The sequence below is a fragment of the Adiantum capillus-veneris genome, chromosome 2 (assembly GCF_014529385.1).
Source record: "Adiantum capillus-veneris isolate H3 chromosome 2, ASM1452938v2, whole genome shotgun sequence".
Lineage (NCBI taxonomy): Eukaryota > Viridiplantae > Streptophyta > Polypodiopsida > Polypodiales > Pteridaceae > Adiantum > Adiantum capillus-veneris.
In genome coordinates, this window is record NC_140932.1 from 51,650,859 (window position 1) to 51,795,037 (window position 144,179).

The 144,179-nt window shown below is 44.4% G+C and overlaps 3 protein-coding genes across 4 annotated transcripts; all 3 read left to right on the forward strand.

The window, feature by feature from the left end:
- The first annotated feature begins 35,123 nt into the window (after positions 1–35,123).
- On the forward strand, positions 35,124–117,969 carry LOC147462775 (putative envelope ADP,ATP carrier protein, chloroplastic). Of its 2 annotated transcripts, XM_086485484.1 has the most exons (16): positions 65,678–65,773; positions 65,934–65,996; positions 66,072–66,128; positions 66,219–66,302; positions 67,719–67,787; positions 67,886–67,998; positions 96,553–96,722; positions 96,814–96,892; positions 102,407–102,464; positions 102,559–102,582; positions 102,724–103,166; positions 103,268–103,432; positions 103,508–103,634; positions 103,801–103,819; positions 104,116–104,255; positions 104,358–104,625. In XM_086485484.1, exons 1-16 carry the CDS (start codon positions 65,678–65,680, stop codon positions 104,601–104,603), a joined length of 1,953 nt encoding a protein of 650 aa, XP_086341610.1. In that variant the 3' UTR covers positions 104,604–104,625. The 2 variants fall into 2 exon arrangements, with proteins under 2 accessions (XP_086341600.1, XP_086341610.1); XM_086485474.1 differs by lacking the exons at positions 102,407–102,464; positions 102,559–102,582; positions 102,724–103,166; ... (3 more) ...; positions 104,116–104,255; positions 104,358–104,625 and adding exons at positions 35,124–35,784; positions 117,563–117,969 and having other exon boundaries at positions 65,717–65,773.
- On the forward strand, positions 49,611–51,782 carry LOC147462776 (uncharacterized). The gene is made up of 2 exons (XM_086482933.1): positions 49,611–51,121; positions 51,227–51,782. The coding sequence occupies exons 1-2, from the start codon at positions 49,611–49,613 to the stop codon at positions 51,624–51,626; spliced, it is 1,911 nt and encodes a 636-aa protein (XP_086339059.1). The 3' UTR covers positions 51,627–51,782.
- Positions 51,926–52,856, forward strand: LOC147462777 (uncharacterized). The gene has a single exon (XM_086527311.1). It carries the CDS (start codon positions 51,931–51,933, stop codon positions 52,336–52,338), a length of 408 nt encoding a protein of 135 aa, XP_086383437.1. The 5' UTR covers positions 51,926–51,930; the 3' UTR covers positions 52,339–52,856.
- Positions 117,970–144,179: the final 26,210 nt, after the last annotated feature.

The window sequence follows — 144,179 nt, forward strand, 5'->3', positions numbered from 1 at the left end:
ATTGCCACTTGGTTGCACTCACATGTAGTTGGTAAGGTAAAGATGGATAATTCTAAGCCTTTAGAAGAGGTGAAAAGAAGCATAGCTTATGTTTCCCCATTGGATGACTTATACATCAGATTTGACATTCTCAAGTCCATGGGACTCGCCCCTAACTTGATGTAGGAAGAGATGAAGAATGGATAATTCCAAGCCTTTAGAAGAGGTGAAAAGAAGCATAGCTCATGTTTCCCCGTTGGATGACTTATACATCAGACTTGACATTCTCAAGTCCATGGGACTGGCCCCTAACTTGATGTAGGAAGACATGAAGAATGGTTTACAGACATTGAAGCATTTTGTTGGGCTGCTATCCTTCAAAGGATTACCTCCGTACCCATCCCCCACATTCATGCAAACCAATAGTCCAAGAAACCATTAATATGTTAGACATCATGCAAGGTCTAGATGAGGAGAATCTCGCTCTTCACCATCATCATTAGATGTTGGATCAATGACACCTTCAACAAATAATGCATATGGCATTGCAGCACCTTCCTCTCCCTACTAAAAGTATCAAATCTTTCATCTCTTGTAACATTGATATTGTGTATCCTAGTGCTAGAAAAAGGGCTTGGTTTAGTGCAATCCCACCTAGAAATGTATTTGAGTGTACGCTTACTCTAATCACATGTAGGTTTTTCAAGTTTTTGGAAAACAATATTGTGAATTTGAGTGCTAAAAAAAACCGAGGTCTAGTGTGATCCCACCTGCAAATAGCACCTTCAAATATAGTAAATTCATAGATTTTTCAAGTTTTGGGAGAAAGTACTATGTATCTGAATGCTAAAAAAAAAACTATGTTTACTGTAATCTAACCTACAAATTTTGAGATTTACCTCTAAATTCTAGTTTTGAAGGTAACAACTCCTACAAAATTTAGACAATTTTAGTCTAAAAACCATCAAATACAATAAATTTTCCTCTAACATTTCTCATAGGTAGGTTTTCCAAAATTTTGAAACTAGAATTGTTTACCTGAGTGCTCAAAGGAAATTTAATTTTAATGTAGATATAGTAAATCTGGCTCCTTGGAAAGTGACCCCAAAGAGTAAGAAACCCTAAGAATGGGGGTGCCCAGGGCCACAAAAGTGCATTCCAAGAGGCTACATTTAAATATAATGTACATGCTTTTTTTATAGCAAAACTCATAGAAGTGAGTGAGATAATATTAACAAAACCAAAAAGAATTACATGATCAACCTTCCTCAAATATGAGCCAGGGCATCCAACGCTATATAGTTAGACAAAAACAAAAGTTAGCCAAGGAGCCTCAACCTGAAACATAACAGGAGATCAAGCATCCATCTCAACAATAGAATGCCAAAACAACCTCTATGACAACTCGTATGTTGATCAAAACATTTTGAAACGGGAAGATTTTTTTAAAGAGCCCCTCAATAGCCATTTTAATTTGCTCTGTCAAATACTTGCATGATGCCACATGCCTTTGAGATATAAGGATACACAATTTTATCCAGATACGAGCCTCACCTTGCCTCATGTGAAAACTACTCAGAGCTTCCTTATCCTCACCCTTCTCCTTCCAGACATATGCAGCATCCTAAACTACAAACATTAATACCATCGAGATTTTGTTATGCGTTTTTTAATAAATGATCACTCTTAGTGTACATGTTGAGCAAAGCATTTTCAACCATAATCTATTTTCTGAGCTTCTCCAAGAGCCATTAATAGGAACCTCATCATGAATTCTTTCATTCATTTCAACTTCTTAAATGTTGGCATTGGATAATGCTACATACCTTCAAGCTACAAGCCAATGTTGACATCATTTAAGGAGAGGCATACAATCATCATCATTCATGCAAACTGAGAAATTCAAATATTAAAACCTTCAAATATAGTAATTTGTCTGTAAAATTTATCATATGTAAGTTTTTTAAATTTCAATTTTTTGTGGGATTCTCCAAGAGCCCTTGATGGCAACCTCCAAATTTCATAAAACCCTTCAAATTTCAAAGGCAAATCTCCAAATTTTATAGGCAAAATTTAAGAAAATCATGTAAAGACCTTCAAATATACTTTTCTCTTATGTATGTTTTCCAAGTTTTTGAAAAAGAGCACTATGTATCCAAGTGCTCAAAAAAAGGTTAGGTTTAGTGTAATCCAACCTACAAATTTTAAATTCTAGAGTTGAAGGTGAGAAAACCTATGAAGTATATAGAAACTTAGTGTAAAAACACTTTAAAGTTCCCAATCTAGGTTAAAGTTCTCATATGTAGGTTTTATAAGTTTTTGGGAAAAAGCACTATGTATCGTGCTCAAAAAAAACTTAGGTTTGGTGTAATCCACCTACAAATTTTGAGATTTACCTCTAGATTCTAATTTGAAGGTGAGAATGCAACAAAGTTCATAGGGAAAAACCTAGGTGTAGTGTAATCCCACCCACATATTTTGAGATTTACTTTTAAAGTCTAATTTGAAGTTGAGAACACCTACAAAGTTCAGAGAAATTTAGCACAAAAACCTTGAAACATAGTGAATAGTTTACTCCACATTCCATCATTAACAACTTGCAATTGCTAGTCACCCGTCCTAGATTTTCTTCCTGTCATTGATTCATCGGTTTGGGCTTACTCGCCTTTGTGCTTCATTGGCTATGGGACCAGCTGCTCTCTCTCTCTCTCTCTCTCTCTCTCTCTCTCTCTCTCTCTCTCACACACACACACACACACACACACACACACACATACACACACACACACACGTGCATAGGCAATGGGCATCTATTATCTCATGTTCTCTCTCTCTCTCACGCACACATAGAGCCAACATTGTAGCTAGTTGCTCTCTCTCTCTCTCTCTCTCTCTCTCTCTCTCTCTCTCTCTCTCTCACACACACACACACACACACACAGCTTTGTGTGCACTCATGCACTTGCTCAGCTAGATTGGACTCTCTCTCACACACACCACCAATGCCCAATCGCACTATAGATTCGAGTCTCATTCACACGCATAGCCAACGGCCAATCGTGTTTCTTCTTCTTCTTCTTCTTCTTCTTCTTCTTCTTCTTCTCTCTCTCTCTCTCTCTCTCTCTCTCTCTCTCACACACACACACACACACACACACACACACTAACACATGAACACGCCACATACACACAGCATGGACGTGAACGAACAGACAAGTAGTTGTCGCAAGTCAAGATTGAACTTAGACCTTTAAGTCTCAAGATCGTCGAGCTGTAGTTATTTCATGGAGTTCCAAATGTGGACGTGTATGCAAGCTGCAATGGATGACACGTGGAGGGCCTCTCCTTGCTTGGAAATTTTAAGCTTCATTATATATGTATAGATTCACTTTAAAATTATTTCAATCAAGATTTTTTTTTTGGCACTCTCTTTGAGACCTCTCTCTCTCTCTCTCTCTCTCTCTCTCTCTCTCTCTCTCACACACACACACACACACACACACACACACATACACACACTAACACATGAACACGCCACATACACACAGCATGGACGTGAACGAACAGACAAGTAGTTGTCGCAAGACAAGATTGAACTTAGACCTTTAAGTCTCAAGATCGTCGAGCTGTAGTTATTTCATGGAGTTCCAAATGTGGACGTGTATGCAAGCTGCAATGGATGACACGTGGAGGGCCTCTCCTTGCTTGGAAATTTTAAGCTTCATTATATATGTATAGATCCACTTTAAAATTATTTCAATCCAAAAAAAAAAATGGCACTCTCTTTGAGACCTCTCTCTCTCTCTCTCTCTCTCTCTCTCTCTCACACACACACACACACACACACACACATACACACACTAACACATGAACACGCCACATACACACAGCATGGACGTGAACGAACAGACAAGTAGTTGTCGCAAGTCAAGATTGAACTTAGACCTTTAAGTCTCAAGATCATCGAGCTGTAGTTATTTCATGGAGTTCCAAATGTAAACGTGTATGCAAGCTACAATGGATGACATGTGGAGGGTCTCTCCTTGCTTGGAAATTTTAAGCTTCATTATATATGTATAGATTCACTTTAAAATTATTTCAATCCAGAATTTTTTTTGGCACTCTCTTTGAGACCTCTCTCTCTCTCCATCTCTCTCTCTTTGACACACACATACACGTCCTTTCATTTTGGATCATTCGAACTTAGTGTTTGAATAAAATTGGGATTTAGTGTATTGATTGAAAATTTTTAAATAGATTCCAAGTTCACCTTTAGGTAAATCCACAAAGTTTTGCTAGTATACATACAAACGATTTCTTAATTTTTCAAATTTTATGGCCATTGGCTTTCCAAAACCAAAGTTGAGCCATCCTTCAATTGACTTTCACAAGGAAGAGTAAAGTCTTGAAAAACTAAAGTCTAACTTTTTTATTTATTTTAAAAGATTATAAATTGTTGGTTGAAAAAGTTCACGGATTCCAAGATTTCAAACTTTTAAAAAATGAAACATTTTGTAAGGTTTCCTGTGAAGCTAAAAAGTGAGTGAGAAGTGGAGGATCTCTGCTTCCTTGAAAATTATTGCTTTTCTTTCAATTCATATCTTAATGTTGCAAGCACGTCAATTATGTCCACTTTAGTATTCTTTATACTTTGAGACTCACTTCGCTTTCTTTTCTTTTCAAATGAGTAACCATAAAGTATTATTTTGAAATGAGCTCTCTCGTTTCTTGAACTCCTTCTAGCATTTTCTCTCTCTCTCTCTCTCTCTCTCTCTCTCTCTCTCTCACTCACACTCTACGTCACACACTCCTTAAATAGATACATATCTAATATAGCTCTCACATTTCTTCAACTCCTTGTAGCGCACTCTCTCTCTCTCTCTCTCTCTCTCTCTCTCTCTCTCGATCAACTTAAATGATTTAACATTTCTTATTTAGACCCCTATAAGAAATGATTTTGGACCTTCGATTCAAGCGCAATCAACTTGCAATCATGATGATAGTTTGAAGGAGATGGCCATAGAGGAGACTCCAGAAGTTGCAAAGTCCTAGATTGTCACCATCATTGATACAAGAAGCCTCTAGCACAATTCGTGTCTAGATGAGTCAAAAGATACCCAAGGGTATAGACTAAAGCCATTACATAGCCAATAGACAATTTCACAATTACGGTTTGAGGTGCGATTCAAATCGAAGCTAGAAGCCCCTATTTAGTACTTGTTCAAAGTCTAATGTTGAGTAATGCTTGCTTCCAAAGTTCCACTCGTTGGAGTCCTTGCCACTTGGTTTTTCCAATAGAAAGAATCCATTCTTTGCTTTCTTGTATGATATCTTTGAACTTAGCCATCCCCATTAGGAAATAGGATGTAGCTAAGTAGATGAATGATTAGTTTACTTAATGGAGAGATATAATTTTCATACACGAAAGATTATAGAGTAGAAAGTAAGAGAGAGAGCACACACGATATACATGGTTCACCCAATGTAAGCTACGTCCACGAGAAAGCATCCACTCAATGGCTTTAGTACTTCAAAACAAGAAGTAGATTACAAAGGGATTATACCTTTTTAGAGCTCTCGCCTTGCTTCACTCTCACCACCTCACATCAACTTCACAATACACCACAATGCTTCACAATCCATTTTTGTGTGTACAAAAGGCCTCCTTTTATAGGCCAAAAGGGTTGCCCTCTCTCATGAGAGGCAACCGTGTATAGCTGCCCTTGTGTTGACAAGTTTAAATTGGACCCTCCAATCCGCCCATGTGTGGCCGTCCTTGAGAAGATAAGTCTACCTTTGAAATCGGCCACAGGCCATTGAATTCGGCCACCGGCCATTGACTTCCAACCACCGGCCACCGACCATTGACTACCGGCCAACCGGCCAAATAACCGACCGTTTTCCGACCAATTTTCAACCGTCGTCTAGCCATAATATTTCGACAAAAGGAATATTTCGACGAAACCAATCTGAGCTTTGCTCGAGACTGACCATTGAAATTTTGGTTTTCGACGAGTGATTTTTCTTCACGCACGATGGCTTCTCCTCATAAGAGCGGCCTTACAAATGTGCGTTTTTAGTATAAAAAATTATAAGGTAAATCAAGCTCCATACTTAACAATCACAAGATTTCTTTCAAAAGCTTGTTTTTTGTTAAGTTTTCCTCCTAGAATTGATTCGTTCTTGAAAAAGTAGACCCTTCAAGTCTTCTCCATCCATTTGCATACTTTACTCACAATGTTGGGGTATAGGCGTCTGTGCCTTGCCCGACCGCCCAGAGTCTGGACGCCCACTGACTTGTATACCTTATACATAGCATAAGTGTATAGGGGGCTGCTCACTCTTTGGAGTCTCCCCACCCACATCGTGTGTGTGTCTCCTTCTCTCTCTCTCACTCTCCGTCTGTGGTGCTCCCCGATCCCCTTCAATTGGTATCAGAGCTATGGTGACCGCGGAGAGCACGACGGCTTTGAGAGCTTCGAGGCGATAGCTCGCTCTCTCTCGACGGTAAAGAGATTAAGAAAGCAAAAGACTTGCTGTGAGAATGCAATGGGAGCTTGTGAGCTCAGTTGAGAGTGATGTATGCTCTTGTGGAAGCTCAGAAAGGAGTGTGGAAGATTGTGTGTAAGTGAAGGTGTTGCCCTAAAACTGTGTGCGCAGCAGCACAGTTTTCAGATTCGTTTTTCTCCTTGTAGAATGCAGATCTAAGAATTCTTTTCTTTCGGCCCATCCGTTTCGACGTGGTCTACAACTTTGCAGAAGAAACTTTTTGCAAATTCCTCACCGTTTTGCTGATATTCAGCTCAGACTGACTGTATACAGAAATTCCAGATTTTCTGTTGTCGCATTGTGTGCGAGTTTGATGCACTTTTGGAAGCCAGGGACATGCTTGAAATTGAGTGCATAAATTCTGAGCTGAAGATGTAATTGCAGCTTGTGTTAAGCTTGTGGTTTGAGGGTTTTTGGTAGACTTGGGCAACGAAGTACGGAGGCGTTTACACACCACCGAAGCGGTCTCTTGAGAGACGCAGGTTTTTGGAGCACACAGGTGGAGCTTCTTTCACTGGTTTTCACAAAATACTTTGGCAGTGATTTTGTGCTTGGATTCATGGTCTTTGCGGATGGTTTGCATATGGTTATGGCACATGGTTGATGCCCATTATATATGCATTTTGGCGAGCATTTTCAAGTGCCGGTAAGCTCTCTTGAGAGCATTGTTTTCGCATTGATCAAGTTTCCGGATTGCAAATCTTTTGGCGCTTGCTTATGCGCGGTCACTCCGTTGATGTACGTTGAGTGCGGATTGCCATTGTATGTGAAAATGTGGAGCCATTTTGGCATTCTTACTCATTGGCATTGAGTAGTGTTATGGTTTATGGTAGAGATTGTACTTGAGTTTTTTGCTCAGTTTTGAGGGGAAATTCTGTTGGATTTTTCCCAGATTCTCGCCATAGTTTGTGATCGAGTGTTTACTCTCACTTTGACAGGTTTTGTCAGTTTGTACACAGTTTTGTGTTTTTTGTATCCACTCTCGCAAGAGTGAGGAGTTGTGTATCTTTCTTTGCTTGAGACAGTGGTTTGCTCTCAGGTGGGAGAGTCTTGTGATCTCGAGCATTGTTTGCCATAGTTTTGCAGAGCTTATGCATGTATATTGAGTGTAGTTTGATGCGCATTGATTGCTCATTGTATTGAGCTTGCAGGACAATGGTTATTTTGTGTTGATAGCCATTGTACGTCGAAACTCTGGCGAAATTTTCCCAGGAGTTTTATGCGTATCATTTATGCGATCTAGGTAGAGATTGCTGGTTGCACTCAGCATTTGCGTGCGGTGTTCTCTGCAGGTGGGATTTCTTGTGCGTGTGTATGCATCGATACCGCACAGTGTGGGCTTGGTGATTAGCTCACAGATTGCAATGTGATACTAGAGCAGGCAAGGCTTGTATTGACATTGCGGGAGCTCTATTTTGGAGTGTGTCTCACAGGTTTTACATTGTGTTTCTGGCCATATTGGTAGACAGTTTCCAGGTGTTGTTGGTGAGGTGGTTTTGCTTTCTAGTTTGCTACATTGTGCTCATGGCAGAGACAGGTGATCGATCAGATTGTGACCTCTCACAGATGCGCGTGTTTGATGGGTCAGACTTTGCGGCATGGAGAGAGTGTATGCTTGATGCATTGACACAGCGAGGGTTGCATTGACCATTGAGTGGTGGTGCAGGTAGACCTTCAAACATGTCTGACGATCAGTGGCAGGAGCTAGGGGAGATGGCACTATCTATGCTCTCTTTGCACCTTGCGGAATCTGTATATGCTCTTGTTATGTATGAGACTACTTCGAGAGCACTTTGGCGCAGATTACATGATATGTATGATAGATCTGAGTCATCACGGACTCGTGTGAGACATGTACATTCACGAGCATGCCGATAGGTGACATGTTGGTATTGTGGTCATTCTGGACACGTTAGACGGCGCTGTTTTCGTCGTATGCGACATTGTAGGAGACATGGCAGTCTCAGAGATGTATGTAGTGATGCCATGGACTCAGTTGCTTTGACAGTTGAGGCACATGTAGTGTCGGAGTATGCTAGTGACGGGGATGTCACTTTTACCTCGAGCTATGCACGAGATGCTATACATGTGGATAGTGCACTCCCTTCGCAGTGGTTGCTAGACGCAGATGCTATGTTTCATGTCACGTCGCATCGTGCATGGTTTTGTAGCTATTCTAGCGGGATGCTTGGTAGTGTACGTTTGACCGATGGATCGGTGCATGCGATAGCAGGTGCAGGAGATGTGAGACTGTCATTACCGAGTGGTGCATCTTACTTGTTACGACATGTGCACTATGTACCAGATTTGACAGTGAGTTTGATCTCGATTGGTCAGCTTAGAGATTGTGGATGTCAGATTTCGCTACGAGAGCGAGATTTTGTGATGCATTTGGGTTCGCTAGTGATTGCGAGAGGTGCCAGGAGTGGTACAGGTTACCCATTGCATGTGGATCACGCGAGAGACGGTGTTGTCTCTGTGATCACGCAGCCAGGTAGAGAGCGAGAGAGCAGGCGAGTCTCTTTTGCTCATGGGTTGCAAGGTACTTTGCATGGAGTGTAGAGTAGTGAGCTCGTTGTGCACACAGTTGGGGCACGACTTGAGCAGTCACACAGAGAGGTGACAGAGTCAGACATGCATGCTTTGCTAGTGACTGAGCAAAGCAGAGAGTCAGTTGTGCGAGATACTTCTATGCAGGATAGACAGGTAGAGCGGTCTTGCTCTAGTGAGTCACGACAAGAGGACGTTGTGCAAGAGTCTATGCATACGGAGTTAGAGCATGAGAGCTCTAGTGAGTCACAGCAGATTGAGTGGTCATGTTTGCAGTGGATGATTGTAGAGGAGACTGAGATGTCAACGATTATGCAGTCATTCCTTTCTATGCTCGACAGTGAGCATGGGGATATAGTTGTGCAGGATATGTCTTCCAGCAGACACCTAGAGCAGCTGGTTTGCTCTGAGGTTGCACGACAGGTTGATGCGTCTTTTGTGGACAGTCAGGAGATGCATGTGGCTGACACGCCTTGTCAGTCAGAGATGCCTATTGCCAGGGATATATATGTTGATGCATGCTCCGTAGAGCTAGCAGGGCCCGCTAGCATTGCATCGGCATTCGGTGGTCTCATGTATGAGATGCTGATCTTGAGACCAGATATCGTAGCTGCAGTGGGAGCATTTGCAGTTGGGGTTGTCAGTCGTCTGTTGACTGATGATGGCATAGTGCACGAGGGAGATATGCAGGTATTGCGTACATACTTGCAGTACGTGTGCAGTACGTCTCGTGGTGTATGGACTTACACGGGAGCAGGACAGCCGGATGCACACGATCACAGCCAGCCAGTGGGCATTGGTTGAGAGCGATTTTCTCTCACCTTTTGTAGTCTTTTGACTAGGTTCCCTTGCTTAAAGGCACATTCGCCTTTAAGTGGGAGGTTGTTGGGGTATAGGCGTCTGTGCCTTGCCCGACCGTCCAGAGTCTGGGCGCCCACTGACTTGTATACCTTATACATAGCATAAGTGTATAGGGGGTTGCTCACTCTTTGGAGTCTCCCCACCCACATCGTGTGTGTGTGTCTCCTTCTCTCTCTCTCACTCTCCGTCTGTGGTGCTCCCCGATCCCCTTCACACAAGACCTTTCAAAGCCTACCTGCAATCTTTGAAAAGATGAAGAGGGCCTTCACTAATTGCTTTTTGGAACTTGAGTAAAGGTTTGTGCCTATCCCTCTGGTTTTATCTTGATCCTGGTTGGTATTGCCTCCCAAAGAACCTTCCAAAGGAAGAACTTGATTACGCTATGCCAAGGTGGATCCCATATGTTGCCAACTCACTACCCATTTCAACTCTGGCCAATATAGTCTCCATTGTGCGTTCAGTAAGGAGAACCAATCTGCTTTGTAGATAAGTTTGTTGACTATCTATCTTCTAATACATAAAGCCTAAATGCTATATAATTTTTTGTGGAAAACCAAGTGGGTGAAAAACAATGTGTCAATGTTTATTTCTCGTCTCATGTTCTAAATGTTAATGTAAGTTTAACCAAATTACACATGTGTGTGTGTGCGCACGCTCGCGTGTTTTTTAACATAGTAAGGAAAATTCCCAACAGACCTCATACATCTATCCAACTTGAACTTAAGACCTATTACTCTACACACACACACACACACACACATTCTTTTATAGATGAGCCTCTAAATAGAGTACATATTTTGAGTTCACTACAATTGTGGGAGTGGAGTAGTAGATATTTTGGCAAGAAAATCTATTACTCATTGCTATTTTATTGTACCTTGATTGTCAAAGCTTAAGTTTGCGCACTTTTAGTTCTAAATGACAATTGAATTTTGTAAATCTACCCTTCATATTAAGATTAGTGCTTGTGGTTTATCAAGGGGAGTTGGCCTAGTGGTTAAGGTACGGGGCTCTAAGCGTGCCCACTATGGTTCAACCCACGGGACACACAAGTGTGGGTGTGTGGGCACAATTCCGTAAAAGCAGTTGATGCGAAGCATCAGAGTGCTTTTAAAAACAAGTGAAAGAATCACGGTGGCTTTCTAAAATAATTAGAACATGATAAAATCATCAGGTTGAGTTTAAGTAGAATCAGTGTTCAAGAAAGGATTGCCTCAGCTTAGCCTTGAGCCGTTTGAAAATGGAAACTACCTCACAACCATGATAAAGGGAGAAAAAATTGGTGATATATGTGAGAAAATAGTTCAAAAATCTTGCAAATTTTAAATTTATGCAAGTATTTCTGGTTCGCTTCTCTATGGGAAGGAAACTCAATCGACGGTCGCTTAATAAAAGAGACTTTCTTGAATACTAATTAGAATTAAGTTATAGAATGTAAGAAAAGTAAATCCATGTGAGGCTGTGAAATTAAAAAAAATCATTAATATGTGTGTGTGTGTGTGTGTGTGTGTGTATCCATCTGGAAGCCAAGGTGGCCTCAATGTGGGAATATGTGTGTGTGTGTGTGTGTGTGTGTGTGTGTGTGTGTGTGTGTGTGTGTGTGTGTATCCATCTGGAAGCCAAGGTGGCCTCAATGTGGGGTACGCTACCGAGACGGGCGTAAAGATACAAGAAAGAGGAATCAAGTCCGATCGTTGCTTGGGGTGCAGAATAGCTTGTGAAGACCTTGCACACCTCTTCATGCGATGCCAGGCAATCAGTGGCATGGCTGGGAAATTATGCAAGTGGATTCAAAGGACATGGAAAATTAAGTTTTTCAAGACTGATATGTTCTTTGGTAGTAACAGGTTGGGAAGTCCTGCTCTTCTTGTCTGCACTCAAATAATCAGGTACTACTTCTTTCACCAGATTTGGCAAGCAAGGAATCGCTGCGTGTTTGAGGGGGGATCTGGTTGTGGCAAGCTTTTGTGAAATCATACAAGAGAGCAGAGTGACAATCCACATAATCGAAGGGAAACAAGCCTCAGAGGACTGGTCTAGAACAATACATGTCATGATGACATCTTGTAATAAGTAAAGCCTAGGATTAGTTGTAGTTTCTCTGTCAAGCAGAAAATTTGTAATCCTTTGACTCTCAAGGCTCGGTCTGAGCTCGAGGTTGGTGTATATTTTTGTTGGTCTTAATACTATCCACTCACAATTGTGAGTTTTGTAAAAAAGAAAAAGGAATTTACTAGAATTATGCAAGTGAAGTTTCACTTTAACATTCTAAAACAATAAAATGCAAGAAAAGTCCAAACATGTCAGGATATGAAATGAAAGTGAAATAAACATTTAAGGTAAGTCTTCATCATGGCACTGAAAACAATGAAAGTCTCCCTAACCCAACACAACACTAAGGTTTCTTTTAGAAAGCAAAACAAAAAAAGATAGGTGCTTGTGGTTTAGATTTGGCTAAGTAAAAAGTTTCTTTTCTAGCATCCCCTCCCCCCTCCCCTCTCTCTCTCTCTCTCTCTCTCTCTCTCTCTCTCTCTCACATACACACACATGTTGTTGGAGGTCATCGTGAGCTTTCATAGATCTTTAACTCTCGTGCTCACCTTATTGTCTACCGAAGACCAACGTGAAGACTGTACTTTGTTTCAATATTCTTTTCCAAGGAAAAACATATTTTCCTCTCAACACTTTTAACATTTTCCAAACTCTATTACAATTTAACTGGTTGACATTTGCACCCTTTAAGCTCTACATTGTAAAACTATCAAGCCATTTATGGAACTAGTACGGCCGGCCGCCTTTGGCGGCCTCTCTCTCTCCCCCTCTCTCCCTCTTTATCACGTGCAAAGGAGCTTGTTTTTGTTTTGGACTTTAGCCTTCAGATCGCAGATTGTGACATGTGTAAATAGCTCCTCCTTCCGCGATATTATGTTAGTAGATGAAATCCACCTAACCTTGAGATTATTAAAGTTCCTTTTGAAAAAGGAAAGGTTTCTAGAGAGTTATACTCTATGAAGGCTCTTCATTATTCTTACTTGCATTTAACTTCCTTCTCAAGCAAGTGCATGAAAGTAATGCATGATTTTTACTTTCTATACTAGTGTGTTTTTGCATGAGATGAGTAGGTAAAGAGCTATAGGTGGGTATTTTACTTGCAAGTGTGTAAAATACAACTGTTTATCACTCTCAAGCAAGTGCATGAAAGTAATGCATGATTTTTGTCTTTGATAGGATAGTCAAAAGCGAGCTCATTTTTCCACCTAATCATAAAGGGCATGAACGTGCTAGTAGGTGCTATGATCTTTTTGGCTTTTTAAAAGAAGCCTTAGTGTTGAGTAGAGTTAGGTATCCTTCCAATGTTTTCAATGCCAACGATGGAGACTCATCTTAAATGTTGATGGAGTTTGTCAAATGGTCCCTTTCATTTCATAGCTTTACAGGGCTTTTTAGACTTTGCCTTGTTTTTTTTTTTTTGTCCTTGCTCATCTTATATGATTTTCAACATGAACACACAATTTATACTTCTTCTTTTTTCTTAGGATGGGACTACATTGCTTTTATTTTATGTACCTTTTTATTTTTAAATCTTTTAAAGAGTAAAGAGCTCTTTTTATTTTTAAAGTTTTTAAAGAGTAAAGAGCTTTTTTCACAAGAACAAGTGATTGTGGCTCTCTCTCTCTCTCTCTCTCTCTCTCTCTCTCTATTATATATATATATAGTATTTTTATTTCCCTCATATCTTGATTTCTTTTTTGGAAAGCCATCGTGAAATCTCACCTTGTTTATTGTGTTATTAGTGTGAATCAACAAAGATCTGCTCTGAAGGGTTGCAAAGCAGAAGGGTGCCGCAGCACTTTGTTCGATCGTAGGCAAGTGGCGACATGCAACGGGGGAGGCAATGCAAGGTGGCCAGGTGAAGACCATGAGAGCAAAGGGGCGGCATCGGTTGACCAACACCAACGAGGCACGAACATGACGATTTGGTTTTTTAATCAAATAAAGTGAACCAACGATAGCAGCATTGTGTGCCTACACGATTGGTTACGAGGTTGTGCACGGAGCTTTGAAGTGGAGGATTTGAGTTCGATACTTTTCTTACTTTTGAAAGGTAGGAGATGACGAGTGGAAGGAATCTTGGAAAGTAATGGAATAAAATAAAAGTAGAGCGAGTAGAGCGAATCTCAATCATAAATTGCATGAACGTGCTATTTGTGGTCTTGAAGCAATAAAATGTTGCATTTGAAAACATGTGCTAAGTTGCTAGGGGTTCCCCCCAACTATCAAAGGCCTCGTAGGGAAGATATGCAAGTGGGTCCAAAGAACATGGAAAATTGGGTTTTACAAGAGTGATCTTTTCCTTGGAGGGAAGAATTCAAGTGGTCCTGCCATCCTCATCAGCACTCAAATCGTCAGGTACTTCTTCCTACATAATGTATGGCAAACAAGGAACCTGTGTGTGTTTGAAGGAGGTCTTGAGGTGGCAAGCTTCGCAGAAATTATACAAGAGAGCAAAGTGCTAATATGGACGCTCGGACGCAAGCAACAATCGGAGGATTGGCCTAGGACTACTTGTGCCTTGCTATTAAGAGAGGGCATGCCTAGGACGGGGGGAAATCTTGGCTATTAAAAGCTCTCAAAAGAACATGATAGTTCTCAGAAGAACATGATAATGAACCTTATGTATCATGGATAAGTTGGTTGGGATGGCTGTCCTGTTAGCCGATGTAACTTGGGGCCCTGGATGATGTCATGGCTCAACACGAGCATGATAAGACCTTGTGACTATTTGGGTTGATTAATATAATTCACTCACAATTGTGAGTTTTGCTAAACAAAAAAAAAGTTGCTAGGGGTTCCCTGACATGACACGCATGCGGGTAATTGTTATATGTTACCCCCCCCTAAAAACAACACTCTCACAAGGAAAAATGAAAATGACCACTCCCTCTGTGATTCTTTGCAATCACACATCAAAAGGGCGCCTTGCAGTTTTGTGAATCCTCCAATTTTTGATTCATTTAGAAAGTTTGGATTTGACCTTAGCCTTTTCCCAAGGATGAGAGAGAAAGTAGTGAGACTAGAGAGATAAATAGAAAGTGAGTCTTTTGAGGTAAAATTGCAATCACTTAAGCTTTGAAAAAGGTGTGAGGGTCAAGGATATGGGAAGATCTCAAAGTGCAAATCTAATTTTGGTGCCTCAACTGCACCTCCTTAACGTGCAGTTAGCCTACCCTCGAGATTAAGTGGCATGGGCATGGGAGGGTGGGATCAACGGTCGGGGGATTGTGAGCCGTAGATCTGAAATGTGGGTACCGTAGATCACTTTTGTAAAAAGTAATTTAGGGTACTCGTGTTTTGAAAGTAATTTAGGGTACCCCCTTTTGCAAGCATGGGTTTTGAACCCGTGATCTCACCCATGAGAGGCGTATACCCTAACCACTACGTCATGCTCGCGTTATGAAACGTGAGAACCATAATTTACTTAAAACATGTATGCAAAAGGACGACAATCGAAAGTAATCTAGGATAGAGCCAAAAGTAATCTAAGGTACCCTAGATTACAATCGAAAGTATGCTAGATTACTTTCGGTGCCCCACCCAAATCTAGGGCTCACAATTCCCCGACTCAAGATCCCACCCTTCCCATGCCCGTGCCAGTTAGTCCCGAGGTTAGCCTACCCCTCCCCTTTCAAATTACAATAACAAACATTTTACATGTGTGCATGAAGTGATGGAGGTAACTCTAACCAAATACTAGATCCTAGAGAAATACCTCTCATCCCTACATACATTTTATTAATGTGAATCTTTTGAGATGCTCTCATTGCTCCTTCCCACGTTTTCTCTTGTATAGTGTTCCCACACGCTCCTTGCGTCAGAAGGTTTCTCTCCCTTTCATTGCTCCTTCCCACGTTTTCTCTTGTATAGTGTTCCCACACGCTCCTTGCGTCAGAAGGTTTCTCTCCCTTCCTTTGCCTTCGTCAAAACTCCGTAGCCCAGACCTTGTGCAAGGTGTTTCCTTCTCGAGGCTTGCAACATCAACCAAGGGTGATTGAACACACACTCCATGTGATTGCAATGATCTATTGTCCACAGGCCCACCTGGGTTGTCTTGCAGCACACCCAACTCCTCGATGCTTTGAACACACGCACACACACGTGATGCCCATCTCGCATCCTAGCTTACTTGCGGGTTAGTTTGCAAACATGCTCGCTAGATGCTGCTCGCAGAGCCGTCCCCACTCCATCTGCACAACTTGTTCCTTCCCTAACGATCTTTCCCATCCTCCTATGTCAATCCTCCCCTAGTGCTGCAAAACAGAGAGAGAGAGAGAGAGAGAGAGTTTTTAGGACAATCTTCTACCCCTCGTCCTGCCGCATCTCGACCAGCTTGTCGTCGCTCTCCCGATGCCTACACACCTCCTGCATGAGGCTGCCTCTGACTCTCTTTGCCACACGCCAGTGCAAAAAGGATCGCAAAAATATCTTCCTCTCTCTCTCTCTCTCTCTCTCTCTCTCTCTCTCTCCGTCCTCCATGTTCCCACCCCCCTTTTGGTGAGTGTATATTATACGAGATGCTCTAGGCTTCTACCAAGAAGAGAGTTTTAACGTCGCACGAAACTATCCCAAGAGTGCTTAATAAACATGTGGATGCACCATACGTGGAAATCAAGAAGTTCGTTTTTTTTCCCCTTGCCTTTTCCTCGAGAGCCCCAAGCCAAGGGATCTTTGTTGATTCTCTTTAATGAGACACTTTGGCAAACCTATTTGGCATTGAATTTTAGGTCACACCTATACTTCTTTATGGGATTGAAGGATGGGGTGATAGAATTATTCTCGTTGTTAAAAAAAAGTTTGAAAATATTCAAAAGCATTCTCGTACCATTTTTTTCCAAGGGAGGATACAAACACCTTAGATGCTTATTCTCGTTGAGTCATCATGAGCGACCCCTTCTGGAGTTCATGCACTAGTTGGGTTAGTTGCGTCCTTTGGGTTAACTTATGCCTTAGGTTTGCGCTATTATTGAAGTACTAACATAGGGGTAGTTAACAAACCCCTTAACATATGGCATTGTCGTAGGGGACACAAGGCAACCTAAACTAGAGAAGCCACATATTCAAGTTCATTATCCAAAGCTTCCTCTAGGCCACTCTAGAGTAGTCAAATTTCTCTTTATTTTAGCACACAGCATGTGATGGGGTCCTTTGCGGGTAATGTTATACTTGCCATAAACCTCTTTAGAGTGCTTACGTATGGGTAAATCTTGGAGATCTTTGCTTACTCGAGGATAAATTTGTGTTGTCTTCGCTATTTTCAGATCTTGTACAATTTTTAGCTTTCCTAGGAAGTAGGGTAACTAATTCTGACAGTTAGAGGTGTGAACCATCTCTAAATTTATTTTAATCCATCTAGAGATTGCATCAGTGCATTTCAAGGTCTTATTTCTACTTGTAGCTTTAAAGGAAAAATAGAACACCTTCTAGGGTTTTTATGCTTCAGATAGGTATTGAACCACTGTTTGGATACTCTACCATAATATAAAGTAGGGTTTGACATTACAAGTTGGCTGTATATATTATCTACATTGTGTGTATAAAATTTGAGTGCATTTGGACCACAAATCTAAGCACAAGCAAATACCTAGTCACGAAAAATGCACTATGGCCTAAATACTTGAAAAATGACCAAAATAAAACTAGAGTGACAAATATGGTGACCACTGGGATATAAAGGCAGTGGGCAACAAGTGACATAAGTCACGAAAAATGCACTACGGCCTAGAATACTTGAAAAATGACCAAAATAAAACCAGAGTGACAATCTGGTGACCACTGGGATATAAAGGCAGTGGGCAACAAGTGACATAAGTCTCGGCCGAATATAAGAAAAAAGTTAAGAATCGTGCTTCTTAGCATTAGGTTAAAACTTGGCAATTTCCAAGAAACTTGAACATCTTGTGTTTATACATGCTAATTAGAGTGTTTATACATGCTAATTAGAGTGTTCATACATGCTAATGTTACCATACACATGTGGTAGTGATGTGTGTGAACACACTAGGACCGCCCATCACTCTAGGGCTATCAATCTTTCCATTGCATACTAAGAAACACACTCTCTATTGTGTGCCTTGAGCTTCCTTCGTCTGCTCCAAGCTGTGTGCGTTTCTCTACAACCCTAATTCCAACAATTGGTATCAGAGCAGGTTGCGTCCTCCCGGGCTTAGTCGCCAGCTGCTCCAGCACACGCCTGCTCACTTTCTCCGATTACAGTGAGGTTTGGCGAGCGTTCGCACATCGACAAATATTTTGGGTGAGCTCGAAGAGCACAATCTGCTCAGATTTCTGATTCGGGCTCATTTTGGCCTCCGTTTCCACTACAGGCAGTACTGCACATGCTATTTCTTCATTTTGTGTAGAATTTCTGTCATTGCTGTTTTTTGCATAACAGGTGCCTCATAGTCTTCTACTGTTTGTGCTATATAGCACGTGTTGTTCCCGCTCCGTTTCTCCTATTTTCGGGCAGCTTTCACATCAAGTGCAGCATTTACCATGGCTGACAGCAACAACAAAAATGTGTTCAAGATGTTTGTTGTTGAGGACAGGTTGGATGGGGACAATTACCCTATGTGGGCTTATATGATGCAACACGTTCTTGTGTCAAAGGGCGTCTGGAATATTGTGCAGGGCATTGATGTACGTCCTTGTTCTGAGGATGTAGGAGATGTTGAGGATGTTGCAGGTCTTGCTGCAAGGATTGCTGCTATTAGAGTTGTTTTGCCCACGGCAAAACAAGCTCGTTGGGATGTAAAGGATGCGCAAGCTCATGCATTGATTGCGTTGTCTGTGAAGCGCACCATTGTTCCTCACATTCGTTCAGCAAAATCTGCAAAACAGGCTTGGGATATTTTAGCAGGTCTTAATGCAAGCCAATATGAGGCTAAAATTGATTTGCTACGTAAAGAGCCGGAGTCGAAGATTATGCATGAGGAAGATGATATGGACACTTTTCTTGCTAGTGTCAAGGATATCAATGAGCAACTTATTTCTGCAGGTGAAGTCATTTCAAACAGTTCCCTTGTGCAGACTGTTCTTGATGCCTTACCAGATTCTTACCAGACTTTTGATAGTACTTGGAGACTTATGACCCAAGGAAATCCAGAAGTTGTCAAGTTTGATGCATTATGCACATTGTTGTTGCAAGAGTCACTTTCCAGAAAAAACAGGACTAGGCAGTGTGCAGTTGAACAGGATTTTATTGCTTCTCAAAGAAAGGGTGGTAACAGTAATGCATCCACTTCTTATGGTTCTGCTGCGAGTGGCAAAAATTATGTTCCTAATGCTTCTGCTGGCAGCAATTCATCTGGAAATTTTGGTGATAAGTGCAAAAAGAAGATGCATTGCCATTATTGTAAAGCTAATGATCACTTGATCAAGTCGTGTCCTAAGTTGAAGGCCAAAGAGGCTAAGAAGAAAGAGGGTGGTTCCACTACAAATGCTGGATCCACTACAAATGCAGCCATTGTTGAGTCTTCTGTGAAAGGAGACTGTGTTGCTGATGTTGATGCAGAATGGGCTTTTAGCGTAGAGTGTACTTACAATCCTGCTGTCCATGATGCATGCTTATCAATTGCTGCAGATTCACATGTGTGGTATCTCGACAGTGGTGCTACAAAGCACATTACCTCACATCATGAATTGTTTACCTCTCTCGAGTCTGTCCCTCATGGGAATTCAGTCACTTGTGCCAACAATGCCTCTTATCCGGTTCAAGGAATTGGAAAGATTGTGCTTACTGCTGCAAATGGCAGTTCCTTCACACTTGTTGATGCACTTTATGTACCTGGGATCAAGAAGAATCTCTTGTCTGTATCCGCACTTGCTAGACTTGGACTTGTAGTCAAAATTTGTGGATGACAGATGTACAGTTCATGATCTGAGTTTTGGTGATGAAATTGTTGCATCTGGCCTTTTGTGTCGTGGGCTGTATAAGCTCACTTTGTATGACAAGTGTGGAAAAAAATTTGCAAATGCTGTTGCAGATTCAAGGGCTATTTCAGATGCAAAACTTTGGCATGCACGTTTTGGTCATCTGAATTTTGCCAGTTTGCTGCGTTTGCAGAAATCTGATATGGTTGCTTCTTTGCTGCCTCTTGAAGCACCTGTCAAACATGTTTGTGAAGGCTGTATTCTGGGTAAAATGCAGCGTTCTAAGTTTCCAAACGATGGTTCAGTTAGGGCCACATGCAGGTTGCAGCTTGTGCATAGTGATGTTTGTGGGCCCATGCAAACTCCTTCCTTGGGCAATTACATGTACTTCGTGACTTTCATTGATGATTACTCCAGGCATGCATGGGTATTTCCGCTTAAAGGAAGTTCGAAGTTTTTATGTGCTTCAAACTATGGCTGAAAATGTCTCGAAATGTACTGTGGGCACCCTCCGCTCCAATCGAGGGGGGGAGTATATGTCTCATGAATTTAATGCATTTCTGGCTAGTCGTGGTATAAAACACCATATAGTGCCTTATACACCTCAACCAAATGGTGTTGCTGAGAGGAAAAACAGGTCACTTACAAAAATGGCACGATGTATGGTTAAAATTCAAGCTTTGCCGCATGGCTTGAGGCCATCATGTGTGCCACTTATGTACTTAACAGGTGTCCTACGAAAGCTTTGCAGTCTATTACTCCATATGAAGCATGGCATGATAGAAAGCCTTCTATTGAGCAAATGCGTGTTTTTGGTTGTTTGGCATATGCTTTGCTGCCACAAACACAGCGTAGGAAATAGGATGATAAGGCTGTCAAATGTATTTTTGTTGGTTATAGTGCTGAAAGCAAAGGTTACAGGTTATATCATCCGCAAACAAAGCGTATTCTGGTTTCACGGGATGTAGTGTTTGTGGAAGATTCTGTTCAGCCCTTGTTGTCATGTACTAGAGACATTAATGTAAGCTCATAGGACATTTATGACACTTTGTTGCCTCTTTTCAGTGGTGGAAATACGAATGTAAGTTCCAATGAGGCAAATGTACAGCCTATGGGGGTTTCTGAAAATGTTATAGATCAGCCTTACTGATGCAGATGTACATGATGTACTTGATGAGGAAAGGGGAAAATGAGCAGGCTAGAGGTATGCCAAAATGGCTAGTGCACACTTTGCGTGATAGTAAATAAGATGCACCTTTGTCTAGTCGTACTCGTTCAGGATCTTGCCATGCATCTTATGCATCAGATTGTTATGCTTTGGCTGTGTCTAGCTTCCATGATGTTGAGGAGCCTCTGTCTTTTGATGAAGCACAAAATTCAAAAAATTGATGGCTGCCATGCAATCAGAATATGATGCACTTCTAGAAAATGACACATGGACTTTATGTGATTTGGCTCCTAGCAAAAAGGCCATTGGTATGAAGTGGGTTTACAAGCTGAAACGCAAGCCGGATGGTGAGATCAATCGCCATAAGGCTCAACTTGTTGCAAAGGGTTATGCACAGCAAAAAGCCAAAGAATATGAAGAGACTTTTGCTCCCACTTGTCGTATGACTACTGTGCCTTTTCTATGTGCATTGGCAGCTCATTTTGGTTGGGATGTACATCAATCAGACATTGTTATTGCTTTCTTGAATGGTGACATATTTGAGGAAGTTTATGTAACCCAGCCTCGCGGTTTTGTCATAATAGGACAAGAGGTCAAAGTGTGCAGATGTAAGAAGGCTTTGTATGGGTTGAAGCATTCTCCTCGTGCTTGGTATGAGAAAGCTGACACTCATTTGGTTAAATGAGGCTTTCGTAACAGTCCAACAGAAAGCACATTGTATGTAAAGCGTGAGGGTGATGTACTTCTCATTGTGGTTCTTTATGTCGATGATTTGCTGATCATTGGACCAAATGAGAGACATATTGCTGAATTTAAGGCTGATTTGAATGCTACTTTCAACATGAAATATTTGGGACTGTTGCATCATTACTTGGGTATACAGTTTAAGCACTGTGATGGTGGTATTGCCTTGTGTCAGAAAAGTTACATAGAGACATTTCTATGTAAGTTTGGACTTGAGGATTGCAAACCTATTGCCACTCCCATGGAAACAGGTTTGAAGTTGAGTCTACATGATGCTGGCGATCCTGTTGATGTCACTCTTTACCAAACTGCCATTGGCTGCCTCATTTATGTATGCAGCACGAGGCCCGATATTCAGTTTGCAGTCTCACACGTCAACATATTTATGCATAGCCCCTGCAGGGTCTAAGCATTGGCAGGCTGTCAAGAGGATTTTCTACTACCTTAGTGGCACTTTACATCTTGGCTTGTTTTATCCGAAGGGGGGATCATTGTCGCCAGACTTACGTGATTTTTTGGACTCAGATTAGGCTGGTTGTTTTGACACGCGAGTGTCCACAAGTGGTTTTTGTTTCATGCTTGGCAGTTGATGTATATCATGGCTGAGCAAGATGCAACCTACTGTGGCCACTTTGAGTTGTGAGGCTGAGTATATGGCAGTCTTCACAGCTACGGATGAGTGTGTATGGCTCAGATGCCTTATGGCTGATTTGGGTGTTAGACAGGACACTGCCAACACTATCTACACTGACAGATAGAGCGCATTGGCAGTTGCGAGGAACCCAGTTTTTCATGCTCGCACAAAGCACATTGAGGTGCATTACCACTATGTCAGGGAGAGGCTCTCAGCAGGAGAGATCAAATTCGCTTATGTGCCAACAAAGGACAACCTTGCAGATCTTTTCACAAAGGCATTGTCTCTTGAGAAGCTTGAAGCTTTCTGCAAAGCTTTTTGGGCTTACTCCCCTTTGTGGACTGATCATGTCCTCAGGGTATGGCACTTCCCTTTACTCATGTGCCAGCTCTCGTTCACCGCATCACTCCAGGGGGGATTTGTTACCATATACATGTGGTAGTGATGTGTGTGAACACACTAGGACCGCCGGGGCATTTTTTCCCTCTTTAGGAGGTTTTTTCCCCCGAGCATTGTATATACGCCCATCACTCTAGGGCTATCTATCTTTCCATTGCACACTAAGTAACACACTCTCTATTGTGTGCCTTGAGCTTCCTTTGTCTTCTCCAAGCTGTGTGTGTTTCTCTGCAACCCTAATTCCAACACAAGGATATCAATGAGCAACTTGTTTCTGCAAGCAAAGTCATTTTTGACAGTTCCCTGGTGCAGAGATTGTTTTGCCATATTCTTACCAAACTTTTGCTAGTACTTGGAGACTTATGACCCAAGGAGATTCAAAAGTTGTCAAGTTTGATGCATTATGCAATTGTTGTTGCAAGAGTCACTTTCCAGAAAAAAAACAGGGCTAAAAAGCGTGCAATGGAACACGCTTTTATTGTTGCTCAAAGAAAAGGTGGGGACAACAATGTAACCACTTCTCATGATTCTTCTGCAAGTGGAAAATCTTATGTTCCTAATGCTTCTGTTGGGGTATAAAGCCCAATGTGGTCGCCCAGGTAAGTGGGCGGGCCGCCAGGTATGTACACATATTCTTTTGTAAAAACCTAATAAGAACTCACTATGCTCTACACATTACAGTAGAGTGAGTTCACCATATCGTCATGCTCTTCTTCTCGCACTCTCTCTCGCGTCGCACTTCCGCTCGTACTCCTTCAACTGGTATCAGAGCTCAGATCGAGGCTCGGGGCAGCACTGCAGGAGGCTAGAGTCACCAGCTCAGATTGGAGTGAAATTCGATAAGCAAAGACACAGCCCCAAATCTCATGGGCAGCCCAAAGGGCTTGGTGTTGTCAGAAATTCATTCTGAGGTCATCTCGGCCACCGTTCGGCTTCGACAAAGGTCTGCGCAGGCCATTTTCGACTACGTGGTCTCAGCGGGTGCAGATCCGACTCTGCAAATTTGGGGTTTTCGGCCTACGGCTGCAGGTGCTGAGGATATCGACACTCCTAGAGTGTTGATTTGTGGCTGTCTACACATCGAAGGACGGCTCACAGTTCTTGGAGGCGTGTCACATACGACACGGGTGCATCTACACACAGACTGTAGGCGACATCCACTAGTTCATCAGGTAGCTTGTGTTTGCTGCTTGATATTCCAGATTTCATCCTGACATTGCAGGTACTTCCACATGGGATGTATTGTCAGAGATGATGTATGTCTGTTGAGGGTTTGCTAGCTGTGAGTCACGCAGCAAACAACCGCCGCAGCGGTTACAACATACAGTGGGAAATTTGTGGATGTATGACTTTGTGGGAAGTCTATGTACTGTCAGATTTACTGCAACCTTTGTTGAGGGTCGAGTGAGGTTTTATTGAGCTGGGGGATTCTCGAATGTTGAGATCCTTTCGGTGATACAGGTCTTGGAGCGATCCCTCGAGCACCCTTAGATAGGCAACTAGGATGTATTGACTGTGAGTTAGACATTTGGGATTGCATCTTTGCTTTACTGCCGTTGAGGCATTGTCGCAGTCTATGCTTACAGGACAGTGACAGGACAGTGAGAGACAGTACAGGTGCAGGACAGGTTTACCCGCAGCTTACAGTGTCAGAGAGACAATGTTTTTTGAGCTGTTTTTTGGTCTGTTTTTTGAGTACACCAGAGCCATTTTACAAAGGAGACTCTGCCAAAATTTATGTAGAATCTGAAGCTTTCTTGGTTCATTTGACAGGTTGATATTGGTTCAGAGGTCAGTTTACAGGGGAAACTCTGCCGAATTTTTCCCAGGAAAGTAAACTACTGTGAAGCGTAGCTATGGCTGGATCACAGGACACTGCTCTTTACAATATCAAGAAGCTAGATGGAACCAATTTCCCATTGTGGAAGAAGCAGATTTGGCACGTGTTGGTACAAAAGAAGCAGATAAAACCTATAAAGCTCAAGGGGATAAAACCAGAAGATATGGACGAAGATGAATGGAGCGAAATGGATGAATTGGCACTTTCTACCATTATGCTGACTTTGGCAGAAAGCGTTTACTTCAATGTAGCAGACGAGATGTCGGCTTATCAAGCATGGTTAAAGCTGAGTGATCTTTATGAGAAGCAGAGTGCAGCTTCACAGGTATACTGGCTTAAGAAGCTTGTTGACTTGAAGATGAAAGAAGGGACACCTATGTCCAATCATCTGAATGAATTCAACACAATCTATAGTCAGCTGTCAGCTCAAGGTGTCAAGTTTGATGAACCTGTTAGAGCTATGTTCCTGTTGATCACATTGCCGGAAAGTTGGGACACTTTTCGCACAGCTTTGAGTAATTCTGCACCTCCATATGGTTTGAACATAGCAGGTGTAGAAGGAAGTCTGCTTACTGAAGAAACCAATAGAAAGACAATGGACAAAGGCAAAGGAACAGCCTTAGTTGTCAGGGGAAGGACCAAAGAAAAGTACAAAGGTGGAAAGAGGAATCAGTCTCGTAGCAAGTCCCGCAGTGCTAAAGGCAAGAGTGACATAGAATGCTACCATTGTGGCAAGAAGGGTCACATGAAAAGAGACTGCAGAGAATGGAAAGCAGAAAAAGGCAAAGAGAAAGTTGAAGACCATGGTGAGAAGAACAAGTCCTCATTAAAGATTCAAGAAATAAATGTGACAAACACTTTTGCAGAGGATGACAGTCTAGTGTCAGGAGACATCTACTTCTTGAAGAATACAATGGACTCAGCTCTTCTTACAACATCTGATGGAAATGCACTGAGTGACTAGATAATAGACTCAGGGGCATCACTTCATGTGTCTCCAAACAAGGAGTGGTTTACTTCTTATGTGACCACTAAAGATCATGTTCGGCTAGGCAATGGGCAGACATGTGAGATCTTAGGTGTTGGAGATGTTCAATTGAAGTTTCAGAATGGCTCTTCTTTCACGCTGAAGAATGTGAGACATGTTCCCGCAATTACAAAGAGCTTGATCATCACAGGTTTACTTGATGATGCTAGCTACGTCACCACTTTTGGACAAAACATGTGGAAGATATCCAAGGGTTCTATGACAGTAGCACATGGAGTAAAGTCTGGAGGACTTTACATGATTTATGTATCAAATGTCTCTAAAAATGTAATCAATGTAACCGAGCAGCCGAACGTTTCTTTGTGGCATAGCCGGTTAGGACATATGTCCAAGAAGGGAATGGAAATCTTGTCTCGTTCTGGTTATTTTCCTGGCTTTTCATTTAATGATTTTGAATTCTATGAACATTGTCTGTATGGTAAGCAAACACAGCAGCCACATAAGCATAGAAGCAGTAGAAGAGATACACAGTTGGCACTTGTTCATAGTGATTTGTGTGGACCTATGCCTAACCTATCTCTAGGGGGAGCTTCTTACTTTATGACATTTATAAATGATTACTCGAGGAAAGTATGGGTTTACTTTCTCAAGCACAAGGATGAAGCGTTTAGTGTTTTCAAAACGTTTGTGACACTTGTGGAGAATCAGAGCGGCAAGAAGCTTAAATGCTTACGCACTGACAATGGTGGAGAGTATGTTTCAAAGGCCTTTCAGGACTTTTGTGAGTCAAAAGGTATAAAACGTGAACTTATTGCTCCTTACAATCCTCCTCAAAATGGTGTTGCTGAGAGGATGAATAGGACCATACAAGAGAAGGTCAGAAGTATGTTGTCTAATGCACAACTGCCAAATGGGTTTTGGGCTGAAGCTGTATCAACAGTTGTTCATCTTGTAAATAGATCTCCTAGCAAGGTTTTGCAGAAGGATTCAGTGCCAGAGATGGTATGGTTAGGCAAAATGCCCTCATACAAGCATCTCAGAGTCTTTGGTTGTGAGGCATATACTAACGTTCCAAAGGAATTTAGGGACAAAGTTGAGCCAAAGAATAGAAAGTGCATCTTTCTAGGCTATGGTAATTCTGGTGAGATGGGGTACAGACTTTGGGATCCCGAATCCAGAAAGGTTGTCCGCAGCAATGATGTTCACTTTAATGAATCCAAATATCATTCTAAACCAGAGAGGGTTGAGGAGATTAGAAGAGTTGTCTTCCAAGAAGATGGACCTGCACGTGCAAGACATAATGTCATGGCTCAAGAGGAACAAGGACAGGATAGAGTGGAACCACAGGTTGTGGCTGAGCCTGAGCCACCTATTGTGCGTAGATCTGGACGTGTCACGCGACCTCCTGATAGGTTTGTTCCATCCATGAACTATGTCATGTTGACTGATTGCAATGAGCCTTCATGTTACAAGGAAGCAGTGCAAATGGAGGACTCCGGGAATTGGCAATTGGCCATGCAATCAGAGATGAGAGCTCTTCATAAAAACCAGACATGAAAGCTAGTTAAATTACCACAGGGCAAAAAGGCTCTACCTTGTAAATGGGTTTACAGGTATAAGATCACCGCTCATGATAGTCAGCCAAAGTACAAAGCAAGGCTTGTTGCCAAGGGCTTTAAGCAAGAACAAGGCATTGACTTTGATGAAGTCTTCTCTCCGGTGGTCAAGATGACTACATTGAGATGCTTTCTTGCATTGGTTGCCATATTAGATTTGGTGTTGCACCAAATGGATGTCAAGACATCGTTCTTGCATGGTGATTTAGATGTGGAAATTTACATGCAGCAGCCAGAAGGGTTTGTTGAGAAAGGCAAGGAAGATTGGGTATGCCAGTTGTTAAAGAGTCTTTATGGCTTAAAACAATCACCGAGGGCATGGTACCATAAATTCCACAAGTTTATGCTTTCTCAAGGCTACAAACGTAGTGAGTTCGATCACTGTCTATATACAAAGAAGGCTAAGGATGGTAGTTGGCTGATCCTTATTTTGTATGTGGAAAGACATGGGTGAGGCAAGTCATATACTTGGTATGCGCATTGAGAGAGATAGATCAAAGAAGTTGATTTGGTTATCTCAAACAGAGTATATTGACAAGGTTTTGCAACGTTTCAATATGGAGAAGGGAAAGGCACTGAGTGTTTCATTGCCACCATATGTGAAACTTAGCAAACAAGATTGTCCTGTGTCTGAGGAAGAAAAGGCTGAAATGGATAAGATTCCATATGCGTCTGCAGTGGGTAGTTTGATGTATGCAATGATTGCTACTCGCCCAGACATTGCATTTGCAGTGGGAGTAGTAAGTCGATACATGTCAAACCCAGGCAAGAAACATTGGGAGGCAGTGAAAGGAATATTGAGATACCTGAAAGCTACAAAGAGTATGCGTATATGCTATGGGAGTCAGGAGCTAAGTGTAAAGGGTTTTACAGACTCAGATTATGCAGGTGACTTAGACAACTGAAGGTCTACGTCAGGGTATCTCTTTACATTGGCTGGTGGAGCAGTATCATGGCGTTCTAGATTACAAGATTGTGTTACTCAGTCTACTACAGAGGCTGAATATGTTGCAGCATCAGAGGCATGCAAAGAATCAATTTGGCTTAATCGACTAGTAACAGATTTGGGAATATATCAAAGAAGAGATGCCTGTGTTATATTGTGATAGTCAAAGTGCTATACAATTGGCTCGCAATCCAGTTTATCACTCAAAGACAAAGCATGTGGATGTGAAGTATCATGTCATCAGGGAAATGCTCGAGGATAAGCAACTTCAGCTTGTCAAAGTTCACACCACAGAAAATCCTGCTGATCTACTTACAAAAGGACTTCCCTCAGAGAGCTTTGCGCATTTTCGCAAGCAGTTAGATGTAGGGTAGTACTTCACTTCTCTACATCTCTTGTATATTAGCTTGTATAGTAGCTTCTCTCACACTTAAAGTACCACATTGGACTTTAAGTGGGAGGTTGTTGGGGTATAAAGCCCAATGTGGTCGCCCAGGTAAGTGGGCGGGCCGCCAGGTATGTACACATATTCTTTTGTAAAAACCTAATAAGAACTCACTATGCTCTACACATTACAGTAGAGCGAGTTCACCATATCGTCGTGCTCTTCTTCTCGCACTCTCTCTCGTGTCACACTTCCGCTCGTACTCCTTCAGCTTCTGCTCGCAACACTTCATCTGGTAATTTTGGTGATAATGGAAAAAAGAAGACGCGTTGCCATTATTTAAAGCTAACGATAACTTGATCAAGCAGTGTCAAAATTGAAGGCAAAAGAGGCTAAGAAGAAAAAGGTTGGATAACCTACATGGTCCAATACAAGTGCAACTATTGTAGAGTCTTCTGTGAAAGGAGATTGTGATGCATGCATGTCAATTGCTCCAGATTCACATGTGTGGTATTTTGACAATGGTGCTACAAAGCACATTAGCTCACATTGTGATTTGTTTACCTCTCTCGAGGATCTCCCTCGTGGGAATCCATTCACTCGTGCCAACAATGCCTCTTATCCGATCAAGGGAGTGGGAAAGATTGTGTTGACTACTGCGAATGGCAATTCTTTCACACTTGTAGATGCATTGTATGTACCTTGAATCAAGAAGAATCTTTTGTCTATATTTGCACTTGCTAGACTTGGACTTGTTGTCAAATTTGTGGATGACAGATACATGATCTCAGTTTCGATAATGAAATTGTTGCATCTAGCATTCTATGTTGTGGGTTGTATAAGCTCACTTTGTATGACAAGTATGGGTAAAATTTTGCAAATTCAGTTGTGGATTCTAAGGCTATTTCAGATGCAAAACTTTGGCATGCACGTTTTGGACATCTAATTTTTTCCAGTTTGCTGCGTTTGCAAAAATCTGCTATGGTTGCTTCTTTGCCACCTCTTGAAGCACCTGTCAAACATGTTTGTGAAGGATGTTTTTGGGTAAGATGCAGTGTTCAAAATTTCCAAAGAATGGTTTGATTACGGCTACATGCAGGTTGCAGCTTGTGCATAGTGATGTTTGTGGGCCCATGCAAACTCTGTCCTTGGGAAATTACCTTTACTTCGTGACTTTCATTGATGATTACTCCAAGCATGAATGGGTGTATCCACTTAAGGCGAAGCTCGAAGTGTTTTTGTGCTTCGAGCAATTTTTGGCTATGGATGAAAATGTCTTGAAATGTACTATGGGCACCCTCCGTTCTGATCAAGGGAGGGAGTATATGTCTCATGAATTTAATGCATTTTTGGCTAGTTGTGGGATAAAACACCAATTTACAATGTCGTATACACCTAAGCAAAATGGTGTTGTTGAGAGAAAAAACAGGTCTCTCACGAAAATGGCACGATGTATCGTCAAAAGTCAAGCTTTGCCACATTCGTTTTGGCTTGAGGCTATCTTGTGTGCCACTTATGTACTAAACAGTTGTCCTACAAAAGCTTTGCAATCTTTGCCTCCTTATGAAGCATGGCATGCTAGAAAGCCTTCTATTGAGCACATACATGCTTTTTTAGTTGTTTGGCATATGATTTCTTGCCACAAACACATTGCATAAAATTGGATGATAAGGTTGTCAAATGTAATTTTGTCGGTTATAGTGATGAAAGCAAAGGTTACATGTTGCATCATACGCAAACAAAGCATATCTTGGTCTCAGGGGATGTTGTGTTTGTGGAAGATTTTGTTCAGCCCTTGCTGTCATCTATTAGAGACAATAATGCAAGCTCACATGACATACACTTTGTTGCATCTTTTCAATGGTGGAAATTCCGATGAGGTAAATGTACAGCCAATGGGGGTTTTTGAAAATATTACAGATCAGCTTATTATTGATGTAGATGTACATGATGCACTTGATGAGGAAAGGGTTGAGAATGAGCAGGCTAGAGGTATGCCAAAATGGTTGGTGCCTACTTTGTATGACAGTAAATTGGTTGCACCTTTGTCTAGTCGTACTCGCCTAGGTTCTTGCCATGCATCTTATGCATCAGATTGTTATGCTTTGGCTGTGTCTAGCTTATGTGATGTTGAGGAACCTCTGTCTTTTGATGAAGCACATAATTCAAAAAATTGGATGGATGCCATGCAATCTAAATATGATGCACTTATAGAAAATGACACATGGACTTTATGTGATTTTCCTCCTCTCAAAAAGGCCATTGGTGCAAAGTGGGTTTACAAGTTGAGATGCAAGCCAAATGGTGAAATTGATCTCTATAAGGCTCGGCTTGTTGCAAAGGGTTATGCACATAAAAAAGGCATAGATTATGAAGAGACTTTTGCTCCCACTTGTCGTATGACTACTGTCCATTTTCTATGTGCATTGGTAGCTCATTTTGGTTGGAATGTACATCAAACAAACATTGTTATTGCTTTCTTGAATGGTGACATATTTGAGGAAGTTTATGTAACGTAGCCTTGCGGTTTTGTCATTAAAGGACAGGAAGATAAAAGTGAGCAAATGTAAGAAAGCTTTGTATAAGTTGGGGCAATCTCCTCATGCTTGGTATGAGAAGTTTGACACTCATTTGGTCAAACAAGGCTTTCATAATAGTCTAACTGAAAGCACATTGTATGTAAAGCGTGAGGGTGATGTACTTCTCATTGTCGTTCTCTATGTGGATGATTTGCTGATCATTGGACAAAATGAGAGACATATTGTTGAATTTAAGGCTGATTTGAATGCTACTTTCAAGATGAAAGATTTGGGACTGTTGTATCATTACTTGGGTATACAGTTTAAGGAGTGTGATGGCGGTATTGCCTTGTGTCAGACAAGTACATAGAGACAATGCTATGTAAGTTTGGACTTGAGGATTGCAAACCTATTGCCACTCCCATGGAAACAGGTTTGAAATTGAGTCTTCATGATGTTGGTGATCCTACCGATGTCACTCTTTACCAAACTACCGTTGGTTGCCTTATTTATGTATGCAACACGAGGCTGCATATTCAGTTACAGTCTTAGAGGTCAACAAGTTTATGCATAGCCTAGGGTTTAAGCGTTAGTAGGCTGTCAAGAGGATTTTCCGCTACTTGAGTGGCACTTTACTTCTCGGATTGTTTTACCGTAAGGGGGGATCATTGCCGCCATATTTACATGCTTTTTTGGACTCAGATTGGGCTGGTTGTTTTGACACGCAAGTGTCCACGAATGGTTTTTGTTTTATGCTTGGCAGTTCATGCATATCATGGTTGAGCAAGAAGAAACCTACTGTGGCCACTTCCAGTTGTGAGGCTAAGTACATGGCAATCTTCACAGCTACGGTTGAGTGTGTATGGCTCAGACACCTTATGGCTGATTTGGGTGTTGGACATGACACTACCAACACTATCTACACTGACAGCTAGAGCGCATTAGCAGTTGCAAGGAACCGAGTTTTTCATACTTGCACAAAGCACATTGAGGTGCATTACCATTATGTCAAGGAGAGGCTCTCAACAAGAGGGATCAGCTTGGCTTATGTGCCAACATAGGACAACCTTGCGGATCTTTTCACAAAGGCATTGTCTCGTGAGAAGTGAGAAGTTTTGCAAAAGTTTGATCTTACTCCCCTTTGTGGACTGATCATGTCCTCAAGGCATGGCACTTTCCTATACTCTATGTGCCCTCGTTCACCGCATCAATCCTAGGGGGGATTTGTTACCATATAAATGTGGTAGTGATGTGTGTGAACACACTTAGGACTGTGGGGGCATTTTTTTTCCTCACTAAGAGGTTTTTCCCCCGGTGCATTGTATATACTCCCATCACTCTAGGGCTATCTTATCTTTCCATTGCACACTAAGTAATACACTCTCTGTTGTGTGCCTTGAGCTTCCTTCGTCTTCTCCAAGCTGTGTGTTTTCCTGCAACCCTAATTCCAACATGCATCACTAGCAATGCTATTGGCACATACAAATTATAATTATTATCTCCTGCTCTAAAACTCAAGTTTTTGAAAACTTTTTCAAAGGAGATTGGATCTAGGTTAGTAATAGGATGCATGTGTGAATTTTCAAGTGATTTGAACGAGTATTGACTTGAATAGCCTTTGAAATTGCATCAAAAACCACCAAACACAAAAACTGCTAAGCTTGTCCAAAAATTGTGAAAACTCAGTTAGAGCTTGTTGAACCTACACATGACCAATGAGAACCAACAAAATTGGAAGCTAATGCTTTTCTAATCCAATAGATAATAATCACGATTATTATCTACTGCTAGCTAGAGAATTGAATTTTCACATTTTTTGATTGGCAAGGTTAGCAGACCCACATAAGATAGCCTTAAAAAATGGGAGTCAATCAGACATTATTTGCCACCAGAAACTAATTGTTAGAAATTGAAGTTTGTAGATTGGCCCTTTTGCTACTTTTGCAGAGTTGGGACAAAAATTTCTGACAAAGAATTGCTGTACATAATAGCATCTGAGAGACTGACTTATATATTGCCGACTTCATAGGATTGAGTAGCATCAAGGATTGCCCAATCATCAAAGAGCATGGGATTGAGCATGACGATGACAAGAGGCAATCAGTTGCTCCTTCGCTCATCATTGTCATTAGCATTAGCAAAGTGACCACATGCATACACATTGTAGACTCGGATAGTAGGTACCTTATCCTGCAAGTGATTCATCGTACCCTCATTCACATTATCCCGCACATCATCACTAACCTCAACATCCTTATGAATGTGCATGGTATGAGCTTAAAGAGAATTGGGCAATCTCGCAAGTGCATAGCCTCGTTGTTAAAGTCACTCAAGAGAATTACGACACCAAAGAATTCCTCTAGAAAAGCATCACCACTCTTCTCATTTTGCAGAGTGACAAATGTGACCACAAAATTGACAAGGCACTCAAATGCATGCTCCCATTTGAAGATCGTAAATAGTGAAAGCACACTCAACTTATAGAGATGGATTAGAAAGGTGTCATCATTGTGTTGGGATTTCCATGCCAGCAACTCCTTAGCCTACCATGTGTGCAACCCCAATGACTGGTGTTACTCGTTTAACATCCTAGCTATTATCGTGTCTAGAAAGGCTCCCACTCTTATCTTATTTGTCTGTGAATGTGAAAGCCCTTAGGATGAAAGCATTTCCCAAGGTGGTGATTTTGTGCCATACATGTGTAGCTAACAACATATGCAATAGTGAGCTAACCTACATCAAATGGACATACAATAGCTAAATGAAAGAAAGGGTAAGGACAAGGATCAGAAAGCTTTTCTAACCCACTATGCCCGTCATCTCCACCAATGAACTTTAAGATTCGGGGCGGGTTTAGATGAGGTAATGGAAAATTTTCAAGCTTCAATTGCCGGCGTCATGCTATGTTCACAAGACATAGAGGCACCGTCATCGTGATGGCTTGGTTCGACTGGCTCAAACTAACATGTTGAAGTTTCATTGGAAATGCCTTAGTTCAAGTCCTTGTTGGTGCTAAACTATCGGCTTTTGGGGCGGTAGCTTCTCTTTTTGAGGGGGGTGGGGGGGCGAGTGGTTTGTCGAAGAGAACGCAATAAGACAGAATATATTTTTCCAAGTAGCACGAAAGATATTTCATCGGGTCGCATGAAACCATGTGGCAATGCTGTGCTTTTTGCTTTCTACCACTTCGTCTGAACCCAACCTTAGATATGCACTTTGCAACTACACTTTGGGGGCCCTACTAGTGATGATGATAATAGTCCAAGTCAAGCCATGACACTATGTGCCAGGATGTCTTAAACGAACCCATGGCGGTGGAATCTACGACATAGGTTGAAACGTCCAAATCTACCTTATAGATGGCAATCTGATGAGCTAACGAGGCAAGTGAGTGTGCTTCTTTGAAACAAAGGTGGATTCACAACTTTATAAAGCTGGTTCAAGTTTACTCCCCTCATGTCCTTGTTTACTTTTTGGGTCCGAATTTACTTTTCAAAATCCAACGTTCTTGCATGCCTCTACTTTTTGGCCCATCCTCAATCCGAATGCTCTAGGGTAAAGGAGCCGATTTAGAGGCACCTAACTTGGGAGAGCAACCGTGATAGCTGTGCCACATCATTTTTCGATTGAGGATGTGCTTTCGAAAGCCCTGCACAACAACTATCTCCAGTAAAGACACCATCTTGAGCGACGGTCGAACGATGCAGAACGACGTTGATTTGCGATTCGTGTGTAACAAAAAGTAGAGCTGAGTTGCAGGTGCAGAGGAGCTTCTCTCGTTTTTGGACTTTAGCCTTCATCTCGCAGTTTTCAACACGTGTAAAGGGCACTCCCTCTGCCGTTATAGAATACATATAGATATAGATTGCTGCCAACTCAGATCGATCCAACCTGGCTGCACTATCCACGAAAACACCTGCTTGGTGCCTCTAAAGTGAGGCTTATAGATAAAATATGGACAGGCCTCTGAAAACGGGCCCGTCTTTTAATTGGAGACGTTTACCCGAGAGTCTAGCTTCATTCAGGACCCCGTGTGATATACTGTTAACGCAAGTTAAGTTACGGCTGGTTCAATATTTGAGTGTGCTCTTTTCCCGCGACTGTGCTCATCAGTGCTGGTGCTCACCCACCAACTACGATCAAGGACATACTCTGAGAGAGAGAGAGAGAGAGACTTGTCCCTTCCATCTTCGTTTTCCATGAGTTCTCAGAAGAGAGATTTAGCATGGCAAGAGACAGACGCAAAACAATGCTGCGATCTGCTGTATGAGGATCCTTTTGAGGTTGCCTTTGCAGAAGCTTCTTCTAGAGCTTGGGAGTCTCTACGATCTTCTTGTCGGCTAGGAAAGCATTCAATTCAGCAGAGAAACGAGATCAAACAGCGTGCTGGCTCTTTTGCAAGAGGGCTTTTAAGAGCACCCACAAGGCAGCAGCCAAGCTCATCTCTACAATTTGCCACAACAAGCTTAAAATTTGCACCAGCTATCAGGTTGAACCAGCGGAGCGACGATGGAAAACTTAGTGCTGAACAGCCCTCTTTCAATCAGCTCCTCGGTCATCCACTTGCTCTCTTGTCTTACGTACCAAAGGATGCTGCCCTGTTTATTGCTGGAGCACTTGCAGGTGCAGCTGCCCGGACGGTCACTGCCCCCCTTGATAGAATCAAGTTGCTGATGCAGGTATTTATCCTGGCCCTTTGAATATTCCACTACGATCTCTTCGTTGTACCATATTGTCTCATATGGCACTGGTATTGTACGCTTTGGCCTTTTGTCAGTTATGGGGGAACTTCTATCCCTCAGCTATATGCTTATGGAAGGTAGGAAACCGTTGTTACTTCTGTATAGCAAAGAGTCAACAAATGATCTATACATAGTACCTAATGTTCCTAATGGCTTTCAAAACAAAAATATTCACAGCATAAGTAGTGCAAGGACACTAAGAAACGCTTATGCAGTGCAATGACACTAAGAAAATGTTAAAGGGAAAAATAAGAAAAGGAAAACACAATTGTATATGATGTGCACTCGACCACACTCTTTATATGGAGATGAAATGTCTTTTGACTTTTCATTTCCATGACTTTTCGTTTACATGGGGCTTTTCATTTTCTATACTCACCCTTTACTTATGCATTTGAAATGTTTTGAGATAATTTTTATTTTTCTGAGATTGAAGAGACCTAATGGCTTCCTAAAATATAAAATAACTACATACATAATGCAAGGAAACTCTGAAAAGAAGACAATACATTGCATGCATGCTTGACCACCTCTTTATAAAGACTTGCAAAGTCTTTTGACTTTCCACTTTTGTGAGGCTTTTCATTTCCTGGACTCACCCTTCATTTATGCATTGTATGCTTGTATGCTCTGAGCTCAAGCCGGAGCAATGCATAGGATCCATGAAGGGTAAACCTTTGTGTGTAGACTGCCCAGTCAATGGAGGGTTTAAAAACAAAGAGAAAAAAGCTGCATAGCACTTGCAAAACAATGCCACAAGGTTAGAAGTAGTGGTCGTGGCACTGGAGGAGGAGGGCAGATCTTGCAAGGTTGAGAAACAAAAGGCCTAGTGTTGTCCCCTCCTTTGCAAAACACACTAGGAGCTCCAAATCATAGTAGAATAAAAAAAATACTGCTACAAGGCAAAACCACTAGGAGGGTTGAGGGATTTTCGGTGATGGAACGGCCTCAAAAGGCGAGTGCTAGGTCCAAAACATGAGATCTCAAGTGATTTGTCGCAAAAAATGCTGACGGCTGCCAATTCTTTGCGCAAAACGTTGTAGAAAGATGCCCCCGCCTTGAAAATCCGCCTGCTGGCTTGTTCTATGAGCTTGTGCTGATTTTTTTACTTTTCGTTATTTCTTCCTACGTAGGCATTCTTCTTGTGTTTCAATGTTTGCTGCTTGTATGCTTGCGGATTTGTTTTGCTTTATGTGTGTTGCATGTGCTTGTGGGGCAAGGTAGGATACGACGATAGTCATGCAATGAACCAAAATTCGAGCTAAACAAAACCAGACATGAGAAAACAATCTACCTGTCCGTGAGAGAAATTGAGACCGCCGGTTGGATGAATCCAGAGAGATGCCTGAACTCTAACACCCTCTCTCAACACCTGGAAAGGAAGACAAACGAGGAAGCTTGAGTGAGCAATCTGCAATTGCAAAGAGAGGGTTTCGGGGACGAGGATATCTGTTGCAAAACTTCGAGGTTGAATAACACGAGGCCACCATACCATCCAACCACTACCCCTGAAAGACGTCTGTGAAGTAACATGGTGTCTGCTATTGAAAGGAAATCCAACACCAACAAGAATCTCCTCAACTCAACCAACTCACAAGTTACACAACCAACATTTGCAGAAGGTATTGTTGCTGACCGCTATGAGAGAATGCATCAAAAGTGAGGGTAAAGGCATAAACTATTGGTATCCGGATCATTTCCCAACTCTCAAGTGCCCCACCCTTGAGGAAATAGTCGGAAACGTGCACCTCCGGTCACATACCACATGCCAAAATCTTCAAGCTACTACAAGAAGTCCAAAGAATGGAACAACCCAAGCTATTGAGAAATCAACTGTCCGATGATGAATAACCAAAGAACTGCACCAACCACCGTATACAATGATGAACTACAAATTGTAGCTGAATTGTAACCGAAGGAACGTAATCGGAACTGAGAGTGAAAACTGCTATGGATCTTTATCCGTCTGGAACACATCCCCGAAAGAGTATCACCCCACTCTTAGAGTGAATCGGGAATAAACATCTAACATAAAGGAACACACATCAATACTGAGATTATAACTAATACGGCAAGATCAAGAGACCCTGCACCCAAGCTTTGCAAGAGAAGAACAAGGTGCTATAGAAAGCCACCAAATAGACTGTCAATCCTATCCATTGCACATGGATCCACTGGTGCTGAAAGGAAGTAGTTTGTGGAAACTTACTCCCAAAATTGGCTCCACATTCGCCTCTGAAGGGATAACTTCTGGACCATGGGTAACTGCCACAACTCTCAAACAGTCTGTACCTGTGTAACTGGATCACTAGAAGTAGGTGAATCCGAAAAGAAATATACCTATGGAACCTGGAACCAAATCTGGGAGAATTAAGAAGAATATCTCGGATCGCCCCACTTTGAAGAATGTTGGTTAATTTTAATCGGTTCCTAGTTCGAGAAGGACCACTATCCACCTGTGCAAAACAACATGCCAATCTAAGGATAAGAGAAGTAGGTGTGTCGTGAATGGTATAGTCTCCAAGGGTCAATATGGAAGACAAGTCATAGGAACTACTGCTCGGATGCACTAGGAAGAGCAATTGTCACAATAGAAATTTGAAAGACAAAGTAACCACCGAAGTGGCCCAAGGGAAAACATCCGTTAAGATATTAACTGCATTGTGCTCTAAAGTTGTCAGGTGCAGCGGAAGTGTTTAAGAATTTAGCTCGGATCTAGTACTCTACACAAACACAGGGTTACTTAACTTAAAAAGAGAAACTGAACCGAACACAATGAAGGAGAGAGGTAGAGAGAGAAAAGAGAGACGACACGGCATGTGGGGTCCCAACCACCCTCAAGGGACCCCTTGCTCTGTTGCCAGATCAAGTACTTGCTTTATTTACTTGCACAATGCTGTTACAATGACTAAATGCTGAGATGCTAATGTGTACTTGCTGGAGATGCTTGGTACTGCTGAGGTGCTGAGGGGCACTTGTAGATACTTGGTACTGCGGAGATGCTGAGGGGTACTTGTTGTAGATACTTGGTACTGCGAGGCTAAAGACTAGATGCTGAAAACGCCAATGGTTCTATGACCGGGTTTGCAACTAATGGCGATGAAGGCTGAAAACTGATGGCTGAAAACACTGACGTAGCGGGCTGAACTCATTAATGCTGATGCTGAAAAAATGCTCATGTGCATGGCTGAAATCGTTGGTAGAAATGCTGAGGCAGCAGTTGGAAACTGTAAGATACAACGGAATGAATGTTTGAACTTTGCTCAAGATGAGTGCTCCGAACTGTGCTCAAGTGTTCCTTTTACTTATGGAAGGGAGAGCCTTCCGTTCCTTTAGTGAGAGAGTGCAATGGACACAAACAAAGTGAATGGACACTGTGAATGAAGGTGCTGAAATTGAGAGATAGAGAGAGAAGAATACGACATCAGAATGTTGTCAAACCCTACTCCGAAGGCCCCACTCTCTATGGTGAGAGCGGTCTACTTATGATTGCACAAATCTCTACAATGCTTGGACTTGTTGACGATGTTGACGACGACGAGACGGGCTGAAATCTAAAAATGCTAAGGGGTTGAAATCTGCAAATTTTGTATTTGCTAAATTCTGACTCTATGTCGATGGCGATGTCGATGGCGACGATGCGACGATGACGCGCTGAAAACGCAGATGCTGAAATTTGTGTTTTCCAGGCTGAATCTGTAAACCTTGCGGAATCTGACCGTGCGGCGAGGATTTGCTACGAGAAGGTGAGATCTGCGAGGTTCGGGGCTTGTTCTGCAATGTCTAACTGCTGAAAACTGAAAACGCTGGTTCTAAAGCTGAATCTGTCGCGAAGATCTGCAAAAACGCCGAGTTTGGTCTGCAAATAAAAAACGCTAGGGTTGAAAACTGACCTTGCGGGGAAATCTGCCAACGCTAGGAAATCTGTTGTGTTGCTGTGGGAATCTGCTAACGCTAGGGCTTCTGCTTCTTGCTATCGCCAGGAATCTGCAAGATCCAAAAACGTTGGTTGATCTGGTCCAAAAACGCTAGGTTTATGCTGTGGAGCAAAAACGCTAAGCCTCTTGGGGGTTCTGCTGAGAAGTTGCTTGTTGAGCATGTGCTCCTGCTGCCTCTTCTGCCAATTAGTGCTAGCCTAGGTGTGCTTATATACAAACTTACTCAATTTGCCCTACCTACTTTTCAACAAAAGTCACTTAAAAATAATAAGTGAAAAATGTCAAAAATAGGTTAAATGCACTGAAAAATTCCCCTGAAGGATTCTGATGGGAATGCTTATGATCATGCTGTGTGCAACCAGAGGATATGCATCTACACTAAGTGCTTGGGCATGCACTGTCTGTGAACAGACTCACAAAAGTGCCAGAACACTTCTAAATCTAGACTGAATGGACTGACTGAACCCTTGTCGTGCTGTAGCTTGTCCACGGACACATAGGGTTGGATGTGTCACGTGACATCCCCTCCTTTTCAAAGTGAGGTACTGGTACCGAACTGTATGGCGTCGAGGGAGATCGCCAATAGCATCCGGAATCCTAGAAGGGACTCTTCGCCAGCCCACTCTGATGTGTGGGTCGTGTGGTACTTAAACTTCATAAAGGTCAGCAACGCTTGCTTCTTTTTGCCGCGCCGAAAGCGACACAAAGTCTTCTGTGGCTCCTTCAATGCTTTAACTTCGTCTAGTGTCACGTGACACATCCAACCCTATGTGTCCGTGGACAAGCTATAGCATGACCAGGGTTCAGTTCAGTCAAGTCAGTCTAGAATAGGAAGTGATCTGGCACTTTTGTGAGTGTTCGCAGACCGTGCATGTCCAGACACTTAGTGTAGATGCATATCCTCTGGTTGCACACAACATGACCATCAAATTTCCATAAGAACCCATCAGAAGCATTTTTACAGTGCATTTAGCCTATTTTACCTATTTTTGACATTTTTCACTTATTATTTTTTAAGTGACTTTTGTTGGAAAGTAGGTAGGATAAATTGAGTAAGTTTGTATATAAGCAAACCTAGACTAGCACTAATTGGCAGAAGAGGCAGCAGGAGCTCCACGCTCAACAGGCAACTTCTCAGCAGAACCCCCAAGAGACCTAGCGTTTTTGGAGCAGAAGCCAAGACCTAGTGTTTTCATCACCAGATCAGCCAGCGATTTTCTTTGCAGATTCCAGCAACAACAAGACAGCATGCATCGTTTTTCAGCCATAAAGAACCTGCAAATTCAGCCCTAAAAGAGTAGCAGATTCAGCCCAAAGAACCTCAATTTTCAGCCTTCAGTAGATGTAGATTTTCAGCCCTAAAGACCAGCAGAATCAGCGTTTTCCTTAGCGTTTTCGGCAACAGCAGATTTCAGCCCTTATATCAGTGTCGTCATCCCCTTCGTCATCGTCGACATAGCCTAGACTTGCATTAGTCACATGCATTCCCATTGTACCAATTTGTGCAATCATAAGTAGACCACTCTCGCCAACGGGAGTGGGACCTTTGGAGGAGGGTTTTACAACGTCTTCAGTGTCGTATCTCTCTTCTCTCTCTATCTCTCAGTCTCATACACTTGCACGCACAATGTCCATTTACTTTGTTCGTGATCATTGCACTCTCTCATGAAGAACGGAAGGCTCTCCCTTCCATAAGAAAAAGGAACCTTGAGCATAGTTCGGAGCACTCATCTTGAGCAAAGCGCAAACATTCATTCCGCTGCACCTTACATTTTTCACTTATTATTTTTTAAGTGACATTTGTTGAAAGTAGGTAGGGCAAATTGAGTAAGTTTGTATATAAGCAAACCTAAACTAGCACTAATTGGCAGAAGAGGCAGCAAGAGCTCCACGCTCAACAGGCAACTTCTCAGCAGAACCCCCCAAGAGACCTAGCGTTTTTGGAGCAGAAGCCAAGACCTAGTGTTTTCATCACCAGATCAGCCAACGATTTTCTTTGCAGATTCCAGCGACAACAAGACAACATGCATCGTTTTTCAGCCATAAAGAACCTGCAAATTCAGCCCTAAAAGAGTAGCAGATTCAGCCCAAAGAACCTCAGTTTTCAGCCTACAGTAGATGCAGATTTTCAGCCCTAAAGACCAGCAGAATTGGCATTTTCCTTAGCATTTTCAGCAACAACAGATTTCAGCCCATAGCTATTTTGGACAGCAGATAAAAGATTGCAAATTTCAGCCCTTATGTCGGTGTCGTCATCCCTGTCGTCATCGTCGACATAGCCTAGACTTGCATTAGTCACATGCATAACCATTGTACCAGTTTGTGCAATCATAGGTAGACCACTCTCGCCGACGAGAGTGGGGCCTTCGGAGGAGGGTTTTACGTCGTCTCTGGTGTCGTATCTCTCTTCTCTCTCTATCTCTCGGTCTCATACACTTGCACGCATAGTGTCCATTCGCTTTGTTCGTGATCATTGCACTCTCTCATTAAGAACGGAAGGCTCTCCCTTCCATAAGAAAAAGGAACCTTGAGCACAGTTCGGAGCACTCATCTTGAGCAAAGCGCAAACATTCATTCCGTTGCACCTTACATCTAGAGTCATGCTTCTGTCTTCTTCAAGAATCTCCATGGCTGAAAATTCCTGAAACCACTTCCAATACAAAACCATGAACATACCTATTCCATGTAAAGTGAGTGGAAAAAATAGTCTTCCTCAATGACTGTGCATGTAATGTAGATGAACAAAGAGACGGAGTGCCAAACTATTCACCACACACACGCAAACAATGAGATCGACTCTTGTCTTGCTGATCTAAATCAATCAATTGTGGCAATTCACAATGGAAATGCCCATGCTTGGTGTTCATACTTTCATGCAGAGTTACCGGGGAACGCCCCCTAGCCCCCGTTCCGGCGTTCCGGGGGTTGGTTCCCTTCCCGAACGATCCGAAACGTCCTGGAACGTCTGACGTTCCGGGTGGCCAGTGCAAACCGGAACGGCCGTTCTGGGATGTTCCGGAACGGCCAATGGCTACAAACAAATTTGGCAAAAATTAAAAAATTGAAGTAAATGTTTGGGCTTTTTTTTGAAGTGTGCAAGGCCTCAAGGACTCATAAAATGCACCCCCCTCCCCCTTTCTCTCCACAAGCTAATCCTCAAGGCTCAAGCTCTCTCCCTCTCAAGACTCACTCTCTCAAGCCTCAAGGCTTCAAGCCTTCAAGCTCTCTTCCTCTCCCTCCCACACTCTGAAATCTCTCCCTCTCCCTCTCACTCTCTCGAGTCTCTCCCTCTCTCTCTCTCTCTCTCTCTCATCATCTAGTCATAGCAAGGTTGAATGGTCTTCAAAACAAGTTTTTTGTGAGTATTAGAGTCAAAGCACTCTAATACTCCTTGTATTTAAACACAAGGAGCTTAAAAAATGCACTATTTGGGTGTTTTTTATACACGCCGTTCTCGATCCGGACCCCTAACCGTTCCCCTGTTCCGCGGGGATCCCGTCGCCGTTCCCGTTCCGCGTTCCAGGTAACTATGCTTTCATGTGCTCTTTCTACAAATGTGTCATGCCAAGGAAGAGACATGGAATGTGACGCCCTTGAATGCATACTTTTCAGCTTTTCACGAGAAATCCGCATACATCCGTGCTCATTCATGAGTGAATCGTGCTCAACGTACAATATCATATATGGCATGCCTATGAAAGGGATTACATAAAGACACTGACTAAAATATAGAAAACGATCACGAATGAAACACTCGAACAATGCATGCTGACTAATCATTCGAACACATAGTACTTCCTGTGAGGGTTCTTTGGACCTAGGCTCGAGAGCCAAGATCAATTCTTCATGTTTGATCGAATCTGCCTTGTGGGGGGGGGGGGGGGGGGGGGTGCTGTAGACCTCGACTTGAAAGCCAAGATCGATGCTTCGTGATTGATCGAATCTACAACGAAGTTAGCTTCGCTAAAAAAAGCATCAACTAACACATCATCCTTGTGAACAATCACATCATCTTCATGCAAATCATCATGCTTCTGAGAAATCACATCTTGATCATGCAAATCATCATGCTTGTCCTTATCATCCAAATCATCATGCGTATCATTATCATTCAATTCATCATGCTTATCATCATGCAAATCCTGTGTGTCATGCTTTGGAGAAGAAGAGACTGAGAGAGTCTCCTTCTCTTGAATCTCTTGCATTTGTGCCTGCACTTGAGAAAAGAGTCGCAACATCTCTTTCATGTGTCGGTCGTTCATGGCTTTTCTTGCTTTGTTCTCGCCATTCATTTCTGCTTTTCTTTCTGTGGTATCTGTGCTCTATGGCTGCTATTCTTTCTTCGCTTTCTAACTTCCTGTCCATCATCCTCTTGTCGAAAGCCTCCATAGGAGTCAGTGCAATCCTTCGCGTAGATGGGGAAGGGTCGGAAAAACCTCATGTTGAGGAAAATTCTTCTTCGTCTCTCTCATCCTCATCACCTCAAGCGAAGTATCCATTCCTATTGAGTGATGACCATTCTAAAGTCGTGGGTTCTTGTGGTCTTGGGTTCTTAAGTTCATGAGGAACTTGGGTTCTTGTGGGTCTTGGGTCTTGGGGTTCTTGCGGGTCTTGAGGTTCTTGAGGTTCTTGGGTTCTTCTTTCGCTTGCAATCTGTGTTAGAGAAGGATCTTCTCTTCACCCGAGTGTGCTCTTTTCCGCGGGCGCACCCCTTAGCGGCCTTGCGCTCACACCAAGGTTGCTTTTCCCCACCTCACGTCGATTGGCCGGCCACTAAGTGCACGGTCCGCTCTCAATGAGTGAAAAGAGGCACAAGAGGACGCTGGACAAGCCCTTCTTTCTTGGGATTCCTGTCACTCTTCAAAAACACGATTAGGAATCGACACGCCCAAGCGAACTTGGGTTCGTGCGACCTCAACAAGCAAAAAAATTTCTGTGGTTCTTTCCTTGAGTGATACAGAACAGTGCCAAAGCTTGATACCAATGTAAGGTGCAGCGGAAGTGAATGTTGAACTTTGCTCAAGATGAGTGCTCCGAAATGTGCTCAAGGGTTCTTTTACTTACGGAAGGGAGAGCCTTCCGTTCCTTTAGTGAGATAGTGCAATGGACACAAACAAAGTGAATGGACACTGTGAATGAAGGTGCATGAGACTGAGAGATGAGAGAGAGAAGAATACGACAAGAAGAATACGACACCATAATGTTGTCAAACCCTCCTCCAAAGGCCCCACTCTATGGCGAGAGCGGTCTACTTATGATTGCACAAATCTCTACAATGCTTGGACTTGTCGACGAGGATGGGGACGACGACGAGACGGGCTGAAATCTGAAAGCGCTAAGGGCTGAAATCTGCAAATTTCTATCTGATGAATTCTGATTCTATGTCGATGACGATGTCGATGGCGACGATGCGACGACGACGTGTTGAAAACGCAGATGCTGAAATCTGTGTTTTTCGGGCTGAATCTATAAACCTTGCGGAATTTGACCGTGCGGCGAGGATCTGTTGCGGGAAGGTGAGATCTGTGAGGTTCGGGGCTTGTTCTGCAATGTCTAACTGCTGAAAACTGAAAACGCTGGTTCTAGGGCTGAATCTGTCGCGAAGATCTGCAAAAACGCTGAGGTTGATCTGCAAACCAAAAATGCTAGGGCTTAAAACTGACCTTGCGGGGAAATCTGCCAACATTAGGAAATCTGTTGTGTTGCTGTGGGAATCTGCTAACGCTAGGGCTTCTACTTCTTGCTATCGCCAGGAATCTGCAAGATCCAAAAACACTGGCTGATCTGGTCCAAAAGCGCTAGGTTTATGTTGTGGAGCAAAAACGCTAGGCCTCTTGGGGGTTCTGCTGAGAAGTTGCCTGCTGAGCGTGTGCTCTTGCTGCCTCTTTTGCCAATTAAGGCTAGCTTAGATTTGCTTATATACAAACTTACTCAATTTGCCCTACCTACTTTCCAACAAAAGTCACTTAAAAATAATAAGTGAAAAATGTCAAAAATAGGGAAAATAGGTTAAATGCACTGGGAAATTCCCCTGAAGGATTTTGATGGGAATGCTTATGAGCATGCTGTGTGCAACCAGAGGATATGCATCTACACTAAGTTCCTGGGCATGCACAGTCTGCGAACAGACTCACAAAAGTGCCATAACACTTCTAAATCTAGACTGACCGGACTGACTGAACCCTTGTCGTGCTGTAGCTTGTCCACAGACATATGGGGTTGGATGTGTCACGTGACAGAAACGCTTGCGATGAAGCTTTCAAACACTGACTGCTGATGATAGAAAGTGCTGGAGTGCTGTTGGTACTGTAGGGTATTGACTTTGCGGGTCCTTCTTGCCTTCAAAGGTAACCCCCTAGGTTCACATATATACCCACATTAAGCTGGGTCGAGCAATCTTCTTTTTGAGCCTCCACGACCTTTGAGAATTAATGCTAAAATTCACTCATTAATACGTGCCTTTCGGGACCGTTCACATGCTGGAGTTAGGTGACTGTTCATATGCTTAAAAGCTGAACTGACTGTACTGTGCAAGAGAGGGTATGCAACTACGACTCTGGGCATGCACATCCTGCTAGAGGCTCACAAAGTGCTAGCCTAGGTCCTATGCTAAACTAGGACCGACGCTAGATTGTAGCAGAAGCTTGTCCATGTGGTGCAACTGCAATTAGTACGTGACAAAAGCACACCATCCAAAGCCACAAGAAATGGGCAAGGAAACCAAGGACTAGAAGACACCGTGCATGATACTCCGTTGAATGGAACATCGGTAGTCGATTGAAGATAATAATCTGGAAGCCCCCTGTGAGAGAGAAGTATCCTCAAAAGTACGCTCTGAGGTAACAATTGACTCAACCGCACGTCCGATAGAGCAAACACTGTCGAAAGCTCAAGAGCTATAGCTGAGAGCTCCCCTTAGGATAGGAAGCTCCCTTCTCGCTCAATCCTAGGAAAAGAGAATAAGTACCACTAGAAAGAAATCTAAGACAAACTAGAGTGAACCTACTTCCTTTGTAAGTGAATAGCTAAACTTGAATCTCAAAGAACTCAAGACTCAAAGAGAATTACACCATTGGTAAACTCAGACTGCAAAGAATAGGAAGGTCTGAAAGGTCGTCAGTTGAGGATCATGTTTGCCAAAGAAGCGGTTGGGGTCCAACAGAACCTAGCTACTCAAGAAAACTCTCTGAGATCAAACCAAATGTCCTCCACTCCTCTGCATCTGCCAAGATCAAATCTAGAGGTACAAATTAATACAAAATGCCAAACTCGATACAAACTTGAAAGAGCACATATACTCCCGCTATTGTAACTTGCTGCGTTGTGTGTGAGTCACTAAGGCTACACACACACAACTCGTGGGCGGGGAAGCTCACGAATGCAAACAGTGTCACTCATGTCTGTTTTTCTGTCGTTGTAGGAATCTCTCGCGTCGTGAAGAGGGAACCCACCGTCGCCACTGCTCAACTGCCTCGCCGTTGTCATAAGGTTGCTCGCACACACGCTCTCAAACACTCACGCACAACAGGAGTCTACGCTGCAGAGAAAGAGAGCAAGCAAACCATACATTCAAGAATGAGATAAAAGTTAGGGGTTGTCCCAACCACACTTGACCGACAGTTAGTATGCGCTCTCTCTCTCTCTCTCTCTCTCTCTCTACTAAATGTGGCGTACGCCAATCATCGGCGATTACCCATGAATACATGTGTGGAGCCAACAAGCCCGGCCCGTAGCTCAATAATAATAACAAGGACGACCAAAGTTAACACATGTACAATTTTTCAAAAATGGGGTGTCAAAAATGCGCCCAACAACGTCAATAGGGTTATCCGAAGTCGGGATGTACAGTCGGATAGAGCCATCCTTGGTCTTCTCAAGAACAAAATTGTACTTTATCTCTATATGCTTGGTTCGGGCATGGAACACCGGGTTCCTTGCAATGGCTATACAAGGTTGTCAGAGTACATAATGGTCATCTGTTGGGGAAAGCCCATCTTTAAAAGTAACCTCCGAATCCACATTGACTCACATATAGCACTACAAGCAGCTCGGTACTCTACCTCTTTGGAAGATAAAGCAACTATTGGCTGTTTCTTGCTGCTCCATGAGCGGCATAGTGAATGCCTAATGACTTGGTCGCCTTCAAATACGACAAAGTCCGAGGAGCCTGCTCCAAATGTGACTTGGCAGAAGAATTGAGAAGTCCCACCGGGAAATTGACATCAAACCGGGTGTTGAGTACCCAAATGAGAGAACGGACCAGCTTCCCATACTGTGTAGCATCTGCTACAGTGGGAAGATCAAACTGACAACTTTTGATTGGGAATGATAGGGGTTGAGATAGATTTACACTCGATTATACCAAATGCTTCCAACAATTCTTGGATATAACGCTTTTGGGAGAGAAAGATGTCTCCCTTTGTCTGCCATATCTCCAATCCAAGAAAATGATGAAGCAAGCCAAGATCTGTCATCTCAAACTTCTTAGCCAAGGTCTCCATAGTACTGCGAATGTGCTCAATATAGCTACCTATAATCACAAGATCGTCTACATAGAGGATAACAAGTGTCACCAATCCTCTCTCATGGGAAATGTATAAATCTGGGTTTGTAGAAGATTGTTGAAAGGAGTGTCGTAGGAAGAATGAGTCTATCTTCTAGTACCACGCTTGAGGGGATTGCTTCAGGTCATAAAGTGCCTTGAGCAACGTGCAAACCATGTTTGTGATGTCTGGATCTTTGAACCTTGGAGGTTGCTCCATATACACCTCCTCCTCTAAATCACCATTGAAGAATGTCGAAACAACATCCATATGAAAAACCGGCCACCCAAAAGAGGAAGCAAGGGCAAAAACTATCCATATGGTCGCTATCCTTACAGTCTGTGCAAAGGTCTTGTCATAGTCTACACCAGGTTTCTGAGAAAAGCCCTTGGCAACTAGTCTTGCCTTGTGCTTGTCCAAAGAACCATCAGATTTATACTTGGTTGTGTAAACCCATTTGACACTAATCACTTTCCGCTTGGCAGGCCGCGGAACCAACACCCAAGTGTTGTTCTTCTTGATGGAATCAAGTTCTTTTTGCATGGCCAACTTCTACTTTTTTTGTGAAAGTGCCTCCTCAACTGTAAGAGGATCTCCGTCCTTGATCACTGTAGATATCAAAGCATAGTTAACCTGTAATAAAGTCCCATCCACCTCAGCAACGCGAAGTCGTTGAGATTGCCATGTAGTATCAGTTTCATGCCAATCGGTGCAAAATCTGAAATTGCTGAATCTCTCAAAGTCTCCAATAGCCACTTTGGCAACTTGGCTGTCTTGCTCCCCGGGGGAGCCCTGGGGGAGGAGCTACTGGTATATCTAGCTCCGACTCTGCGATAGATGAGAACCAACGTCATCTGTATTAGCGAGAATGGGTGCATTCTCCGCGAAAGCCTGAGGGACAGGGATAGGAGATAGATCTCTTGCTGGGAATTTCAGATTTTTCGCCAATGAGTCTCGATGTCCCTCGAGAGTCCTTTGTGGGAAGAATCTTCAAATGAACAAAGGCCAGTGACTGTACCACTCAAGGTAGTACCGTACGTACGTACGGATGACATCCGTACGGTACGTCCGTACAGTACGGATCCGTACCGTACGGATTGCATCCGTACAGTGCAGTATTTTCTTTAAAAAAATTTGGCCAGCGCGTGTGGCGTCCGTTGCAGCGATAGGGCAGCGTTTTATTTTTTCAATAAAGCTCTTTACAGAGAGTGTGCACTTCTGTAAAAGTTGCAGAGCAGGTGCAGAGCAGGTCTGTGAGCTCCTTTCTTGCAAAGCAAACACCATGCCTCGCGAAGCCAACCCCCTCTGGAACATTCACACTAATGTCATTGAGATTGTGAAGACTCCTGGGCAATCCGGATCAGGTACACGACGTTGGCAATGCAAGTATTGTGGGATGCAGAAGACCCGTACGGTCACTCGTGTCGTCAGACACTTGACGGCAATAGGATGTACAGCCAATTGTGGAGCATGCAAGAAGGTGCCGCCTGCTGTAAAAGATCAACTGATTGCAGAAAAATTTCCAGCAATGGCAGGAGTAAACAAAGGTAGGGGAAAACAATCTACACAAGATGCTCTTCATGATGCCCTTCTCGGAGACCTTGGGGAGACGGACACTCAAGATCAAACGGTGGGAAGTAGTGAACCTAGTGCACAGGCTCAGTCTAGCAGGAAGAGGGCTCGTGTCATGCAAGATGTTGAGGATGTGTTTTCTGAGGATGTTAATGATACGGAGGATGTCACAGGGCCTAGGCAGACCACCTTGCCCTCGCGTTTGCATACTCAATCTTGGATCAAGGAGCGACAAAAGGTGGCGGAGATGGAGATTGCTCGCACTCTTATTGAGTGCAACATCTCCTTCAATGTATTGAGGACTGACCAATGGAAAAGGATGGTGAAGGCTATTGCTCAGGTTGGTCCCACAGATACATGGACTGGCTTAGAGTACAAGAAAATGCGCACGACAATGCTTGATGAGCAAAAGGCTTTGATTGACAGGGCTTTGGTTCCAGTGAAGGCAGGATGGAAACAATTTGGGTGCACAATCATTTTAGATGGTTGGAGTGACATACGTCGACGACACATCATCAACATTCTTGTGTCATCTTGCCTTGGCACATATTTTTTGCGAGCCGTGGATGCAGGGAAGGCAGGGGAACATATCACAGGTCAGTTCATTTACACGCACATTCGGCAGGCCATTAGAGATGTTGGCGCAGAGAATGTGGTACAGGGTGTCACTGATAATGCATCAAATTGCAAAGCAATGGGTGACTTGATTTCAGCAGAGTTTCCATCCATAGTTTGGACTCCCTGTGCTGCACATTGCCTTGATTTACTCATGGAGGGGATAGGGAAACTCCCTTGGGTGCTGCCTATTGTGTCTGATGCAACAAAGATCACCACTTTCTTCCGCAAGAAGCACCAAGCACTTGCCATCTTTAGGAGCCACAGCCAGTTGGATATGGTACGGCCTTCAAAAACCAGGTTTTCCTATATGTATTTGGTGCTCCATAGGCTCTTCAAGCTAAGGGATTCCCTGATGCAAACAGTGGTGGATCCCAAATGGAGAGACATGCACAATTCCCAGCAGGAGAACACTAAGTACATCCAGAGGCGTGTTCTTGATGAGAGCTTTTGGACAGAGGTGCAGTCTCTCACAGTGGCTTTGCAGCCTGTTCACGTGTTGCTGCGTGTCACGGATATGGAGGGGTCCACACTAGGGCTGGTTTACCATCTATTCTTGCAGATGAAGAGCCACATTAGAGAGTGTCCTTCTTTGTCTCAACAGCGGTATGTTTCCTTGATTGCATCATTGACAATTGTTGGCAATTGTTTTTTTTTAGATAGCTCGGACCTGCTACACTGAGATGCTTCTTTTTTGATGGATGTGTGCAGACGAGATGACATACTGGCTATTGTGGAGAGTCGGTGGACGTTCATGAGCCGTCCTATACATGGAATGGCTGCATGTCTCCATCCTCTCTACAAAAAGCCAGAACTATTCCATGATAGAGATTTGCTTGCACTACGCGATTCATACATCTCGTTGAGGTATGACGAGGACACACAACTGGAGATTGATGCTGAGATGACGAGCTTCATCAACAGCTTAGGTCCTTCCTTTGTGCGGCCTGTGGCACTGAGACAGGAGGCCACCAAGTTTCCTTTGACTTGGTGGCAGAGCTATGGGAGACAGGGTCTTCCCAAGCTTACGGATCTTGCATTACGCCTACTTTCGCAGGTAAATACGAAACCTAAACCATTGCCACTTTTGCAGGTAAATACTAAACCCTAAATCATTGTAATTTCCCAATTGAAGGATTGCTCTGCGGGTGCTTGTGAGCGCAACTGGAGTGCCTACTCATTGATCCACACCAAAATACGCAATAGGCTAAGCACTGCGCAACTAGAGAGGTTGGTTTACTGTAGAGCCAACATGAAGCTTGTGCGAGCCTACCATGCTTTGGGGACACCAAAGCAGGTAATATTAAATATGTGGTTTTGTTAACTCGTCGATTTTACTTATGATGATATGATCGAACTCTTTGTAACGTACGTTTGGTTTTTTCTATGAGCAGGTAGATCCCACGCAGGTTAAGATGGTGCCTGATTCCACTATAGAGAACATTGAGCAGCAGACGAGAGATGAGCAGGAGGAGATTCTTCGACTACTTCATAGAGAGTTGGAGAGTGTGGATCGACGAGTGACTAGATCGCGAGCACGGGCATACAACATTCCACTCCAAGAGCGAGCTCCAGATCCAGATATTGCACGACGTGAGAGCATTCGCAAAGGAAAGCTTCCTGTCCGCAAAGCACAAGTACGTGCAAATGAGGCGGTTCGTCTCATTCACGCCACAGAGGAGGAGGATCTTGAGGATGTTGCAGAGCAGCCACAGGTGTCTATGGTTGTGGAGCCAGAGTACGACGACGAGGGCAATGTCTTGTCACATGGAGACATTCTCTCCTCTGCAGAGAGCTCATCTTCATCCGATGATGAGTTCTAAGCTAGTTGTCTTGGGAGAGAGAGACTTGAGTCTCTTGACTGAGGACTCCATTGGGTTTTTTCTAGTATTATTCATGCTATGTATTAGTTTTAACTTTTGGCATTTGCACCTTGCTAGTTTATGAGCTTTTGTAGTTGGCATCAGACATTGGTCATGATTGCTATGTCATTCTCATTGGTCATGATTGATATGCCATTTTCATGCCGGGATGATTGTAGTGTTGAGTTTTGTATTTGCAGTATTTTAATCATCATTAGTCAATCTTTGGATCTTCACCCTTGTATGATCATTGATGTACATTGTCTCTTACCTTACAATGCTATGTTGCTTTTGAGATTATGGTATCGAGTCTGTCATATTATTACTGAAATCGGGTATTGTGTCCCATGTTCGTATATGGACCATGGTAGGTCACTTGATTGATGTTTAATGCAGGTAGGCCTTTTCATTTAGCCATATAGATTGATAGTTTATATATTTGTGGGCTTCTTTTGTGAAATTTCAAATGTTTTTCCTAATTTTTAAGGGTTTTTTACCAATAATGCGTATTTTTACGTACCTTAAACCTCAATCCATACAGAACTGCGTACCTTACGTACCGAATACGTACAGTATTAAGACTTGGCCTATGCCAAAATTGTCTCTTCGATTGTTTAAGATTCTCAAGGAGTTGGTTCTATGGCATACAAGTTAGAGCTTCTTGCTAATATTGGCGTTCATCCAGTTTTCCACGTAAGCCGTTTACGTCAATGCTTACTACGAGATGACAATGCCTTTGATCAAGGAGTCCTTAACTACATTGAACCTCCCACCCTGACCGCATAATGGATTTCCATGAGTCATGTACACGGCATCATGTTTGTCGTCAAGTCCTTGTCAAGTGGAAAGATCCACTTGAGGAAGGTGCCACTTAGAAAACATCAGTGTCATAAAGAAAAGGTTTCCCACTTTTGTTTTCGCGGATGAAAACTTTTTCTTAAGGGGGGAGTAATGTCATGACACGAGTCCTACGGAAGATTTGACATGGTGGCTAGGTGGGCATGATCCCTAGAGCAAGGCTCTGCCACATGGCAAGCATGCAGTTAAGGGTCTGGGCCAAGGGATATATAAGAGGATGGTTGGGTGGATAATGGCATGCTTGTTTCCCTTGTGCTCTCATATAGGGAGCTGGTTGGTAGGTGCCATAGAGGGTAGTGGAAGTGGGGGTGGAGGACTTCTACTTGGTAAGAAAGGTTGACGTTTTCTGTGGTAGTACTGCAGAGGACTCCATAGGGACTTGTTCGACCTTTAGACTGCCTTGTATGTGTCATGCAGTGGCAACAGACCCACCCAAGCTCTGGCCATGAAGACCCTTGATCTTGATGGATGGTCCACACCCACTAGACCAGACTTGACTAGACCAGGCTAGATGCGACTAGACCAGGGTAAGAGACCAACGTAACCGCCGCAAAACGCGTTTCAGCAGGCCTGAAACGCGAAACGGGTGAAACCGTCAAAATTTGACCGTTTCACCTTGTAGGCGAAACGCCTGAATTTTTTTTTTCTCCTTAGATAATTTGGCCAATAGAAAGTTGTTTATTTATTGTGTATATGCTATTTCAAGGTTAACATAGCATGTGTCTCTACTTTTTTTCTAAAAAAACAAGAAAAAGATCCTTCCATTAGTTAATAAAAACTGCCCATAGGGCTACAAACCACCTCGCCTAGAGAGGGCTACATCAAAAGCATGGGGAGACTCTCACAGTGATTGAACAAAATATGTACAATCAAGCTAATTCACAAAATGGGAGGAGGAAAGAGCGTACAGGTGGCCTGTAGTGCCATTTGGACCATGGTGAAGAAAGGCCCTAGGTGCCAGAGTCGTAGGAAAGCCTCCAAGCTGAGGGCAGCTCTTCCAAGCCCAAAGCCGCCAGTGTCTTATCTCAAGATCTGGTGGGTTAGGATCTATGACACAAGTCCTTCCACAGATGCCCACTACTCGTATCCTCTGAAAACAACACTTTGAAACTTGTGAAGCCTCTACTGTGACTCTGTGTAGGTGACCCTCGTCCTGGATCTCAAAGAACATGGGGGGTAGGGACTCCGAGCAAGCACGAACTGCGATGAGGACCTCCAGTTGCGTGAAGGCCCCCATCCATCTGGGAGCTGCTGTCTATAAAGGGGCGAGCCACTTAGCTGGTAAAGCCTTTGCAATGACCTAGCACATGCTCTGGATCCCTCTCATGCCTCGTACCTGGATGCTCTGTGCCTCCTTTGGCAAACCGGAAAACTGAATCCAGTTTCCAAGAGTGCGGATTGGGCCCTTTACCATGGGACCCCAAGAAACATGAGGCCTACTACCAACCAGGTGGCCTCTTTGAGTGCTAACCATGGGGTTCCAAACAAGGGGCTGTCTCAAGCGCTCCTCTGCGCAAGTGGGTTGGTGATGCTCTAGGCCACTTCTCAGCTGCTCCCAAGCTCGAAGCAGGCTCACAGCAAACTGATCCTCCAACCTCTTGCTCAGACCAACTCTGCGTACCTTTTTAAAGATCCACATGATAGAGCCTCCTTCATGAGGGACATGAGCTCGAAGCCGGTGAAGCAACTCCTCCTCCTAGGGATCGTCCCCTAGAAGCAGTCCTCTGACAACAAACTTCCCAAGAAGGGCTCTACTCTGCTGTGTTGGGTCTATGATCCCCAATCCCCCCTGAGAACATGGTAAGGTGATGGCTTGCCAGGCTACTTTGGCCCAAGCTAACTGGATGTCGGGCCTTGATCAAAGAAAGCTCTTGATCAGCCTCTCTAGCTAGCTGATACAGGAGCTCGAGAAAATCCAGCAAGACGTGATGTACCACATAGTAGCCAACAACACCTGGTTGGCCACTACAACTCTGCCTGCCAAAGAGAGCCGTGCCGAACTCCAATGCAACAACTTCCTCCTAATGGATAGGAGGAGGGGAGCAGTCTGCTGCTTAGGGGACAAGTCCATGCCAACTTGACAACCCAAGTAACAAACTACAATCCCTGGGGGAATTCATCTAAAACCCTCACCTTGCGACCAATCATGCGTAGGAGCACTGCCAACCTAGAAAGCTACTGTCTTCCTCCAGTTGATCAGTGCTCCTGATGCAAAACACCTCAAGAGTTTGCTCACACTTGTGCAAATTAGCCTTTTGCCCCTCCAAGTACAAGGTTGAGTCGCCGGCAAACTCAACGTCAAGAAGCTCATCTACCTTAATAGGGAGCTGAAGACCACACAAGCCAACCTATTGAGAAGTCAAAAATCTGCTCATTGCCTCAGCATAGAACAGAAAGAGGAAGAGGGCTAGAGGGAAACCCTATCTGACCGAATGGGTGAGCAAGAAGCGTTCCCCTCTTCCCCATTCTAAGAGCACCTGAATGTGCGCGCGCTTGTAGGGAGCTGACACGCCCCTGATCCAAGCATCTGAGAAACCCATCCTACGTAGAGTGCCCTCTAGGAAGTCCCAATCAACTCTGTCTTAGGCCTTCTCAAAATCGAGAAGGCGTACCACCAGATCCTCTCCTTGGGGACGCGCGAGAGCAGACGCCTCCCAAAAAGTGAAGATGTTGTGAAGGATACTCCTTGACAAAACCTGTCTGGGTCCCATGTATAATACTCTCTAGTAGTGGCTGAATCCTCAAGCTCAGAGCCTTTGCTAGAATTTTGTAGGATGAGTTGAGGATGGTGATGGGTCACCATTGTGGAATCTCATCCAACGAGCCTCCCTCCTTGGGAATTAGGTAGATCATGCCCTCATTCATGCTGTCAGACATCTCGCCAGTGTGCAAATCGTACTCGAATGTGCTGCAAAGATTTGAACCAAGCAAGTCCCAATACTCCAAGAAAAAGCTGGGAGTCAAACCATCCTCCCCTGGACAACTACCTCGGGGGAGTGCTCTGAGGGCCTCATGAAGCTCCTCTAACTGGAGAGGAAGCTCAAGTCTCTGTCGCATCTCCTCAATAACAAGGCAAGGCATCTGTGCCCAAACATGGTCTTTGCATGCATCCTGACGCTCTGACTAAGGCTCAACCGACAACAGATCACGGTAAAAGTCAGTAGCAACTGCACGCATATCCTTAGGCTCTGAAGCAATTGACCTATCGGGTCTTCTCAACTGACTAGCACTGGTGTGCGCATGACGAGTCCCCACCATCTCAAAAAACTCCCTAGTAACTCTGCCACCAACCTAGGTCCACTGAGATGCTTGCCGATGGAAGGTGAACTCATGACGCCTCTCCTCAATGCTAGCCAACTCCTATCTAGTCTGTTCCTCCAACCAAGGACTATACTAATGGCATCTTGCTGTAGATGCTTGGGTCTGCAAGACCGAGGTCTGAAAATGCAAAATGCTAGGAATGCTGTATGGGATTTGCAACTGCGACGAGGCTATGGGTTGATCTATTGTTGCCGATGTCGGTGATGGGCTGAAAACTGAAAAACGCTGGCTGATATAAGGGCTGAATTTGAAAAATGCTGGTTAATCTTCTGTCTTGGGCTGAAAAGTGAAAACGCTAGTATGGATGGGGTGATCTGGTGCAAAAATGCGAGAGATGCTGAGGTACAACGGGTACTCGGTACTGGTGCTAAGCGTACTGACTTATGTTCTAGAAGTGACCCCTAGGGTCACTTATATATGGGATTAAAGCTAGGTTGGGCAATGCACTATGTAAATCCCACGATTTCTGAAAATGTCACTTATTAATGGGTTAATAAACTCACTTATAAGAGGTGCTTGACATGTAGATAAATACCTAGGTTGTGTTCTCATGCAATTGTACGGGAACACTCCCCAATGCCTACATGTAGCAGACGTTGGCTATGCACATGTGCAACCAGAGGGTATGCAACTGATCTAAAGTGCTGGACATGCACGTCCTGCATACAGGCTCACAAGGTGCCAGAACATTTCCTAGGCTATCCTAAACCCGAGAAATAGGAATTAGCTTGTCCACATGCACATAGGGTGTCACATAGGCGAAGACTAGCCAGACCAAGTTGGACGAAGGCGAAGGCGGAGTAGACAAGGATAGACTAGACGAGTTAGACCAACATGCTAGGCCAGGCAAGAGACTAAACCAATCAGCTTCTCAACCATGTGCGCTTAGCAGAGTAAGACTTCAATTGAGGTCCCACCAGGCGTGCCAAAAATGAGAGCACTTGTAGCAAGAAAAGTGTCTTTTTCTCTCTAATGTGGGTGCTCCTTAGTGCAATATGCTAACAGATCGCAAGCACTATAGAGCAATGGAATAAAACAACTCGAAAGACACAACAACACACTCCGAACTCAAAGGAACTCAACTAACCCGTGGAACCAGTACAAACTCTGGCTGGGAGTACACTCAACTCCAAAGCCCATGACTCACATGTACAATGGGGGTGTCGAGGCTCCAACTGTGCAAGGAGAGTGTAGATGTGCGGCGCTAAACTCAACACAAGACACAAGACAAAATATCCTTTACAGTCAGCTACATCTATCTCCGAACTGTGGTGGCGGTGAACTGGCCACGATGTCTACTAGACCATCACTCCCTGTGTCTACCGTGTCACTGCCCGGACGAGGGTCCACTCGGTGTGAACCCAAGACCAATTGTAATTGCCTGTCCAGTGCAAGTGACATTGTAGCCCTGTTGCAAGATCTCTCAAGATTAGATACCTTTGGAGCAGGAGACTTTCCTTGACTCTCGTGATTGAATCATTGACATTGGTGTAGATGACTTCTTCTCGTGATCTGATGTACGATCTAAGGCCATATGAAGGTGCAATTCTATTTGGAGACAGATCATTGGCTCTTGTTACACAATGAGGGGCTATGAAGCTTATTCCAGATGGCATCTTATTTGTACCTCGTCTTGGGTATCACATCATGTCAGTGCATGAGCTTTGCAAACTTGGCACGGTGGTAGAATTTGATGGGCATCGGGTGTCAATTCGAGATAAAGTTTTCGGCTTAGAAGTTAGAGGGAGTGTAGTGGTGGGCGGATTGTGTAGACTGGATATTCTATCTTCATATTTGGACTGACACTCGGCAGATATTACTCTCAAGCAAGTTATTTCGGGCCAGATGTTAAATGGTGTGCCCGACGAGAGTGGTTGCATTTGTGGGGAGCACAACACGGTTGGGGGAGATACCTAAGTGTACATGGGTTGCTTCTCGGTGTTGGATTTGCTACCAATTGTGTGAGCTAGTGTCGACACTCGTAGATGCCAGCTATAGATACACTGTAGAGTTTCTGATGGAGAGCACATGGAGGCGTGCCTTGTCTTTTTGTCTTCTCGAAAGCGGGGTTGACGTGCCTCTTCTTCAGATGTCACTTGGTAGCTCCATAGTTGTATAGTCCAACCAAGAGTTGAGAGGGGGTGTTAAGAGTTCCCCACCTCTCTGATTGGTCTTTGTGGAGCGACTAGTGCCCCAGTATCTCCCAAGGGCTGATCATAGGGAGTGAGGGCTCTTTTGTGGTTATGCCATTATTTTGCTCACTCTTGCAGTGTCATATAATATGGCCCTTGGTGGCCCTAAGTCTAGGGCATTTTTTCTCATAGCCGTGTGCCATTAGTTTGCCACCTACAGGATGGTTCCATTTTTTCTTAGTTTTTGCTCCTATGTTTGCGTCGTGAGGTTTTTGGGGAGGTCAAGCAAACTCAATTGTGTCCCTATATAGGGAGGGTAGGGTGCCCACTCTTGTATCATTCAGTTTTTTCATCAGCACTAGAAGTTACTGTTGTCCACCATCAAAGACGAGAAGTTGTGCTCCCACTGCCAATGTTTCCAGCCATATTTGTCCATCTTCTGTTTCCACTTCCGATAGGAGCTGATGGCGGAGGAACGGATGTCTTGCGTACGATATTTGGGGGAAAAATTATTGCTTGTTTCGGAAAGGTTTTGGCCCTCACCATGATGAGTTTGAGGACTAGAGACGTTTCTGTTTCTTCCTCTTGGAGCTCTAGAGACTCTGGATGCCATTTTGCGGGAGAGGAGACCTCATGAGCCCAATGATCCATGCACAACATGATTTCTGATTCCTTCATTGTCGCATGCCCCCTACGTGTATGATTGCTCACACACAAGCTTCATCAACATCAACTGGGATGCATCATTGAGGGGTTTCATGAATCATATTTTATAGGTGTCATGCTGGATAGAGCAGTGGCATCCAGCCAAGGGAGGGAGGCCCATATACCCACATCATAGACTGATCCGAGATATCATTGATTGCCACAGGAGGAAGATGCCAAGGTATGTCAATCACACAAAGATACGTTGGAAAGATTTTTTTTGGCGGGGGGGGGGGGGGGGGGGGGGGGGGCGCTGGCTCTATAACACCTCCATTTTCACAAAATATATGAGGAGAAGGGAGAAGTAAAGTAGCTCTCACATGAGGACGGGATCCGATCTCCACTCACAAATTCATTCACCCTTGCAGACACAAAACCCCGTCTACACTTGACTAGCTTCCCTCTACACTGCCGTAGCCCCAACTATGATCAATTGCACTCAAGGAAGCAAAAACCACCAAATTCTGGGAAAAATACTACAAAAAACCAAGGAAATTCTCATCACTTTTGTTCATAAACACCATACCCTCACACCATGTCAGCAACCCTTGCATATGCGAGATGGGGCTCTGTAGTTGCTTGTAAGGTGCAACGGAAGTGAATGTTGAACTTTGCTCAAGATGAGTGCTCCGAACTGTGCTCAAGGGTTCCTTTTACTTAAGGAAGGGAGAGCCTTCCGTTCCTTTAGTGAGATAGTGCAATGGACACAAACAAAATGAATGGACATTGTGAATGAAGGTGCATGAGACTGAGAGATAGAGAGAGAAGAATACGACACCAGAATGTTGTCAAACCCTCCTCCGAAGGCCCCACTCTCTATGGCGAGAGCGGTCTACTTATGATTGCACAAATCTCTACAATGCTTGGACTTGCCAACGATGTCGACGACGACGAGACGGGCTGAAATCTGAAAACGCTAAGGGCTGAAATTTGCAAATCTTTATCTGCTGAATTCTGACTCTATGTCGATGACGATGTCGATGGCGACGACGACGCGCTGAAAACGCAGATGCTGAAATCTGCGTTTTCTGGGCTGATTCTGCAAACTTCGCGGGATCTGACCGTGCAGTGAGGATCTGCTGCAGGAAGGTGAGATCTGCGAGGTTCGGGGTTTGTTCTGCTGTGTCTAAGGGCTTAAAACTGAAAACGCTGATGCTTCTTGGTGTTCCGTCGCGGTGAATTTGCAAAACGCTATGCTGATGCAAAAACGCTAAAGGCTGAAAATGGTTCTGCTATTGCCGGTTGTCCTGCAAATGCAAAACGCTAGGCTTCTTGGTTGGTCTTGCTGCTGCCGTTGCTGATTTGCTATGCACAAAAACGCCAGGCTGCCTGTGGATGAAACCGCTAGGTCCTTGCAGATGCAAAAACTCTAGCCTTGTTGATGTGGGGGGTCTTGCTGAGAAGTTGCCTGTTGAGCAAGGTGCTCCCGTTGCCTCTTCTGCCATAAAGTGCTAGCGCTAGGTTTGCTTATATACAAACTTAGCAAAATTGCCCTACCTACTTTCCAACAAAAGTCACTTAAAAATAATAAGTGAAAAATGTCAAAAATAGGAAAAATAGGTCTATGCACTGTAAAAATGCTACTAATGGGATCTGACTGGAATCTGATGGTCATGCTGTGTGCAACCAGAGGATATGCATCTATTCTAAGTGTCTAGACATGCACGGTTTGCGAACAGACTCACAAAAGTGCCAGATCACTTCCTATTCTAGATTGACTTGATTGAACTGAACCATGATCATATTGAAGCTTGTCCACGGACACAGGGTTGGATGTGTCACGTGACATCCCCTCCTTTCAAAGTGAGGTACTGGTACCGAACTTTGGCATCGAGGGAGATTGCCAATAGGGTCTGGAATCTTGGAAAGGACTCTTCGTCGGCCCACTCTGATGCGTGGGTCGTGCGATACTTGAACTTCATAAAGGTCTGCAACGCTTGCTTCTTTGGGCCGCGTCGAAAGCGACACAAAGTCTTCTGTGGCTCCTTTGATGCTTCAACTTCGGCTAGAGTCATGCTTCTTTCTTCTTCAAGAATCTCCATGGCTGAAAATTCTTGAAACCACTTCCAACACAAAAACATGAACATACCTATTCCATGTAAAGTGAGTGGAAAAAATCTTGTCTTCCTAAAAGACTGTGCATGCAATGTAGATGAACAAATAGACGGAGTGCCAAACCGTTCACCACACACATGCAAACAATGAGATCGAATCTTGTCTCTCTAATCTAAATCAATCAACTGTGGCAAAACACAATGGAAATGCCTATGCTTGATGCTCAATCTTTCTTGTGCTCTTTCTGAAACTGTGTCGTGCCAAGGAAGAGACATGAAATGTGACTTCCTTGAGTGCATACTTTTCAGCTTTTCATGAACAATCCGCATACATTCGTGCTCATTCATGAGTGAAACGTGCGCAATGTACACTATGTCATGCCTAGGAAAAGGGATCACATAAAGACGCTGACTCAAATACGTGAAACGATCACGAATGAAACACTCGAACAATGCGTGTTGACTAATCATGCGAACATATAATACTTCCTGTGAGGGTTCTTTAGACCTAGGCTCGAGAGCGAAGATCGGTTCGTCGTGTTTGATCGAATCTGCATGGGGGTTTGCTATGGACCTCAACTCGAAAGCCAAGATCGGTTCTTCGTGGTTGATTGAATCTGCAACGAGGTTAGCTTCGCTAGAAAAAGCATCAACTAACACATCACCCTTGTGAACAATCACATCATCTTTACGCAAATCATCATGCTTGTGAGAAATCACATCTTGATCATGCAAATCGTCATGCTTGTCATTATCATCCAAATCATCATGCTCATCATTATCATCAAATCATCATTCTTATCATCATGCAAATCCTGTGTGTCATGGTTGGAAGAAGAAGAGATTGAGAGAGTCTTCTTTTCCCGAATCTCTTGCACGTGTGCCTGAACTTGAGAAAAGAGTTGCAATAACTCTTGCATGTGTCGCGCTTACTCATGCTCACTCTCTATGATTGCCTTTCTTTCTGCTTCTCTTTCTGCTCTTCTTTCTGTGTGTCTGTGATCCATTTCTGCTTTTCTTTCTACTCTTCTTGCTTCGCGTTCTAACTTTCTTTCCATAAACATCTGCTCCAACTCCTCTATAGGAGTTAGTGCAATCCTTGGCGTAGATGGGGAAGGGGGAGGGTCGGAAAAGCCTCTCGGTGGGGAAAATTCTTCTTTGCCTCTCTCATACTCATCACCTCCAAGCGAAGTATCCATTCCGCCTCGAGTGATGACCATTCACTGAAGTCTTGGGTTCTTCGCGGTCTTGGTTCTTGGGGTTCTTCAGTTCTTGAGGTTCTTCTCGCTTGCAATCTGTGTTAGAGAAGGATCTTCTCTTCACTCGAGTTCTGCTCTTTTCTGCGGGCGCACCCCTTGGCGGCATAGAAACAGGGGACCCGGGGACGTGGCCCTTTTTGGTAGGGATGCAACGGGGGACGCGGGGACGTGGGACGGGACGGGGGGACGTGACGGGGACGGATCTCTCACATGGGACGCAGAGGGGACGCATCCCGGGACGCGGGTCCCCGGTGACACTTGCAAGCGGGACGCGGACAGGGGAGGCTTTTCAGAGTCTTGAGCTATATGCCAATGTCTCCCACCAAACTCTTTTAACCCACTCTTCACTTGTACATCATTACTTTTTCCGCTTCATGATGATTGATCATCACATCAACATGTGCGGCGCGTGCTTGCCGCTTTCTTACCGCATGTTATATTTTGGTATTCATGAGTGCAAACCCCACTTTTTCTTTGCAATCTTGTGCTCCTAGTGTTGTCTAGTATAGAACAAGTGTTTTTTGACATGCGTCCCTTGACCAGTCCCCCTTCCCTTGATTTGCCACGTCCTCGTCCCCTGGACCCGTCATGTCCCCGAGACCCGTCCCCGTCCCCATGTGACTATGCTTGGCGGCCTTGCGCTCCCACCAAGGTTGCTTTTTCCCACCTCACGTTGATTGGCCGGCCGCTAAGTGCACGGTCCGCTCTCAATGTGGGAAAAGAGGCTCAAGAGAAGGTTGGACAAGCCCTTCTTTCTTGGGATTCCTGTCACTCTTCAGAAACACGATTAGGAATCGACACGCCCAAGCGAACTTGGGTTCGTGCGACCTCAACAAGCAAAAAAAATTATGTGGTTCTTGTGGTTCTTTCCTTGAGTGATACAGAACACTGCCAAAGCTCTGATACCAATGTAAGGTGTAGCGGAAGTGAATGTTGAACTTTGCTCAAGATGAGTGCTCCGAATTGTGCTCAAGGGTTCCTTTTACTTACGGAAGGGAGAGCCTTCCGTTCCTTTAGTGAGATAGTGCAATGGCCACAAACAAAGTGAATGGACACTGTGAATGAAGGTGCATGAGACTGAGAGATAGAGAGAGAAGAATACGACACCAGAATGTTGTCAAACCCTCCTCCAAAGGCCCCACTCTCTATGGCGAGAGCGGTCTACTTATGATTGCACAAATCTCTACAATGCTTGGACTTGTCGACGAGGATGGGAACGACGACGAGACGGGCTGAAATCTGAAAACGCTAAGGGCTGAAATCTGCAAATTTTTATTTGCTGAATTCTGACTCTATGTCGATGACGATGTCGATGCGACGATGACGCGCTGAAAACGCAGATGCTGAAATCTGCGTTTTCCGGACTGAATCTGCAAACTTCGCGGGATTTGACTGTGCGGCGAGGATCTGTTGCGGAAAGGTGAGATCTGCGAGGTTCGGGGTTTGTTCTGTTGTGTCTAAGGGCTGAAAACTGAAAACGCTGATGCTTCTTGGTGTTCCGTCGCGGTGAATCTGCAAAACGCTATGCTGATGCAAAAACGTTAGGGCTGAAAATGGTTCTGCTGTTGCCGGTTGTCCTGCAAATGCAAAACACTAGGCTTCTTGATTGGTCTTTCTGCTGTTGGGGCTGATCTGCTATGCACAAAAACGCCAGGCTGCCTGTGGATGAAAACGCTAGGTCCTTGCAGATGCAAAAACGCTAGCCTTGCTGATGTGGCAGGTCTTGCTGAGAAGTTGCCTGTTGAGCAAGGTGCTCCTGTTGCCTCTTCTGCCAGAAAGTGCTAGCGCTAGGTTTGCTTATATACAAACTTAGCAAATTGCCCTACCTACTTTCCAACAAAAGTCAATTAAAAAGAATAAGTGAAAAATGTCAAAAATAGGGAAAATAGGTCTATGCATTGTAAAAATGCTACTAATGGGATCTGACTGGAATCTGATGGTCATGCTGTCTGCAACCAGAGGATATGCATCTATTCTAAGTGTCTGGACATGTACAGTCTGCGAACAGACTTACAAAAGTGCTAGATCACTTCCTACTCTAGACTGACTTGACTGAACTGAACCCTGATCATAATGTAGCTTGTCCACGGACACATAAGGTTGGATGTGTCCCGTGACATTGCTCCCAACCATGCACCCAAACCCATCAAAAACCATGCCAATCATGAGTTATAGAAAAACTCATGATGTTCAGTCAAAAAACTCAGAAAAAACCATGGAAAACATGGGGAAACACCCTCCCATTCACAACAATAACAAAGGGCTTTCATTGCCAAACCTGAACAGTAGGCACACGCGTACAAGAGATCTCCTCTTCATGCAACTTCCATCACGAAGAAGAGAGAAGAGGGGTGAAAGTGCAAAGGTCACCACCCATGTTCATGGCCTTCTTGATGAGAGGCACGTTCTCGAATCAAGGCTCCAGGCCCTCGCGCACACACATGGGCACCTCCACTACACTACCCCCATGCACCACTGTAGACTGCAGTAACACAGACTTTCTTCTTCACAATTGAAAACCCCAAGTCACTCACGACCCCAAACTGATAAAAGTTAAGTTTTACTTCATATTTTTAAAGCACTTACTCACTCTTTGAAGTCTCGACACTTCTATGTACCAAAACAACAAAACTACCCAAACAACTGGCCCGCATGTGTAGAGACAACTGGGACACACCGCCTTTGTAGTATGTACGCTATGTACAAGAATTCTTTATTTACATCCAAGAGGTCCAAGTGCACTAGAAAACATCTCACAAAGTCTTTGGCGTGGCCTGCACCATTCCTCAAAAACACCTTACAACGTCTTCCATGGAGAGGGTACCCATAAAGGGAGAGAGCTCTTTAGTGACATATTGTATATTTTGGACCATTGATGTATTTTTAGATAGGCAGCTATTAGCCGTTAGGTCAGGCTTGATTTCTTTTTTCCTAGTTGAGAGATGCATCTCTTTTGCAAACAAGCAGCACTATGTTAGGTTGCATCACATTTCGTTCCCTTATTTTGCAGGTCCACAGTGTGAGGACATCTCAAGAAAACGCTAAGGCAGGCATTGGGCTGCTAGAGGTACTTGTATGATGGCTAGAATAAATCTACAAGTTGCAAGAACAGAGCATGGCACAAAGGCTTAGCTGCCTCCTTTTGATGCTGTAGAAATTCCTAGATATTTGAGTTAAAACGAACCACAGACAATTTTAAGCAACTCATGTAAAGTGGCCTGTGTCAGGCAGCAATGAAGATTGGGAAAGAAGAAGGATGGCAAGGATACTGGAAAGGAAATCTACCACAGGTAATTTAATAAACAACAGCCAGTCATTCCTGATTCAAGTTGTTGTAAGTTATGGTGCAATTTGATGGGTGGCAGGTTATTCGGCTTATTCCTTACAGTGCAATCCAACTTACATCATATGAGCTTTATAAGGTGAATGAGAGAGATACAATTTTCTGCTCAGTTATTATATCATTTAGTGCATGATACATATTCAGTGCTCTTCCTGTTTTCTTCTGACAGAAGCTGTTCAAAGATGAGGATAAGGAGTTGTCTGTTGTTCAACGGCTGGCAGCAGGTGCTTGTGCTGGCATGACCTCAACGTTGGTGATTCTCTTTTTCTTTCTTAATGGTTTACCATATGATCATTGTTGTATTTTTGTAGCAACGGTAAGAGATCCAATTGGTTAAATGATCTTGCATCAATCATGAGATTTTGGGAAGGTGCTTCTTTTTTTTAATGTCAGGAGCAAGGGAGCAGCTGCCCATTTGGGTGCAGCGTTGTTGAAGGGTTAGCACTTTGTTTGTTGAACCTCTAGTTTTTATCGAGGTTGCGGCTCTGTATTGGCAGTTCTTTTGTAGAAAGTCACTCTTCTTGGATTTTGTTTAGGTGCTTTTTTTGGCCCACCATGGCAAGGCTTGAGTGCCCGTGAGACCAGAACCAGTTGCAACTAATAATTATACATGATCACAAACCGTCACAAAAGGGAAGTGTCATCTCACATAAGTCTTTAGCTATAATGGAAAAAATGTTTCTGGATAACTCTGGCTCAGCCCATTATCTTCATCAGTGGGTCCTTCAATAGGGAGAGACCCCTGAGTGTTCGTGCTTTATTACTCAAATGGAGGACAATGAAGACTTGAATCTGCTGATTGTTAAAAAGTTGTAAGCAAGATCCTCATGGCTGTGGACATCTTAGTCTTGGATGTCTTATTCTGCAAATCGCAATGGCTGTGTCCAATGTTACTTCTGTGGAGGGCGTCTACATCACAGGGCAGGTCAGTGGATGGGGAAGGAGAGGAGGTGCAGCATTCCTACTGGAAAGTCTGAGAGGACCCACCGGGTTTCCATAACAGGGCCTGCTGCTCTCTGATTCTCAAGAGTCTGGCTATGATGCCTTAGTTCAAGTAAAAGGTTCTCTGCTCTCAAAGCTCATGATTTTATGCAATGGTCCAAAGCCTTCATGAAAAAGCAGTGATACCTCCCTTGGACATCATGTAACCAGTACAGTGGCTGACTTAGTCTTTGAACTTGTTTGGCATAATCTTAATTATTCCTGTAACTGAGTAGATCATCTTCAAATTCATGTGTCCACCTTTAAGCTGTATTTATGTACACACACCTCCCTAGCCCTCATTTCAAGTGTAATGGCTTCTCACAATTCCAGCAACATCAGTAACAATCTCTATGAATGTTTCTTTGTTGACCACTAGTAAACGAGGTTATAAACTGAAGTAAGTATCAAAAACCAAAGTATGTTTATTTTTCACTATGCATGACAACCTCCGAATCCGATTTGCTTGGGTCAGTACCCCAAGTACAAGCTGCTATATTGTCATGTTGATGATCAGCCCAGAATTAATCAACAAAGGGCAGATATTAGATAAAATTTCATATCAGAGGGCATGAAGCAGATGAGAAATAATGAGCTATATTTGTTGCAGCAAAAGTCACTAATGTGAATGTTTTGTAATCTCTCTTTCAAAGTGGGCAGGGACTTGACCAAGTGCTTTTCTTTACAGGTTACATATCCGCTTGATGTGTTTCGTTTGCGCTTGGCTGTAGATCCCGCTTCCAAATCTATGATTCAAGTAAATTCTGTAGATAACTCTATATCAAATTTTTTTTGGTTGCAGGCTCTGGATTGGCGTTTTGATAGCTCTTATTTTGAAAATATGTGAGTGAGCAGGTAGCAACCAATATGGTAAGGGAAGAAGGCTTCTTGTCATTTTACAGTGGCCTCGGTCCTTCGTTGCTTGGGATTGCCCCCTACATTGCTTTAAACTTCTGTGCGTTTGATTTGTAAGTTGTCTTTCCCTTCTCTTTCTATGTGGCCAACAAGGTGTTTTAGTAGTTGGATGTAAACCTTTGTGTGCTTGCTTTATTTTTTGCCAAGGAGACTCCTACTGCATAGATCATACCTTGTTTCTCTCATTATAGGAAAACCACTTGCAGGTTGATATAGTTTGTTTCAAGCCCCGTGGATCTGGCTAAAAATAGTCACTCTCTCTCTCTCTCTCATGGGCGATGACAGCTCTACGGGAAGGAGATGAACAGAAATCGAAAACGGCATCTTCATGGGCGGAACGTCTTTTTAAGACACAATAAAAGGTTGATGAAGCAGAGAAATGGATTGAGGATGCGAAGAAAGGGAAGGCCCAGATACCCGAGACCACACCTACCTCCACCATTGTTAATATGACCATTGAGGAAGAGCAGAAAAGGAAGAATCGGGCTCTGCATGTGCGGGTCACAGGAGTCAAAGACAAAGAGAATGTAGATGAAGAAGTGAAGGAACTGCTACAACGCATGGGCATCACAGAGCCTACTCACACAAGTGCATGGAGAGTGGGCAAGAAAGGAATTGATGAGAAGGGAAACGTAAAGGATAGGGCACTTATTCTACGCTTCCCGAATATAGAAATAAGGAAAGAATTTCTAAAGAAGAGGCCAACTCTTAAGAAAACCGGTATTTTCTTGGGAGATGACCTTACATTGGCACAAGTGGCACACATGCAAGAGTTGATGCCAAAGATCAGGGCAGCAAGAGAAAAGGGGAAAATCGCCTTTTATAGAGGAGGGAAAGTAGTGGTTTTGGAAAAGTGCTCAACATGACGGTGCGAGACCTATGGGGCGACGCTCCGGATAGCGGCGTGGAATTGTAATGGATCATATAGGCTAGATGTAGGTGCCTTTGAAGACAGCTTTAGGGACATAGATATAGTTTTCTACTCAGAGACACACCAGATACCGGGACAACTTATGCCACATGTGAAGGGTTAGTTATGGGAAATAGCTCGTCGACCAGACAAGAGATGTCTACGGGGTAGCCGGGGTTCAGGAGGAGTAGCAGTCTTATTTAAAGAGGAGCTGAAACCACTACTACAGATTATCAGGAAAGATGAGCAAGCAAGGTATATGTGGGTGAGAATGAGAGCCGAGACAGGTAGATTTCTATATATCGCTATATGCTACTTCCCTCCAAGTACATTAGTCTACTCCTCACCTAAAGGACAGTCCCCTTTCTCCATATTGAATAATGACATATGGGAGTTCTCTAGAGATGGAGACATCGTTCTCTTAGGAGACTTTAATGCCAGAACGGCCAACTCTCAAGCAGTGTTCTATGATACTTCTGAGGAAATGCTCAGAGAAGTGGATTTATCATAGAGAGGGCTTACTAGAAACTCACAAGATAAAGAACACACTGAATATGGGAGACATCTCATCGAGATGGCAACTATACATGGTTTGGCCATACTTAATGGTCTATAGAATTTCCCTTTATCTGGGGGATTCACATGCTTCCCGCACAGGCATGGGGCCAATACAATGGATTATGTCATGACTTCACCAAGCTTTATTTCTAGTATCGAGGACTTTAAGGTGAGACCCAAACCGGTTGGGATTGCAGTGGATCATGCTCTCCTGACCTTTTCAATCTCCTTCCAATACAATGCCTCTCAAGTACAAGGGAAGAAGACACACACAAGATATACTTTCACGCCAGAGACTGATTTAGTCTATGTGGAAAAGATCTATGATAGGATGTGGGCAGCCAAGCCGGTATATACTGTAGAGGAGATTACTTCTCAGTTAACAGAGATACTACATGGAGCAGCACAAGAGGCATACCCACATACTCAAACCTGATCAAAAGAGAGGATCTGGGAACATGCCTCAAAACAGTTGCTATGACGAGGAATGCAGAGAGACGAGAACCCAGGTCCAGAAAGAGCTTACACTTGGGATCATCACATATAAGCAGTCTTGGATTGCTCTTCGGCGTATAGTACGTCACAAGAAAAGGGCTTTCTTAGCCAAACTGGAGAAGGATTTATATCAGCTCTTCTTGAGTCAGGACTCACATGAGGCCTGGCGTTTATTTCACGAGCACTCACCGCCTCCGACGATTACTTCTCCTGAGATTTAGGGTCAATATGTAACATCATTATATATGGTATCTGGACAGCCTCCATTACCAGATCTGCTAGAGCCATGCCCTACTACTAGTACTTTCTTTACTACGGAAATGGTGAAAAAAGCCATTGATAAGATGAAGACAAGAAGAGCATATGATCATGATGGTTTAGTAGCAGAACATCTGATCCATGCAAGGGATCTACTTTCAGAAGTCCTTGCTCGTCAGTTTAATCGGGTCATGTGTGAAGGATTACCTGAATCTTGGAAATTATCTACTATCGTACCTATTTTCAAGTCAGGGGATCCTATGATACCCGGGAACTACCGTACCATTATGGTGGGTCACACATTGACCTGACTGTACGCATCCATTCTTGAACAAAAATTGAGTAGATGGGCAGAGAATGAGGGCATAAGGGCAATAGGACAAGCTGGATTAAGGAGGGGTTATTCCACATTGGATCATATTCTTACGCTCAGAGCCATTATTGAGGAAGGAAGAGCAAGCGGGAGAAGGATGTATTGTTGCTTTGTGGATTTTCGGAAAGCTTTTGATACAGTACCAAGGGCCAGAGTGATGCGCAGGATGCAAGAGTTAGGGGTCCCCAAAGAGATTATACGGGTCAGTAACTGGTTATGTACGTACTCCAGAAGGGGATTCCGATATTGTTCATTCAACCATTGGAGTAAAGCAGGGATGCCCACTGTCCCCTCTTTATTTGGTATGTACATAGATGAGGTATCAGATTATTTTGATAGAGAGGGTGACAGAGGTGCTCAAGTTGCAGGGTCATGGATCCCTTTGTTGTTGTATGTAGATGATATTGTATTGATAACAGAATCATCAGATGGAATGCAGAGGCAGCTAGATGCATTACATAAATTCGCGGAGGACAGTGGACTGTCGGTAAACTTGGGTAAAACCAAAGTTATGGTGTTTGACACCACACCGCAGTGGGTTAGGAGATCGGCACCTACATTTGCATATGGCCAGGATACAATAGAGTACACAGATGCATACACATACCTTGGTGTTGTATTTGCAGGACTGAAGTTTACTCTTAAGAAAGCAGCGGATGCTTGATTGTCTAGAGCCTCTGCGGCCTTGGGAGGGTTGGAGAGGATGTGTTCACAAGTGCAGTCTCAGGAACCACGAACAAAACTTTGGCTCTTTGATATTGTGGTGGCTTCGGCTATGCTTTATGGGGTCCAAATTTGGGGACCATCTGTGGATCAGGATAATTGGAAGTCAATGGAGAGACGTTTGGTATCTATGATTTCCCGAATGATTAGAGCCAAGCCTCCGTACCACACGCGATTACCCGAGCGGAACTAGCTGTCCCTTCGATAGAAATTGAAGCTCTTACCAGATCAGTGTCCTTTATACATGGTTTGTGGGATACAAATAATTGCCGATATACTAGACTGGCCCTCGAATCCTCTCGACAATTAGCAATGAAAGGGGGTACATCATGCTGGTATGCGCAACTGTCCTCGTGGTTTCAGAGACACGGGTTCAGCATGGAAAGATTACCCTTGTTCCAATACTCTCTTGAGGCTCCATGATTGGCAATTGCACGAACGGAGATTAATAAAATCATCCGTCAGGATCTTATACAGTTGGATACTAAGAGGACATGGGTAGACCCTACACAAGAATTGGGCACGAAGATGGCCGACTACAAAGAAAACTTCCTACAGCTATCTGAAGATGGATTTGTGATTCGCCTGAGCTACATGGATACCCACCTGTCTCATGGTTTGAGATGTGCTATTGGTCAGATTCGTACATCCTCACACCAGTTGGAAATTGAATTTGGCAGATTTAGGGGAATCCCACCTGAGAGCAGAATTTGCAAGTACTGCGGAATGGAGCCGAAGACAGAATTACACTACATATGCCATTGCACCGTATACTATGAGATACGTGGGCGTTTCCATTGCCTATTTAAAGAAGGCTTTGGACCTCTAGATAGAGTCATGCAATACCAAGATCAAAGATGCTTAGGCACAGGGATAATCTAATGAGAAGACAGAGAGCACTACAGCCTCAGAGGCAGATCACAGATTTCTTCGGATCGAGAGAAGCAGGAGTGGAAGGAGAAGCAAGAGGCCAGCAGCCAGCACAAAGGAGTACCCACATTCATACCAAAGGCACCCTCATTGATAGGGCGATTGAGGTTAGGAAATCGAGACGACCACGTCCGAGATGCAGAAGCACACTTCACGGGAGGAGACTACGACAAAGGATTAGAAGCATTCTAGCCAGACACCCAGAATGCTCCTAGAAGTTTATTTAATACTTTGTATTTAGTTTTTCACATTTATTTTCACACCTGTACACTTTTCACACTCAGTACTTTAGTACTAAGGTACCCAGACATTGTAACAGATTCACCACTTTTGTATCAGTTTGTTCTCATAGGTCATTCTTGCGTTTTGAAGACGTTAATATAACATTTCATTTCATTTCATTTTCTCTCTGACAACGGTTTTTTGACCTAGTAGACAACAGTTCACTCTTTTTACCATAACTCGCTCATTTGAACTCCGATTTAGGTGATCTATAACCTCAATTGAAGAGCACGAAGCCCTCTACGCATTGATGCAAAGACATAATTTTTTTGTGTAATGGAAGGCTTTGTTGTAACAGCATCTCAGAACTAAAAAAACTGTCAAAACTTTTCGTTTTTGTTGCCGACTTGAAGGCAATGTCAGATAAAACTCGCAAGGGTGAAAAATCCACACTCGCCATGGAGAATGATGCAAAATCTCCAAGGAATTCGGATGCTAATCCAACCACATTGTCTACAACAACGGAAGCAATGATCATGGCTTACTTGATCTTATTACAAGAAACCGTCAACAAGCAAGGTGAAGAGTTGCGCGCACTTGCAATGAAGAATGGCACTTTAAGAGTTCTCGTTGTGGAGAATGAACACCTCAAGAAGGTTCTTGAAATGCAAACAATACGCTTGATGCATCTTGAGAATGAAGTTCAAGAATGTAAACGCTCTCTTGTTGACATGAATGTATTGAAAGAGCGTTTGAGCAAAGTTGAGAGTGATCCTGTATTGAAGAGGAAACGATAGATACAATACGACATGATGTATGTGAGATGAGAAATGCATCCAAACCATGGGCTGATATATGTAAGGATAATGTGGTTTCTACATCTCCTATCACGCAAGCCGTTGTCCAAGCAAAGAATGTAGAGAATGTGGACACTCAAGAATTGCAAGAACGAAAAAAAACACTCAAAGAACATCGTCATTCGTGGAATCAAGGAGTAAAGCATGGAAACACCCCAATCTCTTGCGGTTGCTATTGATGAGTTTTTTGCTACACACTTTGGCATGTCAGGAATCATGGCTTATGGTGCACATGGAGTTGGAAACAAGGAGTCACTCGCTTGGGAGAAAGACCTATTGTATGTACCATGGCTGATGAGGTAAAGAGAAAGATCATCCTTGATAATAGTTGGATCTCCCTCAAAGGAACGGGTTGTAATGTATATGAGGATCACACTCTTATGCAACAAAATGTACGTCGCAAAGCATGTGAAGAAAGAAGCAAGAAGGTTCAGGTGTCATCTCAAGAAGAAAAGACACTTGAGGAGGATGCAAGTCCACCCAATAAATAGGGACACATGATCTATGAGACCAACTCACGCTTGCGAATAAGCTTTTGGAATTGTAACTGGTATCCATGGAATGCGGGAATTGGCATTGATGAGCTTACCAATGACTCCGATGTGATACTTGTTGTCGAAACATGGGAGCATAATACGCAACGAATTCTTGGATTTGACAAATATGATGTGCATTCTTTGATGTGGGCCAAAAATGCAAAGCAACGAAGAGGCAGAGGAGACGTAGCATGTATAACCAAAAAGGGTTTGCAAGATGTTTCCATTGTCAAAGAAGATAAGTATAAACGCTACTTATGGCTGAAAATCAGGCCACCAAATGGTCAAGTCATGTTTGTGGGTGGTTGCTACATTCCTCACTATGACTCCAACTTTTATGCTCGCTTGGATATGGATAGAGATCAACTCTTGTTGAACTAGAGGAAGAAATTGCTCATTACAAGGATCAAGGTGAAGTTATTGTTTTTGGAGACATGAATGCTCGCACAAATACGTTACAACACGACACACAACAAGTCGACATGCCGCATGTCTCAAGAAGAATGGATGACTCATATATGTATAATCGAAGTTCTAATGATGCAAAAGAACTGGATCACTATGGAAAGTCACTTCTACATATGTGCAATAGTATCGGAATGCTCATTGCAAATGGTGTATCTCTATGGCAAGGCACCGATGATTTTACATGTAGAAAGCACAATGGTGATAGCGTGATTGACTATATGTTGTCCTCGGAAGCTACTCTAGAATACATACAAAGCTACACTTGGTGAATGGAATCCGGAATCGGATTATAGGATGTTATGTATTGACCTCAAGTGTGGTAAACGGCCCGAGCATGTAGCCTCCAATCATGATGTGAATCATTTGTACCTACATTTAGACTTCAAACGAGCACTTATATATGCTGATATGGTGGACCAAATGTTAAGCATGATAGCATCAAGAGAGCCCAACATTAGAATGCAAGTGGAAAGTTTTCAAAGAAGTAATTTGCTCTTGTGCGAAGGAATGCTTTTCGGTGAAACACATGTCTTGCAAAAGGTCTAAGAAGGGTAGCACCAAGAAGAAATGGTTTGACATAGAATGTAGTCAAGCTCGAAAACACTTGCTAAGATTGGATGCAAGCAAAGACAAGGAAGTTTACTTGGAATGTTCTCACATATACCAAGCATTTGTTCAAAAGAAGAGGAGAAGGTGGGAAGTCGAAAAACAACTTCTTTTAGCACAAGAGAAAGCACATGCATGTGGCAAGTTCTGGCAAAATCTAAAAGGCAAGCGCGTTGAGAGCTTTGGTGACTTGACTCTTGAGGATATGTATATGCATTGTAAGAACCTCTATGAGCAACCCAATGTTGATAAGATGGAGTGTTGTAGCTCCCTTCCATTTATGTCTCCCTTCTTTACCATTGAAGATGTATGCTATGCGCTTGAGAAACTTGCTACTTGCAAGGCAGGGGACCTTCAAGGTGTCAAGGTTGAAATGATTAAATGGACAAGCAAGAAAATATGATATTGGATATGCAATATGTTTAACCTTGCACTTGAGCATGGCATGTCTCATGATTGGAGTGCAAATTGGATCAAACCTTTGCACAAAGGAGGAGATGTAAACAATGTGAATAACTATCGCACTGTAATGGTTGGTTCTTTGATGGAAAAGTTATTTGGATGTATAATGGAGATGAAGATAAGTGAATGGACTGAAAAGAATGGCAAACGTGTGCTTGGTCAAGCAGGTTTTCGAAAGCATCATAGCACCATTGATTATGGAAGCATCTCGATTGAAAGGAAAAAAGTTGTATTATTGCTTTGTGGATTTTAAGTAAGCTTTTGACATGGTACCGCGAGGAAATCTTTGGAGACGTATGCAAAGTCTTCAAGTACCGAGAGAATTTATGCATGCAGTCTTTCGCATCTACCAAAAAGTGAGATATCGATTACGTACGGGAGATGGAATTTCAAAATTTTTTGCAAGCACCATTGGTGTCAAACAAAGATGCCCACTTTCCCCAACCCTCTTTGGGCTACTCATTGATGAATTGGAATGCATGGTTCTTGATTTTATGCAGTGAGAAGGTATAGAAGAGGTTAAGATCGGAAATGCGGTGATCATGCTTTTGCTTTATGCCGATGATGTAGTGCTCTTGGCACATATCTTAGAAGATGCACAAAAGCTTATGAGGTCTTGGAACGCTTTTGCCTACATAGCGGGCTGATCGTGAATGGATCCAAAACCAAGGTTATGCTTGTAAAGACCCTCAATGACGGAAATCCATGCATTGTATACAACAATGAGCAACTTGAAGTGGTAGATCACTTCAAGTACCTTGGCTTTGAGGTTCTATCCAATTATAAATGGAAGGATTGTGCAATGCGTTGCTTGGAAGCTGAAAAGAGGGCTTATTATGCATTTGAGAACATGTGCAATGCTGGAGAGATCAAGTGTTGGGCTTTCAAAGAGTACCTCTTTGACACATTGGTGACACCGGTGCTTCTTTATGGAGTGGAGGTGTGGGGTGGAAGCATTGGGAAGTCTAGTTGGAAAGAGTTTGAGAATGTCCAAAAGCGTTTTCTCACCAACTTTCTCCAAGTCAATACACAAACACCCTACATGCTCGCTCTTCTTGAGTCAAGATCGCTTCCCATTGAGGTCTTGCGCATGCAAAGGGTTGTGGAGTGCATGCTTAAGACACAACGTAGCCTTTTGCTTCGACTTCCTAGAATTGCATATGAAGCAAGTCAAAAGGTCCAAAAGACATGCAAGAGCAAAATACTAAGCTCGGGGTGGATGCTTAACATCAAGAAATGGAGTGGAAGATGGGATGCATGTCATTTGGTCAAGGATGCGTCGATCGACTCCCAAGTTAATGAGGCCTTCTTACAACGTCAATGTATCACGGCTTGGGAGAAATCCGGAGGTTCTCACTTCAACCATTACACCACACACGTTGCCCCAAACTACAAATCTCTCTTCTTCTCTGAACGAGGTAACTGAACCCATCCCTACATCCTTGAGCCCATCCTGTTGAGTGCGATCTGAACCATTGCTTCCATTTGTCTTAGCTCCCATTCTCTACGCTGCGAGACAGGACGTTGGGGCATGGCGAGGAGTCTCATCGACTTTGTACCTTATGTCCTCGTCAAGTGCGAGAGAGTGAGTACCACACATTACTTGAGTGCTCAGTTTTTGACTACATTAGGTCCTCTTTTCCCCATATATTCAGACATGAGCTCTCTCTACATACCTTCCTCTCCCAACCACCATAGACTCTCTATTGTGACGCTCATTTCAACCATTTTTGAGCATCGAGAGTCACTTGTGACTTCCACTCACACCACGTGACATGTTCATTTGGTCCCATAGGTCATATTTGACCTCCGAGAACGATAGTAGAACTATCTATCTATCTCTCTCTCTCTCTCTCTCTCTCTCTCTCTCTCTCATAGGTCACTTTGGCCTTTTGAAGACGTTAATAGGTCACTTTGGCCTTTTGAAGACGTTAATATAACATTTCGTAACATTTCATTTCATTTTTCTCTCAGCTCTGCCCGCACTCATACTACCGCTACTGGCATTCTCATAGACCGAGCATTGGAGCTAGGGAGATCTAGACGCTCGCGATTGAGAAGAGGAGCTACACAACATTGACGGAGACTACAACAGAGGATTCAAGCCATACTCTCTCGACGTCCAGAGTGCAGATGAGATGGATCTCCAACCATATCTCCCCCCCTCCCCCTTCATTCTCCCTTCTTTCATTGTACTACACAATGTATTTTGTATTTTGTTTCAGTTCTTTTTGATTTCGGACATGGTATCAGATTCACTATGTTGTAACGGCTTGGTCCCATAGGTCATTTTGGCCTGTTGAAGTGGTTATTATATCATTTCATTTCATTTCTCTCTCTCTCTCTCTCTCTCTCTCTCTCTCTTTGAATATGGGAGACATCTCATGGAGATGGCAACTACACATGGTTTGGCCATACTTAATGGTCTAGAGAATTTCCCTTTATCTGGGGGATTCACATGCTTCCCGCACAGGCATGGGGCGAGTACAGTGGACTATGTCATGACTTCACCAAGCTTTATTTCTAGTATCGAGGACTTTAAGGTGGGACCCAGACCAGTTGGGATTGCAGTGGATCATGCTCTCTTGACCTTATCAATCTCCTTCCAATACAATGCCTCTCAAGTACAAAGGAAGAAGACACACACAAGATATACTTTTACGCCAGAGACTGACTCAGTCTATGTGGAAAAGATCTATAATAGGATGTGGGCAGCTGAGCCAGTATATACTGTAGCGGAGATTACTTCTCAGCTAACAGAGATACTACATGGAGCAGCACAAGAGGCATACCCACATACTCAAACCTGATCAGAAGAGAGGATCTGGGAACATGCCTCAAAACAGTTGCTATGACGAGGAATGCAGAGAGACGAGAACCCAGGTCCAGAAAGAGCTTACACTTGGGATCATCACATATAAGCAGTCTTGGATTGCTCTTCGGCGTATAGTACGTCGCAAGAAAAGGGCTTTTTTAGCCAAACTGGAGAAGGATTTATATCAGCTCTTCTTGAGTCAGGACTCACATGAGGCCTGGCGTTTATTTCACGAGCACTCACCGCCTCCGACGATTACTTCTCCTGAGATTTAGGGTCAATATGTAACATCATTATATACGGTATCTGGACAGCCTCCATTACCAGATCGGCTAGAGCCGTGCCCTGCCACTAGTACTTTCTTTACTACAGAAATGGTGGAAAAAGCCATTGATAAGATGAAGACAAGAAGAGCATATGATCATGATGGTTTAGTAGCAGAACATCTGATCCATGCAAGGGATCTACTTTCAGAAGTCCTTGCTTGTCTGTTCAATCGGGTCATGTGTGAAGGATTACGTGAATCTTGGAAATTATCTACTATCGTACCTATCTTCAAGTCAGGGGATCCTATGATACCCGGGAACTACCGTACCATTATGGTGGGTCACACATTGACCCGACTGTACGCATCCATTCTTGAACAAAAATTGAGTAGATGGGCAGAGAATGAGGGCATAAGGGCAACAGGACAAGCTGGATTCAGGAGGGGTTATTCCACTTTGGATCATATTCTTACGCTTAGAGCCATTATTGAGGAAGGAAGAGCAAGCGGGAGAAGGATGTATTGTTGCTTTGTGGATTTTCGGAAAGCTTTTGATACAGTACCAAGGGCTAGATTGATGCGCAGAATGCAAGAGTTAGGGGTCCCCAAAGAGGTTATCTGGGGGATCATGGCCTTATACGGGTCTGTAATTGGTTATGTACGTACTCCAGAAGGGGATTCCGACATTGTTCATTCCATTGTTGGAGTAAAGCAGGGATGCCCACTGTCTCCTACTTTATTTGGTATGTACATAGATGAGGTATTTGATTACATTGATAGAGAGGGTGACAGAGGTGCTCAAGTTGCAGTGTCATGGATCCCTTTGTTGTTGTATGTAGATGATATTGTATTGATAACAGAATCATCAGATGGAATGCAGAGGCAGCTAGATGCATTACATAAATTCGCGGAGGACAGTGGACTGTCGGTAAACTTGGGTAAAACCAAAGTTATGGTGTTTGACACCACACCGTAGTGGGTTAGGAGATCGGCACCTACATTTGCATATGGCCAGGATACAATAGAGTACACAGATGCATACACATACCTTGGTGTTGTATTTGCAGGACTGAAGTTTACTCTTAAGAAAGCAGCGGATGCTTGATTGTCTAGAGCCTCTGCGGCCTTGGGAGGGTTGGAGAGGATGTGTTCACAAGTGCAGTCTCAGGAACCACGAACAAAACTTTGGCTCTTTGATATTGTGGTGGCTTCGGCTATGCTTTATGGGGTCCAAATTTGGGGACCATCTGTGGATCAGGATAATTGGAAGTCAATGGAGAGACGTTTGGTATCTATGATTTCCCGAATGATTAGAGCCAAGCCTCCGTACCACACGCGATTACCCGAGCGGAACTAGATGTCCCTTCGATAGAAATTGAAGCTCTTACCAGATCAGTGTCCTTTATACATGGTTTGTGGGATACAAATAATTGCCGATATACTAGACTGGCCCTCGAATCCTCTCGACAATTAGCAATGAAAGGGGGTACATCATGCTGGTATGCGCAACTGTCCTCGTGGTTTCAGAGACACGGGTTCAGCATGGAAAGATTACCCTTGTTCCAATACTCTCTTGAGGCTCCATGATTGGCAATTGCATGAACGGAGATTAATAAAATCATCCGTCAGGATCTTATACAGTTGGATACTAAGAGGACATGGGTAGACCCTACACAAGAATTGGGCACGAAGATGGCCGACTACAAAGAAAACTTCCTACAGCTATCTGAAGATGGATTTGTGATTCGCCTGAGCTACATGGATACCCACCTGTCTCATGGTTTGAGATGTGCTATTGGTCAGATTCGTACATCCTCACACCAGTTGGAAATTGAATTTGGCAGATTTAGGGGAATCCCACCTGAGAGCAGAATTTGCAAGGTATGCGGAATGGAGCTGGGGACAGAATTACACTACATATGTCATTGCACCGTATACTATGAGATACGTGGGCGTTTCCATTGCCTATTTAAAGAAGGCTTTGGACCTCTAGATAGAGTCATGCAATACCAAGATCAAAGGTGCTTAGGCTTGTACCTACTGGAACTACATCGGCACAGGGATAATCTAATGAGAAGACAAAGAGCACTATAGCCTCAGAGGCAGATCACAGATTTCGTCGGATCGAGAGAAGCAGGAATGGAAGGAGAAGCACATTCATACCAAAGGCACCCTCATTGACAGGGCGATTGAGCTTAGGAAATCGAGACGACCACGTCCGAGATGCAGAAGCACACTTCACCGGAGGAGACTACAACAAAGGATTAGAAGCATTCTAGCCAGACACCCAGAATGCTCCTAAGAAGTTTATATGTATTTAGTTTTTCGCATTTATTTTCACACTGTCACACTTTTCAGACATTGTAACAGATTCACCACTTTTGTATCAGTTTGGTCTCATAGGTCACTCTGGGCTTTGGAAGACGTTAATACAACATTTTTCATTTCATTTCTCTCTCTCTCTCTCTCTCTCTCTCTCTCTCTCTCTCTCTCTCTCTCTCTCTCTCTCTCTCTCTCTCTCTAGAAGTGCGAACCCTAGGCCTAACCTACCTGTGCAGCCTGTCTCCCCCTGGGCGAGGGCGGCGTTGTGGGGGGATGTTATTTCACAAGCTCTGCCCTCAGCCAAGCTCAAAACTCTCGTGCGCTACCTGTCTCTCACAGTTTGCACAGGTGGACAATCTGTAGACTATGTCTCTCGCTGTTTGCACAGACGACCTCTCCCCATTTTAATCACCTTAAGCCTCAAGCCTTTAATCTTGCCACGTCGAGGCTTTGAGCCTTTTACCAGTTCAACAGCGTCAAGCTTAATAAGCGAAGTTGCGCAGAGTCAAGCTTAATAAGAAAAATTTCAGCCTTTGATCCCACCTGTCTAAGCTTTCGACTTCAAACAGTTTAGAGTTTCAAGTAAGCTTGGCGTTCTCAAGTCCTGCCTTTGAGAAGGTTTTACGAGTGGCCCCGATGTCCTCCTTCGGCACCCCCGTTTGAGGCAAGAGCGTTCTTGTGGTGGCGTCGGCACCAAGGAAGGACCCGACTCTGTCCGCCAAGAAGCAAGGATTAGAGCCCTCGAAGCTAAGATCCAAGAACTCATCGAGGAGAATGAGGGACTCAAACAACGGTTATGAAAACTTGAAGCCACTAAGGAGGTAGAGAGCCAAGCTCTACTCGCAAAAGCCCACGAAGTCGAAGCCTCCCTCACCGAGATTGTCATGGTGGCCCAAAAGGAATCCCATGAAGCAATATACAAGAAGATTGACAACAAGATACAGACGGTCGTACAAGAATGCCAATTACAAGAATCTTTTGGCCTCAAGGTCAGGATTGGGGACCTCCACCCACCATGGTGCACCAATGCGGATACTTGATGAGGAAGCCATCACCAAGCTCAATGACATTCTTCAACATGTCCACATTAAGCCTGGAACTATCTCTTGGATCAAAGACACACATAGGCATGTACCGTCCGAGCATTGCATACTCACTTTCAAGGACAAAGACGAACGGGTGAAGCTGCTACGTTGATCTCGACTTCTCAAGGGAAAAAAGTTTTGGATCGAAGAGGAACTAACTACAAATCAACTCAAGAATAAAGCAAGCAAGCTGAAGAAGATGCATGAAGCACGCAAGAAAGGTAAAGGGGCAGTCTATCGAGGGGGCAAAGCTGTCATCCAGGAGTTTCGAACTTCTAAATTGGCCTCCCCTTAGCTGACCCCCCTTAGGTTTTTGTTCTTTCCTTTATCTTTTCTTCTTGATGGACCCTCAGTCCTTAACTGGTATGTATCGATCTTCCTTACTTACAAGGAACGGTTGTAATGTTTTGCTCTGGTCCCCACCTCTTCCAGATCTGCTAGAGCCATGCCCATACACATGTGCTTTCTTTACCGCTGAGATGGTAAAGAAAGCCATTGATAGGATGAAGACTAGGAGAGCATATGATCACGATGGCCTGGTAGCAGAGCATTTTCTACATGCCAAAGATTTGTTTGTAGAGCTTCTAGCAGTGATGTTTAACCGTGCCATGTGTGAGGGCCTACATGATACTTGGAGTTTGTCCATGATTGTATCTATCTTTAAGTCAGGGGATCCTATGGAGCCTGGGATCTACCCCACTATCATGATCGGACACACATTGGCACGGTTGTACGCATCCATCCTTGAGTAGCGGTTGAGTAGATAGGCAGAGAGAGAGGGTGTACGGGCAACAAGACATGTGGGTTTCAGGAGAGGTTTCTCTACTCTTGATCATATCCTGACACTCAGAGCCATTATTGAGGAGGGAAGATCAAGTGGAAGACGGCTCTATTGTTGCTTTGTGGACATCCGCAAAGCCTTTGATACACTGCCTAGAGCTAGATTGATGCGCAGATTGCAAGAGATGGGGGTTCCAAAAGAGTTAATTTGGGGGATCATGGCTCTATACAAGTCAGTAGTGGGACATGTACGCACTCCAGAGGGGATTTCTGATTTGGTTCACTCCACTATTGGGGTGAAACAAGGCTACCAGCTATCTCCTACACTATTTGGCATGTATGTGGATGAGGTGGCAGCATCATTTAGATGCTTTGTACACATTTGCCCACGATAGTGGATTGTTTGTTTACTTGGGAAAAACCAAGGTTATGGTGTTTAACACCATAACCTTGGTTTTTCCCAAGTTAACACCACAGTGGGTCAGGAGGTCAACACCTACTTTTACATATGGCTTGGAGACGGTGGAGTATACAGATGCATACACCTATCTTGGGGTAGTCTTTAGTGGACCGGCATTTTCATTGAGGAGAGCAGTGACGGGAGCAAAGCGAACCTCGAACCCCGACGGCCTCTAAAACACCGGGGACCAAATGGCGCGCCTCGAGCCTGTCATGGTAAAGGAAACATGGGGGCACCACCTAGCTTCAACGGCTAGGACGCAAACAACACACCACCATAACAAAGTTTTTATCCAAGAGAGATGGATGCTTGGGAGTAATGATGAAGAGGAAAGAGAATGAGATCAAGTGAGAGAGAGAGAGAGAGAGAGAGAGAGAGAGAGAGAGAGAGAGAGAGAGAGAGAGAGAGAGAGAGAGTGAAGGAGGGGGTATAGCGGCTTAGTACTTAAGCACCACAAAAGGATGGCGAATCCGCACACCCTTCACACATACACAAGCTCACTCCAAACACAAGACTAGGTGGCGATTCCGCACACCTCACATGGGCAAAACATTGCAAGAAAACATACTCACAAAACCTCAAGCTTTATTTAGCGAATAAGGCGATGAAATGGGGAGCATAGGGTAGGGGAATGAGAAGGGAGAGCGTGGTAGAGCACATGGAGGATAGGTGGGAGTTGATGGCGAAGACTCGCACGAGGGTTATGGCCATCATCCTTCATTTAGTTTCCCTTCATCTTCCATAGCCCAAGGGTGTAGAGGTCATGCTCAAGACGAGCATGGTGATTGCGATGATGGTGATGGTGTGGGTGTGTGTGTGTGTGCACTAGGCACACACAGTGCATAGTGTATACACTCTTTGGTGATGGTGTGTGTCCTTAGTGTGATGGTGACCCCTTTTTATATAGGGGAGGAGGGGGTAGAAATTCTAGAATTTAGAAATGAAGAAATCATTATCTACATAGGCCATGTGACTGTGGGCCCCACTTGTCTGCCTGTGTGTATATGTGCCAGAACAGCAGTCTCATGAGAGAGAGACTAAGAGAGAGAGATGGGTTGATGAAAAAAAGTGAGAGGTGATACGGAGAATAAAGTAATTACAAGAGGGGAGAGAGGGGAGTGTGTTCAGAGGTGAATCTGTGTGCAGATGTGTGTGAACACAAGAAAAATCAGGTAACCACCGGGTGGGGATGGGTTTGTGGGCACCTTTTTTAGTGAAACTGAGTGTGTGTGTGAGTGTGGGGGAGGTTATTTAGCTACAAGACAAGAGACATGGCGCCTTTTAGAGAGAGAGGGGGGTATTTGGGTCATGGGATATGATAGGAGAGAGAAAGAGGGGGTGGGGTATACTATTTTGGAAGATAGGGTAAGCTGAATGTGAGATAGGGTGCATTATTGGTGAGTTATAATGCATTATTGGTGAGAGGTGGGGTAGCTTGAGGGGAGAGAGAAAGGAGAAAGGACAAGGGGAAGAGAGAGAGGGTTGACCTTTTGAGTGGAGGAGAGGAAAAGAGACACCCGGCGGGGCAACAGTGAAGAAAAAGGAGGCAAGGTGGAGATGGGCTACCCCGCAGGCATAAGGTGGCCTATTTTACCTTTTTTATATATTTACATAATCATACTTTATTTTTTTCTTACTTTTTCCAATGCCTTTTATCACTCCCTCCCTAAGAGGGGGTTTTCATGGGGTGGGGACGAGAGAAGAGGGGTATGGGAGCTTGGCTTGTGAAAAGCCCCCATCATTAGCCCTCCCCTTTTGGCTAGAGGCATTCATGTCTTTAGCTCATCTGTTTGATCATTATCGTCGGAGGTGGCGGCTGATAGTGTGTCCTCATCTGGAATGTCAATTGGTGGAGCCTGGTCAAATCGAAGAAAATAAGGTTTAAGTCGCCAACCATTTACCCTGGTTTTATGAAGTTTTCCATCAGCCTCCATAAGCTGGTAGCTTCCATTGGCATACTTTTTCCTGATGATGAAAGGGCCTTCCCATCGGAGCAGGAGTTTCTTATCCTTGCGCTTGTCGAAGCGAATGTCGTAGCGGAGCACCAACATTCCTTTCTTCGATTCTTTTTTCCGGAGATGCTCGTTAAAGCTAAGCCGTCTATGCTCTTCTTGTGTTGCATAATAATTTATTGCTTCTTCTCTGTCCAGCTGCAGTCTTTCCAAGTTGATGATGTGATCTCTCAAATGCATGTTGGGTTGTTGAAGTTGGCTTGCCATTACTCTGAGACTTTGTAGTTGCACTTCAATGGGCAAGATTGCTTCCTTATCAAATACTAGATGATACGGTGTGAATCCCAAGGATGTATGAAATGAAGTTCTGTAGGTTCATAAAGCTGGTAGTAGATACTTATCTCAGTCTTTGGGATGATTGTTTACCTGCTTGGTAATAATTTTAGAAACCATTGCATTTACCTTTTTAACTAGGCCATTACATTGAGGGTAATATGGTGAAGAGTGCCTCCTTGTAATGCCCAATTTTTGCATTAATTCTCCTACCAAGTCTGCTCTGAAACCTGGCCCTGTATCAGAGATGATCTCTAAAGGTGTGCCAAACCTACAGCATATGTGCTCGTAGATAAATTTAGCTACCTCTACCGCTGTGATTCTAGTGGTGGCTGTAGCCTCTGCCCATCTAGTCATGTAGTCCACCCCCATGGTAATGTAGAATTTTCCTGAGTTGGCCCTAGGTAATGGCCCAATGGCATCGATACCCCATTTTTCAAATGGGCCATATGAGAGAATAGGTGTCTGTGGTTCAGGCATAAGTGACCTAGTGCCGGCCTTTTGATACAACTTACACGTTTTGCACCAATGGTGTACATCACGGTTGAGGCTAGGCCATATGAAGCCTGCCTGCAAGATTTTCCTACTTGTTATGTCTAGGGCAAAGTGACCACCACAAACCCCGTCGTGACAGCTAGCAATTACTCCCGTGATTTCGTGAGAGAGAGGGACCTTCCTGAGTATTTGATCCTTACCCTTACAGTACAAACCATCATTGATGAGTCGATACCTTGTGGCCTTCCGCGTCAGCCATTGCTTCTGTCCCTTTGTTAAATCTGATGGGCATTCCCCTGTTTCCAAAAAATGCATGATGTTAGGCAAGGCATCACTGCCTTGAAATAGAGGGAGCTTTAGTTTTATTGCTCCAACCACCACTTCCTGTAGTCTTTCACTTGCTAGGGCATCTGCTTCTTGGTTTTGAGCGCTTGGGATATGGCGTGTTTGAACTTCTTCAAACTTACCCAACAAGGTTTTTACACCACTTAAGTGAGTCCTTAAACTAGGATTCTTGTATGTCCATGCTCCATTTACTTGCCTTACCAGAAGTAGAGCATCCCCAAATACATTAAGGCGTTGTACACCTTGCGAGACGCACCATTGTAGACCCTTGGTTAGTGCTGCATACTCAGCTTCATTGTTAGAATGTGAATCTAACAATTGGCCCAACGAAAATACCTTTGTCTCTTTGTCATCAAAGACCACTATGCCTGCAGCTGCTTTGTCGGACGCTCGCTTGTAGGCTCCATCAAAGTAGAGAGAGTATGCTCCTTCTACCATCGGTGGTACTGGAGGTAATCGGACTTCTCCTTCCTTAGATTGCTTCTCCTTCCTTTCAAAGACTTGGTAGGTCATGAGTCCCCCCAAACTTGCCCTTGTCGTGCTTTCTACCTGTACCGTGTAGTCAAACTCTTGCAAACGAACTAGCCATTTAGTAATTCTAGCAGACACATCCATGTGTTGTACAACATAGGGAAATATTTCATCCGTGGTTAGAATCACAAATTGCTTAGGCAGCAAATATGACCTAAACTTTGTAGTTGCAAATCTAAGAGCTAGGACTAAGTGTTCCACATGGGTGAAACCTTTCTCTCCTGCTGTCATCATTCGACTAGAGAAGTAGATTGTCCTCATGAAAGATGTCGTCGTATCCTTTTGGAGTAGCACAACCCCCAATGAGTCATCACCAACACTTGAGGTGACAGAATTTTTCATCCCACTTAGGTGGTGAGATAGTTGGCAGTGTGGCTAAGACCTTTACCTTGTTGTAGTGATGTTCGCTTTCCTCGTCCCAAGTGAAAGTTGATCTTTGAGTGAGTTGTTGCAGTGGTACAACAAGTTGTGATATTAGATGTATGAATCTACTTAAGTATCTCACCTTCTGTAGAAAAGAGACCAGTTGACGTGCGGTCGTTGGTGAAGGTAGGGCTATGAGTGCGGACACCTTACTTGGGTCGGCGTTGATACCTTTTGCTGAAATTTCATGGCCTAGTAGAATGACTTTACTCTCCCCAATGTGGCATTTATCCACATTTAATTGCCCACCTAGGCTCTGCAACCTGGCCAAACCTTCAGTTACCTTTTCTAAATGTGAAATACGGGAGCTATATATATAAAAATCATCAATGAACACTCTTATGGATGTTCCAAAGAACGGTTGAAAAACATATGTGACATATCTTTGGAATGTGGCAGGTGCATTTGTGAGACCAAATGGCATAACCCTGTATGCAAAACAACCCCATGGCGTGATAAAAGTGGTTTTTAGCTGATCTTCCAAGGCTATGCGTATTTGAAAGTATCCAGAATAACCATCACAGACGATATAGTATTCAAAACCCTCTACTTCATTCAGAATTTCATCCAAGAAAGGGAGAGGAAAGTGGTCTCTCTTTGTAGCTGCATTTAGTGGTTTGTAGCATAGTTACCGGGGAACGCGTTCCGTAGGCCCTAGAAGGCCGGAACGCCGTTCCCTTCCTCTCTGCCAAGCTGGAACGCCTCGGAACGTTTTGCCGTTCCGGGTGACCACCTGGTACCGGAACGACTGGCCGGAACGGCCTCGGAACGCCCAACTCTCAAAAATGGGAAGAAATAGACAGTTTTTTGCAAATTTGCAATGAACTTTAGGTGTTTTTTTAGTGTGCAAGGACTCAAAAATTAAAATGCATCCCCTCACACCCATTCCCTTCTCAAGCATTATTTGGGTGTTTTTTATGCCTCTCGTTCCGCGCCGTTCCTGTTCCGGACCCCTAGCCGTTCCCCCGTTCCGCGAGGGTCCCCGTCGCCGTTCCCGTTTTGCGTTCCGGGTAACTCTGGTTTGTAGTCAACACAGACCCTCCACTTACCATTCTTTTTAGGCGTCACCACTACGGGTGACACCCATTCTGAGTTTTCTACAGGATAGATGAATCCCGCCTCCAGCAGTTTCCTTACCTCGGTCAAGAGTGCCTTTTCTTGTATGACTCCCCAGTCGTCGTAGCTTTTGCACAACTGGTTTTACCCCTTTCTTCAGCTTAATATGACGTTCCACCACTGTAATGCCTGTGATTCTTTCATAGTTGTCAATGAACAGGTTAGGAAATCCCATCAACATTTGCAAAAAACTATCTTTCTCCTCAAGTGTTAATTCCGTAGACAACATACCCTTCAACCTACTTCCTCCTAGGCCAGGTGATTTGCTCTCCTCTTCATTGGGTTGCCCTTTTGGTGATGGATCACCAGTTGTGCTTACCCTTTGTGGATCCTTCATAATGATACCCATCACATCAATGGAACTGTCACTTTCGTCGGTGGATGTGGTCTCTTCCTCAGAACTGGAAGATTCGCTAGTGGTTTCATCTGTCGATGTTTCTAGATTCATTTGCTTCTGCTTGCCAATCCTCATGTCGTAGTAGATTGTCTCCCCTTTCTTACCGGTCATGCATAGAAGGCCAGTACCCCAGTCATGTTTTGCCTTCATGGCCATCAACCATGGCCTTCCCAAAATTAGTGGATAGCCCTCCCCCTTAGTAGGCATTACAAAAACATCTACCTCTACCTCAGTGTTGAAAGCTTTGATTTTCACGGCACTTACCACACCCACACACTTTACTTTTGCGTTGTTTGCCATCTTTGCCTTGCATGGAGAAGGCCTGTCAACCTCGAGCCCTAATCGAAGCATCATAGCTTCGCTCATTACACAGATTTGTGCACCTCCATCAATGTAGGTGTTTCCAACCCTCTTTCCTTTTATGTTTACGTCGACAATTGGAAGGATGTCATCCATGTTGCATCCCGAAATTGCTCCGGCTACCTTTGTTTTGGAGCGTCTTGTACTTACCATTTTAGACCATTGTCGCCTTACTTTAGGTACAAGATGTAGCAGCTGTGGCCATGTAATCTTCGGTCCTTGCTCTGCCACATCCAATGTTAGATCATAGGGCTTAGAACTTTCCCCTAGCTGGAAGTCGGTGATGCCCAATTTCCGTCGTGGCCTGGATGTCCTGGATGCTTCTCTCATCATCTGATTGTGTAGCCTTCTCCCTCCTAGCTCTTTTCACAGTCATGGCCTCAAGTGGTTCTAAAAAGGTTACCTTCTCCTTACCCTTGTCCCTCTCCTTTGCTCTGGATGGATCCACTACTACGGCTTTTCTTTTCTCTTCTAGTCTTATGATGTTTACAGGGCGATCAGGTGGTGGGGCTGGTGGAAGAGGTGGAATGGATGCTTGTAGTGGTGTCTGGGGTGGACGTAGAATTTGTGTTGGTGGGGTTGGTGCTCGGGGTGGGGGTGTTCTTTCTCTAGGGGGTGACAATTGGTTCCTCCTACCTCCTCTATGAGATCTGGTAAAGTCATCTTAGATATCTTTGGCTCCTTAGGAATAGGCTTAGGGTCATTGGCTGATGCTCAGATGCTTGCGAGCTAGTAGATTTAGGCTCAACGGACACTCTTTCTCCTTGAATCATTAAATTATCCTCCTATTGGATTGCATTGGTGGTGACTACTTCCCAAGTGGTGATACCTCTAATGACTAGGCCATTGTAGATATCCTCATGTCGTAATCCTCTAATGAATCTATCATGCAATTGGTTATTATTGAAGCGCTCATTTGGATTACAATGAGAATTCAAATGCTTCAAGCGACTAATAAAGTCTCTCACCGACTCTCCTTCCTCTCGTTGGGCTTTCTGGATCTGAGAGGCTACACTCCAAAGCACTCCCTCTTGTATGTATTCTTTCAAGAACAATCTCCTGAGAGTAGGGTAAATTGTTTTTTCTTCCACCCTTAGGGTTCTATACCAATCCCTAGCCTTCCCACTGAAGGTCAGGCTTAAAGAATTACTCTTATGTAGGTCATTCCGAACCCCGACGGCCTCTAAAACATCAGGGACCGACTGGCGCGCCTCGAGCTTGTCATGGTAAAGCAAACAGGGGGGCACCACCTAGCTTCAGCGGCTAGGACGCAAACAACACACCTCCATAACAAAGTTTTCATCCAAGAGAGATGGATGCTTGGGAGTAATGATGAAGAGGAAAGGGAATGAGATTAAGTGAGAGAGAGAGAGAGAGAGAGAGAGAGAGAGAGAGAGAGAGAGAGAGAGAGAGAGAGAGAGAGAGAGAGAGTGAGGGAGGGGGTATAGCGGCTTAGTACTTAGGCACCACAAAAGGATGGCGAATCCGCACACCCTTCACACATACACAAGCTCACTCCAAACACAAGACTAGGTGGCGATTCCGCACACCTCATATGGGCAAAACATTGCAAGAAAACATACTCGCAAAATCTCAAGCTTTATTTAGAGAATAAGGTGATGAAATGGGGAGCATAGGGTAGGGGAATGAGAAGGGAGAGCGTGGTAGAGCACATGGAGGATAGGTGGGAGTTGATGGCGAAGACTCGCACGAGGGTTATGGCCATCATCCTTCATTTAGTTTCCCTTTATCTTCCATAGCCCAAGGGTGTAGAGGTCATGCTCAAGACGAGCATGGTGATTGCGGTGATGGTGATGGTGTGGGTGTGTGTGTGTGTGCGCACTAGGCACACACAGTGCATAGTGTACTCTTTGGTGATGGTGTGTGTCCTAAGTGTGATGGTGACCCCTCTTTATATAGGGGAGGAGGGGGGAGAAATTCTAGAATTTAGAAATGAAGAAATCATTATCTACATAGGCCATGTGACTGTGGGCCCCACTTGTCTGCCTGTGTGTATATGTGCCAGAACAGCAGTCTCATGAGAGAGAGACTAAGAGAGAGAGACTAAGAGAGAGAGATGGGTTGATGAAAAAAAGTGAGAGGTGACATGGAGAATAAAGTAATTACAAGAGGGGAGAGAGGGGAGTGTGTTCAGAGGTGAATCTGTGTGCAGATGTGTGTGAACACAAGAAAAATCAGGTAACCACCGGGTGGGGATGGGTTTGTGGGCACCTTTTTCAGTGAAACTGAGTGTGTGTGTGAGTGTGGGGGAGGTTATTTAGCTACAAGACAAGAGACATGGTGCCCTTTAGAGAGAGAGGGGGGTATTTGGGTCATGGGATATGATAGGAGAGAGAAAGAGGGGGTGGGGTATACTATTTTGGAAGATAGGGTAAGCTGAATGTGAGTTAGGGTGCATTATTGGTGAGAGGTGGGGTAGCTTGAGGGGAGAGAGAAAGGAGAAAGGACAAGGGGAAGAGAGAGGGGGTTGACCTTTTGAGTGGAGGAGAGGAAAAGGGACACCCGGCGGGGCAACAGTGAAGAAAAAGGAGGCAAGGTGGGGATGGGCTACCCCGTAGGCATGAGGTGGCCTATTTTACCTTTCTTATATATTTACATAATCATACTTTATTTTTTTCTTACTTTTTCCAATGCCATTTATCACTCCCTCCCTAAGAAGGGGTTTTCATGGGGTGGGGACGAGAGAAGAGGGGTATGGGAGCTTGGCTTGTGAAAATCTCGCATCAGCAGCAGAGACTAGATTGAGGAGAGCTTATGCAGCCTTGGGAGGTTTGGAGAAGATGTGTTTGCATGGTTCAATTTTAGGAACCTTGAATAAATCTGTGGCTTTTTTAACTCTATTGGCTTCAGCTATGCTCTATGGGGTTCAGATTTGGGGCCCTCAGTGGACCACCAAGGCAGATTTGGTAGCACTAATGGATGGAGAGGCCTCTAGTCTCTATGGTCTCTCAGATGATTCGGGCTAAGGCCTCAGTGCCGCTTGAGATTATTTGGGCTGAGCTAGCTGCCCCTCCTCTCTCTCGTAGTTGAGGCCCTTACTAAATCAGTCTCCTTCATGCATAACGGATGGGACCTTCCCAGAGACATATGCTCGGCTAGCACTTGAGTCATCCCAACAGCTAGCGCTACAAGGGGACACAACATGTTGGTATGGGCAGATGAGATCATGGTTTCAGTCACACGGCTTCAGCATGGATAGACTGCCTCCATTCCAATACTCCTTGGATGCTCTCACACGGATGGAGACCACTAGACTTATACGTCAGGATTTGATTCAACTAGATACCAGAAGCACATGGATACAATTGGCACAAGAGTTGGGCACGAAGATGGCTTTCTATAGAGAGCATCTCCTCCAACAACCAGGGGATGGATATGTGATCAGACCGGCCTATATGGAGACTCATTTATCCTATGGGATATGATGTGCTATTGGTTAGATGCGCACATCATCGCATCAGCTAGAGATTGAGACTGGCAGATTTAGGAGAGTACTAGCAAAAGCCAGGATATGCCAATTATGTCATATGGAACCAGAGACGAAGTTACATCACACTTGTCATTGTCCGGTATACTACGAGATACGAGGCCGCTTTCATTGTCTGTTCAAAGAGGGCTTTGGACCGTTGGCTAGAGTCATGAGATATCAGGATCAGAGATGCCTCAGGTTGTTTTTGCTAGAGCTGCTCAAACACATGGAAAGTCTTTTGAGGAGACCAGGTAGTGGGAGACATTCACAGAGGGAGATCACCAACTTCTTTAGAGTAGGGACTCAACAACCGGATGAGCCTGCTTCGCAGCAAACTTGAGAGCCCACTTCTATCAGGGGTATATTAGTGGATAGAGCCACTGGGCTTGGAGAGCTAGATGCCCACGTCTACGGGGGCAACGGCATCGACGGAGGCTCCACCAAAGAATCATGACTATTCTAGCACGACATGTGAGATGCCCATTACGATTATTTATAGAGGCGGACATTGACAAAGCTCTTCAGCGACCGATGAAATTCTTTCTCGGACGCTGCCCGATGCCAGGCATCCTTGGTCATGGATGACGATGATGATGATTTTCAAGCTAATGATTTGAGTCTTTTAGTTTTAGTCTTTCACTTTACCTCCTTTTATTTTTGTATTTTTGTACCCAGACATTGGATTAGATCCACAAGGATTGTATCAGTTTGTTCTCATAGGTTATACTGGCCTTTTGAAGACGTTTAATATAACATTTCATTTCATTTAATTTCTCTTCAAATAAGTGTATGAGCTTTCGACGGAGGTGCTTGAGCTTCCTTGAAATCACCTTGACGAAGGATCGAGAAATGAAGCTAGGGTTTTTCACATGGCAAACTAGGGATTTATTTGTGAAATTGGAGGGAAAGCTACATGTAAACATGAAGCACACAAGAGTTATGAGTTGTTTTTGACCTTGTGTATGAGTGGAGCTTCAATGACCGAATTGAAGGTGTTTTACTTTGTTTTTCTCTGCTGTTTGTTATCAATTATGGCTTGAGCTCTCACAATCAAAGTCGCGATGCCTTCCGAGATGTACCGCAAACATCTCGACAATGCTGTATTATAGAGATCACTCCATGACTATTATAGAGGATGGGTGGCCACGGTGACACATATATGCCACATAATGCGAGAGTGGAGATTGGACAGCTCAAGGTTTCACCTCTCAGACTAGAGTTTGAGGCAGATTGACAGTGACCAGAGAATTTGTAGGGTATATAGACGTGGGGTGGACGGCTAGGAACACTATGCATACAGGGAGGGGCACTGTGTGTGCAGATGGCTAGTGTATGCGAGCATACTAGACCGATAGACAACCCTTTTCACATGACAACCCACACTTGAGTACTATTGCGGTCGAGAGATCAAAAACAGCTGGGTCGCTTCTTTCTAGAGATTCAGAGGGAGACTCTCCTCTAGTCACCCGTGCACTCCTCTAGTCACCAACCTGTGCACCCAAGCGGAGGACAATAGTCACAAATCACGGGGAGAGGGATCACAGCTTTGACTATGACATGAGTAGACCAGATAGAGGGAGATAAAGTGGGCTTTTTGAAACCTTGTTGCTATGCTGTGGGGACTCCTCACCCCCTACCCACCTATCCATGCCATACAACCCCAGTTTGGTACCAGATGGAGCCACCTAGTGTAGCTTGTTTATTTTCGGCAATTTTGCCCTTTTTTCTGGACATGCAGAGACGCATACATGTACATTTCTTTATATCATGGGCCGAATTTGGCCTTTAGAAGACGTTAAGAAAGCTTGCTTTCTTTCTTTCTTTCTTTTTTTCCCTCTCTAAGTCCATTGCTGCACCTTTCTAAGGAGACTGATAATGTCTACACTTTGGAGAGCTTTGGACTCCTAGCAGAGGTGGAGCGCCATTCACCTTTGAAAGAGCTTACATAGTTGCTTACTGTCGCTATTCATGCAACATTGCCTAGTGTTAAGCATTGATGTGTTGACGGGACTTCTAACATGCTAGTTGGTCACATAGACGGGAGTCAGAGTATAGTGCATGGGGCAAAGCTTGGAATGTACGAATCTACAGATTTTCGATGTATGGCATCAATGGGGTTTTGTTATAGAGCAGGGCAGTCCTCCATTCCCTCACTATGATTGCGATGCAGTGAGCTCCATTTTTTGTGGATTGATCGCTTTTATGTATGTAATTTGCTGTCTGCTACAGCCAGCTACAGCCAGCTACACTGGTATCTTGGCCAGCTCTACTACATCCTGATTACCTTCGTCTTAAATGAGAAAGGGATGAGAGAAGAATTTGGCACAACTGTGGAGGAGACTTAGACGGCCAGTCACCTTAGTTACGGTACGCTATTCAAGAAGCTCTCTGACCTTGTGGGGCTGATCCTTTTGTTTCAGAAGGTGGCGGTAGCTCACTTACCAAAGTTCAGGGTGTGCTTAGTTGAGGTGTCTCTTCCTTACAATATCTTCAAGAGCACCTTCCATTTGGCCCATGACTTGAGGCACGACCCCACCGACCTGATGTGAGCTTGAGAAATGGAAACTTGACTTGATCTTCTATAGACAGGTTGCTCAGGGAATCCAGCTGGAGGATAGAGCCATGAGTGCCATTCGCATGCTTGGGTGTGCCATCTTGGGCATGCAAAGCTTGCTGACGTTCAAGAGGTGGCCACAGACTTCTACCTTAGATCTTATGTTGGAAGGACCACCTTTTGAGAGCAGAGATGCTTGTTGTGATGAGGGTGGGGCTCGCTGGTTGAAATGCGAGCTAATCTGGAGTGCCCTTTCTTTGATGACCTCTTTGGGGCACTGAGGGCCATTCCTCGTGGATGCATGCTTATTGGTACTTGAAGGTAAAATTCCAGGCTGTTCGTGCAGATTTCTGATTAATTTTTTCTTAAAGAAGATGATCACTAGAGGGGGACTCAATTCCAGTGGTTTCTGTTCATTGGAGCCAAGCTATTCCTGTTTCTTAGCTTTGTCTAAATGGTGAGAGGCATATTTCCTCTCTTATTGCAGAGAATGCCGTGTGTGTAATAAATAACACACTGGCATTTCTTGCTGCATGATGCATTTTTTCTAATCAGACTTCATCATTGAAGTGTTTTGTAGCATATTATTGAGCTATTTCAAACATTAGATGCAGTTCTCTGCTACACACTTAGAGATGATAGCCTTGATGGACACTGGTTAATGAACATTGAGGTGGTAGTCATCTTCCTCTTCATATGAATACTTTTGATGGGCTTTCACAAAATAGAAAAAGTTTGTGGGAGATGGCAAACTGCTTCTTATTGCTCTAAAGTTCTTTATTATGATGATCTCACGTGACAAAATAGCAAAGATCAGTGTTTTCTTACGATGATAGAGGATTGCTATGCCTACTTGTGGTTGTTGGCCAATCCCTTTTATAGTACTACTCTTTGACTATGGCAGCACCCCTCTTCATTTCTTTCTTTCAAGCACCTCTTAATTTTTCTGAGCCGGATTTCGGCCCGTGAGACAAAATCTTAGATACAGTGTTTGTTTCTTCTGAATAAATAAGAGTGACTAAACCAGTTGCCAGCGACATACACAGATTATGCTCTCTTCTATAAACAAAGGAGATTTTCTGCTTTTGGATTGTGAGTGTAAAGAGGAACCATTATTAAATTATCCTTGGGTTGTGAAAATAGTTTTACTACTTTTTCATAGTCCCTCTGGCAGTCACGTTTGGATTTCCATCATATAAAGGATTTGTAGTTGATTATTATCGACATATGCTTTATCTCTCCTTTGAGGACAAATGTGGAGGTGGTTAACCACTTCTCTAAGCACAAACAAAGATCGTTCGTTACCAGTCCTCGTACCACAACTGGAGCTACTTTTCTAGCTTTGTAATTAAATCATTGTAATTCAACCTAAAATGTGTGTGTATTGCATGTGTGTGCATCTCAAGAGAAGGTTACTCTATGTGTATTTAAGGCTTTGAAATGGATAGTCTCTTTTTATATTCTCGTGTACCTCCTGTTCTTTCAGAATCAAGAACTCCCTTCCTGAAGAGATACGAAAGACACCAGCAGCATCTTTTTTAACTGCTCTCATTTCATCTAGCTTGGCAACAACATCATGTTACCCGCTGGACACAATCAGACGGCAAATGCAAATGAAAGGAACCCCTTATAAATCTGTTTTCGACGCATTTATAGGCAAGCCATTGCTAAATTTTGGAGTGTCTATGCCAAGGTTTTCTTCATGTTCCGTGTCTTATTAGTATGACATGATAAATGACATTCACAGTTATTCTTGCAAATGATGGACCGATTGGATTATATAGAGGTTTCATCCCAAATGCACTTAAGAGTCTTCCCAATAGCAGGTAAATTCGAACTCCCCCCCCCCCCCCCCTTTGCGTGTGTTGAAAAAAAAAAACCTAGTCTTTACATTTATTTAAAATGAAGTATCAAGAGAAAAACACCCCTACATCAGTTGACCTTTACAACATGGGAAGAAGGCTAACAAATAGACAATACTGATATAACGATGTGCATTATCATCTACAAGCGATTAACCCGTAAAGGTGCATATTAACCAAAAACATTTGGTTGCAGCACGAGACATGTGGCTCAAAGAAAAGGGAAAAGGGAGTTTGAAGCTGTTGCATAGATGATCTAGGTGCTGAGATTCACATGTGACATAGCCTCATTGCCCTAATCATGGAGGACCTTCAGTGTGCCTTAGCGTAGGTTGGCCGATGAGCAAGAGAGGGCCATAGGTGCACTACCACAAAATCAAGATGAAAACTGGTTACTGAAGTCTTGAACATGGAAAGGGATATGCTACACATTGCCCATGGTGTACACTGATCCCTGGTATGCCAATGTAACTATGAAGGGAGTCGGCCTGGTAGGTTGCAGACCGAGAGCCACCATAGGGAACTCGGGCATGAGATTAATCTGTGGGAGCATAGGATCTCGTGGGAGCTCCATAAGCTGTGTATGAATGCCACTGATTTGTAAGAGCCTCAACCGCCAAAGGATGGGCATTCAGCTCTGCTCCGATGATCAGAGCACGCAGGCAAATCCGCCCTCCGAGCCTAGCGCTCAAGCGGAGGAGGGTTGACTTCAGGTTTGTGGTCCACGTCGGTAGGGGCCACTGCGCCAGCCTGGCGCTCAGAGTGGTCCTCAGGCTCTTGCCGAACAGCAGTGGGTTTCCACGGGGAACCATTTCGACCTTGTACAACAAGACAAGGACCTTGCTCCAGTCTCCACCTCAGCCTCATCTTCGACAGCCCCCCTCCCCCACCCCCCCCCCCCCCCCCCCCCCCCCCCCCCGCCCCGAGTTCCCCCCCTCTTCCGCTTCGCCCCCTCCTCCTCCTCCCTCTGCCTCTCCATCCCGACCTGCCACCTTTGCCGATCCACCTCGCCCCCCCTCCCCCCTTTCTCCCCCTGCTCCCTCACCTCCTCCTGCTCCAGTCTCGCAGCCCTCCTTGGTTGCTAGGAGATCTCTTGGTAGCGCCTTTGCCACGAGTCGCTTGGCGAGAGAGGGACAACCTTTCTTGCGACCCCCTCTTCAGGTACAGACATCTCCATTTGCAACAGTTCCTTGTGGTCTGACGAGCTTCGACATTCGTCGTCGTTCGGATTTCTTTGCCTACGACTTTACACGGTTTCTCGGCGACCCCTCACCATACCTTGAGGCAACTTGCTTCAGAGTTCATGGCTGTTCCTTGCAGCTAGGGGGATAGAGGCCTTGGACTCAACAATTGGCTTCTCTTTTCCCCTATGCGGCAGGGACCAGGCTGAGTGGACTATAGACTCAGTGTTGGAGTGGCTGCAGACACAGGCCCTAGAGTTCTCTCATCACATGGGAGACCTAGAGGTTACAGACTTGCTACAGACTCTTTGGCCATTGGCCAAGTTTGTTGTGACACCTCCAGACGCAGCAAGATGTAGACACATTGTGGTATACTTTTTTGCTGACACGCAGAGCCCGCCATGCTATGTACACATACATGAGGACTCCTGGATAGAGCAGGTTGCTTTACGCACGGCTCGGTCTACTTGGGCTTGGGCTAGACACTCTATGCAGTCACGCCTATCTCGAGGATGCTCGGATGCGGATTACTCCCCATCCAAGCCTGCCTCGAAGATCGGATGGTTAGCTGCTGCGGCAAGCATCAATTGTCTCTCGCTCCCCATGAGGATAGTCTCATGGAATGTACAGGGACTAGGTGGACCCCAACTTCAGTGTCAGAGGGGCCGGCTTCGTCAAGAGCTCTAGCGATGTCTTGTGGGAGGAGAGAATTACCTTCTTATGCTACAGGAGCATCATCTGTGTGAGAGTCGCATTAGACGTTGTGGTCAGCTTTTGCGTGGACGATATGAGACTTTTTGGTCAGCTGCATTTGGACTTGGAGGCATCTAGGGTGGAGTATGTATGATTATTGCGGATTCTTTGCAGCAGGCCATTGTGGATAGAGGGATTATTGTGCCAGGCAGGGCTCAGTGGATCATTATGCAGGTTCAGGGTTGTCTCGTGGGCTTCCTGAACATCTATGCGCCCAATGTAGCGAGTGCACTTGCAGAGTTTTGGTCTCAGATTGTTGAGTCTCTTCCGCAGGCAGAGCAATGGTGCATAGGGGGTGACTTCAACATGTTGGAGGAACCCTCTGACGGGATTTGTAGCAGCCATACTACTGTGCATGGAGTTGAGTTGGCAGCTTGGGAGAGGTTTTGTATGACTGCGGGTTTCAGATGTGTGGCAGCATTCAAGCTTTGTGAGGCTCCCAGACAGCCTGGCCTTCTCTCGTTCGGACCGCAGAGTGGGAGACGTGAATCTATCTTGGATAGATCGCTTCTACACTAGTGACCACTTTGGTGACTTGGGTGGGACAGTTGGCATTCTGGCAGGGACTTCCTTCTCGGACCATGCACCAGTGATCCTTATAGTGATTGATAGGTAGAGGGGGAGCACGATGCTACGCAGCCCTGAGAGGGTCTTGATGGACTCAGTGCTCAGAGAGCGAGTGGAGGCTCTTTGGACAAAGAGCTTAGACATGCAGGATTCTCCTGCTGACAGAGTGGCCTCAACACTTCCTCAGCTTAGTCGTTTCTTTTTTTAGGAGTCTTCGGCAGAGTTACCGGGGAACGCCAATATGGGGGCTTGGAACGCCGGAACGGCGTTCCGGCTGGTCAAAATTCCCTGGAACGCATTGGAACGGACTGCCGTTCCGACAGACATGCCATCATCGGAACGGACCGGCTGGAACGGGCCGGAACGGCAGCAACGGGCAGATTTCAACTTTTAAAAATGTAGCTGTTTGGGACTTTTGGGCAGCCAACGGCCATTTACAGCCCTATATAAATCCCCCCTTCCCCCATTCTTCACCAAAGCATCAAGGAAGTTTGAAGGGGGCCATCTCTCCCTTGCTCTCAACTCTCAAGCCATAGGGGCCTAGCCTCTAGCTCTCAAGTTTCAACCTCTCTCTCTCTCTCGGGCTCTAACCCTCAAGGCTCAAGGGTCAAACTCTCTCTCTCGGTCTCAACTTCCAAGAGGTGAAGCCTCTCTCTCAAGCTCTCTATCTCAACTTCTCATTGCTCAAGCCTCAAGCAAGAACGGAATCAAGCCTCTCTCTCTCTCTCTCTCTCTCTCAAGCCCTCTCTCAAGCTATCTATCTCTCTCTCTCAAATCCTCAAAGATCAAGCTCTCTCTCTTTCACGGATAATCCATGGCTTCTTCTCGTACAACCCCCTCCGTTCATGCGGGCAACACTCAAAAGGCGAAGGCATGGTCGTGGTGGGATGAAGTGACCTCGGAGGGCACCTTGTCGGCGGCGGGAGGTTCTCGTGCATGGGCATGCAAGCTATGCTCTTACACGCGGAAAGGGGGCCATGACAAAGTGAGGGCACACTTTCTTGGAGTGCCGGGACATGAGGTGAGATTTTGCTCCAACCTAACCATCGAGAAGAGGAAGGACCTCGAGGAAAAGGATCGGCAATTCAACCACAAAGCCAAGCCCGCACGCAAAGGTATTGATCCAAAGACCCTCATTTTCCCTTCTTCCTCTCTACCCGGTGTAGGTGTTGGTGCATCTTCACAAGGTCCAAAACGTCGCCAAAGGACCCTTGCTACCTCTTGGGACCCAAAGAAGAAGGAAGAGGTGGATGCGGCCGTGGCTCGATTCTTCTATCACGACCATATCCCATTTGTCGCGGCGAGGTATGTTCATTGTTTTATGATTTATCAATCTTCTCTCTCATTTCTTCCGTTATCGTCGGTTCCACCTTTTTGATACTAACCTCTTCTATGTTTGATCGAAATAGGTCGGAGTATTGGAAAGTCATGGTGCAACGTAGGGTTGTCCACGTCCGTCGAATGGAACGATTCGTCCGTTCCGTCCCGTCCCGTCCGTCCCGTCCGATAAAAAAAAAAAGATCGTTGGCGGATTTTTTTGACCGTTTTTACACCGGTTTTGTAGCGCCACGTGCAGGCAGTTTTTGAACGCTAAAACTTGAACGTTGGGGGTCTTGGAGCCTTGGCCCTTGGGGCATCATAAGCCAATGTGCCATCCCACCCCCAACATACACACACACACACACACACACACACACACACACACACACATACACACACACACACACACAAATGTCAAAGCCACATGGGCCATGGCCATGGCACATGGAATTTGAATTTTGAAGCATGCTCTCTCTTTAACTCTTCTCCCTCTCTCCTCAAAACCTATATAAGGTTGCCCACCCTCTCTTCTTCTCCATATATCCCTCAAGCTCTCTCATTCATCTCCTTCCCTACTCAAGCTCCCTCAAGCTCTCTCCATTCATCAAGGGCCAAGGCTTCAAGCTTTGGCACTCCATCAAGGCTTCAAGCTCCCTTCATCTCCTTCAAGCTCTCCATTATTTCTTCAAGCTCTCCATTGTTCCTTCAAGCTCCCTTTATCTCCTTCAAGCTCTCCATTATTCCTTAAGCTCCCTTCATCTCCATCCATCTCCTTCAAGCTCTCCATTACTCTAAAGTTCTCTCATCACTCCCCATCCCTCAAGCTCTCCATAATGCCGCCCGCTCTTCATGAAGCCTTCAACAAGCATTGCCGCTACTTTGAAAGGGTGAAGAACAAGCGAAATGTTTGCAAATGGTATTGCAAATATTGCCCGAAGACCATGACCTTAAGCTCCACCCGCCATATCATCCACTTGACTAAGATGGGAGGGGAAGCGGGTCCTTGTCCGAATATCCCCGACGACATTCTCCAAGAGTGCAAAGCAAAGTATCTCCCCTTGAAGACGTGCAAGGGGGTTGCAAAGGCATTGGAGGAGGTGGTTTCGCCCGACCATGATCTCTCCGATTCGGGAGAGGATGCTTCTCCATCAATGTCCGTTGCATCCAGCGCCGCTACCATGGCCTCCACCGAGTGTGGTAGCGTCTCAAAGAAGAGCAAAAGAAGTCATGGTGGGCGGCCTCCAAAGCAAGCTACTCTTGCACAAACGGTGGGTGGAACTTCCGGTCCATTGTCTTTCCTCAAAGAGAGGCAACGACAAGCGGAGATAGAGATTGCACGCACCATCATTGAGTGCAATCTCTCTTTTCATATTCTTCGCACGGATCGTTGGAAACGCATGGTGAAGGCTATTGCCGCGGTTGGTCCATGTGAAGGGTGGACGGGAGTGTCATACCATGATATGTGCACCAAGAAGTTTGATGAAGAGAGGGCACGAATCGACAAGTTTCTTGATCCCGTGCGTGCCAGATGGGTAAAGTATGGTTGCTCTATTCTCACCGATGGATGGAGTGACCGCAAGAAGAGGGGAATCATTAATATCCTTGTCTCATGCCCTCTTGGCACCTACTTCTTGCGAGTGGTTGATGCGGGAGCAAGGGGGAAAAAGGTCACGGGTGTCTTCATTTACCGCCACATTCGTCAAGCCATAAAAGAGGTAAAATTTTTTATTCCACTCTCAAGTATCTACTATTTTCAATTTTGTCTTTTGCCTTGGCTCTTCTCACTTTCCCTTCTTTCTCCGTATGTAGATCGGTCCAAGCAACGTCATTCAAGTAATCACCGACAATGCCTCCAATTGTGCTTCCATGGCCAAAAAGCTAGAGGCGGAGTATCCACACATAGTATGGACTGCATGTGCATCACATTGCATTGACCTCCTCTTGGAGGACATTGGCGACCTACCTTGGGTGAAGGACATTCTATCCCAAGCCCTCTCTATCGTCAACTTCATCAACAAAAAGGTGAGAGTACTTGCGATATATCGCACTTACTTTGGCTTGGAGTTAAAGAAGCCTTCCCCCACACGCTTTGCCGCTATGTGGCTCCTCCTTGAGCGCCTCTATGATGTGCAAACCAACTTGCAAAAGACAATGGTCTCGGATGAGTTCAAAGCATGGATTGAAGAAGAGACCCAATCATCCCAACAAGATGCAAAGGCCATCCAATGGCTTTGCTTGAAGGAGGAGTTTTGGCAAGAGGTCAAGGGTCTTGTCATGGTGGTATTGCCATTGTATAAGGTGCTTCGGATGACCGACATGGAAGGGTCTACCATAGGTCTCCTTTACCACTTCATGGAGGAGGCTTACAAGGAGATTGAGAGATCCACCATTCTTGATGGAGCACCCGATGGTTCGCGGTAAACATTTCACCTTATGATTTATGTACATTGTAAGTTGTCTTTTTCCATCTACGGTTCTACCCTTCCATGCTTGACTATCTTTCTCTCTCTCTTTGTAGTGATGTGTTGGAGGACTCTCCAAAGAGAGATGACATTCTCTTCCTTGTTAAAAAGCGGTGGGATTGGATGAGGCGACCAATCTATGGCTTTGCTGCCCTCTTGCATCCGGCTTTCAAAAAGCCATCCATCTTTGCGGATCAAGCACTTCAAGAGGAGTGCGACAAGTACCTTCCAAAGATACTCAATGAAGAACACCATGGAGAGTTTCTCCAAGAGCTCATCAACTATGGAGACTAAAGAGGCACGGCATTCGCTTCCTCGGTGTGTTGGAAGAGGGATTCGTTAGTGAAGCCTCTTTTTTGGTGGGAATGTTTTGGCTATCAATTGCCTCACCTTCAAAGGGTGGCATTGAGGGTTCTTGGACAGGTATATCATATATATTAATAATTATACATAATACCATACCATAAATTATAAATTTATAATCTCAATCATGTCATCATTTGACATTCATCATTCATGTGACATAAGTCACCTCTCAATTCCCACAATTCAAATCTCATGCCTCTCTTCTATCATCTATGTGCTCTAGGATTGCTCATCGGGTGCATGTGAGCGGAATTGGTCGGCGTATTCTTTTATACACACCAAGATCCGCAACAAGCTTTCTACGAAGCAATTGGAGCGGCTTATCTATCGTTGCTCCAATTTACGCATGTTGAGGTCCATGCATGAGATGCCAATGGCTAGGCAGGTAATTGAGTTGGCTACATCATACTCTTTATTTATGCTTTCACATGTATGATGTAATATGTATGATGTATCATGTGCTCATATTTTTGGCATGCCAAATTGCTAACTCCATTAATCTTCTTGCATGTTGTAAATGAAAAATAGGTGAATGTAGATGAATGCAAGCTCTCCATTGAGACTCTTAAGAGTCTCAACAAAGATCGCGATCCAGAGGAGGAGCAAATATTTCGAGACCTCTACTTGGAGTTGGAGGAGATTGATCGCCGTGTCTCTCGCACACGGTCCCGCAAGAAGGTGGTTGTGTGAGCTTTGGCAACTACAGGTAGAGGAGCTTCCACTTTGGTTGCTCGTGGGAGTGGAAGAGCGTCGGCACGGACACCCAGGACCTATGTGCAGAGAGGCTCGGGTAGCGGATCTACTATGGCGGACACCACTTTGGAGAATGTGTCCATTTCTAGGCCTGCGGATCCTAGAGAGCCAGAGTTTGATGATGAGGGCAACATCCTTAGTGAGGGAGATTATGGTCTTGCATCTAGTGCATCTGATGCAAGTAGTGATGAGGATGATGCAGCTACCTCTAGCTCAAGCTCTAGCTCAAGCTCGGACCACAACTCCGGTGATGAGAGCGATATGAGCACTTAGAACTCTCTCTTTATGCTTTAAAGTTTGCACCCATGGGCCATGAGACTATGAGTTGTGTCACTACTTTTTGTCACTTGTATCTCTCGAGCCTCGACTCTCTACTTATGTAATGAATTATGAAATCAAATGCAATTATGATGATCTTTTTTCGAACATTGCCGTTTCGAATGTCCATGGCCAAATCTTTAATATTCTTACTTGTAAGACATCTCCTTTAAGTTGTATGTACTTAATATTAAGTAGTTACTCATAACAGAGTAAAAGCTCTGAAAAATATATGATTTATTTTTTTGCATCGTACGTTACTTCAACGTACGTCTAATTTTTTTTAGTTCGATTAGTACCGCACGTCTTCGTACGTGTAACCATCGTACGTGACCGTACGTGTCAACTATGGTGCAACAGATAGGAGAGTATGGCACCGGCTATGTGCCGCCATCTTCAGAGGCTCTCCGGACCACTTTGCTCGATCGAGAGAAGGCTATCGTGGAGCAAGCAACCCTCAATATTCAGCGTCTTTGGGCAAAGCATGGCGTTTCCCTCATTGTCGACGGGTGGAGCGATACAAGAAAGAGATCTATCCATCGTCTCGTCGCATGCTCGAGTGGAGAGATGTACTTTGTGCACTCTCATGATGCCACCGAGAGTGGCAAGTCCACCGATGTCCTCTCTGCAGAGTGGACAGCGGCCATAGAAACCATCGGTGAGCAACACGTGGTGGCCTTTGTCACAGATGGGGAGGCATCAAATAGGGCAGCAACAGCTATTATAGAGGGCCACTATCCGCATGTGACAATGTGCTTCTGCATGGGACACTATTTGAACAACCTTCTAAAAGACATCGGCAAGCTAGACTGGATCGCTCCAGTCATTGCTGATGCAGTGAAGATTGTTACTTTCATCAACAATCACAACTTGGTTCAGAGTGAGTATCTCAAGAGGTGGGGCGGGAAAGTGCTTCTAAAGTATTTAGACACCCGCTTCGCATTGAACTTTCTTCTTGTGCGCAGGCTGTCTGAATGTCAAAATGCGGTCCGACAAGTCTTCATCAGTTATGAGTTCACCACCTCCCCCTATGCAAAGACAATTGCAGGGATTTTGTGCAAGGATAAGGCAGAGGATCTTGAGTTCTGGAAGGAGCTCAAGAGTCTAGACGCACAGGTAAAACCGGTGGTTCATTTGCTTCGAGTTCTGGATGGCATGGATCCTTGCATTGGCAAGATTTATGAGGCAATGGACCGCATGATTGAGCAGCTTGCAAAGCTTGAGCCGAACGCAGAGCGGTATGAGGAGATCCATGCGCTTTACAGCTCAAGGTGGAATTCATATGCCTCTCCTTTACACTGGGCAGCGTACATGGTGGATCCAGAGTTCCAAGGTGCATGGCAAGAGACAGATAGGGAAGTCATGAACCAATTTACAGAGATCTTAAACAAGATGGTTCTAGACAGAGATGGTCGACGCATTGTCAGAGATCAGTTGAAACAGTACAGAGAGATGCGGGGGTCATTTGGTAGTCCAGATGCTCAGATTGATCGCAGGAAGATAGGTTCAGTGCTATGGTGGGAGGACTATGGCTATGATGGGCCTGAGCTTCAGAGATTGGCGATCCGTATTCTCAGCCAGTTAGTACCTCATGCTTGGAGCAATTGTGGAGTACCTTTGGCCACATTGCTTCCAAGAAGAGGAATCGGCTTGGAGTGGAGAAGGCTAATGATCTTGTCTTCGTCAGCGCAAATTTGAAAATGCTTTGCAAGAGTACAGACAAACAGCCAGATTCTTTTACACAGTGGGAGATGGAGCAAGAGCTCCTCAGGTAGGTGGAGATGCACATCCACCAACACCAGGTACTTCATCCATGGCTGAGATTGAGCCGGACCTAGAGCTCGATGATGAGGAATGGGAGGATGTGCATGATTTACAGCCGGCTACTACGGATTGGGAGGCCTCTCAGGCTAGTGGCTCTTGAGTCTTGAGTCTTTGCCATTTATCCTTACCTTTTTGTATGGCTGCTTGAGGCTTGCCCTCTTTGCCATTTGTAGCTACTAGCATCTTTATGGTATTTGTTACCTTCAGTCTTTTGGTATTGTGGTCAGTGGTCACTGGTTTGCCCCCCTTTGTTTTTATTGTAGCACCTTGGCGGCCCTTGAGGCTTGTTAGCCATAATTAATTCCAAAGTGTTATCTCTGACTACTACTCTTGCAATTATTTGAAAGCATTGTGTATGGGCATTGTGTTTGCTCAATGTTGTATATGTTTTATGTACTCTGGGCGCCGCACATCCCAATCAAGTCATAATAAGGTTGAATGGTCTTCGAATCGTGTTTTTTGTGGGTATTAGAGTCAAAGGACTCTAGTACTACTTGTATTCAAACACATAACGCTAAAAAAAACAATATTTGGGTGTTTTTTTAGCCTCCTGTTCCGCGCCGTTCCCGTTCTTGGCCCGTTCCCGTTCCCCCGTTCCGCAGGGAGGCCCGTCACTGTTCCCGTTCCGCGTTCCGGGTAACTCTTGTCTTCGGTCCGCCTGGCTGCAGCGAGAGAGGAGCAATGTCTTTGAGGGGGCATTGCTTCCTTGCAGAGGATGCAGGAGCAGTATCCAGACAGTCCTTGGTTGGAGGAGAAGTTACAGCAGGCTCGCCAGGAGCTTGTCAGCACAGAGAAGAGGCGCCATGAGTTTGCTTTCCATCGACAGGCATCTAAGTGGACCCAAGTGGGTGACAGAGTGACAGGCGCTTTCTTTGAGGCAGTGGGACCTCGGCATACGCATGCCAAAGTTAGTCAGTTGAGGAGGCTCGACGGGTCAGTGGCTTCAGAGCTAGAGGACATGCATGCAATTGCTATTGACTTTTACCGTGAGCTACTGTCTGTAGAGCCCCAGTCAGAGCGTCAGGATGCATGCAGAGAGCAGGTGTGGGCACAGATGCCTTGTCTGGTGACTGAGGAGATGCGTCAGAGGCTTGAGCTGTCTCTACAGCTAAAAGAGCTGCACACGGCTCTTAGTGCACTTCCTCATGGTAGCTGTCCAGGTGAGGATGGCTTGACTCCCAGCTTTTTCTTGGAGTATTCGGACTTGCTTGGCTCAGATCTCTGTAGTGCTTTTCAGTACATCCTGCACATAGGTGAGATGCTTGACAGCATGAATGAGGGCCTGATCTACCTCATTTCCAAGGAGGGTGGCTCCTTGGATGAGATTCAACAGTGGCGCCCCAGCACCATCCTCAACTTAGCCTACAAAATTCTTGCCAAGGCTCTGAGTTTGAGGACTCAACCACTTCTAGAGAACCTTGTACATGGGACTCAGACAGGTTTTGTCAAGGAGCGTCGTATCCTTGACAACATCTTTACTTTTTGGGAGGCTTCTGTCCTCTCACGGCTCCGTGGTGAGGATTTGGTGATTCTTCTTCTCGATTTTGAGAAGGCCTACGACAGAGTTGACTGGGATTTTTTGGAGGGCACTCTACGCAGGATGGGCTTCTCAGATGCTTGGATCAGAGGGGTGTCAGCTTTGTACAGACGGGCACACAGTCGGGTGCTTTTGTCAGGAGGTAGAGGTAATCGTTTCATGCTCACACGTTCGGTCAGATAGGGCTGTCCTCTTGCCCCCTTCCTCTTTCTGTTCTATGCTGAGGCGATGAGCAGGTTTTTGGTTTCACAACAGGTTGGTTTATGCGTCTTAGCGCTCCCTATTAGGGGAGATGAGCTACTGGACGCTGAGTTTGCAGACGACTCAGCCTTGTACTTGGATGGCCAGCAATCCAACCTACACAGGTGTGAGCAGGCTCTTGAGGCTTTCTGTTGTGCATCTAGCGCACTGATCAACTGGAGAAAGACTGTGGCTTTCTCGGTTGGTAGTGCTCCTATGCCCGATCGGATGCCAGGTGAGGGTTTGAAGTGGATTCCCCCAGGGAATGCAGTTCGGTACTTGGACTGTCAGGTTGGTTTGGACTTGTCTCTTGAGCAACAAATTGCTCCCCTCCTTCTGTCTATCAGGAGGAAGTTGGTACATCGGAGCTCCGCACGACTTTCTTTTGCAGGCAAAGTTGTAGTGGCCAACCAAGTGTTGTTGGCTACTATGTGGTTCATCACTTCTTGTTGGATCTTCTCGAGTTCTTGTATCAGTGAGGTAGAGAGGCTGATCAGGAACTTCCTTTGGTCAGGGCGTGACACTCAGATAGCCCGGGCCAAAGTGGCCTGGCATGACATCACTCTTCCTTATTCTCAGGGAGGGTTGGGGATCATAGACCCATCACAGCAGAGGAGAGTCCTTCTTGGGAAGTTCATCGTCAGAGGACTTCTTCCAAGTGAGGAGCCTTGGAAGGAATTCTTGCTTCAACGGTTTAGTGCTAGGGTGCCTCAGGCTGGAGACCCCTGGCGACCATCGACTCGATGGATTTTCACAGAGATGCATAGAGTTGGCTTGAGCAGGAGACTGGAGGATCGCTTCGCTGTGAGTTTGCTCCGGTCTTGGGGGCAACTGTGGCGAGGCTTGGAGCAGCGTCAGCCTACTTGCACGGAGGAGCGCCTGAGACAGCCCCTTGTTTGGAACCCCATGGTTAGCACTCAGAGAGGCCAATTGGTTGGTAGTCGGCCTCATGTTTCCTGGGGTCCTATGGCAGAGGGTCCAACACGCTCTCTAGGTGACTGGTTACAGTTTTCAGGCTTGTCTGAGGAGCTTCAGGGCATTCAGCTACAGGGCATGAGAGGGGTGCAGAGCATGTGTCAGGACATCTCAGAGGCAGTACCAACTGAGTGGCTCACGCCTCTCGAGTCAGCAGTGCCCAGATGGATGGGACACTTTCTCCTCTGGTGTCCCTTTCTTTCAGTACACTGTTCGATTAGGACGTCACATACTGGCAACACAGAGAGAGGCTCATCCTGCTGCAACACCTCATTGGCAGGAGGAGGGTCTCATAGTTGAGTTCTTGGCAGCTTTTTGGGAGAGGTTGTGAGACTTCAGATAGCCGAGGCGAGTCACTTTGTTCCAGCGGCTGGTTGCACACAGAGCTACAGCAGTTGGGAGCTGGCTTGTACATAGTGGTCTCTTGGCCGCATGTGCAGCTTGTGACCATCTTGTGGAGAGTCAGCGTCACTGTCTTTGGGATTGTCCTTTGGCACAGCAAGTGTGGCTTCGTGTCCTCGGCTGATGCCTGTTCTTTCCACAGCCCGACAGTACACTTGGGGGGCAGCTGCCTGGTCCACTCTCACTGGCCTGACACTTCAGTTTGAGCTATCTTCCACTTGCAGGATGATATTGATGCAGGGGGGTTGACCTACACTCGAGCTTGCTACAGAGCTTACTCCATAGGAGTGGTGCAGTGAGAGAGAGGAGTGTTGGGAGCTCATCAATGGCCTGACACTCTGTTTCATCTGGCGGGCCCGCTGCTTCCGCGTCCTCGAGGCTCGCCCTGTACCACCAGTAGAGACTGTTCGGGATCTTTGGCTAGAGCTGATCCATACTCTCAGAGGAAAGTTCGAGAGACTCCAGGGCAGTTCCGACCGCATGCGAGAGCGTAGAGAGGCTTTCCTTCGACTCTGGCGTCCTGGGCCTTTTTTCACCATGGTTCAAGATGTGCTCTGATGGCACTACCGTCCATGCGTGTGGCTTTTCCCTCCTCCCATCTCTTGATTTAGCCTCATCGTACATATGCTGTTTTTTCATTGGGAGAGTCTCCCTATCATGATTGTTGTAGCCCTCTCTTGTAGAGGTGGTTGTAGCCCTATGGGCAATTTCATTAACTAATAGAAGGATCTTTTTCTCGGAAAAAAAAAAGTAGATATAGCCCAAGACATCTCTGATCCTCATAACTCATGACCCTAGAGAAAGGACCGAAACCCTCTCTGAATGAGCAGTGGAAACGGCCCCAAATCTTATAGTACATTGTGCAATGACATATGTAATGTAGCTTTGTCTTTGGCTCTAGCTGGCATAAGCGGCATATCCTGCTGTTTGCTGGTATCCCTCTGAATCTACCATTCTCAATCTCCAGTTGATGTGAGGATGTGCGTATGTGACCAATGGCACACCGCAAACCATGAGACAAACCATCACAAACTCACTCTTGTGAGGTGGAGAAGATGCTCTCTATAGAAAGCCATCTTCGTGCCCAACTCCTGTGGCGGCTCTATCCATGTCCTCTTGGTATCCACCTGGATCAGGTCCTGACGAATGAGTCTAGTAATCTCCACCCGTGGAAGAGACATCGAGGGTGTCTGAAGAGAGTACTGGAAAGGGGGCAGCCTGTCCATGGTGAAGCCATGCATCTGAAACCATGATGTCATCTGTGCATACTAGCATGAAGTGTCTCCCTGAAGAGCTAACTGTCTGGAAGACTCAAGGGCCAATCTAGCATATCTGTCTCTAGTAGTATCCCACAAGCTGTGCACAAAGGAGACTGATCTGGTGCCTCAATCTCCATAGGAGGGGCAGCTAGCTCTGCTCGAATGATAGCGTGGGGTACGGAGGCCTTGGCTTTGATTAGTTGAGAGATCATAGATACCAAGGGCCTCTCCATACGTCTCCAACCATCTTGGCCTACAGAAGGTCCCCATATCTGCATCCCATACAACATAGCTGAGGCTATTAAAGTATCAAAGAGCCATAACTTTGTTCGAGGTTCTTGGAACTGAACCTGCGAACACATCCTCTCCAAGCCTCCCAAGGCCGCATAAGCTCTAGTCAGTCTAGTCTCTGTTGCTCTCCCCAAAGAAAACCTCGGCCCGAGTGAAGACAACCCCAAGGTAAGTGTATGCATCTGTATACTCTACAATCTCCTGACCATGTGTGAAAATCGGTGCTGATCTCCTGATCCATTGTGGTGTGGTGTTAAACACCATAACCTTGGTTTTACCAAGATTTATAGACAATCCACCATCCTCTTCAAAACTATGTAATGCATCCAACTGTTGCTGCATACCCTCTGGTGAGTCAGAGATCAACACAATATCATTAGCATATAACAACAATGGGATCCACGTCCTTGCCAATTGGGCACCTCTTTCACCCTCTCTGTCAATGTAATCAGACACCTCATCAACATACATACCAAATAGAGTAGGAGACAATGGGCAACCTTGTTTCACCCTAATGGTGGAGTGAACTAAATGAGATATCCTGTCTGGGTGCGTACATGTCCCATCACTAATCTGTATAGAACCATAATCCCCCAAATCACACTATGGGCACCCCCATCTCCTTGTTCAGAAGGATGATAGTTTAAATGATGCTTTTTCTAGTGAAGCTAACCTCATTGCAGATACAATCAATCACGCAGAACCGATCTTGGCTCTCAGGTCGAGGTCCAAAGAGTCCACTCAATAAGTATTGTGTGTTCGCATGATTAGACAACACGCATTATTCGAGTGTTTCATTCGTGACGGTTTCTTGTATTTTCGTCACCGTCTTTACGTGTTCCCTTTTAATAGGCATGCCATATTGTATGATGCACATGATTCACTCATGGATGAACACGGATGTATGCGGATTTCTCTCGAAAAGAAAAGAAGTTCGCATTCAAGGAATTCACATTCCATGTCTCTTCCTTGGCATAACACAGTCTCAAAAAGAGCACAAGAAAGATTGACCATCAAGCATCGGCATTTCCATTGTGATATGCCACAGTTGAGAGATTTAGATCAGAAAGTCAAGTTTCGGCCCCATTTTTTGCGTGTGTTTGGTGAACGGCTTGGCACTCCATCACTTTGTTCATCTACATTGCATGTACAGTCTTTTAGGACTAGTATTTTTCCAGTCCCTCTACATGGAATGGGTATGTTCATGATTTTGTATTGGAAGTGGTTTTAGGAATTTTCCTCCTTGGAGATTCTTGAAGAAGGTAGACGCACGACCATAGCCGAAGTTGGAGCATTGAAACAGCCACAGATCACTTTGTGTCGCATTTGATACGGCCCAAAGAAGCAAGCATTGCAGACCTTCATGAAATTCAAGTATCGCACGACCCACACATCAGAGTTGGCCGGCGAAGCGTTCTTCGCAAGATTCCAGGAGTTGTTGGCGCACTCCCTCGACGCCATATAGCTCAGTACCAGCACCTCACTTTGAAAAGGAGGGGATGTCACGTGCACATCTAAACCTATCTGCATGTGGACTTGCTACTTCAGGTCCAGGGTTCAGGTTTGCTTAGGAAGCGTTCTTGCACCTTTGTGAGCCTGTTCGCAGGCCTTGCATGTCCATGCACTTAGAGTAGTTGCATATCCTTTGGTTGCACCACATCATGATTATCAACATTACAGTTAGTACCCATCATGAGCATTTTACAGTGCACAGAACCCATTTTCCCTATTTTATCCATTTTTGGTAAATTTGCTAAGCTGTATAAAAGAAACGTAGCGCTAGCACTTACTGGCAGAAGAGGCAGCAGAAGTTCACTAACTTACAGTGCACTTTCTCAGCAAGACCGGCGGGTGACCTAGCGTTTCCAGCCAACAACAGATCAAGACTAGCGTTTTGGCTACAGTTCAGCCTAGTGTTTTCAGCAGCAGTAGATCAGCCCTGGCGTTAGCAGATTCCGGATCAAGGCCTAGCGTTTTGGCTACAAATAACCTGAAGTTTTTGGTTGTAGATCAACATCAGCGTTTTGTAGTTTGCCGGTGTCAGATTAGCCCCTAGCATCAGCATTTTCAGTTTTCAGCACTAAGACTCCGCAAGTACAGTCCCAAACCTCGCAAATCTCACCTCCCCACAATAGATCCTCGCCGCAGCGTCAGATCAGCCAACATTTTCAGTTTCAGCCCGCTGTCCGCAGATTTCAGCTTCTGTGTTTTCAGCGCATCGCCGTCGCGTTGTCGCCATCGCCGTCCTCTCCGACACAATGTCAGAATTCAGCAGTTAGCAGATTTGCAGATTTCAGATTTCAGGCCGTTTCGTCGTTGTCATCAATGTCGTCGACATCATCAGCCAGTCCATTGCATCTAGACCATTGTACCAGATTTGTGCAATCAATAGCATAGACCTCTCTCGCCATAGAGAGGGGGGCCCTTGGAAGAGGGTTTGACAACCGTTTGGTGTCGTATTCTTCTCTCTCTCTCTCTCTCTCTCTCTCTCTCTCTCTCTCTCTCTCTCTCAACACCTTCATTCACAGTGTCATTCACTTTGTTTGGATCATTTGCACTCTCTCACTAAAGGAACGGAAGGCTCTCCCTTCCGTAAGTAAAAGGAACCCCTTGAGCACAGTTCGGAGCACTCATCTTGTGCAAAGTTCAAAATTCACTTCCGCTGCACCATACACTGAGTGTCAGAATATGGTCAAGAGTGGAGAAGCCTCTCCTAAAACCGGCTTGTCCCGTTGCTCGTATGCCCTCACTCTTTGCCCATTTGCTCAACTGTTGCTCAAGGATAGATGCATACAACCGTGCTAATGTGTGTCCAATCATAATAGTACGGTAGTTTCCAGGCTCCGTAGGATTAGCTGCCTTGAAGATAGGCACAATAGTAGACAGTCTCCAAGTCTCAGGTAGACCCTCACACATGACAGGATTGAAGAGAACTGCAAGAACCTTTGCCAGCATATCTCTAGCATGTATAAAGTGCTTTGCTACTAAACTATCATGATCAAATGCCCTCTTGGTTCTCATCCTGTCAATGGCCATCTTTACCATCTCAGTGGTAAAGAAGGTACTCGTAGATGGGCATGGCTCATGAGGATCTGGAAGGGGTACCTGTCCAAGGACCGTATATAAGTATGTTGCATACTGACCTCTCACATCAGGAGAAGTAATCACTGGGGGAGGGGAGTGCTCATGAAAGAAACGCCATGCCTCTCCTGAGTATCTACTCAAGAACAATTGGTATAAGCCGCATTCCATTTGAGCTAGGAATGCTCGCTTGTTCTGTCGCACAATGCGCCTGAAGGCTATCCGAGATTGTCTGTGATTGATGACCCCTATGAGAAGACCTCTATGAAGCTGTGCTCTCGTCTCTCTACACTCCTCGTCATACCAAGTTCTGAGGCATGGTCCCAAAACGACGTCTCTGATTAGGTAGTGTGGGTATGCCTAATTCAGTCTCTGGTGTAAACGTATAGCGGGTATGTGTCCTCCCTCCTGACGCCTAGGCTGTACTGTACTGAAAGTGTCAAGAGAGCATGATCCACTGCTACACCCACTGGTCTTGGTCCTACTGCGAAATCGTGAATGCAGGGAATGAAGCTCGGATGTGCCATGACATAGCAATGTGCTGACCCCCTGCCTGTGTGGAAACCATGTGAAACCAGCCGCTCTAGGAAAACGTAGGCCATGAAGTATCGCCAGACCATGTGTAGTCGCCATCTTCGTGAGATGTCTCCCATACTTCGTCTGCTCTCTATCTTGTGAGATGTCTATCAAGCCCCAAATCTCCTACATCCAGTTCTCTAAGCATCTCCTCTGAAGTGTCATAGGAGACTGTTTGAGCATTGCCCGTGCAACATTGAAGTCCCCCACGAGGATGATGTCACCATCCTTGGAAAACTCCCATATTTCATTGTCTAGGATTGAGAAAGTGTCACATATGGATGACGTGGCAATTCTGCCCGGACGCACATACGTAGAAACTGTACGGACGGTGCTGATGTGGCAGAATCCCAAAAAGTGCGTTGACATGGTGATGTGGCAGCCTGTACCGGCCTTCCGCAATTTGCGATGACTGGCTGATGACGTGGTATTTGTACGGAATTTTGCTTTTTGTGTTGCTGACTTTTTAATGGCAGTTTTTGACCAATTGCTTTTGAGTTTAACTGCTTTTGGGCATCCCTTGTAAGAATAAAAGATCCCTAAGAGCCTCACTCTTAAGAGCATCTAGACACAAAGTCTGAGAGCGGAGGACCCTGCGGGAGTTGTAACTTTGATCAAGCATTAATATCAAAAGGGGCGCTAGTCTTTGGGGCCAATACCTCTGGGCACGGAACTACGTCGGGCCGTGTCATTTCGAATTGAACTGTGATTTTAAAGTTGTGAAGTATTCTAAGTGATTCTCTCTGGTGTCGCGACTGATTCTAGACTTGGGGTGCCCAAGTTTGTTACAGTGGTATCAGAGCATCAGGCGTGTGCTTTTCTCAAAGCATACAGGTCCTATCAAAGAGTAGACAAGGCACTTGGGCACTTTTGGAAACTGTTATTGAAGAATCTTCGGGCCCCAACCCCGGACTTATTAGTCACTCACACCCTTCATACATCGCGCATTGGGCGTGTTCCCGTCTTCATCGCGTTGTCTTACAGGGCATAAAGCCATAAAGAATCCTACATTACATATGGATTCCGAAAAGGATCAGTCGACTTCTTCTGCCACCGTTGAGGCGGGAGGAGACAATACAGAAAATTTAAGCGACTTAGCAGAGAACGAAGACGGATTACCTCGGCCCACATAGTATGAACTCTTGGAGATGCAACGTTGACATTAGGTTGACAAGTGCACAAAGCAGATGCTTTAGTTTGCTAAGGATCCCCAATTTGCAAAATTTTTGACCTAGCAATTGATGGCTGAAGTGCATACTTAGTGGTAGAAAGCCATCGAGTCACCAGCAATCAAGAAGCCTCCTACTCCAAGAATGTTTACTATAGAAGAACTCCATGATGCGGTCCAGGCCCAAATCAATCAACTTCTGGCACGAAGAAGCGGTCGAAAAAGCAACTGAAGAAATGTAACAAGGGAACTAATATCCCCGATTACTTGGGTCAAAAATCCACTTTTGAAAACTTCAAAAAGCAGAAGAAGCATGTATGCTTCGAAGGATTGCCCAGTTCGTCCTCATCTTCTGACGGCTCGAACAACTCATCTTCTTCTGATTCGAGTGATGAGGACAAAAAGGGCAAGAAACGACGGAAAGATCATATGTTTTATGCAAAAAGAAAGCACTTTTATAGAGCTAATCAATATGATTTCCTCGATGACAAGGGAAAAAAGCCCAAAGAATTCAAAGAGGGAGGACATACAAGAAAGTTTGAGCACTTTTTTAGGGTTTCAAGATGCTCCCAAGGCTTTAGCCTTTGTCCAACAATTTGACATAGCATTTTCTGGAGGCCGCTATACAGAGCACTCCAAGATCAGATGGGCGACATCCTTTCTGAAAGGCAATGCACGGACATGGTGGTCCACTCTGTTGTTAAGGAAACAAGCGTCGACAGAAATCTAAGAATCTCCTTATTTCTTCATGGCTCACACAAGAATACGAACGAGATGTGATTATTGATTGAAACCATATTCGGATGATCAAGAAAGAATCTTTGGATTCTTATTGTGAAAGATTTTGGGGAACTTTTCTACCTGTTTCATCCTTTAAGAAGATCAGTTTTAAGGAGCAGATTGAGCGGTTTTGTTGTGGACTTCTCAAAGAAATTCAGGATTATTGTCTTGAAAGGAGGTCCGAGTCTATACAACAATTAATGGAACATTCAAAGCAAGGATTTCCTATACATTCGGGTAACTTGACTTACCCATCATATGAATCTTCAACAAGTCATAGCAAAAACAATCGACAAAGAGACGGACGATCTTCACTGACAAAAGACCAGAGAGATGAATATTTCAAAGCAAGAAAGTGTTTTGAATGTGGAGAACAAGGACATATCGCTACACGGTGCCCCAAAAAGACACAAGAATCAGGATGATTGGCAGATTGAAAGGACAACAAGATGAGGCGATACTCGTTTCAGAACAGATTTTAGATAGAAAATTATGGATGAACTAGCATATTTTTGCTTTATGAATATTTGAAGTAAGACTTTTTGGAAGATGATTTTAAATTTTGAATAAAACTAATGTTTTATGAAAGAAATCTCCTCTTCTTAGGATGTTAAAATTCTCTTCTTCTCAAATGAGTTTCTTCACTCGTTAATTTTCATAGAGAATTTTCTACTTTATTTGTATGCCATTTTAAGTTGAACTTGCTAAAGATTGTGGATGGTTTGTGAGGGAAAGGCATTTGATTTGTTGCATTTTGGGCTTTATGGTGTTGCCTTTGCAGTATTCGTTTGACGACTTTCGACACGGCAAAGAGCATCTATAGTGCTAGTACACAAGAATTCGGAAGACTTGTAAAGGAAAGACAAGAACATGGGCACAAATTGGAGATTTAAATGACATATCGGTGTTGCATATTGCGGGATTTCTTCTCTTCTTCATGTTGAGTAAAACGGTTGCTCCACAATTGCAAACCATGCCAAGGGATAGCCGAATTAATATGTTCTCGACATGCTTTTTTGCAGAATTAGTGCTCCAAATAACTCTTGCTAGTAGTAGTAGGGGGTACCAGCTGGAAAATATTAAAGAATTTTTTCATTAGCTTTCAAGATTCTTTGATTGGCGAGGCACTAGTGGGAGGAATTGTAAATGCCTCTCCCTATAGCGGCATGCGAGCCACGATTACAACTCTCTCTCTCTCTCTCTCTCTCTCTCTCTCTCTCTTTGCAACCACGAAAGTGGAAGGAAACACAATTCTCTCTCTCTCTCTCTCTCTCTCTCTCTCTCTCTCTCTCACACACACACACACACACACACACACACACACACACACACACACACACACATTTTTTTTTTGTCGTGAATCTTTGGGATTAATTTGCAAGTGGGAAACCTCAAGACAAAGAAAACCCACAGAAAAGATCTCTCTCTCTCTCTCTCTCTCTCTCACACACACACACACACACACACACACACACACACACACACACACATTGATTAATTGGCTAAATATGCACCCCTCATAACTAGACCCCTCTAATTTAAGACTAGAGTCTCGACCTACTCCACCTCAAAATATGAAAGTGTAGCACGTGAGTTCAATCAGAGCGAGGCTTTATCAAAAGAATTATAATATTACATGTACAAGAAGGCTCAAAAATGAAAGTTTTATAAGTAAAGTTATAGGTTTACGAAAGAAAAGGTGTGTTAATTCTTAGTGAAGTCTAGGGTTTTATAAATACCTCTTGAACACATGTGCTATTGGTCTTCTTGAAAGGTGGACCTCTCAAGTCTTGAGAGAATCTTGCGTGGGTGATCAAGAGGAATGTAGATGAACTAAAAAGAATAGCAAATATCCGAGCTTCTACTCTTGAAAATATTCATTTCTTGGGTCAATATGTCTGGCTCAAGTTTAAGCCGAGAAATACCTTATATATGTTCCTGTAACCACTTCAACGAGCAAGTCAATTTGCGCCATTAAGCCATTTTTAAAAATGAAATTGTGCTTGCTCATCACCTCTTCGAGTGTTAGAAAAAAACCGGGTCCTGTGTATTTTAACCGGTTGAAAGCCTAAAATCCCGGTTAGATTTTGAGCTTGTCTTGAAGAAATCCAGAAAACTTTCACAAGTTTTAGGGTATTTATTGGCAAAAGCTTCAAATTTTGACCTAAAAACCAGGAGAATTTTAGGTTCCCCCTTATTTTCTTCGGTTAGGAAAAATGTTTTTTCCTAGCCTTGACCTCGCCTAAGCACGCATTGCCTGTTGCATCGCCCCACCCACAGTTGCTTGCTTCGTGTTGCTCTCTCTCTCTCTCTCTCTCTCTCTCTCTCTCTCTCTCTCTCTCTCTCTCTCTCTCTCTGTCTCTCTCTCCCCTTTACGTGTGCAATTGGGACATCATGACGCCAGTCTCGCTTTCTTGTGCATCTCCCAAAATTCGCCTTCGACTTTTTTTTCCAATTTCTCGAAATCATAGCACCTATTTGGTCGTTTTTACTCAATATTCCCCCTAATGACCAATGAAACTCTGAAGAGAAGAAAGGGCTAGTAAAGGTAAAGAATATAAGCACGAGTGTGGTCTACAAGATATTTATATAGAGAATAAAAGTCTTTTGCCTTACCAATGTCATGAGGCCAAAATCCGAGCGTTCAAGTTGGTGGCACGAAGGCAGAGGTAGACCATGAATGGTAAGAGAGACGGAGGGATCGCACGCATGGTAGCGGTGTGGAGCCACGGAGAAAGAGAGACAGAGAGTGACTGTGTTGCCATGGCTTGCTCAAGCTGATGGCACGAATGAGTGCCTACTGTTGAGCTGCACCCGTCTGATCGATTTGTGCCTTTGTGCGGACTTCGATGAAGTGACGGCCTGGGACATCCAAGGAAGCAATGCAGTCTGCAGGGAGCAGCGTGGGTTTGACAGGTCCAAGGGCAAGAGAAAACAAGAACTTAGAAGAGAAATGCTGAGAGAGAGAGAAAGAGAAAGAGCTTGTGCTTTGTTTTCCACAAATCCTATTACCTTGAGTTAACATAATCTTATTTTGACAACGCGATGATTTTCATGTTTCAATGTTGATATGTCTAAATATGTTTTTAGATTTTAGATTGTATCAATTCTTTGAGTCAATCTCGCTCTATTGTCTGAATTCTTGTCATTTGTATATGGCGCTTCAACATTTCTCAAATGAAAACAAAAACAACAAACTCTATTATTTGATGCTATTAATTATGTCTAAGATATTTACTAATTGGGAGGTGAGACATTAAAATGAAGGAGAGAGAGAGAGAGTTTTTCATTAAAGAGTGCTAGATTTTTTTTTACCTGAGAGCGTGTTTGGGATACCGATCATAGTGTTTCAGAGCCTACCTTGCAAAAACCACAAAGAGGGTTAGAGTTTTGTCAAGATTAATGTTTGTAATCATAGAAGATGTCAATGTTATTAATTGTTTGTTGTTCTATTTTTATGTTTCAAAGAAAAAAAAGCATGCAAGTGTCTTTGCATGGGGGAGTTTACACAGTCCTTCCTAATTTTTATAATACGAGGGAACGTGCCATTCCCACGACAGCGTGCAATTTTCAAGGCATTCATTAACTGCGTGCTCAGTGTCAAAAATAAAAAAATGGTAATGCTTACACACCGTGCATTTATCGTCGATGCACACAAATTACATTTAACCTTTCATATCACTGCACTGCTATGAATAAACATGATAGTTGAGGTGTAGTGGAAGCTCCTCGAGCGCTTTTCGTGCGTTCTGAAGAGCATCATGTGATGTACACATAGTCCCAGGCAAGGCCAAGCACAACTGCTTTCATGTATCGCTCATTGGCCTTGCTCTTGTTACGCCCATGCCACAATGAGTGCATTCTCCTTGTCCACACTGTAGATAGAAAGATGAAAATAGCCTAGAGCTTTCTGGGCTTGCTCTTGCAGTATGTGTCCCACTACCTATGCATTGAAAGAGGTGCCATTTCCATCATTTAATGCATTCGACAAGCAACATTTCGGGCAAAATGGTCATGAAGAACATGAATTTCAGAGCTTCCTCACCTGCACTTGCTTGGAATAACTGGATATAAAAGCACTCCAAGAGACTTCAGCTGGTCAGAAACCGTCACTTTTCTGAAGCGCAACACATGTGTCAACCGACCAAAATTGTGCCAAGCGCGACATCTTCTTTCAACAGCCTTTGAACAACAATAAAAAGGTTATTTTTTGAGCCCGTATTAGCCTCTTGCCATCTCTTTTCGAGGGCAATTTTCATAGAGCCACATGCCTGCAAGATGCACACATAGGTGAACGTCTGGAGAAAGGTTCTTGCTTTGCATGTGCTAAAAAAGGCCCACACCTTGCTGGCCCGGCCATTGTTGGGCATACCCTGCAATCAGTGCGTTCCAAAAGATGACATCCCGCACAGGAGCACCACATCTGGCATACATATCGACCAAGGCATTGCCAAGCATGGAAATTGTTTGCAACAGCCCCTTACTAACAATATCAGAGTTTGCCAAGCACGCCAACTTTTTGCTGAAGTGTCCCACAATTGGCGTACATTACTGCAGTCAATGCACTCAAAGAGATGGCATTTGGGACATGAAGCTCCTCAAGCACATTTTGTTCTTTTTGAAGTGCACCACATTCAGCATACGTATCGACCAAGCGATTTAGTGAAAGTGTCCCACATTTTGCATACGTATCGACAAAGGCAGTGCCAAGCACGCCATCTCTTTTAGAGAGCCTCTTGCAAAGAGCCACATGCCTGCAAGATGCACACGTAGGTGATAGCATCTAGAGAAGGCCCTCGCGCATCTGTTCTAAACAGCCATAGCTTCCTGGCCCGGTTGGTGTCGGGCATATCTTGCAATCAGTGCATTTCAAAAGATGACATCCCACACAGGAGCACCACATTTGGCGTACATATGAACCAAGGCATTGCCAGGCACAACAGTTTTCTGCAGCAACCCATGACTAACTACATCAGAGTGAATTTTTAAGCCCATATTGGCATCTTGCGTACAAACACATGCCTTGTAGATGAACGCATATGTGATTGCATTTGGAGAGAGGCCCTCGCTTTGAATCCAATGAAAACAGCCGAGAACTTTCTGTGCCTGCTCCTGTTGCACATATCCTGCAATCAATGCACTCCAAGAGACGATATTGGGAATAGGAAGCTCCTCAAGCTCGTTTTGTGCTTTCTGAAGTGCACCACAGTTAGCATATGTATCAACCAAGGTATTGCCAATCACGACAATTTTTATGAACAACCCTTGCTGAAGTGTCCCACATTTGGCATACATATCGATCGAGGCATTGCCAAGCATGCCATCTCTTTTTGAGAGCAATTTGCATAGAGCCAGATGCCTGCAAGATGCACACGTAGGTGATAGCGTCTGGAGAAACTTGAAAGGCCCTCGCTTTGCACTTGCTGAAAACAGCCCAGAGCTTGCCGACCCGCTGTTGTTGGGCATATCGTGCAATTTGTACGTTCTAGAAGACAGCATCCCGCACAAGAGCACCACATCTGTCATAGATATCGACCAAGGCATTGCCAAGCATGTCAGTTTTTTTCAACATCCCCTTACTACCAATATCGGAGTGAAGTTTTAAGCCCACAACAGCGTCTTGTGTGCCTTCAAGATGCACGCTTCTGTGATTGCATATAGAGAGAGGCCCTCGCTCTGCATCCACTGATACCAGCTGAGAGATTTTCGGCGCTACTCCTGTTGCACGTATCTAGCAATCAATGCACTCCAAGAGACGACATTCGGGACAGGAAGATCCACAACCATGTTTTGTGCTTTCTGAAGTGCACCACATTTGGCATATGTCTCGACCAAGGCATTTCCAAGCATGGCAAAGTTTTGCAACAGCCCCTGACTAACAATATCAGAGTGAATTTATAAGCGCATGTCGGCATCTTGCGTACAACAACATGCCTACAAGATGGACGCTTATGTGATTGCATTTGAGAGAGGCCCTCCCTTTGCATCCGTTGAAAACAACCAAGAGCTTTCTGGCCCTGGTCCTGTTGCGTGTATCCTACAATCAGTACACTCCAAGAGACGACACTCGGGACAGGAAGCTCCTCAAGCACGTTTCGGGCGTATTCTGCAGACAACACATTTCAAGTGAGGAGCATGCCTATAAAGACATTTCATGTTTCCATTATGACACCACATTTGACATACATATGGACCAATGCGTTGCCAAGCAGCACCAATTGATTGTGAATTCTCTTCCCCATATGAGAGTCTTGCATAAGAACATATCCCAAGCATGGCAATTTTTGAAATAGCTGTGTCTGAAATGCCCCACAATTGGCGTACATTCCCGCAATCAATGCACCACAGGAGACGGCATTCGGGAGTAGAAGCTTCGAAGCACGTTTTGTGCTTTCTGAAGTGCACTACATTCAGCATACGTATACATATCGACCAAGGCATTACCAAGCAAGACAACTTTTTGGAAAAACCCTAGCTGAAGTGTCCCACATTTGGCGTACGTATCAATGAAGGCACTGCCAAGCACGCCATCTCTTTTACAGAGCATGTTGCATCGAGCCACATGCCTTCAAGATGCATACGTAGGTGATAGCATCTGGAGAAAGGCCCTCGCTTCGCAAATTGCACTTGTTCAAAACAACCCATAGCTTCCTGGCCCAATAGTGCATTCCAAAAGACGACATCCCGCATAGGAGCACCACATTTGGCGTACATATCAAGCAAGGCATTGCCAGGTCTGGCAGGTTTCTACTGCAACCCTTGACTAACAATATCAGAGCGAAATTTTAAGCCCATATTGGCATCTTGCGTACACACATGTGGCTTCAAGATGCACGCGTATGTGATTGTTTTTGGAGAGAGGCCCTCGCTTCGGATCCTCTGAAAACAGCCGAGAGATTTCTAGCCCGGGCTCCTGATGCGCTTATCCCGCAATAAATGCATTGGGGCAAGAAGCTCCTCAAGCTCGTTTTGTGCTTTCTGAAGTGCACCACATTCAGCATATGCATGAGGAAGAGAATGGGGTCTAGGAGGGCCTCTTTATTTGGGATTTTAAGGAAGTCAAACCTTTAGCATTAACAAAGTAATCAAAGGACAATTTTTGAATTCAAACGGGCAAAACGGCTAGTTTATTTGAATTCAAAGTTTCCCCCCAAAATGGAATTTTAAATCTAGCGGGTAAAACCATATGATGTAGCATATTGATGGAAAGAACTTGATGCGTAGATTGCAGATCTATCATCTCCGCTCAAATCAAAGATCATATGTGGAAGTTATGGAAGGCCGGGAATCATAAAATTGTCCACCTCCTTTTTGCGGAGAAAAGTGCATCCTTTGACCACTCTTACACATCTCTTACACACCCACCATTCTTGCACACATGGAATACACCCATTCGTCAAAATGTTAATCACCACCATAAGCTCATGGCAAATAAAGAGGCCCTTCCACACCCCATGCTCTTCTTAATGGTATCGACCAAGGCATTCCCAAGCACGACAAGTTTGACAAAAAACCCTTGCTGAAGTGTCCCACATTTGTCATACATATTGACCAAGGCAGTGCTAAGCACACCATCTTTTTTCGAGAGCAATTTGCATAGAGCGACATGCATGCAAGATGCACACATAGGTGACAGCGTATGGAGAAAGGCCTTCGCTTTGCACCTGCTGAAAACAATCCAGAGCTTGCTGGTCGGGCCATTGTTGGGCATATCCTGCAATCAATGCGTTCCAAAAGACGACATCCCGCACAAGAGCACCACATCTAGCATACATATCGACCAAGGCATTGCCAAGCATGGCAGTTTTTTGCAACAGCCCCTTACTAACAATATCAGAGTGAATTTTTAAGCCCAAACCTGCGTCTTGTGTGCTTTCAAGATGCACGCGTCTGTGATTGCATCTAGAGAGAGGCCCTCGCTTTGCATCCGTTGAAAATAGCTGCTCAAAACAAACATGATACTGGAGGAAACAGAGGGTCTCTCTCCACATGCAATCGCTTACGCTTGTATCAAAGTCTCTTTCATCCTGCAATCAAAGTGCTACAAGAAACATCCCAAAAAGGATGCCTTACGTGCTTTGGTGAGGGCACCACATTCGGCATACATATCGAGCATAGATATCCTAGAGACGATATTCTGGACATGAAGCTCCTCAAGCACTTTTTGTGGTTTCTCAAGCGCACCACGTTTGATATATAGATCGACCAAGACAGTGCCAAGCACGGCATCTTTATTCAACAGCCTCTGACTCACAATATAATTGTGAATTTTTGTGCCCATATCAACATCTTGCATAGGGCCACATGCCTTCAAGATACATGCGTAGGTGATTGCATATGGAGAAAGGCCCTTGCTTCACATCTGCTGAAAACAAACTAGAGCTTTCTCTTGTGCAGAAAATCCTGCAAGCACTACATTCCAAAAGTCCACACTCTTGATAGGAAGCTGAAAACAGCCTAGTGCTTTCTGGCCTTGCTCCTGTTGTGCGTATCCCGTGTGACCAGTGCATTCTAAGAGACATCATTCTAAGTGATCCTTACATGGGGATATACAGAGAGCTTGCTTTGGATTCGTTGAGAAAAGCCTACAGCTGTTTGGTCCTGCTCTTGTTGCACACATCCCGCAATCATTGCAATCCAAGAGAGGACATTTCGGACAGGAAGCAGCTCCTCAAAAACTTTTTGTGCTTTCTCAAGCGCACCACATGTGGCATACATATCGACCAAGACAGTGCCAACTATGACATCTTTTTTAAAGAGCCTTTGACTTACAATATACCTGTGATGCTTACAAGATATTTTATCCACCCCACAAAGATAATCACGGAAAGGATACCCATCAACAACTTTTTGTGCTTTTGTGAGAGTCTCACATTTGACATACATATTTGATCAAAGCACCGCCGAGCACACGATCTCATCATGAATTCTCTTTGAGTTGTTGCTGCCCTACTGCTGGGACGAGACGTGCCTCAATTCAAGGAGTTGCACTCTAGAGCTGCTTAGATTCGAGGAGCTGCTTAGCACCACATTCCAAGAGTCCACACTCTTGATAGGAAGCTGAAAACAGCCTGGAGCTTTCTAGCCCTGCTTCTGTTGTGTGTATCCTGTGACCAGTGCATTCCAAGAGACATCATTCCAAGTGATCCTTACATGGGGATATAGAGAAAGCTTGCTTTGCATCCGCTGAAAACAGCCTAGAGCTTTTTGGTCTTGCTCTTGTTGCACACATCCCGCAATCATTGTAATCCAAGAGACGACATTCCAGACAGGAAGCTCCTCAAGCACTCTGTGCTTTCTCAAGCGCACCACGTGTGGCATACATATCGACCAGGACAGTGCCAAGTATGATATCTTTTCTAAACAGCCCCTTACTTACAATGTGCCGGTGGTGCTTACAAGATATTTTATCCACCTCGCAAAGATAATCACGGAAAGGATACCCATCAAGAACTTTTTGTGCTTTTGTGAGAGTCTCACATTTGACATACATATTTGATCAAAGCACCGCCGAGCACACAATCTCATCATGAATTCTCTTTGAGTACTCTCACATTTGACATACATATTCGATCAAAGCACTGCCGAGCACACGATCTCATCATGAATTCTCTTTGAGTTGTTGCTGCCCTACTCCTGGGTCGAGCCGTGCCTCAATTCAGGGAGTTGCACTCTGCAACAGAGAGCTGCTTAGATTCAAAGAGCTGCTTAGCAGCATTTTGAGTATGAGGACCATCGCACATGAGCCGTGACGCAGGCTGAGACTAGATAAAAGACTAGACAGGGTGGAGGTAGTCGTAGGCAAATAGAGCTAGAGGACCCTCGATTTGCACCTGGATCATTGCCCGGAGCCGCATGCCTGCAAGATGCCTGTGTAGGTGACTCCTTGCTTTTTTTTGCATGCGTTAAAAAAAGCTTGCGAATGTTAATAATATGGATGTAGATGTTACAAAATGCTAGCCACGTGGACGAACGTGCTTCCATATTTGCAATTTCGGCTCCGATGCTAACGAAGTAAAGATGACGATGGCGAGGGTGATGATGGAGACAAAGGGACTTCGCTTCAAATTTCTAGATTTTGACAAAATCTCATAACCTGGGGGTGCTAATTAATGGGTTTTTAGTGAAAGTAGACCCAAATAATAGGGAGCAAAATATGTCGGACCCATTTCAAAAATTCTCTTTGGTTAGAATCTTCAGGAGATGCCGTTTGGCATGAAAGGAAAAAGGGAAGGTGCCGACTCCGGAGGCGAAAAAGGAAGGTGTAGGCAGCCGAGGCTAGGTACACCGCAGGAGGACGGAGCTCGCACAGAGCTCAACGGGTCTCGCGCAAAGCTCAACGACAAGAGTGAGGTAGGTCGACGGGTAGGGGCAGCGCACAGTTGTGCATGCTTTTTTTAAGAGAAGAACGATTGAAGGCACTGGCACATAGCATGCCTTCGCCTGAGTGGTCTAGCACAACAATTGGCAGGGTAGATCTCGCGACTGTTTCAGTTCAAATCCTTATCCCGTCCTTCAATTTTGAGGCCTGATTGCAAGGGAAGCCGTCACCTTAGTGGAATCTACGACGATTTTGGGCAATATAATATCGAAGCTACCAGTTTATGCGTATCGAAGCAGACGATGTTTTTTTTAAGGCTAATCCTAGGTGATGCAACCACTAGTAGCTACCTTGGTCCAATCCGACTCCAAACCACAAAACTCAATTAATTTATGATGAAGATTCTTCTCGAATCTTGTAAATTCAAAAGGAAAAAGCTTGTAACCTCAGTTCATGCGCACGAATGCCTCGGTGCCCTCTAGACGGTGTCTTGCATCTAGCTCGTCCAAGTATGCCCTCCTGAGCGAGACACAAACACAATCTGTATTTATCTGCTTGCATTATCACCATCACCCGCAACACTCTTTACTCTCAGGCGACAGCTTGCCATCAACAATTCAATCCCTCTACAGAATGATGCATGTGCAACAATCACCTTTTCTATGCCTAATTAATTAGATTTTGAGATTCCTTCACTAGTATGAGCGTCATCGCTCCTTGCGCTCATCCGCTTGCCTTCACTAGCCTAAGTGCCATCGCTCATCCCCGTAGGCCAAGGACAATCTAGCGATGGCATTTTCACTACAATCCCCCCCCCACCCCCCCCTTCTCTCCTTTTCTCTCTCTCTCTCTCTCTCTCTCTCTCCGCCCGCCATGCAAGAGCTACTTGGCTCCAATTCTCGAACAAAAGGGTACCCCCCAGCTCCCTTTTCCTCACTCTGCATTCCTACCTGCACCACAAACAATACCTCCTTGCCTCCACTTCTCGCATGACAAGGAGCTCTAAGATGCGAGCCATCCCAGTGCAAGGCCCTCAAGGCTGCTCTGCATCTTGACGAGGCAATCCACTCTCTTCGTTGGCTCTGCATCACAATGTGCTGGTCTTCAACAAGACAGAGCTTTGACCCTGTTTTCACGGCTGTTTCCCCTACTGCCACACAACGCATCACCAGGCAAATGTCTCTCTCTGTGTGTCTGTGTTTGCACTCACATACAATTGACCTGCTCAACACTGCAGCAAGATGCCCAAGGCATCGACCATTGGCCTTTTGCTAGGTCACACACACTTAAGCTGTGAGGGCCTGAGGGGGATGAAGAACGAGGGGGATGGAGCGTGAGGGCGCGAGGTAGGGCTGAAGCGAACGGGCAACACGAGGGGTCTAGAGCCGCCGGCGGGTGTGTGTGTGTGTGTGGAGGCGGGACAACAGCTGCGAGCGTGTTCTCAAAGTCCCAGGACAGTGGCACCATGGTTTCGACCCAACTACCGACGTTCTTGTTGAGGAGGCAGCCCTTCTCATCTCACTTTGCTTCCGCGGCCTAAGGAGGAAGTACCTTCTGCTTCTATCCAAGATAGGCTGAGAGGTTGGGACTGTCCTCGAGACACTTCGCATGGTAGCCTCTGTAGTTTAGTTGCCAAGACAGCTAGCATTGCCACAAAACGTGTTCTGGTTCGGGACACCCACACTTTCTTGAAGACCATTCTACTACCTTAGGTGAGTGGTGGCTGGCTCCGCCAGAGCGTGGAGTATTTGGGCCTCCCAAATCAGTGTTCCATTTGTCGTGAGATAGGTCATCTTGTGAAGTCATGTCCGTGGAGGAGGCTCCGACCTTCACCTCAGGCTTAGCCCCAGCCTCCTAGGACTGGCTAGCAGCAGTAAACAAAGTCACAGGGTACTTAGGCAGATTGCCCTCCAAGCGTGGGGCTCATGTAGAGGAGTGGACTATTTGGGCCTCCCAAATCAATGTTTCATTTGTCGTCAGATAGGCCATCTTGTGAAGACTTGTACACGGAGGAGGCTTCGACCTTCACCTCAGGCTCAACCCCAGCCTCCTAGGACTGGCTAGCAGCAACAAACAGAGTCACAGGGTACTTAAGCAGATCGTCCTCCAAGCCTGGGGCTCATGCAGAGGGGGCTGACAACAAACTCGTGATCGGCCTCGACAGGAGACACCACGTTAACCTGGCCCTCCGGGTGGTGACTAGGCTCCAGACTAGCAGCAGTGGGTTCCCAAAGGGAACCATTTCGACCCTCCACCTCAACCTCACATTTGACAACCCCTCCTCCCCCCGCCTCCTTCCTCCTCCCCACCTTGCCCCTCTCCTTTTACTGCTCCTTGCCCCCCCCACTCGTCCATCCCCCATTAGCCCCCCTACTTCCACATCTCCTCTCGTCCCTACCTCGCAGTCGACCCATGGGGTAGGACCTTCCTCGGTTGCTAGGAGATCTCTTGGCAGCGCTTTTGCCACGAGTCGCTTGGCGAGAGAGGGACATCCTTTCTTGCGCCCCCCCTTCTGGTGCAGACATCTCCCTTTGTAGCAGTTCCTCATGGACTAACGAGCTTCGATATTCATTGTAGGCGGGACTTCTTCGCCTACGACTTCACACGGTTTCTCGGTGACCCTTCACTAGACTTTGAGGCAGCTTGTTTCAGAGTTCATGTACTGTTCCTTGCAGCTAGAGGGATATAGGCCCTGGACTCAGCGGTTGGCTTCTCTTTTCCCTTATGTGGAAGGGACCAGTCTGAGTGGACTCTAGATTCAGTAATGGAGTGGCTGCAAGCACAGGCCCTAGAGTTCTCTCACCACATGGGAGACCCGGGAGTTACAGACCTAGTATAGACTTCGTGGCCGTTGGCCAAGTTCTCAGTGACACCTCCAGACTCAGTAGGATGTAGACACATTGTGGTACACTTCTTTGCTGACACGCAGAGTCCACCATGCTATGTATATATACATGACGACTCTTGGATAGAGGAGGTTTCCCTGCGCACAACACACTCTTCTTGGGCCTGGGCTAGACACTCTTTGCAGTCACGCCTACTCTCGGGGACAATTGGATGCGGATTATTTCCCATCCAAGCCAGCCTCCAAGATAGCATCGTTAGCTACTGCTGCATCTTCAATTCTTTCTCATTCTCCATGAGGATTGTCTCATGGAACGTGCAAGGATTAGGTGGGCCCCAATTTCAGCGCCAATAGGGCTGATTACGTCAGGAGCTTCAACGATACCTTGTGGGTGGAGAGATTTGTCTTCTTATGCTGAAGGAGCATTATCTTTGTGAGAGCCGCATTAGACGATGTGGTTTGCTTTTGCATGAGCGATATGAGACATTTTGGTCAATTGCATTTGGACCTGGTGGTATCCAAGGATATGTATGACTATTGCGGACTTTTGGTAGCAGGCCATTCTGGACTGAGGTATTATTGTGCCTGGCAGGGCTCAATGGATTACTATGCAGGTTCACGGATGCCTCTTGGGCTTCCTGAACATCTATGCACCCAATGTGGCAAGTGCATGTGCAGGAGTTTTGGTCTCACATTGTAGATTCTCTGCCGCATACAAAGCAATGGTGCATTGGGGGTGACTTCAACATGATGGAGGAGCCCTCTGACACGATTGGAGGTAGCCATGCTACTGTGCACAGAGCTGAGTTGGTAGCTTGGGAGAGGCTATGCATGACTTTGAGGGTTTCAGATGTTTGGCAGTATTCTGGCTTTGTGAGGCCCAAGTTTTAGCGTTAGAGGGGTCAGCTGCATCAGGAGCTTCAACGACGCCTTGTGGGTGGTGAGATTGATATTCTTATGCTATAGGAGCATCATCTATGTCAGAGCCGCATTAGACGGTGTGTTTAGATTTTGCATGGTCGCTATGAGACGTTTTGGTCAACTCCATTTGGACGTGGAGGCATCTTGGGAGGGGTATGTATGACTATTGCAGATTCTTTATAGAAGGCCATTGTGGGAAGAGGTATTATTGTACCAGGCCGAGCTTAGTGGAATAATATGCAGGTTCAGGGTTTCCTCAAGGGTTTCCTAAACATTTATGCGCCCAATGTGGCAAGTGCACGGGCATAAATCTGGTCTCAAATTGTGGAGTGTTTGCCGCATGGAGAGTAATGATGTGTTGGGGGGGACTTCAACATGTTGGAGAACCCCTTTAATCGGATTGGAGGTGGCCATGTCACGATGCACAGGGCTGAGCTGACAGCTTGGGAGCGGCTATGCATGACTATGAGGGTCTCTGATGTTTGGCAGCATTCAGGTTTTGTGAGAACCCTTGACAGCTTGGCTTTGTCTCACTCTGATCGCAGAGGTTGGAGGAGTGAATCTATCTGGGATAGATCACTTCTACGCTAGTGACCACATTTGTGACTTGGGTGGGTCAATTTGGATCTTGGTTGGGACATATTTTTTGGACCATGCACTAGTGATTCTCATGATGACAGATAGACAGAGGAGGGGGAGCACGATGCTACGCATCTCTGAGAGGATCTTGTTGGACTCCGAGCTTAGAGAGCGAGTGGTGGCTCTTTGGACAGAGGGCTTGGACACAGAGAACTCTCCTGCTAATAGAGTGGCCTCTGGATTTTCTCAGCTTAGTCGTTTCTTTCTCCAGGAGTCTACGACCCTCCTTGCTGCAGCGAGGGAGGAGGAGCAAGGTCTCTAATGCGGCGTTGCTTCCTTGCAAAGGATGCAAGAGCAGCACCTAGACAATCCTTGGTTGGAGGAGCAGTTGCAGCAGGCTCGCCAGGAGCTTACCAACATAGAGGAGAGGGGTCATGAGTTTGCTTTCCATCGACATGCATCTTAGTTGACTTAGGTGGGTGACAGGGTGACTGGGTCTTTCTTTGAGGTAGTGGGACCTCGTCATGCGCACACCTGTGTCAAGCGGTTGAGGAGACCTCACGGGCCGTCAATTGATTTAGAGCCAGAGGATATGCGGGCAGTTTCCACTGACATTTATTGTGACCTGCTATCGCAGTAGAGCCTCAATCAGAGCGTTACGATGCATGTAGAGAGCAGGTTTGGACACAGATGCCTTGTCTTGGGACTAAGGAGATGCGCCAGAGGCTTGAACTTCCTCTCCAGCTAGAGGAGCTTCATGCAACCCTTAGAGAACTTCCCCGTGGTAGTTGTCCTGGTGAGTGGTTTGGCTCCCAGTTTTTTCTTGGAGTATTGGGACTTGCTGGGCTCAGACCTTTGCAGTGCTTTGTAGTACATCTTGCCCACAAGAGAGATGCCTGAGCATGAGTGAGGGCTTGATCTACCTCATTCCCAAGGAGGGTGGCTCCTTTGGATGAGATTCGGCAGTGGCAGCCCATCACCATCCTCAACTCAATCTAAAAAATTCTAGACAAGGCTTTGAGTTTGAGGATTCAACCACTTCTAGAGAGCATTATACATGGGACCCAGACAAGTTTTGTCAAGGAGCACAATATCCTTGACAAAATCTTCACTTTTTGGTAGGCGTCTACCCTCACGCGCCTCCTAGGTGAGGATCTGGCGATACTTCTTCTTGATTTTGAGAAGGCCTACGATAGAGTTGACTGGGACTTCTTGGAGGACACTCTATGCAGGATGGGATTCTCAGATGGTTGAATCAAAGGTGTGTCAGCTCTTTACAAACGTGCACACAGTCTAGTGCTTTTGGCAGGAGGTAGAGGAGACCGTTTCATGCTCACACAATCGGTCAGATAGGCCTATCCTCTAGGCCCCTTCCTGTTTTTTTTCTATGCTAAGGTGATGAGAAGATTCTTGGTTTCAGAGTAGGTTGGTCTTCGTGGCTTAGTGCTCCCTATTCGGGGCGATGAGCTACTGGATGCTGAGTTTGTAGACGACTCAACTCTTTAGTTGGAGGGCAAGGCGGTCAACCTCCACACTTGTGAGCAGGCTCTAGAGAAATTTTGTTGTGCATCAGGCACACTAATCAACTGGAGGAAGACAATGGATTTTTGGGTTGGCAGTGCTCCCACGCTTGATCGGCTGCTAGGTGAGGGTTTCATATGGATTCCCCCAGGGACTCCAGTTCGCTACTTGGGCTGTCAGTTTAGCTTGGACTTGTCTCCTGTGCAAGAGATTGCTCTGCTCCTCTTGTCCATCAAGAGGAAGTTGCAACATTGGAGTTCAACACTTTGCCAGGCAGAGTTGTAGTGTCCAACCAGGGGTTGTTGGCTACTATGTGGTACATTACATCTTGTTGGATCTTTTCGAGCTCCTGCATCAACCAGGTAGAGAGGATGATCAGGAGCTTTCTTTGGTCAGGGTATGACACTCAGATAGCACAGGCCAAAGTAGCTTGGTAGGTCATGTGAGGGTCATGCCAAGGACCACCGGATGTACGATCTCCAAATGGATACACCATGATCTTCGACATCCCTCTCCATTCATACCGACACCAAGACATGACTCCTGCTCTTTAATGTCGACTCAAGGGGGTGATAACATTCACTTTCTGTCATGTAGATCCCTTAGTCCCAAAGAACTAATGCTTACCGGTCCAACTTTCCAATCAAAGTCATCAGACTAAATTTGAACTCCACCTTCTATGGTCAACAGGTGGAAGTTCTCTAGTTCACCCTTAGTTCAAGGTCACTAACGTTTTTTTCTTGGTTATGGCCGAGCACAGCCATCAAAGCATTTCCTAAGATGAGTGTATTTAATAGATACCCAAAACCCTCGTTCCCCACGTTTGATCTCACTCTATGGATCGGGATCCCTTTCCCCGGTTTTGACTTAACTTAATGGAAAACTTAAAATTGGGTTCAACTTTCCGGCCAACAAGTTAACCCTCAGGAATCCACCCACCCACCGAACCGATTGATAAATGCACCTTCACAAGGTAGTACTATGATACTAGAAAACAATATTCCAATCATGTCGAAATAATAATACATTTCAAACATTTGAAACCAGCATGCAAACTGTTGCTTACCCTTGCAAGTGTGCATTTATCAGCTCGTTCCCACCATTTTCTTTTTAGAACATTTTACTTCCTTTGTCCTTTAGTAGTAGTAACATTGTCTAGTTATCTTTCTAGCAATCACATATAATCCTTTAGGCATATCCCTATCCTCGTCCCAAGACTCGGGTATCCTGTGTTCTCCGCCACATGTGGAGGCAACACCTTGACACAATTTTCAATTCTTGCTTTTCTTTATCTTGTGTGGGAAAGGCTTACAAAAATAATATACTCTAGATTCTTTTTAAATCAATAATCCGAGAAGCAGAGCAAAGGTCCAATTGATGATGACAATTGAAAAATAGCCCATTCTAGCCTTTCCAAGGTTTCTTTTTACCAAACAATTAGAAGAGTTCCTTAATTAAATTCACATTCTCCTCGCTTATCCCTTCATGGATCCATTTTCCTTCCTCCTTCTCTCGTCAACATCAAGCCTACCCGGACGAAGCCGATTTCCAGACGCATCCGCGGATCCCTATCACCCGTCTAGGATACACTGCCATTCAATCCCTAGGACAGTGAATGGACCCGAGTTCAAAACACAGACCAATATTTATCAATCCTAGCCAAAAGGAAACACTTGCATCTGCCTTTTCCAAGCATACAAGATAAAGTTCACACTTAAATTTTTTATGTTATGTTCGCGCTATCCAGGTCAAATCTTCTCGGTAAAGTTTTAATACTCGTTTAAATTTAGATTAAGTTCCTTGAGTTATAATCTCTTAGTTCTTAGTTCATTTTAATGTTCAATCAACAAGATCTTAAGAAATACAAGGAGTCTCTTGGGAGTTTAAAGTTTTGTCTCAATGTAAGTTTCAAGTTAACCCCGACTTTGACAAATCTCATTTTGGTCCCTTTGCATCATTTTCCATCCATGGGGCATCTCCATGGAAGTGATGGGAGTTTTATGTTCAAGCAAACGGTCACGACATACGTAAAGCTATCCCCTTCCTCTTCCTTTTGAATTTTCGAAACAAACTTGAAATGAACAATGCATATGCTTTCTACGACGAGTTTTGCTTTGGTGTGATCTATGCATGGTAAACACAAAACTTTGGAATGCATCAACTTGTAATCTTGAGACGAATAATAAAGAAACTTCCTCTGAGTGCTTATGCAAGAGTGAAACCCTTCCATGCATGGTAGTGTAAGAGTGAAAATGCAACATTCCTAAGAGAGGACATGCTAGTGTAGTGAAAAATGCTCATGTAATAGTGTATGAATGAATAAAAAAATTCTTCTTTAAGAAGGGATTTAGACATACCTTTGTTATCGTGGACATGATTAATTATGTAGCTAGAAGAGGCTCATGGTTTTTGGGACTTTCCAATTGATAAGAGGCAGGCGGGGGGGAGGGGGAGGGGAGATGTAACCAATTACTCCCAAGGAAAAATCCCTTTGATTAAGATAGGGCTACCCTTCAAAACTTAACTCTCCTTGAGAGAATTCGTATTAAATTTATTGCTATCACTAAATAAATCTTACACACATGCTGTTTTTCTCTTTGAAAGAAGAAAAATCCTATTTCTTAAATTTAAAGAAAAACTTGTGAACCTTTCATAAGAGCATTCTTTTTAGAGTAAATTATAATGCTACTTTGAATAGAATGGTTAATTCTAAAAATTTCAAATACTTAATTGCCCGTGATTATGTGGCAATTATCTCGTGCATCTTAAAAATAAAAAAAGATATTTCTGGCGGAGTTTAAGGATATGCATAGATATTGATCATCATCCGGCATGCATGCTCTTTTTAGTATGTTCTCCAGTCACCTATGGTTAAAGAGAGTTCTTTATACTCTCTCTATGCCATATTAGTTTGGTAATCTAGAGAATGAAACTTGAAATATAAGTATCATCTCCAGTCACCTATGGTTAAAGAGAGTGCTTTCTACTCTTACTATGCCATATTAATCTAGTAATTTTGAGAGCTTGAAACAATTGAACTTGAAATAACATCGGGGTTAGTTATTAGCAACATGGTTAGTTATGATTAGTAATGAACCATAATTAGAGAGAAATAACAAAATTAAGTAGCTATTTCTTCTTTCCAAGCAAAAGGCTTGTTTATGAAAAAATGAGAGCTTAACCATAAATTTATGTAAGCATAAAAGTAAATCAATTTCAAACAAGTGCAAGAGCATAAAAAGAGCGAGAAAACATTACCTTAGTGTGTGTATGGTTTAGTGTTCTCCTTGCTTTGGATGTAGTCGGCTCTTCACTTCGCTTGAAGACCACCAATTTGGCTACTTGAATGAGATTATGCACATTTTTGATAAGTGCTTTCACTTATCTTGTTTATTTTGAGAACTTATCTTTCTTTGACAACTTATTTACTTATCACACAACAAGTTACTTACTCACCTCATCCTTATCTTCTCTTTTCCTTCTTTATCTTTTTTCCTTTTCCTTTTCCGTTATCTTATCTTTTCCTTTATGCTAACTTTTCTCAAAATGAAAAGATAATTTTTTATGTATTTGTTATGTCCATGTTCCCATGGCATAAGCCGGAAGTGTCTTGTGATTATACTTTGGTGCTTAAATTGACCCTAATTTTTTTTCTTTCTATTATTTTCTTTTTCTTTTTCATCTTTTAAGTTGGTGGCTTAGATGTCTTGGCCTTGCGTAAGGGCTAGGAGAAGGCCCTTACAAACTCCCCAACAAAAAAAAGAGCTGTCCTCAACACGAAACAATAAAGGAAGGTGATAAATCGTCAACCATATGTTATACCTTTAACTTTTAGGTAACGCTAATTCATTCTTCTCTAGTTGGTTCATCTATATAAGACACAATCTATCCTCATCTCTTATAGTGTTCTTACCTCGATCTTCCTCCCTTCTTTCCATCTTCTTGTCGAGAGTTTCTTAGGATTATCTCTTTCAATCCTTCACGCTGTCTCTTTGTTCATTACCTTACTTCATGGATCACTGGCAAGAGTTGATCTTATGTGTGGCCATTCCCTTCTGCAACAACGAACAAGCAAATCTATGAGGAGAGATTTTGTGAAGCAGTATGAGCACCTGTTTTTCCCTTAGTTGGGAACTTCAGTAGGTCCAACAAAATGGTGGACATTCCGAGACATAACAAGGTGAGACTTTGGGGTCAGGATCATTTTCACAACAATGTCTGCTTGGCTATGGTAATTGAAGCATTGGGTTTTGGTCCTCGATACTATTGTGTGATGAGATTGATGTATCGTGGGTTCTCCGAGCGAGTCTTTTTGCTTGCACAGTTTCTTCCTCATCAAAATATATGTCTTGACCCTCACTTTGGTCTACCTTTTAGAGGGCCCTTTAACTCTCACCTCATAGTCAAGAGATCAGAGCAACAATTTCACAGCGGATTCTTCCTATGGTTGAAAGGTCCAATATTTGTCCCGCTTGTGATAGTTGCTTTTGTGATCATGTGATGGATAGGATTATTGACTCTTGTAAAAAGATCCATCTTCGTTGTATCTCTGAACAAGTTTATCGTTTATTAAGATCTTGGTTCTTGTCGTAAATCCTTCTTTCTCTGATTTTTTCTTGATACGCATAGTTAAATTTGTTCTTGGCTTCCTATGTTTGGTATTTTGTAGAATCTCTTGAGAGGAATACAAATGTAGCTAGCTTAATTACAAAGGATAATAATAATCTTGTTATTATGTAGCAAAATAGTCAAGTTACATTGCTTGGGTGACACAAACGTTTAGTAAAATAGAGCTTGTCGTGTAATTACATAGGCTAGCATGGTCCATTTTGAGCAAAAAGAGAAAAGTCATCATCATAAAAAAGATGAGAAAATTGAGAAGTAAGGCATTCCTAGTCCTCCCACTGTACCAAAAACCTTCTAAACCATTCTCTATGTAGTAGCTTTGGTTCCTTCATGTCTAAACTTTTTCCTAGTTCCTTCCTCAAATTCTTCGTTAGCCTCGAGAATGGGAGATTGCTGATTCCGATCAGTAACACTCAAGGCAGCATAGATATTGGCTTGTTCATCTATCTTGTCTTTTACTGAGACAAAATTTAATGTTGCTGATCTAGATGGATTGATGGTTGGCCTTTGAGAACGAAAATGAGTGGTAGAGGGAGTTCTTGTTTGGGTTGGATTTCTTCCTCTTGCTCCAAGGTTTCTGAATTGTCCCCCTTGATTGGGTGGATTCTGAAGGTTAACACGGAGGGTTAAATTACTAGGGTCATTTCCTTTAGGGCACTGGGCCTTCTTATGACCAAATTCTAGGCATTCATAGCATTAAATTTTCCATCCACTCTAAGTGACAGGAAGAGCATTCACATGAACAATGTGTAGTGGTTACTTTCAGCTCAAAACTGACCAATGTTGATAACATAGACTTTATGCATGTGTAAAAACAACTTTAGTAGATGCACATAGAATTTGGATCACCAAACTGACCAGAAACTGGCTAAAAACTAAAGTTTGTACTGACTTTCGAGGAGTGAAAATTGACAAAATTTTGTTCAAACTCAATGAAATTTGATTCATAAGCTTATATTGATGTGATAGACATGTGTACATGCTCAGTTGATCCAAAAGATGCAAAAATTTACCAGAAATAAATAATCGCGATTATTTACATTTGTCCCATGTTTCAACTTTTTTGACCAAGTCAGCATACCACTAGCTTTACCATGTTGTAATAAGCCCACAAGGCAAATTTGGTAAGATTTGAATCATTGGATTGAAAATTGTGGCCAAATTTACAAAGTCAATATACACATACAAAACTGATGACCATTTCAACAAAAATTGTGGAAACTTGATGAAGCTTAGCTAGGAAGCTTAAGTTGAGATAACGAATCTATGTCAAGATTGGGACAAAAACTTGCAAACAAAATAGCTGAAGTAAATAATCGCAATTATTTATATCTACTACAAAATTTGGTCATCTTGCAGATTTGAATATACCACAAGGTCAAGCATATCAAGTAGACCACACAAATCAATTTTGATGAAATTTGGATCACAAAAGTGAGACTTAAGCCAGATTCTTGAAAGCTAAGTCTGCGGACATGAAACAGTTGATAACTTGAACAAATTTTGTTCAAACTTAGTGAAACTTGTCCAGAGACCTTAACAAGTTGTATACTAGGCAAATCAAGCCAAAAAGTGCAAAAAATTGAGAAAAGTGAATAATCGCGATTATTTACTACTGCTACACAGAGACACCAGTTTTGACTTTTGAACTTGTACAGTGTTAGACCAACATAATACAAGGCCACCGGGCAATTTTGGGTTCAATCGGATCCAAATTGGTACATGTTCACTCAGTTTCCAGGTTGCAGATTAGGCCTTTGACTTTTTGCTAAATTGGAATCTGAGAGTCTCAACTGCTGACTTACTTAGCTTGATTTGAAGTGATACACATAGACCAATCACAATAGCTAGCAAAAATTGTACAGTCTTTGTGAAAGAATAGCTAACTTGATTAAAACTGATATAAGAATCAGGTTGTAGACAAGGGATTGAACACTTGACAGAAGTTGCAATCGAGTCAAGTGGAAGAAATTGACAACAAGTCAATTCGATGATAAGTACTCTATCTAGGGCTTCACAAGTTTATATGAACCTTAGATCTAGTCGTATACTAGCAAATCAAGGCATATTTGGAGAGATCGCTAGTAGAGTATCCACCGAAAAGAGTGTGAATCAAGGCAAGCACTTGTACACTATCTTGAAAGAAGTCTTAAACACTTTTTCAGATTCAACATCCGAAATGTCTTTTTATTCGACTCATTCAGAAATCGAAATGACAGTGTGCTATAAGCATATACTCTCTTTTTATAAGACTAATAGCCATGGAGCTCAGGTTTACCTCGATCCTAATGAAGAGTATGCTACTCGCATTGATGACCATAGCATAGAGTTTGAAGAGAAAATCAGGGCAAACAAACAAGGAAAAAGGTACATGAATATAAATGGAACTCAGTATTTACAAGTTAAAAACCCTGACGTGAGCGACAAATGGGGGTTATAAGTATATACCATAATTCCAGATATAGCAGCAAAAGAAGGACCACCGACTTTAGAATTCGAGGAATACGATCAAGTTGATTTGAAGCCTTTCAAACGGCTTAGTATGGATAATCCTAGGATCGAAGTCTACTGTTAGGAGGACAGAAACGTCAAAGATCTTCTATGGACTTCTCATGCCAAATCAGGACAACTAACACCCATGAAGATCATTTATATCTTCAAAATCAAAGACAAAGGTTCAACAGATCTACCAACCTACCTGTTTAGGGATTGTTATAACAATAACTTTGTTATGATGACTCATGAGCAGGTGGAACAAACCAAATATCAAGGGTACTCCATAAGGGATTGGATAATGGGCCAATGATCAGAAACTATTCAATGAGAAGAACTACGTGAGAGATCTTTTGAGAGTAATGTTAAGAAACCAGAAACCACCTCATCACGAAGAAAACCGGGTGACACTAAAGCCAGCCCAGGGCTACATGAGACACGCTCCATAAATCAAGCACTACACACCCATAGCTCTAAACTGGCTTGGATTACCTGGCATCACTTGGCCTATTTGTATCGGATCTGCAATCACTTCCAATTTCAAAGCCCCGTATCTTGCACATTGTGGATCTGTTTCATAAGCCGTCTTGACTTTATCCTCAGCACTTCAAGCTCTACATATCTGGGCCAAGAACCAACACCTCAAACATTCTTCACTTGCCACCTTGCCAGGCCCTATCTGGACCCCCTATGGTCTAAAAAACCATATAAAGCATACATTTCCGCTGCCACTTGCCTGCCTAGGCTCTTCCCATCTTCTCTAGCCCTCTTCCATGCATCTGTAAGCATACACATCTGTAAGCATACACATCATTGCATGTGCCCTTTGCTAGGGTTGACACACTTTGGTTGCACTAGCATTTTGATATGATAAAATCTTGCTCCTAATACACACGACTTCAATCTCTCTCTCTCTCTCTCTCACACACACACACACACACACACACACACACACACACACACACACACACACACACACACACACACACACACACACACACACACACACACACACACAGTGTGTCACTCTCCTCTCATGTATATTTCTTACAAATATGTCCTTGCTCTGCAACCACCATTCCTCCCCTTGTCAAAGAGGTGAACTTTTGTCCCGCTTCTTCCACACTTTACTAGCATAGGTGATTGCACTTTAGAGACAATCTTGCTTGTCACCCAATAAAAACAACCTAGAGCTTCTAGTCTCATCTTGTGCACCCCGTTAAAAAGGGAGAAATGGGAACACACCTGACACGCACTGAGAATGCCTCTCTATAGCCCAACAATTCCACCACACTCCTATCCCCTAATAATCACACATAGACTCCCGATCTGCAAATATTTTCCAAGCCCGTACCCAACCAACCCTGACTACATATACTCAATCAAAGAGAAAACAAACATGGCCTCTGTCTATGACCTCTCAGTGAAAATTTATACCAGAGATAACTAGCCCTAACACCCACACAAGCACCCTGAGGTTATTGGTGTTGACGAGCACACAGCGCGACACGGACCCCGACGGCCTCAAACGCCAGGAGCCAATGCATGCCGAGCTGGCCACGATGAAATAAACAGGGGGCACCACCTAGCTTTGAGCGGCTAGGACGCGGAAAATGGTGATTCATAGTAATACAAAACTTTGCACGCACACACACACACACACACACACACACACACACAGAGAGAGAGAGAGAGAGAGAGAGAGAGAGAGAGAGAGAGAGAGAGAGAGAGAGAGAGAGAGAGAGAGAGAGAGAGAGAGAGAGAGAGAGAGAGAGAGAGAGAGAGAGAGAGAGAGAGAGAGAGATTCGACTCCATGCTGGCCCGCATGCCTTCATAGAGATGGAGAGGGAATCAACGAGAGAGAGAGAGAGGGAGGGAGAGATAGATGAGGGGGAGAGAGAGAGAGAGAGAGAGAGAGAGAGAGAGAGAGAGAGAGAGAGAGAGAGAGAGAGAGAGAGAGAGAGAGAGAGAGAGAGAGAGAGAGAGAGAGTTTGCATGGCGGCGCCCCGCTTTGGTTGGCAAACAAGAGGGGAAGAGAGAGAGAGGGACAAGAGAGTATGGACGAGAGGGGGGAGAGAGAGAGAGAGTTTGCATGGCGGCGCCCCGCTTTGGTTGGCAAACAAGAGGGGAAGAGAGAGAGAGGGACAAGAGAGTATGGACGAGAGGGGGGAGAGAGAGAGAGAGAGGGAAAAAAATGTGAAAGTGTGTGTGTATGAATAATGCAAGAGAGAGAGTTTCACTCTTGTCCATGCATGGCGGCCCGCCAGTGGAAGAAAGAGGGAGTAGGCTTGTTAAATGCGCCCATTGGGTTAGGTGACACAGGGGCAGAGATAAGATAGATATGGTGGGTTGGCGGAGCCGAGCAGTGGAGAGAGAGAGAGAGAGCTCTGACCTCTGGTGATAATGGATCAATATGGCCAGAATAAGGGGCGCCCAACCGTGGCCAAGCATAGAGGGGGGGTGGTGATTGTTAAAAAAAACAACTTTTTATCGTTTTTACCCGGTAATGTGCTCCTCCTTGATTGGGGTTGGTTCTTGCGGCCGCGGTTTCAAAAATTGGCCGTCATTAGCCCTCCCGTCTGGCTAGAGGCATTCATGCTTCTAGCCCTACTTTTGATTCTTTAGCAGCGGAGTTGGAGGGTTCTCCCTCCTCTGGAATATCTAGCACGAACTCTGGGTCAAACCTTAGAAAATACCTCTTGAGCCTCCATCCATTGACTCTAGTATTGTGAATTCTCCTATCTGCTTCCATCAACTTGTAACTGCCGTTGGTGTAGCACCTTTTGACAATGAATGGCCCTTCCCATCTGGGTTGAAATTTCTTGTCTTTCCTAGTGTCAAATCTGTTGTCGTATCTCAATACTAACATGCCTGTTTCCAGGAACTTTTTCTTAAGCCCTTGATTGAAGGTGAGCCGACATCGCTCTGCTTGCGATGCATAGTGATTGATTGCATCTTCCCTATCTAGTTGGAGCCTTTCCAGACCTAGGATGCGGTTGTGGAGATTGACAATTGGGCACTGTAACTGGCTAGCCATGACTAGCAAGCTGGCTATCTGTACCTCGATGGGTAGAATGGCCTCCTTTCCATAGACTAGATGGAAAGGGGTGAATCCTAGTGATGTTCGGAATGTCGTTCTGTAGGACCATAGAGCGGCCATAAGATGTCTGTCCCAGTCACTTGTGTGGTTGTTCACCTACTTTGTGATAAATTTAAAGATCATGCCGTTTACCTTTTCCACTAGGCCATTGTACTATGGATAGTATGGTTTGGAATGTCGGCATGTAATGCCTAACTTTTTCATGAGTTCTTCCACGAGATTGCCTCTGAAACCTGACCCCCTATCAGATATTATCTCTAGCGGAGTGCCAAAACGGCAACAAATGTGCTCGAATATGAACTTTGCCACATCTTGGGCTGTAATGCCTATGGTGGCTGCTGCTTCTGTCCATCGGGTCATGTAGTCTACACCAACTAGAATGTATAGTTTACCTGATTGGGCCCTTGGTAGACGACTAATTGCATCTATTCCCCACTTTTCAAATGGACCATATGAGATGATCGGATTCTGTGGCTCTTAGGTTAGTGTACGATCACTGGACGCTTGATAGGCCTTGCATGTTTTACACCAATGATGCACATCCCTGTTCATACTAGGCCTAGATAATCCTGCGTGTAGAATCTTCCTACTGGTGATATCTAAAGCAAAATGATCGTCGCAGACATCATCATGGCAACTTGAGATTACCTCCGTAATCTCACTGGAGGTTGGTACTCACCTGATAATCTGGTCTTTGCCATTGAAATATAAGTTTTTGTTTACAAGGCGTTATCTTGTAGCCTTTCTGACCAACCATTGTTTCTGGCCCCTAGTGTACCCTTCAGTACATTCTCCTGTGTCTAAGAAGCTGATGATATCAGGCATAGCATCACTACCTTGAAGGAGGGGCAGTTTTAGTTTAATTGCTCCTATGGGAACGTCTTGTATTCTTTCCTTGGCTAGAGCATTTGCCTCCTACTTTTCTGCCCTAGGGACATAAATAATTGCAATGATTCCAACTTTATCAAAAGATCCTTAACCTGGCGTAAGTG

Coding starts and splice junctions, on each gene's coding strand:
- LOC147462776 (XM_086482933.1), top strand. CDS start 49,611: ATGCCTCGCGAAGCCAACCCCCTCTGGAACATTCACACTAATGTCATT. Junction 51,122..51,226: donor CCTTCTTTGTCTCAACAGCG/GTATGTTTCCTT, acceptor GGATGTGTGCAG/ACGAGATGACATACTGGCTA.
- LOC147462777 (XM_086527311.1), top strand. CDS start 51,931: ATGGTGCCTGATTCCACTATAGAGAACATTGAGCAGCAGACGAGAGAT.
- LOC147462775 (XM_086485484.1), top strand. CDS start 65,678: ATGTTAGGTTGCATCACATTTCGTTCCCTTATTTTGCAGGTCCACAGT. Junction 66,303..67,718: donor CTGGCATGACCTCAACGTTG/GTGATTCTCTTT, acceptor TTTTCTTTACAG/GTTACATATCCGCTTGATGT. Junction 104,256..104,357: donor GCACACGGTCCCGCAAGAAG/GTGGTTGTGTGA, acceptor ACCTATGTGCAG/AGAGGCTCGGGTAGCGGATC.